This window comes from Balaenoptera ricei, chromosome 6 (genome assembly GCF_028023285.1).
Source record: "Balaenoptera ricei isolate mBalRic1 chromosome 6, mBalRic1.hap2, whole genome shotgun sequence".
In the NCBI taxonomy this organism is placed as follows: domain Eukaryota; kingdom Metazoa; phylum Chordata; class Mammalia; order Artiodactyla; family Balaenopteridae; genus Balaenoptera; species Balaenoptera ricei.
Genome location: NC_082644.1, coordinates 3342574 through 3447749, shown reverse-complemented (window position 1 = coordinate 3447749; position 105176 = coordinate 3342574). Strand labels below are relative to the sequence as shown.

Below are 105176 nucleotides of genomic sequence, written 5' to 3'. Positions count from 1 at the left end.
GCTCAGTGAATGAATCAGCGACTCAGTGTGCAGCCTATGAGATATTTTGGATGGAGCGAGTTAAGAGGACTGGGGGTCCTCAAGGAATGAGACCGTGCAGGACGCTTCTTAGAAAAGAAGAGCAAGAACGTGGGAACCTGGAAAGCAGTGACATGGAGAGAACCGGGGGGTTGAGGCAGGAAGGAGGTTGGAGCAGAGTCACGGGTCAGTGGGAGGCGGGCACAGACATCAGAGAAGAACGTTTCAGTGCAGGGGACAGACTCAGAAGAACCGGACCTCAAGGGCAGGTCGCAGCCCAAAGCAGCCTGGTGAGTCCAGGCTGAAAGCCAGCGTGGGAGAGACGCCTAGTGATGGCACTTTCACCCACACCTCCGTGAGCCGGGGCCAGTTAACCCATCCCTCCACAGCAGCACTGACCAGGGGGCCTGGAGAAGGTGAGACGCCCCCAGGGAAAGCCCTAGTGTGGCAGACCACACACGATGGCGTAGAAAACACAATTACTGGTCACTGAGTCCTTTGTACATGATGCACACTCCACCCGAGACCCTTACAGCAGCCCTGAAATTCAGACGTTGTTATATATGCATAAATTCCGTGTAAGGAAACCTCAGAGCACGTGAGTCATTCACACAGACGCACGGCTAAATGGCAGGTTGGAACCCAGGTCTGTCTCCCCAAAACCCGGGGGCCTCCCGCTGTGCCCTACGGCCTGCCCCTCTGCCTTGTTTCAGCGCAAGGGTGAAACTGGTGTAAAAGAACCATTTCGCTACGAACACTGCATTATCTCTTTATAAGAGAGGCGTGTTTGTCTCTGAGTCACTGCACTTATTTTTTTATTCTCCAAATCGGTATATATCAAACGTCATTTTAACAACTGTTACAATTTTATGAGCATTTATTTTGACACTCACTTTCAAATAAAATACTCACTATTTCTTCTCAATGAAGACTCCCTAATTTTCCAAAGAGGAATTAATTCATTCACATCACCTGAAGTCACAAAGCCTATAAGTGACATGACCAGGCCAAAAACACAATTCACCCTGCACTCTGCTGCCCGCGTCTTTCCACGGACCGTGACTCTTGGGTGACTTTTCTGTCTGAGGCTCTAATTTTCTCTTTGATGGGGTCTGCCCTACCTATGTGACCCAGTTGCTATTTTACAGTGTAAAATAGTTATTCATTCATTCCAGAAGTGGTTATGTATTACTCAGAGGCTCCAGGCACTAAGAAATCAGTCGGTTCTGGAAACAACAGGAAAGGAATAAGAAAAGGGTGGCTACCTTCAAGGAATTTCCCAGCTGCGGGAGCGAGGCAGACCTACGAGTAATGTAACAGACTCTGTGACAAACCTGCAAAGGTTAAGGGTAGGAGGTGGTAACTTCAACCCAGGAAGGACAGGAGGATAAGCTTCAAAGAGGTAGGTGAACTGTGAGATAAATCATTATGCACGTGCCCTTTACTCCAGTAAGCCATCTTTCCGGGTCACCTCCCCACACGGACTTCTCATCCACCTCCTTACACAACTATCCCCCTCCTCTCCGGCTCACTCACATCCTGCCCATCTGTGTGCAATGAACAGCCACCGTCATACTGGATAGTCTAAGACATTCCCCAGCACCTCTGATCTCCATCTTCAACCCCACACTACTGAGGGAGAAGCTGTTCCCATGGATGAACGCCATGCTCCCACCACCAGTTTTAATCTCCACTGTTGCTTACACACAAACTCACTGAGGAGATGCACAAAATACAAACAGGTCATCCTGCCTTTTTTTTAATTTTATGATAATAAAATTCACCATATGCACTTCTGTCCTGCTTCTCACAGATGTTCTTAAAGCATTACCTTTTTAAAATATTTTATTCCAGGTTTTAGCATTTTTTCCCCTACATTAGCTAAGCAAGGTGTTTTTCAGGACCGAACCTGAAAATTCAGCCAAACACTACGAATCCACGTGACCAAGTCTGGTATCTCGTAAAATAACAGAACCTTAAATAGTTAACTCAGATGTTGGCCAACCCTCTCCTAATCAGCACACAGCGTTTTCTTCTGCTAAAAGAAAAGTGGCACGCTTCATAAATATCTTTTGCACACATAATTCTATTTCTTTCCAACTTTATTTCGATAAAATTGGCACATGACATTGTGTAAGTTTAAGGTGTACAGTGTCATTAATTGATATACGTACATATTGCAAAATGATTACCACAGTAAGGTTAGTTATATCCATCACCTCATGTAGTTACCTTTTGGGTTTTTTGTTTTTGTTTTGGTTTTTTTGTTTGTTTGTTTGTTTGTTTTGATGAGAACTTTAAAGATCTATTCTCTCAGCAACTTTTAAGTATACAATACAGTATTGTTAACTGTAGTCACCCTGCTGTCCACTACATCCCCAGATCTTATTCATTTAATAACTAGAAGTTGGTACATTTTAACCACTTTCACCCATTTCCACCAGCTCCACCCCTGGCAACCACCAATCTAATCTGTTTCTAGGAGTTCAGTGTTTCTAGATTCTGCATGTAAATCATACAGTATTTGTCTTTCTCAGTCTGACTTATTTCACTGAGCATAAAACCCACAAGTTTCATCCACGTTGTCATAAACAGCGGATTTTCTTCCTCTTGTGGCTGAATAATATTCCATTGTGTACGTATACCATGTTTTCTTTATCGATTCATCCATCAGTGGATAATTAGGTTGTTTCCGTATCTTGACTATATAAATAATGCTGCAATGAACATGGGGATACAGGTATAATTTTGTGTCCTTCAGATAAATACCAAGAAGTGGGACTGCTGGATCACATGATAGCTCTACTTTTAATTTTTTGAGGAACCTCAATAGTGTTTTCCATAGAGGCTGCACCAACCCACATTCCCACCAACAGTGCACAAGGGTTTCCTTTTCTTCACATCCTTGCCAACACTTTCCTTCTCTTGTTTTTTTGATAATAGCAGGTGTGAGGTGATATCTCATTGTGGTTTTGACTTGCATTTCCCTGATAATTAGTGATATTGAGCATGTTTTCATGTACCTGTTGGCCATCTGAATGTCTTTTTTGGGAAAATGTCTATTCAAGTCCTTGATCTGTTTTTCTTTTTGTTTTTTTTTTTAACATCTTTATTGGAGTATAATTGCTTTACAATGGTGTGTTAGCTTCTGCTGTATAACAAAGTGAATCAGCTATACAAATACATACATCCCCATGTCTCCTCCCTCTTGCGTCTCCCTCCCACCCTCTCTATCCCACCCCTCTAGGTGGACACAAAGCACCAAGCTGATCTCCCTGTGCTATGCGGCTGCTTCCCACCAGCTATCTATTTTACATTTGGTGGTGTATATATGTCCATGCCACTCTCTCACTTCGTCCCAGCTTACCCTTCCCCCTCCCCATGTCCTCAAGACCGTTCTCTACATCTGCATCTTTATTCCTGTCCTGCCCCTAGGTTCTTCAGAACCTTTTTTTTTAGATTCCATATATATGTGTTAGCATACAGTATTTGTTTTTCTCTTTCTGACTTACCTCACTCTGTATGACAGTCTCTAGGTCCATCCACCTCACAACAAATAACTCAATTTTGTTCCTTTTTATGGCTGAGTAATATTCTGTTGTATATATGTGCCACATCTTCTTTATCCATTCATCTGCCTTGACCAGTTTTTTAATTGGCTTGTCCTTTTACTCCTGAGTTGCTTGAGTTCCTTATATATTTTGGATATTAATCCCTTATCAAACATATTGTTTACAAATATTTTCTCCCATTCTGTAGGTCCTCTTTTCATTTTGTTGATTCTTTTTCTGTGCTGAAGCTTTTTTGTCGATGTAGTTCCACTTGCTGGTTTTTGGTTTTGTTGCTTGTGCTTTTGTTGCCATATCTAAAAACTTGCTGCCAAGATCAAGTCAAGGAGCATTTTCACTTGTTTCCTTCTAGGAGTTTTAAAGTTTCAGGCCTTACAATCAGGTCTTTAATCCATTTCAAGTTATTTTTTGTGGGTGATATAAGACAGGGGTCCAGCTTCATTCTTCTGCATGTGATTATCCAGTTTTCCCAACACCATTTATGGAAGAGACTATTCTTTCCCCATTGAGGGCAGTTGCCTCCCTTGTCTAATATTGGTTGACTGTTAATGCAGGGCCTTATTTCTGGGCTCTCTGTTCTGTTCCATTGGTCTATGTGTTTTTAAGCCAGTATACTACTTTGATTACTATAGCTTTGTAATATAGTTTGAAATCAGGACATGTGACGCCTCCAGCTTTGTTCTTCTTTCTCATGATTGCTTTGGCTACTCAGGGTCTTTTGTGGTTCCAGGCAAATTTTAGGATTGTTTTTCTATTTCTGTGAAAAATGCTATTGGAATTTTGAAAGGGATTGCATTGACTCTATTGACAGCTTTGGGAAACTTGGGCATTTAAACAATATTAATTCTTCTGATCTAGGAACACAGGATGTCTTTCCATTTATCTGTGTTTTCTTCAACTTCTTTCATCAGAGGCTTATAGTTTTCAGTGGAGAGATATTTCACTTCCTTGGTTAAATTTATTCTTAAGAATTTCCTTGTTATTGATGCTATTGTGAATGGGATTGTTTTCTTTATTTCTTTGTCAGATGTTTCATTGTTAACATATAGGTAGGCAATTGATTTCTGTATGTTTACTTTGTATCCTGCAGATATACTGAATGCATTTTTAGGTGTAAGAGTTTTTCGTGGAGTCTTTAGGGTTTTCTACAAGTAACACTTTGTCATCTGCAAATAGGGACAATTTATTTCACTTCTTTCATTTTTTTGGATGCCTCCTATTTCTTCTTCTCGCCTTATTGCTCTGGCTTGGAATTCCAGTACTATGTTGTGGTTACCCTCACTTACATAAATTACCTTACAGTTATAACATCCAATTGTAACTTGATAACCACTTAACTTCAATAGCATACAGAAACCTTATACTTTTACTTCTCCCCCTTCCTCACATTTTACGTTATTGATGTTACACTTTATATCTTGTTTACATTGTGTATCCAATAACAAATTATTATTATGTTTTTTTAATAAATTTGTTTTTTAATTTTTAAGCTAGAGTTGTAAGTGAATTATGAACCACCATTACAATATTAAAGAATCTGACTTTGATTATATTTTATCATTACCAATGAGTTTTACACATTCATACATTTTTACAATGTTAATTAAGTTTATTTCCACTTGAAGAACACCCTTGGCATTTCCTGTAAGGTAGGTCTAGTGGTGAGGAGCTTCCTTAGCTTTTGTTTGCACAGGTAAGTATCTCTCACTCATTTCTGAAGGACAGCTTTGCTGGGTATAGTATTCTCCATTGATGATGGTTACTCTATGGCCCTTTCTGTCTTTACCAGAGATCAATGGCTATTTTGTGCCCCCAAGTTAAGTTCTGAGATCTCTAATATATGTGCTTCTTATGGTATATATTGCCCACGGGCAAGGCTGTCCACACTAACTCAAAGAATTTTTCCTGGAACAGATGCCATTTAAAGATAGAAATTTTTCGAATTACTAAGTATGTGATCTCATGATTATTCTCAGGTGAGGTGTGGGCTAGCATTAGAACTCAAATAGTCTGAATAGCAATTGGGATTGACTCTTACTGGTTAGTGGGAAAATGCCTTAATATGTTCCCATCCACCATCCCACCCCAGAAACATAATGATGATGGTAGAGTCTTTGATTGTATCTGGGTTCCTGGCCACACCATCTCTCTCTTTGGTTACTCATCAAAGTTGAAAATTTACCCTGAACAGACGTTTCATCTCTACCCAGCCATCCATCTGCTCGACGCTCATCATGATATCAACATACTGTGCTAGATACAGCGGCAACTCAGATTGATATCTTTGTGCAAGTTTACATACTGGAAAGTTTGCATTTGCCTAGACAAACACAACAAATAATATGAAAAAAGGTATCTGCCGGGGTGGTTAAGCACAGGCTCTGAATCAGACTGTCTGGACTCAAATCTCAGCTCTGTTACATGTGAGCTTCTATGTCCCAATTTCCCAGTTTATGAAATGATACTAATAATTGTACCTACCTCACAGAGTTGAGGCTTCAACCCTGATTTTTAACTGGGTCTAAATATTTCCGTCATCTAAACCATGTTCTTATCTTAGAAATAAAACTCCCAGTTAAAAGGAGATGAAGATTGCATGCACATTGACAGAAACACATTTCACAGTTGCAGACTCCAAGAAACATTACTCCGATTCTCACCTTTGGGTTTTCATCCATGTCTTGCAAAGTTTCTGTGTGAAACTTTACCTTGCTTAAACTGCCTCATCTTGCTTAAACTGCCTCTTCCTTAGATTGGAGAGCAAAAGCCAACTCACTGAGGAATTTGAAGCTTCTATTCATTCCAGTATTCCAGTGAAGTAGATTTATGGTTTTACAATGTTTCTGACCTAACACAGCCATACCATCTGCATTTTACTAAAGATGGTAATCACTAGCCCCCTCGCCCCACACTTTTATTTTTAACTTGTTAACTGGAATAAGCAAATATGACACCATTTTCTTAATGCGTAATTTCTTATGAGGTATTTGAATAATGTATTTTAGAGTCAGTACTAATTCACAGAAAGGCAAGCAAGTGGTAGGGATTTTTCTTTTCAGTAAGGAGCAAAGATTCCTTTCAAATCTTTGATTCAAATATTTAAATGCAAAAGGTGGGTATATTAATATGTTATAAAAATGCTTTTTGAACCACATGCCATAATGACAAAAATAAAGACATTACAATTGTGGCATTGTAAAGATTTAAGAATTCATTGAAGAATGATCAATAAAGAGAGAGGAACCAAGATGGCGGAGTAGAAGGACGTGCTCTCACTGCCTCTTGCGAGAACACCAGAATCACAACTAGCTGCTGGACAATCATCGACAGGAAGACACTGGAACTCGCCAAAAAAGATACCCCACATCCAAAGACAAAGGAGAAGCCACAATGAGACGGGTGGAGGGGCGTAATCACAGTAAAATCAAATCCCATAACTGGTGGGTGGGTAACTCACAGACTGGAGAACACTTATACCACAGAAGTCCACCCACTGGAGTGAAGGTTCTGAGCCCCACGTCAGGCTTCCCAACCTGGCAGTCAGGTAACGGGAGGAGGAATTCCTAGAGAATCAGACTTTGAAGACTAGTGGGAATTGATTGCAGGACTTCGACAGGACTGGGAGAAACAGAGACTCCACTCTTGGAAGGCACACACAAAGTAGTGTGCACATGGGGACCCAGGGGAAGGAGCAGTGACCCCAGGGGAGACTGAACCAGACCTACCTGCTAGTGTGGGAGGGTCTCCTGCAGAGGCGGGGGGGGGGGGGGTGCTGTGGCTCACCCTGGAGGACAAGGACACTGGCAGCAGAAGTTCTGGGAAGTACTCTTTGGCGTGAGCCCTCCCAGAGTCTGTCATTAGCCCCACCAGGTAGGCTCTAATGTTGGGTTGCCTCAGGCCAAACAACCAACAGGGAGGGAACCCATCCCCACCCCTCAACAGTCAAGTGGATTAAAGTTTTACTGAGCTCTGCCCACCAGAGCAACAGTCAGCTCTACCCACCACCAGTCCCTCCCATCAAGCCTCTTAGATAGCCTCATCCACCAGAGGGCAGACAGCAGAAGCAAAAAGAACTACAATCCTGCAGCCTGTGGAACAAAAACCACATTCACAGAAAGATAGACAAGATGAAAAGGCAGAGGGCTATGTACCAGATGAAGGAACAAGGTAAAACCCCAGAAAAACAACTAAATGAAATGGAGATAGGCAACCTTCCAGAAAAAGAATTCAGAATAATGATAGTGAAGATGATCCAGGACCTTGGAAAAAGAATGAGGCAAAGATCGAGAAGATGCAAGAAATGTTAACAAAGACCTAGAAGAATTAAAGAACAAACAAACAGAGATGAACAATACAATAACTGAAATGAAAACTACACTACAAGGAATCAATAGCAGAATAACTGAGGCAGAAGAACGGATAATTGACCTGGAAGACAGAATGGTGGAATTCACTGCTGTGGAACAGAATAAAGAAAAAAGAATGAAAAGAAATGAAGACAGCCTAAGAGACCTCTGGGACAACATTAAACACAACAATATTCGTATTATAGGGGTCCCAGAAGGAGAAGAGAGAGAGAAAGGACCTGAGAAAATATTTGAAGAGATTATAGTTGAAAACTTCCCTAACATGGGAAAGGAAATAGCCACCCAAGTCCAGGAAGCACAGCGAGTCCCATACAGGATAAACCCAAGGGGAAACATGCCGAGACACATAGTAATCAAATTGGCAAAACTTAAAGACAAAGAAAAATTATTGAAAGCAGCAAGGGAAAAACAAAAAATAGCATACAAGGGAACTCCAATAAGGTTAACAGCTGATTTCTCAGCAGAAACTCTGCAAGCCAGAAGGGAGTGGCATGATATACTTAAGGTGATGAAAGGGAAGAACCTACAACCAAGATTACTCTACCCGGCAAGGATCTCATTCAGATATGATGGAGAAATCAAAAGCTTTACAGACAAGCAAAAGCTAAGAGAATTCAGCACCACCAAACCAGCTCTACAACAAATGCTAAAGGAACTTCTCTAAGTGGGAAACACAAGAGAAGAAAAGGACCTACAAAAACAAACCCAAAACAACTAAGAAAATGGTCATAGGAACATACATATCGATAATTACCTTAAATGTGAATGGATTAAATGCTCCAACCAAAAGACACAGGCTTGCTGAATGGATACAAAAACAAGACCCATATATATGCTGTCTACAAGAGACCCACTTCAGACCTAGGGACACATACAGATGGAAAGTGAGGGGATGGAAAAAGATATTCCATGCAAACGGAAATCAAAAGAAAGCTGGAGTAGCTATACTCATATCAGATAAAATAGACTTTAAAATAAAGAATGTTACAAGAGACAAGGAAGGACATTACATAATGATCAAGGGATCAATCCAAGAAGAAGATATAACAATTATAAATATATATGCACCCAACATAAGAGCACCTCAATACATAAGGCAACTGCTAACAGCTATAAAAGAGGAAATTGACAGTAACACAATAATAGTGGGGGACTTTAACACCTCACTTACACCAACGGACAGATCATCCAAAATGAAAATAAATAAGGAAACAGAAGCTTTAAATGACACAACAGACCAGATAGATTTCATTGATATTTATAGGACATTCCATCCAAAAACAGCAGATTACACTTTCTTCTCAAGTGCGCACGGAACATTCTCCAGGATAGATCACATCTTGGGTCACAAATCAAGCCTCAGTAAATTTAAGAAAATTGAAATCATATCAAGCATCTTTTCTGACCACAACGCTATGAGATTAGAAATGAATTACAGGGAAAAAAACGTAAAAAACACAAACACATGGAGGCTAAACAATACGTTACTAAATAACCAAGAGATCACTGAAGAAATCAAAGAGGAAATCAAAAAATCCCTAGAGACAAATGACAATGAAAACACGACAATCCAAAACCTATGGGATGCAACAAAGGCAGTTCTAAGAGGGAAGTTTATAGCTATACAAGCCTACCTCAAGAAACAAGAAAAATCTCAAGTAAACAATCTAACCTTACACCTAAAGGAACTAGAGAAAGAAGAACAAACAAAACCCAAAGTTAGCAGAAGGAAAGAAATCATAAAGATCAGAGCAGAAATAAATGAAAAAGAAATGAAGGAAATGATAGCAAAGATCAATAAAAATTAAAAGCTGGTTCTTTGAGAAGATAAACAAAATTGATAAACCATTAGCCAGACTCATGAAGAAAAAGAGAGAGAGGACTCAAATCAATAAAATTAGAAATGAAAAAGGAGAAGTTACAACAGACACCACAGAAATACAAAGCATCCTAAGAGACTACTAAAAGCAACTCTATACCAATAAAATGGACAACCTGGAAGAAACGGACAAATTCTTAGAAAGGTATAACCTTCCAAGACTGAACCAGGGAGAAACAGAAAATATGAACAGACCAATCACAAGTAATGAAATTGAAACTGTGATTAAAAATCTTCCAACAAACAAAAACCCAGGACCCAATGGCTTCACAGGTGAATTCTATCAAACATTTAGAGAAGAGCTAACACCCATCCTTCTCAAACTCTTCCAAAACATTGCAGAGGAAGGAACACTCCCAAACTCATTCTATGAGGCCGCCATCACCCTGATACCAAAACCGGACAAAGATACTACAAAAAAAGAAAATTACAGGCCAATATCACTGATGAACATAGATGCAAAAATCCTCAACAAAATACTGGCAAACTGAATCCAACAACACATTAAAAGGATCATACACCATGATCAAGTGGGATTTATCCCAGGGATGCAAGGATTCTTCAATATCCACAAATCAATCAGTGTGATACACCACATCAACAAATTAAAGAATAAGAACCATATGATCATTTCAATAGATGCAGAAAAAGCTTTTGACAAGGATGCCACCACCACAGGAGCTGTGGGGAGTAAGGAAGGATTCTCCCTAAGCCTTTGGCGGGAGCGCAGCCCTGCTCACGTCCTGATTTTGACCTCAAGCTTCCAGAACTGTGAGAGAATAAATTTCTGTTGTTTCTGCCCAGTTTGTGCTATTTGTTATAGCAGCAACGGGAAATTAACACACTGACTCACCCACCGTGGCTGCTCCCCTGCATGTCCATCCATCACAAACCCTGACTCTACCCTCTGAGTGACTCTCACACCCTATGTTTCCTCCCTTCCGCTCCCATCTCTCATATCCTTACTATGCAAGCACCTAACTGGCTCCACCTGTTGATTTTTGTTCTTCTCCCCCATCCATTCCTACTCAGTAGCAAGGGTGACCATTAAAGACACATATCTGAAGGGGCCACTCCCTTGAACAAAGCACAGCTACCGCAAAGAGGATAAAGTCCAACAGCTTCAACATGGACGACAATCCCTTCAGGGACCTCCTGCCACCTTCTTCACTGCTCTCTCTGCCCCATCATGGATTCGTCAGGTTCCTCCGCCTCACCATGCTGCCCCCTCTCTCTCCCCTTCTGGTGCCCCACATGCTTAGTCATGTCTCTAACACTTAAATCCCTCCATCACATCCACCAGCACGTGTCCAGCACCAAATGTGTTCCTGGAAGACACCAAATGCTCAGTAAACACTTTTTGAAATAATGACACAATGTAATCAAATTTCCTCAAGTCACATCAGACCAAATCTGATCAGATACATCTTTTCAGGCATCCAAGTTTCAACTCAGAATCCACTTTAAGAGAAATAATGTTTGAAACATCCAGTCACCATTCAGAACATTGTTTCCAGGGTGACAAAATGTTGTTTCGTTCAATCAGCCAAAAGATGAACTCCCGCCCACAGTCTCTTTAAAATTAGGAACTTGCTCACCTCAAAGCTTGTTCATTAATTACCACTTGCCTTTCCTCAAGCCAAATCTTCAAGCAAAACAGGCACACATATGTGCTCTGGGAATGCCAGGGGGAACCACAGGTCCTAACCCTTCCTGAGAGAGGGTGCCACACCCAGAGAGAGTAATGACAGGAAGGACAAGGGAAAGAAAGTCAATATTCTCCGCCTGCCCAGGGACCCCTCTACTCCATCTCCCCTTCCTCCCATTCAGCCAAGAGCTGCACACAAGCCCAATGCCCGCTGGTAGCTTGGAGGACAAGTTCATCTCTGCAATTGAATGTGGCCATGCTCCTCCTCTTCTTTACTACCACCATTCTAGGACTTGCCCAAATTGGCAACAAGAACCAATGGAAATCCACTTCTACATTCTCCCCCAATCCATTCAATACATTTGTTATTGCAGTGTCCACCATCATTCTTTCCTCTGGGACACTGATTTATGTAAAAGTAATAGGAGTCCTGTCATTCCTTCTAGACCCACAGTCGTCCCACCCAAATCTAAGCCTCTTCCCATGATCCCTGCCTCAGTAACTAGCACCACTGTTCACCTAGCTCTGCCAACCAGAAATCTAGGAATCACTTTTGTCACTTCCTTCCCCCTGGAACCCATTTCCAATCCATCAAGTACTGTCAGTTTCACCTCCTAGTCTGTCCATTCCTCTCAATTTCCACCATCATAATTAATTCTCATCTAGATTATTATCGTAATCTCCTAATTGGTCTCCCTTCACTCACTTCTGCTTCTTCTAATCCATCCTGCGTGTCAAAGGCAAAAGGCACTTATCAAGTTGCCCCTCCAGCTCTTCTGCAGCCCCACCCCACCGCCATCCTGACCTGTATCCTTCACCTTGAACCTTTCAATAGCTCCCTTATTCTTGGGATAAGAATGAAGATGTTGCCTGTAGCCAACAAGGACAGTATTATTTGGCCTCTGCTCTTGCCTACTTTCATCTCTTCTCACTCAGCTCTTCAGCCTCCAGCCTCCCTTCCCTTCGGTGAATTCACCGTGTTTCCTTCATCTTGGAAACGTTTGCACATTCTGTTCCTGCTGCTGGGGGTGCTCTCCCCTCATCCACTCTGTCTGCACCGACTTCTACTCAGCCTTTCGACCTCAGTGGAAAGATATCTTCCTCGGAGGACTATACCCCCCAAGACTGCACCCCTGTGTCATCCTATATCCTCATGCACTGAGTGCCTTTCCGCTCAGCCCTCACCACTGCGTCTCAAAGCACCAAACATAGGAAACGTAAAACAAACCTTGTCCAATTCAGTCCTTGCCCTGGGGGCTTCAACTTGCCAAGAAGAAGAATACCTTGCTGCCCATCTTGAATCTTGTTTCCACTGCCACCTGCATACTTCTTTTTGCCCTTTCCACCCCCCACCACCCCAAAAAAGTCAACGGTAGGTGAGATAGTATCACATACCTCCCTTTACTACAGATTTTAAGCCCAGAATGCTCACCAATAAGCTTGGTTGTCTAAAACTTAAATCTCTCTCAGATCATGGATAGATTCTGGGGTAAACATGTTGGTGAGAAACAAGGATCTCTTTTAAAATTAAGCACTTGATCTTTGTGCTTTATATGTGCACTATGCTCAGACAATTTATACATTTCACTTTGTTCTCTCATTATTTTTTGACTTTTGGAAACCACACATATATTTACTCATCAATAATAGGAACTGTGTGTTATTTGTCTCAGTAAAATCAGTCCACAGTTTGCACTTGGTAAACATTTAATAATCATTTTTAATATAATGGATTTAGTCCTCTTAAGCTTGAGGGAAGAATTTGAGATACATCCTTCTCAAGTAGGATTTCTCAGAATATTCTGAGTTTCCCCTTTTAACATTATTAAGATTGCTGATAAGAATGAAAACACCTGACATTTATTAGCACTTATATATCAGATACTGCAAAGCATACTATGCATTTAATATTTATAATAAGCCTATGAAATAGGTAACATTTTTCACCTATTTTACAGCCTAGGTGATATAAAGAGGTTAAGTAATTTGTCCAAGGACACACAGAGTGTAAGTGATAAAGCTAAGATTTGAAACCAGGCAGTATGATTCCAAAGCCGTGATCACTCACCACACCACACTGCCTTCTATCACTTTCAAAAGGCCACCACCATAGTTTTCCACTCTGGATAAAACCAACTATGCTCTTACCTGACCCAAACTTCCTACAAATAACAAATATGAGTACTGTCCAAAGTACAAAAGAGAAGGAAGGAAGGAAAGAAAGAAGGAAGGAAGGAAGGGAGGGAGGGAGGTAAATTCTACCAAACATTTAGAGAAGAGTTAACACCCATCCTTCTGAAATTATTCCAAAAACTGCAGAGGAAGAAGCACTTTCAAACTCATTCTATGAGGCCACCATCACCCTGACACCAAAATCAAACAAAGATATGAAAAAAAGAAGAAAACTACAGGCTAATATCACTGATGAACACAGATGCAAAAATTCTCAACAAAATACTAGCAAATCAACTCCAACAATACATTAAAAAGATTGTACACCATGATCAAGTGGATTTATCCCAGGGATCCTAGGATTTTCAATATCTGGAAATCAATCAATGTGATATATCACATTAACAAATTGAAGAATAAAAGCCAAATGATCATCTTAATTAATGCAGGAAAAGTTTTTGATAAAATTCAATATACATTTATGAGAAACACTCTTCAGAAAATGGACATAGAGTGAACACACCTCAACATAATAAAGGCCATATAGGACAAACCCACAGCTAACATCATACTCGATGCTGAAAAGCTGAAAGCATTTCCTCTAAGATCAGGAACAAGATAAGGATGCCCACTCTTGCCACATTTATTCAACATAGTTTTGCAAGTCCTAGCCACAGCAATCAGAGAAGAAAAAGAAATAAAAGGAATCCAAATTGGAAAAGAAGAAGTAAACCTGTCACTCCTTGCAGCTGACATGTTACTATAAGTAGAAAATCCAAAAGATGCTACCAGAAAACTACTACAGTTCATCAATGAATTCAGCAAAGTTGATGGATACAAAATTAATATACAAAAATCTGTTGAATTTCTATACACTAACAACAAAATATTGGAAAGAGTAATTAAGAAAACAATCCCATTTACCACTCCATCAAAAAGATTAAGATACCTATGAATAAACCTACTAAGGAGGCAAAAACCTCTACTCTGAACACTTTAAGATGCTGATGAAAGAAACTGAAGATGACACAAACGGATGGAAAGATATACCAGATTCTTGATTTGGAAGCATCAATGTTGTTAAAATGATCATACCATCCAAGGCAATCTACAGATTCAATGCAATCTCTATCAAATTACCAATGGCATTTTCACAGAACCAGAACAAAAAATTTTTTAATTTATATGGAAACACAAAAGACCCCAAATAGCCAAAAGAATCTTGAGAAAGAAGAATGAAGCTGAAGGACTCATGCTCCCTGACTTCACACTACATTACAAAGCTACAGTCATCAAAAAAGTATGGTACTGGCAGAAAAACAGACATATAGATCAATGGAACAGAATAGAAAACCAGAAATAAAACCCACTCACTTATGGTCAATTAATCTATGACAAAGGAAGCAAGAATATACAATGGAGAAAAGACAGTCTCTTCAACATGTGGTGCTGGGAAACCTGGACAGCCACATGTAAAAGAATGAAATTACAGCATTCTGTAACACCATATACAGAAATAAACTCAAAGGCACATGAAAAGATGCTCACCATAGCTAATTATTAGAGAAATGCAAACCAAAACTACAATGAGGTATCACCTCACAACAGTCAGACTAGCCACCATAAAAAGTCTACAAATAATAAATGCTGGAGAGGGTGTGGAGAAAAGGAAACCCTCCTACACTGTTGGTGGGAATGTGAATTGGTGCAGCCACTATGGAGAACAGTATGGAGGTTCCTTAAAAACTAAAAGTAGAGCTACCATATGATCCAGCAATCCCACTACTGGACATATATCCAGAGAAAACCTAATTTGGAAAGATATATGCATCCTAATCTTCACAACAGCACAATTTCCAATAGCCAAAACATGGAGGCAACCTAAGTGCCCAGTGATGGATGAATGGATAAAGAAGATATGATATATATATATATAATGGAATATTACTCAGCCATAAAAAAGAATGAAATAATTCCATTTGCAGTAATATGGATGGACCTGGAGATTATCATACTAAGTGAAATAAGTCAGACAGTGGATGACAAATATTATATGATATCAGTTTATGTGGAATCTTAAAAAATTACACAAATGGACTTATTTACAAAACTGAAGTAGACTCAGAGACATGGAAAACAAACTTCTGCTTACCAAAGCAGATAGCAGGGGCATAGATTAGGAGTTTGGGATTAAAATATATACACTACTATATATAAAATAAGTTCCTACTGTATAGCACAAGGGTCTATACTCAACATTTTTTAAAAACCTATAATGGAAAAGAATCTGAAAAGAATATATATGTTTAACTGAATCACTTTGCTGCACACTTGAAACTACCCAAAATTGCAAATTAACTATACTTCAATTTTAAAAAAAGATACTTTGGAGTCTTAACTCCCAGTACCTAGGAATGTGACCTTATTTGAAGATAGAGTCCTTGCAGAGGTAACCAAGATAACATGAGGCAATGAAGGTGAGCCCTATTCTAATGTGACTGGTGTTCTTATAAAAAAAAAAAGAAGTTTGAAAACAGGGACCTGCACACAACAGGGAGATGCCAAGTGAAGATGAAGACACAGATCAGGGTGATGCAACACAAGCCAAGGAACATTAAAAATTACCAACGGGCTTACCTGGTGGCACAGTGGTTAAGAATCCGCCTGCCAGTGCAGGGGACACGGGTTCAAGCCCTGGTCCGGGAGGATCCCACATGCCCCAGAGCAGATGCGCCCGTGTGCCACAGCTACTGAGCCTGCGCTCTAGAGCCCGAGAGCCACAACTGCTGAGCCCGTGTGCCACAACTACGGAGCCCGCACACCTACAGCCCGTGCTCCACAACAGGAGAAGCCACCGCAAAGAGAAGCCTGCACACCGCAGCGAAGAGTGGCCCTCACTTGCCGCAACTAGAGAAAGCCCACGCACAGCAACAAAGACCCAGTGCAGCCAAAAATAAATAAATATAATAAATAAATTTTAAAAAATATTACCAGCAAACCACCAGCATCTAGTCGAGAGGCCTGGAACAGATTCCTGGTCACAGGTCTCAGGGAGAACCACCCCTGCTGACACCTTCATTCTGCACTTCCAGCCTCCAGACCTGTGGCTGGTCTCCACCATCTCTTTAGACGTGTTACAGCTCCCAGCACAGAGGAAGCACTCATTAAATGTTTAGAGGATGACTGGGTCCACAAGCCCTGGCCCTTTCATACATTCTGTCCCCAGGAGTCCTAAGCCAAGTCTTTAAAAGGCAGCCTGAGCTGTGACTTTGCTCACTCACCCCACACCCGGCAAAGAACTCCTTCTGCGGTTGCTCCTGACAATTTCAAAGTCTGGTCTGTTGGATTTCTCTGGCAATCAACTATCTCTTCAGTTTTCAGCTTCTGATTGTCAGGTAAGCTGTTCCCAACTTAGCCCTTGCCTACCCTTTCCCACCACTCTGGCCATTCTCTGCCTGCATTTTCTAAGCACAACCCTCAGGTCCCCTGTGTTCCCGTAGCCGCCCTGATGGGCCACTTCTCTGCCTCCCTACCTGACCTAAATCATCACCACCTCATAACGAATCAGCACCCTCAGCCTCTCACCTGTCCAACTCCAGCAGCCAAGTAGAAAATTCAGCAAACCCATGAAGCTTGAGAGCCTGCAACTTATGACGAGCTGGCCTGAAATCTCTTTAGTTTTGGCTCCTTTAGTTTTGTTACCATTGATTGGAAGTGTGTGTGTGTGTGTGTGTGTGTGTGTGTGTGTGTGTGTGTGTGTGAGGGGGTCAGGGGATGAGTTCCACACTTTAAAAAAATGTCTGTATGTAATAAATAGTATAAGAAGCACAGACCTGTGCATGAATACGGCTACAAAGGCTAAACTTTACTTTTTTTCTTGGCTCAGAACACCAAACACCTTTCACCAAACAGGTTCCTACTGACAAAGAGAAAAAGTTTAAGTTGTATTAAGTATCTAAGGGAACCACACTAATTAAAAGGTGGAGAAAAATCCTGAAGTCTCTAGTAACATCAGTATCTCTAGTTTTATTTCATAATAAACTACGGTCTCTAACTTAGTTAGATGTTAGAGCTTCTTGAGCTAATTTCTAGGAACATTCAGAGGCAACACTTTTTGAAATAGATAACCTCACAAAGATTCTTAATTGTGTACACGAATTAACTAAGGACATAATTTGCCTTAAAAATTTCCATTTGGAGGCTGAGTCCTTAAGTTTTGCTAAGAACATTGTTACTATTTGTAACAACAGCTAATGGTCACTGAATGCTTTTACAATGACCAGGCCACTGTGCTGAGGAGCTTCAGAGATTCTCTGATTTCATCCTGCCCACAGCCCTGTGAGCAAACGGACGCCCAGAAAGATTATGTACCTTGTGCAAAATACCCAGCTGGCAAATCATTAAGTGGGATTTAAAACAGCGGTCCCCATCCTTTTTGGTACCAGAGACCAGTTTCGTGGAAGACGATTTTTCCACAGACCAGGGTCAGGGGGGTGGTTTCGGGACGATTCAAGCTCATTACATTTATTGTGCACTTTATTTCTACGATTATTACATTGTAGTATATAATGAAATAATTATACAACTCATCATAATGCAGAATCAGTGGGAGCCCTGAGCTTGTTTTCCTGCAACTAGATGGTCCCATCTGGGGGTGATGGGAGACAGTGACACCCGAAGTGTGTTGTTTATGTCCACTCTACTCGGTTATCTCGTTTTGGGTGCCATCACTGCAGAAAACCCTGCTTCACAAGGATAGGATGCTGGAAAGGGAAGCAGGCTTTTCAGTGCTTTTGTGGCAATCTCAGGATATTCCACCTTGGCTTTAATCCAGAACATATGGAGATTTGAAATTGTCTCAAACATACTTTTAAGGCCACCGTCACTTGCGATCTCAAGCAGTTGATCCTCTTCTAGCACGGACAAAGTTGATTCACCTGGCTTATTCACAAATGGGTCACGGATCCATTCCTTCCCAGTTCAGGGGTCTTTTGTGGTTGGGAAGTAACGTTCAAACTCTATTGAAAGCTGTGATAGGTGATCATGTACCAGCTGGGAGAAAGAAGGCCCTGGCTCAGTCTCTTTAAAAATCTCTGCTAATGTTTGAAACATGTCAAAAATCCCAATGTTCACTTGTCGCCCCCTGCTAATTCCAGTTTGGCTTTGAATGCAGCCACTTTATCTGCCGACTTGAACACAGTTGCCATTCTCCTCTGAAGTGACAGATTGATGTCGTTGAGCAGGTTGAATATGTCACACAAGGAAGCAAGTTTTGCGACCCATTCTGTGTCACTGAAATGTGCGGTCAGTGGTGACTATTCTTCTAAAAGAAATCTCTGGAGTGGCTCTCGTAACTCAGAAACTCTGGCCAGTGATCTACCTTTAGAAAGCCATCTCACCTCTGTGTAGAAGAGAAGACGTGGGTGCTCTGTGTTCAAATCCTCACAGAGCTGCACGAACAGACGTGAGTTAAGGGCATGTACTTTAACGTGGTTGATAATTTTATTCACATCCTGCAAAACGTTGTTAAATCCAGGTGACATTTTTCAGCTAGCCAGCATTTCTCTTCGATCACACAGTGCGTGGACTCACATTCAGAAGCGACCTCTTTGACCCGAGTAGTGAAACCAGAAAGCTGTCCGGTCATGGCAGCCGTTATGTCTGTGCACATACCGACACAAAACGACCAATTCCGTTTTCCTGATATGTAACCATTCAAAGACTTGACTAGTTCTGCAGCTGTGCTGTGGTGTTGTTTGGCAACAAAAGCGCACATAACATATCCTCATGCACATCCTCCTGAAAAACATATCGCACAAAAACAAGCACTGTTGCCTTGTTGTCAACAGCGGTAGACTCGTCAACCTGGATTGCGTACCACGGTGACTCATTAATCCTAACAATTGTGCCTCAGTATCCTCTGCTATTTCGTCAATTCATCTAGTTATGGTGCTAGCCAGAAGAGGAACACGTGCCACCTTTTGAACTGCAGCCTCTCCTAAAAGTTCACGACAAATGTCCTCAGCAGCAGGCAGGGTCAACTCTTCACCAACAGTGATGGGCTTCTTAGCTTTAGCAATGCGGTTAGCCACTAAGAATGATGCTCTCAGTGCAAACACATGTGATGAAGTGGTGGCCTTCAGTAATTGCTTCTGTTCTTCGTGTTCATGTTTTTTTTCTTTTGAAAAACTCCAAAGCCTTGTCTTTTAATGCAGGGTGCTTGGTCTCCATGTGACGAAGCAGTTTTGAAGGTTTCATAGCTTCATTGGATAGCCGGTAGCCACGTATTATATAAAGCGGGCTTGGAGAATGTGAATCACCTGTTGCGATGCACCCGTAATTTAAGTAGGACTCGGTATTTTCTTTTAAATGCAGCTTTCTTCTTGTTAGCAGTCTTAAGAGTCTTCTGCTGTCTCATCATTGGGTCTTTCCCCCTTTTCAAAGAAGCTCTTCAGCAACGTTTGTTTTTTACTCATTTTGGCTAGGATTAGCTTGTGGGTTTACCAAAACTGTGACTGAGACAAGTGCACAGTGCGGGAAAGAGGCGCAGACAGAAGTGGTAAATAAAATAATGGGCGGGCCACACACGGACTAAAGTAAGTGTCAGATTCTGACTTATAGCCTGCCACCAGCTGCAGCTGTACAATTGAAGTACATCAACTCACGTGCCACTATAAAGCTTGCCACCAGATGCAGCTTGTCACTTACCCTTGATAGGGGTTTTTTTTGTTTGTTTGTTTGTTTTAATTATTAGCACCTTTAATTATTATTTATTTATTTATTTATTTTTTGGCTGTGTTGGGTCTTCGTTTCTGTGCGCGGGCTTTCTCTAGTTGCGGCGAGCAGGGGCCACTCTTCATCGCGGTGCGCGGGCCTCTCACTGTCACGGCCTCTCTTGTGGCGGAGCACAGGCTCCAGACGCGCAGGCTCAGTAGTTGTGGCTCACGGGCCCAGTCGCTCCGCGGCATGTGGGATCTTCAGACCAGACCAGGGCTCGAACCCGTGTCCCCTGCATTAGCAGGCAGACTCTCAACCACTGCGCCACCAGGGAAGCCCACTGATAGGGTTTTGATATGAGTCTGCAAGTAACTGATTTATGATGGTCTCTGTGCAGTCAAACCTCTCTGCTAATGATAACCCGTATTTGCAGCCGCTCCCCAGCGGTAGTGTCACCACCTCAGCTCCACCTCAGATCATCAGGCATTAGATTCCCATAAGGAGCGCACAACCTAGATCCCTCGCATGCACAGTTCACAGTAGGGTCCACAGTCCTATGAGAATCTAATGCCACCGCTGATCTGACAGGAGGCGGAGCTCAGGCGGTAATGTGAGCGATGCAGAGCAGCTGTAAATACAGATGAAGCTTCACTCACTGGCCCGCCACTCACCTCCTGCTGTGCGGCCCGGTTCCTAACAGGCCATGGACCGGTACTGGCCTGTGGCCTGGGAGTTGGGGACCCCCGATTTAAACCACTTGAAGTCTCTGAATCCAGAACTCCATCCCCTCTTGGGTTTCTAGTAGCTTTACTAATGATATTCCCTGTGTTCCTCAGCTGGGGGCATAAAGATTTCCCTGGGTTGTCTTATCCTGTGGTTGCCAGGACCTACTAAGGGCAGAAGTGTCTCCAAGACCAAACTATTTATGTCTAAGAAAGCCCTGGGCCGAGGGTCAATACTCACTCATGCAGGAAGAACGCAATAATACTTACCGAATGAATGAATCCAGGGTGGAATTTGGTGAAAAGAAATGATTCTTTAATACCCATTTAAGAATTAAAAAAGAGAGATTGTCTCCAAATCTTCTCTCATTCAGGGCTCACAGGGAACCCTGTGCCTTCCATTTGGGTGATTCAGGAAGGAGAAATCACGGCTAAAGCTGGTGGGAGTGGGAGGACGGGCTTATTCTGTGAGAAAAGGGGACAAGGTGCTGGCCCCAAAGACGGGCATCTTTTTGCATCGACACTTGCAACCTAAATCTACACTGAGTGGTAAAAAAAAAAAACCCAAGCGGAGGGGAGACACTAAAATTTGAGGAGACTCTCGGAGTGATTCTCCCAAAATTTCTATCAACACTCCACCCTCACTCTAAAACGCTCAGATCTTGGAAACAGAGGCGCTGGACATCACCCGCGTCGCTTTGGTGACTCCCCAGGAGGCTGTCTGCAGTTTCCCTTCCGAGATGAGCGTTCAGCGCCCTGCTGCTCAGGCAGCGAAGCCTGCGGCTGGCCCTCGAGGACCTGGGCACAGAAGACTCAGGCCCCTCCACCAGCCGCTCGGGGACGTCCCCGCCGGCGCCCCGGCCAACCCGGCGCTTTCCTGCGGCGACTCCAGCTGCAGAGTCAGGAGTCAGACTGAGTTTTAAATTGACTCAGGCCCTGGTTCAGGCAGGCGGCCAGCCTCCCCGCGCCTCCTGCGCCGAGACAGGTGGCCAGGTTGGAGGCGCGTGGCCAGGTCTCCAGGCGGAGCCGAGGCCTGGGGCGGAGACCAGTCTGCAGGCGGGGAGGGCGGGACGGGCCGCGAGGCGCTGCCGGGGGCGGGGACGCACTGGACGCCCGGCCTGGGTGGGGATCGGCCGGGAGGGGCGAGGCCAGAGGGCGTGCTGAAGGGCCTGGAGGCGTGCTCACAGGGCTGGAAACCCGCGGGAGGGGCGGCCGCTGGCCATAGGCCGCGTCGCGCAGGGCGGGCGGGGCCCGCATCCTAACCTGCCCGTGGACTTTGCCAGTCCCGCTACGCGCCAGGCCGGACCCTAACCAGGCTCTCGCGCAGCCACCAGCCGGGCCTTCGGCGGCCTCTCCTGGCTCCGCGCGCCGGACCACACGCGGGGGACAGCAGAGGCGGCCTTGCAGGGGTTAGGGGGCAGGACTGACGCGGATCCTTGGTTTTCCCAGTCTTCAGCCACCTGAGGCGGGGCTTGCCGCTTGGAATCCGAGAATGAATTACACACGGTTCATCACGGCTGCGAGCGCGGCCAGGAAGCCTTCTGCCATTCGAGTCATGAGTGAGTCACGGCCCTGCTCGCCCACTGGAGGGGGCGGTCCCCGCAGAGCTGCTCGGGGCGGCCTGAGCCCGGCTCTGCGCAGGCCTGGCACAGAAGCCGCGCTGGAACGGGCACGAGGGCGGGCCATCAGCAGTAGAGAGAGGGCAGGCCGCTGTGGACACGCTGTGGCCGCTTCCGGGCACAGGACTCGGGGTTCGGCTCAGCGTGCGGGCGCGTGCGGAGCGGGGAGGGCGGGTTCGCGGGACAGAGCGGGGTGCGCGCGGAGCCGGGCAGGGACGGGCCGAGTGGAAGACCGTTTTCTGTTACTGCGGCCCTTGGCTTGTCTGCCTGATCACTCTGCCTTCTTAGATGCACGTGTCTCTTCCTTAGTTCCTCCACCGGTGAGGTCGGTCCACAAAAAAAGGCATCTTCTATGTTTCTTTCGGACTAGCATTCTATCACTAGAAATCGTTACACTTTAAAGTCTTACTGACTTTAATGCAACATGCTGAACCATCTCTGTTTAGGAAAGTCTTCACTGAAAGTGTTTCTTCTTCTCCTCCTTATTTGTTGTAGCTGAGATACTGGGCAAGTCATCGAAATCTGTCCTCTCCCTGGCGACTGGAGCACCAAACCCCAACACGTTCCCTTTCAAGACTGCGGTTATCACCACAGACAACAAAGAGACCATCCAATTTGATGAAGAGATGATGAAGAGAGCACTGCAGTATTCTCAGAGTGCTGGGTACTGATCAGTAGATAATGTAACCTTGTTGGTTCATTTTCATGAGCAATATTCTACAGCCGGCTGATAAAGTGACATGTGTGTTTTTTAACTGGGTATTCAGCAGTGAGGAAGGTTTGGGGAAGAGCTTTAGAAGAATAATTAATAGCAGCAATAACACTGAATGCTTAAGACCCCTAGTGACTGCTTCCCAACCTTATACGACTAGGAGAGGGAGAGAAGGCTTTTGAAAGTAGGTACCATTTGAGCTGAGACTGGAATAAGAGAGAGAGAGAGAGAGACGATAGCTAGGTGAAGAAGCAGGGTAGGAGAAAGGAGGAAAAGGATGACCCAGGAAGCAGCCAGTTTAGGTCCTGGGGAAATTTTTTAATGATTATGTTCCCTTTCTAAACAGGCAGCTATGTAAGCGTGTTGCCCTCAGTTCAGATGTGTTTAATCTCATAAAGGCAACTGGAACACATATTCTGAAGCTTTCCTTAGCTGGTCTTCTTCCAGTGATAAAGGGTAACTTAGAGAGTGTCTATGAATTATACTTTATTAAAGCCTGTTTGCTCTGTGATTGAAGAATAATGCATGTTGGGTGCATAAGAATTGTATTGTATATAATGTATACAGAAGCTTTTCTTTCCATGATGCAAAGAACTTACTGAACCTGCACTTCTAGGTATCCTACAGAAATCTCCCTAAGGGAAACAAAAAATTAATTACGCAGTGAGTGCTCTAACGTAAAAGAAAAAGTACAGGCTTTGGAATGAGAAAGATGTAGATTCAAATCTCAGCTCTTTTAATCACCAACTGATGAACTTTATGTGGATTTCTTAATCTCTAAGTCTGTTGCCTTGTCTTTTAAGTAAAGATATTAATGTTGGCAAAAAGCATTTGAGGACCTTTAAAGTGCCTGCTATAAAGCCACCATTTAGCTCCTGTCTACTATTATTATGACTCTCACTACTGTCAATTTTTAAATGCATTTTATGCTTTAGACTCCCAGAGCTGTTATCCTGGCTGAAACAGTTACAAGTAAAATTGCATAATCCTCCCACCATCCATTATCCACCCAGCCAAGGACAAATGGACATGTGTGTCACATGTGGCAGCCAAGAAGGTCTCTGTAAGGTAAGACTGGAGGGAAAGGCACCTGCGGGAAGAATCAAATACTACGTTCACCCAGACGGCCATCTCTCCCTTAGCCACAGAGCATCGTGTTCTGTGGGTTACGAAGGCTTCCTTGTCTTCACCTAGAATCATAAGTGGAACTTAAAGATATTCACCAACCTGATTTCTCTTAAACAGAGATCCCACCATCAATGACCCAGAGCTCTGAGTCATTAGGACAAGATTCCTGTTCAGGAAGAACTCAACCCCTACCTGCAGCTTAGTGAGCACTGCTTACTTTCATCTAGCTCAGAGATTCAGGCTACATTTCAGTTATGTTTGTGGTTATGACATTTCAATGCATGACTTTTAAATTCTTCGAGGGTGTATCCTGATACCCCTGAGATGAAACGTCATTCCTTTGTGTGTCTGCTGGTGTCATCGTCTGTGCCGGCTGCCTCTTGTACCCTGACTCCCTCTTGGCTGTGCTTCTCCAGGTCTACGTATATGTCTGTGTCTGTGGCTGATTTCTCCTCTGGGTTACTTTCTCTCTCTCTTTCCCTCTCTCTCTCTCTCTGTCTCTCTGCCTCTCTCCTGGGTTCCAGGGACTCCACAGAGGTAACCACCACTGGGGGGGGGGGGTCCCCCGACAAAGAGACTGCATATATGGTTCTCTGTTTCATCTATTTTTTTTCTTTTCTTTTTCATGAATAATTAGTCCTGGATAAAGAGGCTCTATATTCAGTCCTCACATCTAGATTAAAGTATGACTCTTGTTTATCTCAAAGCAGAGTAGCTTTCTTGCTCTTCTTTTTTATGTAAATGTGAAAGCTGGTTAGTTTTAATGAATTTCAATTAAATTATTATTACATAATAATGTATTAAAGTAATAAGACTATAATTTTCCTCCCTCTTTTTGGACTTAATTAGGAAAAACAAAAGGATTAGCTGCTGTTTCAGTTTTATCGTTGAAGAGAAATATTTGTGATGCCCCAGACAAGTAGGGAAAAAAAAGGACTTCGGTGAATTTCTTTTCTTAGGAAGAAACACTATGTGCCTTTTCTTTTTCCAGAAAGATGCACAAGAAAGTTTCTTCTTTGCCTGTTGCAGCATCAGTCATATCAAAGAGGAAGATAGCACAGATGGCCAAATGCATCAGTAACTCAGTGGCTTATAGCCATGCTTGTTACAGAGGCCTCCTGGGAATCTGGTTTAATATTTCTCCCACTTTGTTCTCCAGGATGGATATTATTTTAGGTGTCCCTGTCTCAGATAATAAACAGCCCTCCCTCCTCATTTAGGATATTTGACTTTCTCATGTCCCCTAACTGACATGGGAAATGTACGTAATGAGGTTTTCATCTGATCCATGGATGATACACAAGCCACCCAGTGATCTGTTTGGTCCTAGGAGGTCCTGTAAATCCTGAACCAATGAACTTGTCAGAGGAAGATACTGTTTGTCATAAAACGCCAAAAGCTCCGAAGGAAAAGTAAATGGAACATCCTAGTCCAAATTGGAAAAAAATGTCACATCTTCTGTCTCAATGGATAATGGCCGTGCTGTCTGTCAAGAGATCCAGTTTGTTAAAATGATAGGGAGGAGAGGCTTGACCTGGGGATTGTGAAATGTCACAAGTTGAGAAAGGATTATTCTCTGACTCATGTAAGATTTACTCAGAATGGACCCCTCTGATTTAGGCTGGAAAAATCTCTTGTGTGGCTCTACTGATGTCACGAGGCATCATATTGTCCTCAAGATCCCCCGAGATTTGTGGACCTTGTCTTCCCTGACCTCTGAGTCTCCTTTAGCCTTGCTGAGCCCCCCTCCTTTCTGGAATGCTCCCCTTCCTCCTTGCCCTGCCCCCCTTGCCATGTCCATTATGCATGGGAGCCCCGTGAGGCTGGGCGCCCACACCTGCTTCCCCTTCACACACACACCTTCGCTGGGCATCGCACCCAGGCGGTCACGTCCATTGCCATTAACTCCAGGCTCCCTGCACATCCACACAGCCAGCCCCTCACCTGATCCAGCCTGGGATGGACCAAAGCACGCTCACCTGCTCCTCCCTCAGAACAGACAGCGTTGGGGGTATTTTTCAGTCAGTGGCACCCCTCCCACCACCTCCCCACCTGCACAGCCAGAAATCCAGGGGTCCCTCCTGACACCTCTCCTTCCTCGCGCCCCCTCAGTCCACAGTTATGTCTGCTGGTTCTGATTTCCTAAATGCCGCGCAGTTCTCCCCAGCCCCACCATCATCACCCCATCCAGACCACCCTTACCTTTCCCAAGGACTGCAGCAAAAAACCTCCCAAATGAGCCTAAAAACTTCCCAGACTCCACCTGTACTCTCATTCCTTTTTTTTTTTTTTAATTTATTTATTTATGGCTGTGTTGGGTCTTCGTTTCTGTGCGAGGGCTTTCTCTAGTTGCGGCGAGCGGGGGCCACTCACTGTCGCGGCCTCTCTTGTTGCGGAGCACAGGCTCCAGACACTCAGGCTCAGTAGTTGTGGCTCATGGGCCCAGTTGCTCTGCGGCATGTGGGATCTTCCCAGACCAGGGCTTGAACCCGTGTCCCCTGCCTTGGCAGGCAGACTCTCAACCACTGCGCCACCAGGGAAGCCCTCTCATTCCTTTTTGATACCTTGAGTTTGCAGCCAGAATGACTTTCTCAAATGCCTGTCTGGTCACCTGACTCCCTGGTCCCGCCCTCTACTTAAAATTCTCACTGGGCTCACTTGGCCCAAAGGCCTCCCTGGGACGCTCTCTGCCCACTTCCCTCTGACCTCCTTCCACTCTCCTCTTCACACTCCACCTCAAGCCACAGGATTCTTTCAGTTTCTCAAACTGTGTACGTATTGTCACCCCCTCCTCCTACTCATCACTTCCTCAGGGAAGCCTTCCCTGATTGCTCTAAGTTCCCTGAGTGCCCAAGTCCTCCTACAATGAGCACTTAGAGCATTGGCATCTATACGTAATAGCGCCTATCACCGATTTTACATATGCATTTATCTGAGTCGTTATTTGATTAGAATCTAGCTTTCAGTGGGCTAGCACCTCCATGAGGGTAAAAACCATCCCGCTATACTCATCAGTTTACCTCCATAGGTCCTGGCTTAGAGCAAAGATTTTTAAATTATTCAAAGAAGGAATACATGAATTTTAGGAGCCAAACCAGTTATATATATATATATTTTTTAAACCTAGAACGGAGGTTTGCAAACTGTGGCTTGAGAGCCAAGCCAGCCCTTGTCTGATTCTGTAAGTAGAGTTTTATTGGAACTCAGTCACACCATCGGCTGACGTATTGTCTACGGCTGCTTTCTCACCTTGAGGCAGAGATGAGTAGTTGCAATGGAGACACCGGGGCTCACAAAATACGTCCCATCTGGCATTTACAGAAAACTTGCCAACTCCTTCTCTAGAATCCTAGTGAGCCCAAACCAAAAAAAAAGAGGGGGGGTGGTGGCTTCTAAGACTGGAAACCAAACTAACCAAGCTAACCTATGCTTCTTTTGTTAGGTATTTGAAATGATCGTTAATCCTGGAGATAATATCCTCGTAAATGAACCTATTTACTCAGGAACAATTCATGCTGTGAGTACACATTTCTACAAAAGGCCACTCTCTTTCTTATAACAAATAAGAAGAAACCACTGCACCTTGAGAATTATCTGCCCACTGAAACATAAAATAGCATCTTTCTTCTTAAACAGGAGAATCATTAATATATGCAAAATATGTGAAATGTACCCTCTGCTTTATACATTTCTTCTTACAAAGTCTAAATGTAGGGGTGCTAAAATTGGGTTGTGCAAAATCATGTCCAGATTTCTTAATATTTCACCTGAAATGTGACTTAATTTACAAAGACCTTTTTTCACTACCATCTATATTACCACACGCCTAAGGATGATCATATGTCAATGGAGAATAACCGTACAGTAACATGGTATGATTAGGACTTTCCTCTCCAGTCTTAATTAATGGGACTCTGATATCCAGAACGAGGAGTCGGATCACCTGCTCTGCTGTGCCCTGGTCAGAACACACCACTGTCGGGGGCACAATACTTTTGGGTCGATGTGAATACAGACTGGAGCACAGTCAGAGAAAAGCGACCAGAGTGAACAAACAAATGGAAATAATACCATAGGTTGAATTGTTTTAGGAACTATGCTCTTTTCTGCAGAAAGAGAAGAGTCCACGGGGGCATGAGAATTGTCCTCAAGTACATTAAAGCTAGCCACGTGACAGAGGAGTTAGATTTGTCTGTGCATGTCCTCAGGTTCATACAACTGGAATCAAAGGATGGAAACTACAGGAAAACAGTTTCAACTCAATGTAACAACTGTCTAACCATCAGCCTTACCAGCTCTCTGAGGAGTAAAGCACTGCCCATCACTGCAGGGGCTCAAAGAAAGAAGCCAGACACAAAAGGACAAATATTGTATGATTCCACTTGTACTAAATATCAAAAATAGGCAAATTCATAGAGACAGAAAGTTGATGAGAGGTTACCAGGGCCTGGGGGAGGGGGAAATGGGGAGTTGTTGCTTAATGACTACAGGGTTTCTGTTTGGAGTGATGAAAAGATTTTGGAAATTGATAGTGAGAGATGCACACATTATGAACGTAATTAATGCCACTAAATCCCACACGTTAAAATGGCAGAGTTTTTGTTATATATATTTTACCACAATTTTAAAAACTAAAGTAAAATAATGGCCTTAATCACTGGATACTAATTATTCATTATTTTCCGAAACTCCAAAGATGTAAGATTACACAATGCCTGTAAATGTAAAACTTGTGTCTATGTAAATAGCACGATGCACACACGTTTTCACACGCCCAAACAGAAACCAATGCCACACTGTGAGGGAATATAATGACGGTCCATGTGTGTTTATCTCATGGCCCAATATCAACTTGTTTTATTCATGTTGATGTGTTTTTAAAGTCTAAGACCTTTTAAATTTGCCATAAGTAGGGTCTGGATTATTCTCAGTGCATAAGTCTACATTTGACTACTAATATATGTGTTTGCATTTTTTTTCTGAGAACTTCACTCAATTATTGGGGTTTTTTTCTTAATTTTTACTGAAATATAGTTTATTTACAATGTCATGTTAGTTTCAGGTATACAGCAATGTGATTCAGATATATATATATCTGTTCTTTTTCACATTCTTTTGCATGATAGGTTATTACAAGATATTGAGTATATACTTCCCTGTGCTATACAGTAGGAACTTGCTGTTTATTTATTTTATATATTGTAGTATGTATATGTTAATCCCAAACTCCTAATTTATCCCTCCCCACCTTTCCCCTTTAGTAACCATGAGTTTGTTTTCTATGTCTGTGAGTCTGTTTGTTTTGTAAATAAGTTCATTTGTATCCTTGTCTTAGACTCCACATATAAGTGCTATCATATGATGTTTGTCTTTCTCTGACTTACTTCACTTAGTATGATAATCTCTAGGTCCATCCATATTGCTGCAAATGGCATTATTTCATTCTTTTTTATGTCTGAGTAATATTCCATTGTATATATGTACCATATTTTCTTTATCCATTCATCTGTTGATGGACATTTTAAGTTGCTTCCATGTCTTGACTATTGTCAATAGTGCTGCTATGAACATTAGGATGCATGTATCTTTTTGAATTATACTTTTCTCCATATATATGCCCAGGAGTGGGATCACTGGATCATATGGTAGCTCTACTTTTAGTCTTTTAAGGAACCTCCATACTGTTCTCCATAGTGGCTGCACCAATTTACATTCCCACGAACAATGTCAGAGGCCCATTTCTCCACACCCTCTCCAGCATTTATTATTTGTAGACTTTCTGATGATGGGCATTCTGACTCATTTGAGGTGGTACCTCATTGCAGTTTTCATTTGCATTTCTCTAATAATTATGGATGTTGAACATCTTGTCATGTGCCTGTTGGCCATCTGTATGTCTTCTCTGGAGAAATGTCTACTTCAGTCTTCTGTCCATTTTTTGATTGGGTTGTTTATTTTTTGCTTTTTTGTTTTTTGATATTGAGCTGTATGAGCTGTTTGTATACTTTGGAAATTAATCCCTCATCGGTTGCATTGTTTGCAAATATTTTCTCCCAGTCTGTAGGTTGTCTTTTCATTTTGTTGATGGTTTCCTTTGCTTGTTATTAATAAGTCCCAATTTTTTCTTTATGAACATACAACACAAAAATACAAGACTTTTATAAAACTGTGTCTATAAGCAAGGCCACTACTTTCAACTTCAGCCTCTGCAACTGGTACAGTATTGAAATACTTCCACATGCCTTGATGAGCCACTGCCATTATGCTCCGTGGCTCCCCTGGCCGTCTCCTAAGACCACCCTGAACCCCCCGTGGTACAGAGCCAATGCTGGCCTGGCACGGGGCCTACAGGATGTATCTGCAGTGCCCACGCTACACCACTTGTCCAGTATGTGGAATATCACCTCTGCTTATAACTATTTTACGTATTAGCATCACAGATGCTTTATATGATTAATTTACTTTGTAAAAAAATTCCTTAATAAACTCCCACTTTATGAAGCAGCTCTAACCATAATTATAAAGATGATACAGTCAGAAGAGGCTGGGTTATGCTGTGGAATAGCTGACTCCTTATCTCACTGGCCTATGGCTGCAAAGTCCTGTCTTTCTCTCACACGCTGTGTCCACGGTCAGGCCCCCGAGCTCTGTGCCAGGCCATCTTCATCCCAGGCCCCAGAGTGACAGAAGCAGCGTCATCTGGACCGCTGCCAGTCTTAGAGCAGAGGGGACAGGGAACGAGAGACACAAGCTGGGCTTTAAAGCTTCTGCTTGGAAGGAACACCCATCACTTCTGCACGCAATTTATTGACCAAAGCCAAGACCCCTGGCCAAGCCTGACATATATGAGCAGGGAAGTCTACCCTTCCTCTAGGAATTGACAGGGGATATTTTTGAACCATAATGGAAGCTTAACTGGGGCAACAATGGAATCAGAAAATACAACCTCAGCCCTTGGGTGTAGCGCTGAGTGCAGGTTTGTGTTTAAGGGTATAAACGGTAACATTTTCGTTACTGTAAGAACCAGTGACTAGGATATTTTGTACCATGTCTGAGTCTTGGCTTTTCTTTCCTCCTGTCCTCCACAGGTGCAGCCTCTGGGCTGCAACATGATTAACATTTCCAGTGATGAACACGGGATTATTCCAGACTCCCTCAGAGAAATACTTTCCAGATGGAAACCAGAAGATTCAAAGAACCCCGAGAAAAACACCCCCAAATTTCTTTATACTGTCCCAAATGGCAACAACCCTGCCGGGAACTCATTAACAACTAACCGCAAAAAGGAAATCTATGAGGTATTTTCAAAGAATGTGCTATGTGGCTGTGCTCTTGTTTTGTTCTGACTCTTTAGAAGAGTGCTCTGCAAGTTCCTTCTCTGATTAGCCTCTCGCTCTCAAGGAAGCTGATTTTTAATAAAAGGGTCCCCATGAATTTAAAGAAACTATTGTGCTCTTGCTGACTATGAGGTTTTCCTTTCCCTTTAATTGATATTTTGGTTGAAAGAGATGTTACGGTTGGTGTAGTGTTAAACTCACCTCTTCCTCCCCTCTCTTCCTTCTGTCTTCCCCTCATCCCCACCTCCAATCCATCCCGTGGCTCCCACCACCAACGTTATCCAAACCCACCGTCCCCTCGGCCGCCCGCCCTCCCGGACCCTGTGACTGCCCCCCTCCTCACAGCTCCTCCCCCGGCTCGTGGCGTCCTTCCTGTTCCAGTGTAGATCTACAAGCCCTTCTCCAGCTGCTTCCCCGCACTTGAAAGAAGATGAGAGTCCTTCACCTGCCACGCACGGTGATGCGACCTGGGCCTTGGTTCTCAGGCTAGGGTCTCCCACATCCTTCTTGTTGCAGCTACACAGCCTTCCTTCCGTCCCTTACACACCTATGCCTTCTACAAACGTCTATCCCTTAAACATGCCAAGTATTTTCTCACCCCCAGGGCCTTCGCCCCTGGTCCCTCAGTGTAAAATCTTCTCCCCCGTCATCTGCACACCTGAGCCTTCCTGCCAGCCTGAGCTCTCCTGGAGCTTCCGTGTCACTCTCTCTCTCTCAAACATGACCCTCTTTAACCTTCCGCCCAGCCCTCAAAGCCTCCCTCCTAATCGTCCTCTGTTCACTATCCACTGGCGCATGTTCGTTCTGTCTTTCCCACCAGAATGTAAGTTCCCTGAGGACAGAGCTTTCAGGGCTGGTTCCTGTCTTCATCCTGCTCCTAGGACAGGGAGCCCTCAGTAGCTTCTTGGGTGAATGAATGAATGAGTACAAAGAACTATGATTCCAAGTGATTTTCATCTTCGAGCGATCTGAAGCGATAAATATGCTCCTTTAACTTTTTTAGCTCGCAAGAAAATATGACTTCCTCATCATAGAAGACGATCCTTACTATTTTATGCAGTTCAACAAGGTAAGTGCCGTGTCAACTCAGCCCACAATCAGTAGATAAGTGGCTGTAGGTTACTGCGCTGATTTGAGTTTAGCCGGGCTGCTGAGTATTTTCATCTCTGGTATTACTGCTCTTTCCAGAAATCCCTTACCTTTAGAACGGTGGCTGGTTCTCTGTGCCAGGCACGTGGAGGGTCGAGTGAGTCAAGGGTGAGGGTCGTCTGGACTCCAAATCCAGACCGTGGTTCCCTAGACATCGGACCAGGGTTATGCAGTGGGCGTCTCCTTGGGTGTCAACCTCGGTCTCTCGGGGGTGGCTGATGGGCCGAGGACTTGGGAGCTGTGCCCAGGCTGAAGGAGAAGGAGGGCCGCGCTCAGTCAGTGAGGTGGCGGTGGGCAGAGGAGGGGCGTTCCTAGCATCATGCTGCCCACTTGCCATCCCTGTCACTTAGGGCCGGGGACTTACCTGCAGAATGATGGACTTTTACATCCCTTCCCACTATATACGTACACCACTGTGGACAAGCATGGTTTCCTAGGAGACAACGGTAGTGGTACACACTCCCAATGCCCAATTCCTCAAAATCCAACACTGTATTTGCTCTCAGGGCTGCACTGAGCAAACACAGGGACTCAGTCCCCACTTGATATCTACGGAGAAGAAACAGAACTCTTGGCTTTTTATCTAGTTGGCCTGAATACCATGTCTGCCTGCCACCCACCTTCAACACGACCATGGCCCCCTTTCTCGTTGGCATTTACCTGTGAAGTAAATATGGAAGTTTCAGCATTGCACACCGACTACACTGCTCGTCTTCATTTGCACCTTTTTTGTGTTTCTAGTTGGTCTAAGAGTCAGCATTCTCTTAACAGCCCTCAGCATCAGAATGCTGATGGCCCTCTTCGTTTTGGTCTTTTCCAAACTAGTTTTTCTTGAATCCTTCCTCGAAATCTGTTCATCCTGGATCTCAAGCCTTGGGACAAGGAGGTCTGGTGTGAGGTTTCCCTAAACTCACGGAAGTGGCATCGTGAGCAAGTGAGAGGACGTGTGTGTGTGTGTTTGACAGAAAAGCCGTGAAGATCGGCAGATACGAATAGAAGAACATGCATCTCTGGTTCTTACGCCATTTTAAAGGGCTGAGATGAAGACAAGAAAAAGGATGTTTTTCCTACTGTTCTCCAAATCCATTCCTCCCCACTCTCTGCACAAAGTAGGGATACGGTCTCTAACAGACTTCCCAAACCAACAGTATTTTTCTTCCATTTCCAGCCCTGGGCACCGACTTTTCTCTCCATGGACATTGATGGGCGTGTCATCCGAGCTGACTCCTTTTCCAAAGTCCTGTCCTCTGGGTAAGGCCCTGGCTGTGCCTTCAGGCTGCATCTACAGGCGACAGAGGCTGCACCTCAGCATCTTTTAGTGCAAACACTTCTTCTCATTTAAGATGCTTGTATTCCCCATTTGACTGACTATTAATACCAGGCTTTTCTCCCAATCTGTCCCCTGTGGTCAAAGATACTTGGCCATTAAATTATAGCTGTAGGGGGACTGGTCAGGTTTTTGGTTACATCTACGAAAGAGCACATTTAGAAATACATAGTCTATTTTAAGTGTACAATTAAGTTTAAATGTGTATTTTAAATAAGTAGTTTTATTAGAATGTGTTAACTGTCTGTGTTTGTCCCCAGGTCACAAAATTCTCCCCCATGAAATCACTAACATGGTATTAATTGTTAATGCAGGGTTGGTATTGTGCCTTTTCTCTCTTTGTGCAGGTTGCGAATAGGGTTTATAACTGGTCCAAAGCCCCTGATCGAGAGAATTGTTTTACACATACAAGTTTCAACAATGCATCCCAGCACTTTTGCCCAGGTACGGACAACTTAGGAAATAGGAATTTTTTTGAATCAGATCATAAAACAAAAGAGATGTTGGCAAATAAGACTGAGTGAACATGGCAGGGAGAGAAATCACTGATTGCATCTCTAGTTCCAGTTAGGAGACCACACACAGCAGATGTTTGCTCTAAAAGGCAAAAGAGATTTGAATGGACCTGGTGCTGTTTCACAGTGTAGACCAAGCTCCTTGAAGGTCAGAGATCTTATTCATCTGTGTCCTGGCATCTAGCTCAGGAATCCCATAAAAACTGTGTTGGACTCGACAGGACGGAAGAGGTTTGGTGAAGTAACACACCGTTAGCTTCGTTGTCCTGGAATCTGAGAGCAAGGGTTCCAGTCCCGCGTGGTGGCCCGACGTCTGCCTTCACTGCCCATGTGCTAAGCTCCCTACAAACAGCGGCTGGAATGTATTTTAATTAAATACAGTAAAATTATTTGTGGCGAATGTATAAATTTCTTCACAAGCTTTGAGAAATGATTGGACCCATCCCTAAGGCAATCTTGAGAACCAACGATAAGGACAGGACTGCTACCTAAGAACTCAAAAGGTGTAGTTTATGTAGAATGGACATTTCTTTGACATTATACACTCCACAAAGTGCACGTGTCCCCGCGTTTTATCAAGTTGGGGACTTTTTCCATATTTTCTGTATCTGTTATCAATCAAATTTCACTATCCATTTACAACATTTAGAACTTCCATTTTGGATAGAAAATCTCTGAATATATTGTATAACTTCATGTATCGACTGTATGTGTTTTGGGGGAGGTTTATTGGTTTGTTTTTTTGTCAATTTATCTCTTTATTTTTATCATAACATTTGTTCAATTTCTGGAACTAATTTTTTTTTTAAACATCTTATTGGAGTATACTTGCTTTACAATGTTGTGTTACTTTCTGCTGTACAGCAGAGTGAATCGGCTATATGCATACGTATATCCCCATACCCCCTTCCTCTTGCATCTCCCTCCCACCCTCCCTATCCCACCCCTCTAGGTGGACACAAAGCACCGAGCTGATCTCCCTGGCCTATGCGGCTGCTTCCCACTAGCTATCTGTTTTACATTTGGTAGTGTATATATGTCCATGCCACTCTCTCACTTCGTCCCAGCTTACCGTTCCCCCTCCCTGTGTCCTCATGTCCATTCTCTACGTCTGCATCTTTACTCCTGTCCTGCCCCTAGGTTTTTCAGAACTTTTTTTTTTTTTTTAGATTCCATATGTATGCGTTAGCATACAGTATTTGTTTTTCTCTTTCTGACTTACTTCACTCTATATGACAGACTCTAGGTCCACCCACCTCACTACAAATAACTCAATTTCATTTCTTTTCATGGCAAAGTAATATTCCATTGTATATATGTGCCACATCTTCTTTATCCATTCATCTGTCGATGGACACTTAGGTTGCTTCCATGTCCTGGCTATTGTAAATAGACCTGCAATGAACATTGTGGTACATGTCTTTTTGAATTATGGTTTTCTCAGGGTATATGCCCAGTAGTGGGATTGCTGGGTCATATGGTAGTTCTATTTTTAGTTTTTTAAGGAAACTCCATACTGTTCTCCATAGTGGCTGTATCAATTTACATCCCCACCAACAGCGCAAGAGGGTTCCCTTTTCTCCACACCCTCTCCAGCAGTTATTGTTTGTAGATTTTTTGATGATGGCCATTCTGACCGGTGTGAGGTGATACCTCATTATAGTTTTGATTTGCATTTCTCTAATGGTTAGTGATGCTGAGCATCCTTTCATGTATTTGTTGGCAATCTGTATATCTTATTTGGAGAACTGTGTATTTAGATCTTCTGCCCATTTTTGGATTGGGTTGTTTGTTTTTTATTTTGATATTGAGCTGCATTAGCTGCTTGTAAATTTTGGAGATTAATCCTTTCTCAGTTTCTTCGTTTGCAAATATTTTCTCCCATTCTGAGGGTTGTCTTTTTGTCTTGTTTATGGTTTCCTTTGCTGTGCAAAATCTTTAAGTTTCATTAGGTCCTATTTGTTTATTTTTGTTTTTATTTCCATTTCTCTAGGAGGTGGGTCAAAAAGGATCTTGCTGTGATTTATGTCAAACAGTGTTCTTCCTATGTTTTCCTCTAAGAGTTTTATAGTGTCTGGCCTTACATTTAGGTCTTTAATCCATTTTGAGTTTATTTTTGTATATGGTGTTAGGAAGTGTTCTAATTTCATTCTTTTACATGTAGCTGTCCAGTTTTCCCAGCACCACTTATTGAAGAGGCTGTCTTTTCTCCACTGTATATGCTTGCCTCCTTTGTCAAAGATAAGGTGACCATATGTGCATGGGTTTATCTCTGGGCTTTCTATCCTGTTCCATTGATCTATATTTCTGTTTTTGTGCCAGTACCATACTGTATTGATTACTGTAGCTTTGTAGTATAGTCTGAAGTCAGGGAGCCTGGTTCCTCCAGCTCTGTTTTTCTTTCTCAAATTGCTTTGGCTATTCGGGGTCTTTTGTGTTTCCATACACATTATGAAATTTTTTGTTCTAGTTCTGTGAAAAATGCCATTGGTAGTTTGATAGGGATTGCATTGAATCTGTAGATTGCTTTAGGTAGTATAGTCATTTTCACAATGTTGGTTCTTCCAATCCAAGAACATGGTATATCTCTCCATCTGTTTGTATCATCTTTAATTTCTTTCATCAGTGTCTTATAGCTTTCTGCATACAGGTCTTTTGTCTCCTTAGGTAGGTTTATTCCTAACAGTGTAAATTGGAGTGTTTCTTTAATTTCTCTTTGATTTTTCATCATCAGTGCATAGGAATGCAAGAAATTTCTGTGCATTAATTTTGTATCCTGCTACTTTACCAAATTCATTGATTAGCTCTAGGAGTTTTCTGGTAGCATCTTTAGGATTCTCTGTGTATAGTATCATGTCATCTGCAAACAGTCACAGCTTTACTTCTTCTTTTCCAATTTGGATTCTTTTTATTTCTTTTTCTTCTCTGCTTGCTGTGGCTAAAACTTCCAAAACTATGCTGAATAACAGTGGTGAGAGTGGGTATCCTTGTATTGTTCCTGATTTTAGAGGAAATGGTTTCAGTTTTTCACCATTGAGAATGATGTTGGCTGTGGGTTTGTCATACATGGCCTTTATTATGTTGAGGTAAGTTCCCTCTATGCCTACTTTCTGGAGAGTTTTTATCATAAATTGGTGTTGAATTTTGTCAAAAGCTTTTTCTGCACCTATTGAGATGATCATATGGTTTTTATCCTTCAGTTTGTTAATATGGTGTATCACGTTGATTGATTTGCGTGTATTGAAGAATCCTTGCATTCCTGGGATAAACCCCACTTGATCATGGTGTATGATCCTTTTAATGTGCTGTTGCGTTCTATTTGCTAGTATTTTGTTGAGGATTTTTACATCTATGTTCATCAGTGATATTGGTCTGTAGTTTTCTTTTTTTGTGACATCTTTGTCTGGTTTTGGTATCAGGGTGATGGTGGCCTCGTAGAATGAGTTTGGGAGCGTTCTTCCCTCTGCTGTATTTTGGAAGAGTTTGAGAAGGATAGGTGTTAGCTCCTCTCTAAATGTTTGAAAGAATTCGCCTGTGAAGCCATATGGTCCTGGTCTTTTGTTTGTTGGAAAATTTTTAATCACAGTTTCAATTTCAGTGCTTGTGATTGGTCTGTTTATATTTTCTATTTCTTCCTGGTTCAGTCTTGGAAGGTGGTGCTTTTCTAAGAATTTGTCCATTTCTTCCAGGTTGTCCATTTTATTGGCATATAGTTGCTTGTAGTAATCTCTCATGATCCTTTGTATTTCTGCAGTGTCAGTTGTTACTTCTCCTTTTTCATTTCTAATTCTGTTGATTTGAGTCTTCTCCCTTTTTTTCTTGATGAGTGTGTCTAGTGGTTTATCAATTTTTTTTATCTTCTCAAAGAACAAGCTTTTAGTTTTATTGATCTTTGCTATTGTTTTCTTCTTGTTTATTTGAGATTTTTCTTGTTTCTTGAGGTGTGATTGAACTTAGTATGATTTTAGGCAGCCTCTCTGCTAATGGGAGGGGTTGTGCTCCTGTCTTACTAGTTGTTTGGCATGGGGCGTCCAGCACTAGAGCTTGCTGGCCATTGGGTAGAGGTGGGTCTTAGCATTGAGACAGAGATCTCTGGGAGAGGTCTTGCCGATTGATATTATGTGCAGCCTGGAGGTCTCTGGTGGTCCAATGACCTGAACTTGGCTCTCCCACCTCAGAGGCTCAGGCCTGACACCAGGCCGGAGCACCAAGACCCTGTCAGCCGCACAGCTTAGGGAAGCCTTCAGCCAAACAGAAACATGGCGAATGGAGCACACGCCTGTAGAAACCCTCTACGACTGTATGTGTTTTATATTTAGAGACCATCCAGGGCGGCAGTTGTTGGGTGGATCTCAGGCTGCACAGTCTGATTTAAGTCCAGGCTCTTTGAGGAGCAGTGACCTCAGGAAATTTAACTTCACCTCGTGCCTCAGTCTCTTCCTCAGTAGATTAGAAATGACCTGCCTAATAAGGGTATTACGAAGATCAACTTAGCTGAAATACGTTCATATGGTACAGCAGTTTCCGGCACATAGGAAGGACCATATAAATATTTGTTATTTTTACTATTATTCTTGTCATTGTTAATAATCAACCTTATTATAAATCGCTAGCTCTACAAAGCTTGGTGCAGCTTGTAGCATCCTCTGAGGGTGGCTTGCACATGATCAAGAGTGGTTTGCTTTTATGTTTGGGCAAAAAGCACATTTTAGAGGATGAATGATGACCTTATTACTGTCTCATCCCTTTTAGCTCCTGGTATCACAGCTTCTGTACCAATGGGGAGAAGAGGGCTTCCTGGCTCATGTAGACAGGTATTGTATTTTAGGTTCCATACTTTATATAGAAATGGACTTCAGTCTATTAATTTTCATTTTTGAATTATTCCAAAATAATGGAAAAACCACAATGGTAAAAAGTTTACCACCCAACAGGTCAAATAAATATGCTTCTATTCCCTCATCAAGAATTCAACATTTTCATCAAGATAGAAAACAGATTCTTACAGACTGGACTTCAGAGCCTTTTAATTTCTGCAATCAATGTACTAAACACACCTTTTTGTTTTATTGTTCTTTTAGGGTTATTGATTTCTATAGAAAGCAAAGGGATGCATTATTGGCAGCTGCAGACAAGTGGTTAAGTGGTGAGTGGAACTTATATCCTGTCCTGGGATGAACCGTAGCCCTTATATGAGTGAGTGATACACACCACAGAGTATTGTTAATAACCCTGGGGAAGGAAACAGGGCCCAGGAGTATTCTTGTCAAGAAAATGTTACCTTATAAATAATCTCAGAAGTAACAGCACAAACCCTGGCACAATTCTACGCATTTCTACTATACTTGACTGCTGCAAAGAATCTGTGGTTTAAAGAAAAATGGCTAATTAGTCTAATACCAGCAATAATCTACTTAAAGCTAAATAATATCTGTACTCAAAAGGTTTTCAAAATTTTGCTCCAAATAGAAAAGGAATTATGACATAACATATTCCTTTTCTAACTAGACTCTATAAAGACAAAATAGTACAATAGTACAAACTAAGTACACTCTAAGGTGGATTTCTCATTACAGATGATTTGTCTTTTAATCATTAACCTCATTAATCATTAGTATTTCTATTGCTAATTTGATTTCAGAATGCTTTAGATTTTATTTTCTATTAAGGAAGAAAGTAAAGTGAATTACCTGGCTTTAATTACACCACTGAAAATGCCTTTTGTAGGAATAATAGTAAATACAAAGTATTCACTTCTTATTTCCCTCATATCTTGTTCCCTATGTAGTCCTGGTAAAAACACAATCACTATCTTTTTGATAAGAGTACTATTCTACCACTTCCTATAGTGAAGTTGAAAAAAAGGTTTTAATCAACATCAAGGTTTTTTTTTTTAAAGGTAATAATCAAAATCAAAATAACTCTTTTTCCTTCTTGGTTTCTCTATCCTTATATTCAATGAAATATAAAGCCTACAAATACACCAGGAATTCCTGAATTTTAAGTACTTCTTAATTACATTGCGATAAAAACTTCAATTCATTGGAGTTCTGAACGATTATGTAAATGATAGGATTTATTGAAACACTAGAAGGCTCTAGAAAGAGTTGAGGAATCCTCTTCTAAAATTGAAAGAGCCACGTTTGGCTTAGGGACAGTTCTAAGAAAGGGAGGTGGGCATGGCACTGGATTTCCTGCACTGCCCTGAGACCCACTAAAATCAGAAATATACACGAGTCCCCTCTCTCCCTTTCAAACCCTCCCCTCACTTTTAAAAATAAAACTCAGAACACCAATTTTCAGGACTCCTAAAACTGTATTTTTTAAAAATGCTATCACCAAAGGAACTTTTTTGGAAATACTAGTTTACAGTTACTGCAATTTGTCATTTCAGCGATATAGTTGACATCATCAAAAATGGTCTCGGGAAATATTTCTTCTCTTCTTTTGTTTGTAGGTTTGGCAGAATGGCATGTTCCTACTGCTGGAATGTTTTTATGGGTTAAAATTAAGGGCCTTCATGATGTAAGAAAACTGATCGAAGAGAAAGCCTTTAAGAAAGAGGTAAAACAGGAAGAAAATCTATATTTTTTCTTTAAAGTAATATCTTAATAAAAATGGTGAGAGATGTTTATCACTGCCCGCCAACCCAAGGCATAATGTTTGCCTACCAGATATATTATCTCCTTACTAAGATCATAATAGATTTTGGGTTACAGAATTAGTCTCCTGGTCTAAACTAGGGGAAATACAGTCATTCAGCTCAGCTACTGATTAGCTTAGTGGCTAAGAGCATACTCTCTGGAGTCACGTCCTTGGGTGTGAATCCTAGCTCCAGCCCTGCCCTGATATGTGGCACTGGATGAGTTGCCCTTCCTGAGTTTCATCTGGAAAATGCAGATAATAAGAATCCCTCCCTCTTAGGGTTGCTATGATGAAAGCAGTCAATATGGATAAAGCACTTAGACTAATACCTGGCATATAGTAAATGCTTGATAAATATAAGCCATTAGTATTTACAATAGAAGGATTTTTTTTTCCTGATTATGAAAGTAAAGCATACTCATGATAGCATTATACTTCATTAAAGCAGAATGAAAAATTTTTAAATAGCCCATAATTTTACCACCCAGATTTTATGACCACTTGCGATACATTTTCTTGAAGAGGTTGTATCCATCTAGTATTTTGGCTATGAAATTATTTTTTTATTAAAGTATAGTTGATTTACAATATTACATTAGTTTCAGGTATATACCATAGTGAGTCAGTATTTTTAAAGATTAGACTCCATTTAAAGTTATTATAAAATATTGGCTGTATTCCCTGTGCTGTATAATAAATCCTGTATCTTCTTTATTTTATACATAATAGTTTGTACCTCTTAATCCTCTACCCCTATCTTGTCCTTCCTCCCTTCCCTCTTCCCACTGATAACAACTAGCTTGTTCTGTATTATATGTGAGCCTGTTTCTTTTTGTTGTATTTATTCATTTTATTTTTTTAGATTTTGCATATAAGTGATAACATGTTATTTCTCTTTTTCTGACTTGTTTCACGAGGCATAATACCCCTCAAGTCCATTCATGTCACAAATGGCAGGACTTCTTTCTTTTTTATGGCTGAGTAGTATTCCATTGAGTGTGTGTGTGTGTGTGTGTGTGTGTGTGTGTGTGTGTGTGCGTATACACACATACCACATCTTCTTTATCCATTCATCTGTTGATGGACACTTAGGTTGTTTCTATATCTTGGCTATTATAAATAATGCTGAAATGCATATTGGGGTGCATGTATCTGTTCAAATTAGTGTTTTCTTTTTTCCAGATATACACCCAGGAGTGGATTGCTGGATCATATGGTAGCTCTATTTTTAGATTTTTAGGAACCTCAATATTGTTTTCAAAAATGGCTGCACCAATTTGCACTCCCACCAACAGTGGAGGAGGGTTCCCTATTCTCCACATCCTCGCCAACACTTGTTATTTGTGTTCTTTTTGTTAATAGCTATATTTACAGGTGTGAGGTGATATCTCATTGTGGTTTTGATTTGCATTTCCCTGTTGATTAGTGATGTTTAGCATCTTTTCATGTACCTGTTGTTCATCTGCATTTCTTCTCTGGAAAAACATCTATTCAGGTCTTCTGCCCATTTTTTAGTCTGGGGTTTTTTTTTTTAATAATGCTCTGCAATTATGTTACATGATTAAAATTACACAGAAAAGTTTATATACTGTTTTTTTCACTTAAAATTAGCCCGCAAGGATTTCTTCTAGGTTTTTTTTCCTCCTTTTGTACTTAAATCATAAGTCTACTTAGATTTCATTCAGAGGCACTAATTAAGCTGAGACATCTAAATATGCTTCTGTGTAGCTTTCCAATTTACAAAATCAATCAACCGTTCTCCATTAATTAATTCCTTTATCATGTTCGTCACTCTTTTGTAAACACCAAGTTCTGTTTCTAATATCACTTTTGTCTTGAGGCAGTGAGTACAAAGAACAGATCGTGTTGTTGTTGGCAAACTCCTGTGCTAGAGCATAAGAGACAGTCTAGAGGTCAGAGCTGGGAACTGGCTGCCTGGACCCGAGAGCCAATCCACTCCCCTGGGAAAGTCACTCATTCCCTGTAATCATCGTACTTGACCGCAGGACTCATGCTTTATGAATTGTTTTAATGCTAATAACAGCACATAGAAAGTGCTTAATAAATACTTAAATGACTTAACTCATCTAAGTGCATTTTAGTACAATAAATCAGTTTTATTACTTTTTTTTTTTGCTTTCTTATCAATGCCATTATTCTCCAGCACATTTGATGAGTGGCTGTTTGTGTGTATCCCTGAACTAGGAGCTAAGGATACAGACTTCATATTTATTGTCATTTTTTTTTCAGTCCCTTTCTTTTATTCCATATACCCTGTTGCACGTACCTTTACCTTTTCTAAGTAATCTCTATCACTGCTGCCTTAGCCCAAATTTTGGTTATCTTGCAAGGAGATTACTACCATCCCCTCCTTCTCTACAGAAACTTGCTTCTGGCACATCCCTAAACTGTTCCACAATATTGGCAGAAATGATGGTTTTCATTTCATTGTTAATCAGGACAAAAAAAAAAAACAAACAAATTCATCTTCTGCCTTGAAATTTTCTCCCCAGAATGCCCCCAAATCATTTCATTCCCAGCTCATCTAACTTCAACAACCAGGGGCCAGATTTACACCATGAAAAAACAAGCAGTTTCTTAAAGTTCTGAATGTCATGATTTTACTAGACAACAATCTCAAAGACTTAACACAACCCAGCTTAGTTCTGACTCACTCACAGTTTTCAAAAAAGGGGTCTATAACCTCCTCTCCTCCTGCCGTGAGTCAGAGACCCGGGTTCCATTTTACTTTCATTGATCTTTTCTATTGTCTTCTTAGTCTCTATTTATTTCTGCTCTGATCTTTATGATTTCTTTCCTTCTACTAACTATGGGTTTGGTTTGTTCTTCTTTCTCTAGTTGCTTTAGGTGTAAGGTTAGGTTGTTTATTTGAGATTTTTTATTTCCCGAGGTACGACTGTATTACTATAAACTTCCCTCTTAGAACTAATTTTGCTGCATCCCATAGGTTTTGGATCATCATGTTTTCATTTTCATTTATCTCTAGGTATTTTTTTATTTTCTCTTTAATTTCTTCCGTGATTCATTGGTTGTTTAGTAGCATATTGTTTAGCCTCCACATGTTTGTATTTTTTGCAGTTTTTTTCAATATCCACAAATCAATCTGTGTGACACACCACGTTAACAAATTGAAGAATAAAAACCATATGATCATCTCAATAGAGACAAAAAAGCTTTTGATAAAATTCAACATCCATTTATGATAAAAACTCTCCAGAAAGTGGGTATAGAGGGAACACGCCTTAACATAATAATGGCTATATATGAAAAACCCACAGCTAACATCATACTCAACAGTGAAAATCTGAAAGTATTTCCTCTAAGATCAGGAGCAAGACAAGGATGCCCACACTCACCACTTTTATTCAACAAAGTTTTGGAAGACCTAGACACAGCAATCAGAGAAGAAAAAGAAATAAAAGGAATCCAAATTGAAAAAGAAGAAGTAAAACTGTCACTGTTTGCAGATGAGATGATGCTATACATAGAAAATCCTAAAGATACTACCAGAAAACTACTAGAGCTCATCAATGAATTCAGTAAAGTTGAATGATACAAAATAAATACAAAGAAATGTGTTGCATTTCTATACACTAACAACAAAAGATCAGAAAGAGAAATTAAGGGGAAAATCCCATTTACCATCACATCTAAAAGAATAAAATACCTAGGAATAAACCTACCTAAAAAGGCAAAAGACCTGTAATTGGAAACCTATAAAATGCTGATGAAAGAAATTGAAGACAACACAAACAGATGGAAAGATACACCATGTTCTTGGATTGGAAGAATCAATATTGTCAAAATGACTTTACTATCCAAGGCCAATTACAAGTTCAGTGAAATCCCTATCAAATTACCAAGGTCATTTTTCACAGAACTAGAACAAATAATTTTAAAATTTGTATGGAAACACAGAAGTCCCCTAACAGCCAAAGCAGTCTTGAGAAAGAAGAATGGAGCTGGAGGAGTCACATTCCCTGACTTCAGACTACACTACAAAGCTGCAGTAATCCAAACAGTATTGTAGTGGCACAAAAACAGAAATATATATCAATGGAACAGTATAGAGAGCCCAGAAATAAACCCACGCACCTATGGTCAATTAATCTATGACAAAGGAGCAAGAATATACCATGGAGAAAAGACAGTCTCTACAATAAATGATGCTAGGAAAACAGTACAGCTACATGCCAAAGAATTAAATTAGAACATTCTCGAAGATCATATACAACAATAAACTCAAAATGGTTTACAGACCTAAATGTAAGACTGGATATTATAAAACTCCTAGAGTAAAACAGGCAGAACACTCTTTGACATAAATCACAGCAATGTCATTTTTGCTCTGTCTCCTAGAGTAATGGAAATAAAAACAAAAATAAATAAATGGGACCTAATTAAACTTAAAAGCTTTTGCACAGCAAATGAAACCATAAAGAAAACAAAAAGGCAACCTACGGAATAGGAACAAATATTTGCAAGTGATGTGACAGACAAAGGATTAATTTCCAAAGTATAGAAACAGCTCATACAGTTCAATATAAAACACACACACACACACACACACAAATAACCCAATCCAAAATTGGGCAGAAGACCTAAAAAGACATTTCTCCAAAGAAGATATATAGATGGTCAACAGGCACATGAAAGGATGCTCAATATCGCTAATTATTAGAGCAAAGCAAATCAAAACTACAATGAGATATCACCTCATACCAGACAGAATGCCCATCATCAAAAAGTCTACAAATAATAAATGCTGGAGAGGGTGTGGAGAAAAGGGAACCCTCGTACACTGTTGGTGGGAATTTAAATTGGTGCAACCAGTATGGAGGTTCATTAAGAAACTAAAAATAGAGTTACCATATGATCCAGGGATCCCACTCCTGGGAATATATATATGGAGAAAGGTATAATTCAAAAAGATAAATGCACCCCAATGTTCCATTGCAGCACTATTTATAATAGCCAAGACATGGAAGCAACCTAAATGTTCATTGAAAAATGAATAAATAAAGAAGATGCGGTACATATACCCAATGGAATATTATTCAGCCATAGACAAAGAATGAAATAATACCATTTGCAGCAACATGGATAGACCTAAAGATTATCACACAAAGTGAAGTCAGACAGAAAAAAAAAAACAAACATCATATGATATCACTATATGTGGAATCTAAAAAAATTATACAAGTGAACTTATTGATAAAATGGAAATAAACCCATAGACATAGAAAACAAACTTATGGTTACCAAAGGGGAAAGGGGGGAAGGGATATATTAGGAGCTTGGGATTAACATATATACACTACTATGTATAACATAGGTAACCAACAAGATCCTACTGTATAGCACAGGGAACTATACTCAATATTTTATAATAACCTATAAGGGAAAAGAATATGAAAAAGAAAAGATAGAGAGATAGATATACATATACATATACTCATATGTATAACTGAATCACTATTCTGTATACCCAAAACTAATACAACATTGTAAATCAGCTACAGTTTAACTTAAAAAATGAAATAAAATAAAATATTTTTTAAAATGATATTTCATTGTTTGGATTTATTTTACTTTTCTAGTTATGTTAAACATTTATTCATGTTTATTACCATTTCTATTTCTTGAATAAGCTGTCCTTGTCCATTGTAAAGTTTTTCCTCTGTTTCTGTGCATTCTTTATAATATATGGAGAAGAGGTAGAATTGCTGTATTTATTGTAAACACTGATTTCTATGCTTTTAGTTTTATTGTACGACATGCAGTAATTTTACATAAATTGATTTTTCTCTTGTGATTTCTTTCATTGCTTTTTAAGTTTAAAAGTCATCCTCCACTCTGAGCTTAGATTCACCTATATTTCCTTTTAGTTTTCTTTAATGGTACATCACGTGTTTTCCATAAACTCTCTTAGATATTCATGCTTCCTGGATACAACTTCTACCTTGATAGTTCGGCTCCTTGCCCCTACTTCAGAGCATCCTTCTCTTTAGCTTCTCCAGAGCAGATGGACATGGTGAGTACAATATTCTCTTTAGAGTAAAACTAGATATCCATTTATTTTTTGTGTTCATTTTGGGAGTTACAACATTATTTGATATCTTCTTGGGTTTCTGCAAAATGGGTATTAGTTGGAAAGTCACAAACTACCATTCAAAGAAGTTGCCAGACTTCTATAGACAAATGATGTGACCAAATTGGAGTTGAATTTTATTGCTTTCATGAATACATGTCAGACCTGCTCAACAGTGTTGGCAAATTATCAACACGTTAAAAAGAGAACCTCTTTCACTCCCTCATGGAATTAACATGAGCCATAGTACAAATTCATGAAGCCATCCATCTCTATCTCTTGAGGAAGGGTCAAATAGAATAATATTAATGATTAGAGTTAAGTAATTGCTTAATCACAAAGTCCAGCTTTAACCAGGATTACAGGAAACCAAGAAGCAAGTTCCTAAGAACTGTGTGTCAGGAACCCACAGAAGAGCCATAAACTGAAGAGTCCAGTAAGTGTAAGAAGAATGTATACTTATCCTTGGAGATGGGTTGTCTCCGGGTGTGTTCTTGATTGACTTGCTTTCTCATGTCATTAAATATGCTTTTCATAAGTTATATATGCGTAGAGATGGACAACTGAAACTATACAGAAGGCATGTGCAGGTGAGAGAGTATATGAAAAAAATAATTCGTGTTCTGGGAGAAAATGATGATCTTGAGGAAATAAGGATTTGAAAATTTTCCTGGGACTCTGATATGCTTCCGTCTACATATATTAGTGGACATGACGGCCTCTGACCCAGATAAAACTGAGGTTAATCCTGACCTTTCACTGTCTGATCTCAACCTAAGATGGATACTCTTTGTTTGAATTTCTAAAGTTATGACAGACTTTTCCTAAACAGCATCCTAATTTTATTAATTCTTCTCTCTGTTCGCTTTTAGGCCTTCCAGGGATTAGCCCAACTTATAAAGGAATCTTTATGAAGAAATCGAACTCTTCATAGCACTCACGGTTTTCAGATAAATTATTTCTATGTTTTACCAGGAAGAAATGATTGTTGGTGTCAGACTTACAGATTGGGTTTCACCAAACACGTCATATCTGTAGTAATTTAACTAGACAACTTTTAAAGTGACCTTGAACGCATCAGATTGCCAAAATATATTTATAATCCACCTATACATGTTGATAAATTTTCAACCCACAAAAAAATATTTTTATCCTGGATTTTATTGTAAAGATTTTTGTAGTTGCTTTATCATTTCCCATAAATTTTCTTTGAAAATAACATTTTTAGAGTAAATTATTTGTAAGCAAACAATCATGTTCAAAATGGTATGTAATGTGAACTTTTCCTATTTTGAAGAAAATGTAATGAGAGCTTGTTGCAAAAATTGTTAGAATTTGACTGTTACACATAATTTTTAGTAACAGTATCACAGACATTATGTTATGGCACAGAAATCCATTTAAAATAAAATTCTGAATCTAAACATACCTAAACGTCTTCCTATTAATTCTAAGTAAGGAGGAGAGATTAAGGACTGAGAAAAATGTACTACATTGTATTTTTATGAAACTACACAACTTTCAAAAGCACATTCTTATCAGTTATGTAATTTCAATCTACTAGACTCCTTTGAGGTACTTGGGATATACTTTTAATGATTTTCTTTCTCACCTTTAAGATCTTTATTTTCCCCATCTGATTATTAAATATATGCTCACTTAATTTTTTTCAAACAACCCAGTAAGTATAAGGAATAAAGTAAAAGCCACTGGTGTCTCACCCCCTGCATTTATATCTATCCTTTTAGATGTTTTCTATGCATATATATGTAATATGTACAAGAATGGGATCTCATTAGGACAGTATCATAAATACCCTGTATCCGTTTTCTATTGCTGTAGAACAATTTACCAGCATTCCAAGCCCCGTCCTTGTAAGGTCATCAGGTCCTTTAAGGAATTAGGAAGTTTATGTCACTGTCATTCCCGTCATCCTTGTGTATGTAAACATTTCCATCACAGTTAGTATTTTCCCAGCATATGAATGAGCTACAGCGTTTGGTCCTGGTGGGAATCAATATGGCTCTTTCAAGTTGTCCTAAAATGAACAGTTGTCAGGAAGCACAGAGAGTCCCAGGCAGGATAAACCCAGGGAGGAACACGCCAAGACACATAGTAATCAAATTGACAAAAATTAAGGACAAAGAAAAAATGTTAAAAGCAACAAGGGAAAAGCAACAAATAACATGCAAGGGAATTCCCATAAGGTTACCAGCTGATTTCTCAACAGAAACTTTGCAGGCCAGAAAAGAGTGGCATGATATCTTTAACGTGATGAAAGGTAAGAACCTACAACCAAGAATACTCTAGCCAGCAGAGGCTCTTATGCAGATTCAATGGAGAAATCAAAAGTTTACAGACAAGCAAAAGCTAAGAGAATTCAGTACCACCAGACCAGCTTTGCCACACATTCTAAAGGAACTTCTCTAGGCAGAAACGGAAAGGCCACAACTAGAAACAAGAAAATGATGAATGGAAAAGCTCACTGGTAAAGGCAAACATACAGTAAACATAGGAAATCATCCACACACAAGTATGATATCAAAACTAGCGATCATGAGAAGAAAAGTGCACAAATGCAGGATATTGGAATGCATTTGAAATTAAAAGACCAGCAACTTAAAACAATCTTGTTTATATACAGACTGCTATATCAAAACCTATGGTAACCTCAAACCAAAAATCTACAATAGATACAAACACAAAAACGAAAAAGGAATCCAACCACAACATTAAAATTAGTCATCGAATCAGAAGAGAAGAGAAAAAGAGGAAGGGAAGAAAAACGACCTACAAAAACAAACCCCAAACAATTAATAAAATGGCAATAAGAACATACATATCCATAATTACCTTAAGCGTAAACAGAATAAATGCTCCAACCAAAAGACACTGACTGGCTGAATGGAAACAAAAACAAGACCCTTATATACACTGTCTACAAGAGACCCACTTCAGATATAGGGACACACACAGACTGAAAGTGAGAAGTTGAAAAAAGGTATTTCATGCAAATGGAAATCAAAAGAAAGCTGGAGTAGCAATATTCATATCAGACAAATAGACTTTAAAATAAAGACTGTTACAAAAGACAAAGAAGACACTACATAACAATCAAGGGATAAATTCAAGAAGAAGATATCACAATTGTAAATATATATGCACCCAACATAGGTGCACCTCAATATATAAGGCAAATAGGAACAGCCATAAATAGAAAACAGTTGTCATTTAGCATGGTTTCCTTCTGAATTAAATTTAAATATTGACTTGTCCACTTTAGGAAACCACCACCCCCATGTAAAAAAGTCTTTAATGCTTCCCTATCGATCAATGAAACTAAAAGCTGGTTATTTGAAAAGATAAACAAAATTGACAAACTTTTAGCCAGCCTCATCAAGAAAAAAAAAGGGAGAGGACTCAAATCAATAAAATTAGAAATGAAAAAGGAGAAGTTACAACTGACACCAGAGAAATACAAAGGACCATAAGAGACTACTACAAGCAACTATACACCAATAAAATGGACAACCTAGAAGAAATGGACAAATTCTTAGGAAGGTACCAAGACTGTACCAGGAGGAAATAGAAAATATGAACAGACCCATTACCAGTACTGAAACTGAATCAGAAACTTTAAAACTTTAAAGTCCGGGACCTGACGGCCTCACAGGTGAATTCTACCAAACATTTAGAGGAGAGTTAACACCCATTCTCTGAAACTATTCCAGAAAAAATTGCAGGGGAAGGAACACTTCCAAACTCATTCTATGGGGCCACCATCACCCTGACACCAAAACCAGACAAAGATATCATTAAAAAAAAAAAGAAAGAAATTTACATGCCAATATCACTGATGAACACAGATGCAAAATTCCTCAACAAAATACTAGCAAATCAACTCCAACAATACATTAAAATGATCATACACCATGATCAAGGGGATTTATCCCAGGGATGCTAGGATTTTTCAATATTCGGAAATCAGTCAATGTGATATGTCACATTAACAAACTGAAGAATAAAAACCATATGATCAGCTCAATAGATGCAGAAAAAGCTTTTGATAAAATTCAACATCGATTTATGATAAAAAGTCTTCAGAAAGTGGGCATAGAGGGACCATATCTCAACATAATAAGGCCATATATGACAAACTCACAGCTAACATCATTCTCAACAGTGAAAAGCTGAAAGCATTTCCACTAAGTTCAGAAACAAGACAAGAATGCCCACTCTCACCACTTTTATTCAACATAGTTTTGGAAGTCCTAGCCACACCAACCAGATAGGAAAAAGAAACTAAAGGAATCCAAATTGGAAAAGAAGATGTAAAACTCTCACTGTTTGCAGATGACATGAAGTATACATAGAAAATCCTAAAGACACCACCAGAAAACTACTAGAGTTCATTAATGAATTCCATAAATTTGCAGGGTACAAAATTACTTTACAGAAATCTGTTGCATTTCTATACATGAACAAGGAAATATCGGAAGAGAAATTAAAGAAACAATCCCATTAACTACAGCACTAAAAAGAATAAACTACCTAAGAATAAACCTACCTAAGGAGGCAAAGACCTGTACTCTGAAAACTATAAGATGCTGATAAAAGATATAGAAGACAACACAAACAGATGGAAAGATATACTGTGTTTTGGACTGGAAGAATCTATATTGTTAAGATGACCATACTATGCAAGACAATCTACAGATTCAACACAATACCTATCAAATTACCAATGGCATTTTTCACAGAACTAGAACACATAATTTTAAAATTTGTATGGAAACACAAAAGACGCCTAAGAGCCAAAGCAATCTTGAGAAATAAGAACAGAGGCAGAGGAATCACGCTATCTGACTTCAGGTTTTACTACAAAGCTACAGTCATCAAAACAGTATGGTATTGGCACAAAAACAGAAATATAGATCAATGGAACAGGACAGAAAGTCCAGAAATAAACACACAAACTTACGGTCAATTAATCTATGACAAACAAGGCAAGAATATATAATGGAGAAAAGACAGTCTCTTCGGTAAGTGGTGCTTGGAAAACTGGACAGCTACATGTAAAAGAATGAAATCAGAACACTCTCTAACACCATAAACAAAAATAAATTGAAAATGGCATACAGACCTAAATGTAATACTGGATACTATTAAACACCTAGAGTAAAACATAGGCAGAACATTCTTTGACATAAATGGCAGCAATATCTTTTTGGATCGTCTCCTAGAGTAATGGAAATAAAAATAAAAATAAACAGGTGGGCCCTAATTAAACTTAAAAGCTTTTGCAGAGCAAAGGAAACCATGAACAAAACGAAAAGACAACCTACAGAATGGGAGAAAATATTTGCAGAAGATGCTACTGACAAGGGATTAATTTCCAAAATATACAAAGAGCTCATACAGCTTAATATCAACAAAACAAACAACTCAATCAAAAAATGGACAGAAGACCTAAATAGATACTGCTCCAAAGAAGACCTACAGATGGCCAACAGGCACATGAAAAGATGCTCGACATCGCTAATGATTACAGAGGTGCAAATCAAAACTATAATGAGGTACGATGTCACACCAATAAGAAGGGCCATCATTAAAAAGTCTACAAATAATAAATTTTGGAGAGGGTGTGGAGAAAAATCAACCCTCTTACACTTTGGTGGGAATGTAAACTGGTGCAGCCACTAAGGAGAGCAGTATGGAGGTTACTTTAAACACTAAAATGGAGTTAACATATGGTCATGCAATCCCACTCCTGGGTATATATCTGGAGAAAACTCTAATTCAAATAGATACATGAACCCCAATGTTCATACCAACACTATTTACAATAGTCAAGACATGGAAGCAACCTAGCTATCCCATGACAGATGACTGGATAAAGAAGATGTGGTACATATTACTCAGTCATAAAAAAAAGAATGAAATAACACCATTTGCAGCAACATGGGGAGACCTAGAGATTATCATATTAAGTGAAGTAAGTCAGACAAAGACAAATATCATATGATATCACTTATATGCGGTATCTTAAAAAAAAAAAAGATACAAATGAACTTATTTACAAAACAGAAACAGACTCACAGACATAGAACACAAACTTGTGGTTACCAAAGGGGATCCCGAGGGGTGGGGGCAGAGGGAGGGGGAGGTTACATTAGGAGTATGGGATTAAAATGTACACACTACTATATCTAAAATAGATAAACAACAAGGTCCTACTGTATAGCACAGGAAACTATATTTGAAATCTTGTAATAACCTATAATGGAAAAGAATCTGAAAAAGAATAGATACATATGTATAACTGAATCACTTTGTTGTACACTTGAAACTAACAGAACATTGCAAATTAACTCTACTGCAATTAAAAAAAAAAAAAAAGGTACTTTGGAGTCTTAACCCCTAGTACCTAGAAATGTGACCTTCTTTGAAGATACAGTCCTTACAGAGGTAACCAAGTTAACATGAGGTGATGAAGGTGAGCCCTAGTCTAATGTGACTGGTGTCCATATAAAACAGGGAAGTTTGAACACAGAGACATGCACACAACAGGGAGACACCATGTGAAGATGAAGATGCAACCACAAGCCAAGGAACATTAAAAATTACCAGCAAACCACTAGTATCTAGCCGAGAGGCCTGGAACAGATTCCTGGTCACAGGTCTCGGGGAGAACCACCCCTGCTGACACCTTCATCCGGCACTTCCAGCCTCCAGACCTGTGGCTGGTCTCCACCATCTCTTTAGACGTGTTACAGCTCCCAGCACAGAGGAAGCACTCGATAAATGTTTAGAGGATGACTGGGTCCACAAGCCCTGGCCCTTTCATACATTCTGTCCCCAGGAGTCCTAAGCCAAGCGTTTAAAAGGCAGCCTGAGCTGTGACTTTGCTCACTCACCCCACACCTGGCAAAGAACTCCTTCTGCGGTTGCTCCTGACAATTTCAAAGTCTGGTCTGTTGGATTTCTCTGGCAATCAACTGTCTCTTCAGTTTTCAGCTTCTGATTGTCAGGTAAGCTGTCCCCAACTTAGCCCTTGCCTACCCTTTCCCACCACTCTGGCCATTCTCTGCCTGCATTTTCTAAGCACAACCCTCAGGTCCCCTGTGTTCCAGTAGCCGCCCTGATGGGCCACTTCTCTGCCTCCCTACCTGACCTAAATCATCACCACCTCATAACGAATCAGCACCCTCAGCCTCTCACCTGTCTAACTCCAGCAGCCAAGTAGAAAATTCAGCAAACCCATGAAGCTTGAGAGCCTGCAACTTATAACGAGCTGGCCTGAAATCTCTTTAGTTTTGGCTCCTTTAGTTTTATTGCCATTGATTGGAAATATGGGCGGGCATTAGTTCCGTACTTAAAAAAAAAGTCTCTATGTAATAAATATTATAAGCAGCATAGACCTGAGAACACCAAAGACCTTTCACAAACAGGTTCCTACAACCAAAGGGAAGAAGTTTAAGTTTGTGTATCTAAGGTATCTAAGTATCCAAGGGAACCACACTAATGGGGTGGGGGGGAATCCTGAATCTCTAGTAACATCAAAATCTCCACTTTTATTTCATAATTAACTATGGTTTATAATTTAGAGGTTAGTTAGAGCTTCTTGAGCTAACTTCTAGAAAAATGCAGAGGCAACACTTTAAATAGGTAACCTCACAAAGACCCTTAATTGGGTACATGAGTGAACTAAGGACATAATCTGCCTTAAAAGTTGCCAGTTTCTCTAGCAAAAACCATTAGGAAACTGAGTCCTTAGTTTTGCTGAGAACGTTGTTACTAGTCAAAATAATAGCTAACAGTTACTAAAGGCTTTTGTAAGATCAGGTCACTGTGCCGAGGAGTGTCTGAGATTCCCTGATTTCATCCTGCCCACAGCCCTGTGAGCAAACTAATGCCCAGAAAGATTAAGTACCTTGTGCAAAACACCCAATGGTAAATCATTAAATGCGGCCTCCCGCACTGCCTGCGCCAACAAAGAGAGCACGCTGCAGGCGCGTGGTCAGGTCCCCAGCAGGACAGGCGGTCACGGGCGGGACAGGGTAGACGCATACGAGGGCGGGGGCGGGTCTGGAGTCGCGGCCCGGGGCGGGGGAGGGATGGAGGGGCGTGGCAGGGGGCGGGGCCGGCGGAGGGCGTGGCAGGGGCGGGGCCGGGATGGAAGGGCGGGGCCGGGATGGAGGGGCGCGCGGCAGGGGGAGGTACCAAAGGGAGTGAGGCCGGAGGGGCCCGCATCCTAACCTGCCCGTGGACTTTGCCAGTCCCGCTACGCGCCAGGCCGGACCCTAACCAGGCTCTCGCGCAGCCACCAGCCGGGCCTTCGGCGGCCTCTCCTGGCTCCGCGCGCCGGACCACACGCGGGGGACAGCAGAGGCGGCCTTGCAGGGGTTAGGGGGCAGGACTGACGCGGATCCTTGGTTTTCCCAGTCTTCAGCCACCTGAGGCGGGGCTTGCCGCTTGGAATCCGAGAATGAATTACACACGGTTCATCACGGCTGCGAGCGCGGCCAGGAAGCCTTCTGCCATTCGAGTCATGAGTGAGTCACGGCCCTGCTCGCCCACTGGAGGGGGCGGTCCCCGCAGAGCTGCTCGGGGCGGCCTGAGCCCGGCTCTGCGCAGGCCTGGCACAGAAGCCGCGCTGGAACGGGCACGAGGGCGGGCCATCAGCAGTAGAGAGAGGGCAGGCCGCTGTGGACACGCTGTGGCCGCTTCCGGGCACAGGACTCGGGGTTCGGCTCAGCGTGCGGGCGCGTGCGGAGCGGGGAGGGCGGGTTCGCGGGACAGAGCGGGGTGCGCGCGGAGCCGGGCAGGGACGGGCCGAGTGGAAGACCGTTTTCTGTTACTGCGGCCCTTGGCTTGTCTGCCTGATCACTCTGCCTTCTTAGATGCACGTGTCTCTTCCTTAGTTCCTCCACCGGTGAGGTCGGTCCACAAAAAAAGGCATCTTCTATGTTTCTTTCGGACTAGCATTCTATCACTAGAAATCGTTACACTTTAAAGTCTTACTGACTTTAATGCAACATGCTGAACCATCTCTGTTTAGGAAAGTCTTCACTGAAAGTGTTTCTTCTTCTCCTCCTTATTTGTTGTAGCTGAGATACTGGGCAAGTCATCGAAATCTGTCCTCTCCCTGGCGACTGGAGCACCAAACCCCAACACGTTCCCTTTCAAGACTGCGGTTATCACCATAGACAACGGAGAGACCATCCAATTTGATGAAGAGATGATGAAGAGAGCACTGCAGTATTCTCAGAGTGCTGGGTACTGATCAGTAGATAATGTAACCTTGGTTCATTTTCATGAGCAATATTCTACAGCTCGCTGATAAAGTGACCTGTGTGTTTTTTAACTGGGTATTCAGCAGTGAGGAAGGTTTGGGGAAGAGCTTTAGAAGAATAATTAATAGCAGCAATAACACTGAATGCCTAAGACGCCAGGGACTGCTTCTCAACCTTATATGACTAGGAGAGGGAGAAATTTTTGGAAGGTGGTTCCATTTGAGCTGAGACTGGGAAAAGAAAAAGAGAGAATATAGCTAGGTAAAGAAGAAGGGTAGGAGAAAGGAGGAAAAGGATGACCCAGGAAGCAGCCAGTTTAGGTCCTGGGGAAATTTTTTAATGATTATGTTCCCTTTCTAAACAGGCAGCTATGTAAGCGTGTTGCCCTCAGTTCAGATGTGTTTAATCTCATAAAGGCAACTGGAACACATATTCTAAAGCTTTCCTCAGCTGGTCTTCTTCCAGTGATAAAGGGTAACTTAGAGAGTGTCTATGAATTATACTTTATTAAAGCCTGTTTGTTCTGTGATTGAAGAATAATGCATGTTGGGTGCATAAGAATTGTATACAATGTATACCTAGGCTTTTCTTTCCGTGATGGAAAGAACTTACTGAACCTGCACTTTAGGTATCCTACAGAAATCTCCCTAAGGGAAACAAAAAATTAATTACGCAGTGAGTGCTCTAATGTAAAAGAAAAAGTACAGGCTTTGGAATGAGAAAGCTGTAGATTCAAATCTCAGCTCTTTTAATCACCAGCTGATTAACTTTATGTGGATTTCTTAATCTCTAAGTCTGTTGCCTTGTGTTTTAAGTAAAGATATTAATATTGGCAAAAAGCATTTGAGGACCTTTAAAGTGCCTGCTATAAAGCCACCATTTAGCTCCTGTCTACTATTATTATGACTTTCACTACTGTCAATTTTTAAATGCATTTTATGCTTTAGACTCCCAGAGCTGTTATCCTGGCTGAAACAGTTACAAGTAAAATTGCATAATCCTCCCACCATCCATTATCCACCCAGCCAAGGACAAATGGACATGTGTGTCACATGTGGCAGCCAAGAAGGTCTCTGTAAGGTAAGGCTGGAAGGAAGGGCGCCCGCGGGAAGAATCAAATACTACGTTCACCCAGATGGCCATCTCTCCCTTAGCCACAGAGCATCGTGTTCTGTGGGTTACGAAGGCTTCCTTGTCTTCACCTAGAATCATAAACGGAACTTAAAGACATTCACCAACCTGACTTCTCCTTCTTTTTGTCACATCTTTATTGGAGTATAATTGCTTTACAATGTTGTGTTAGTTTCTGCTGTACAACAGTCAGTCAGCTATATGCATACATACATCTCCATATCCCCTCCCTCTTGAGCCTCCCTCCCACCCTCCCTATCCCACCCCTCTAAGTGGTCACAAAACACCCAGCTGCTCTCCCTGTGCTATGCAGCAGCTTCCTACTAGCTATTTATTTCACATTTGGTAGTGTGTATATGTCCATGCCACTCTCTCACTTCGTCCCAGCTTACCCTTCCCCCTCCCTGTGTCCTCAAGTCCATTCTCCACGTCTGCATCTTTATTCCTGCCCTGCCACTAGGTTCATCAGTACCAGTATTTTTAGATTCCATATATATGCATTAGCATACAGTATTTATTTTTCTCTTTCTGACTTACTTCACTCTGTATGACAGACAGTAGGTCCACCCACCTCACTACAAATAACTCAATTTTGTTCCTCTTTATGGCTGAGTAATATTCCATTGTATATATGTGCCACATCTTTATCCATTCATCTGTCGATGGACATTTAGGTTGCTTCCATATCCTGGCTATTGTAAACAGTGCTGCAATGAATATTGTGGTACATGTTCCTTTTTGAATTATGGTTTTCTCAGGATATATGCCCAGTAGTGGGATTGCTGGGTCATATGCTAGTTCTATTTTTAGTTTTTTAAGGAACCTCCATACTGTTCTCCATAGTGACTGTATCAATTTACATTCCCACCAACAGTGCAAGAGGGTTCCCTTTTCTCCACACCCTCACCAGCAGTTATTGTTTGGAGATCTTTTGATGATGGCCATTCTGAATGGTGTGAGGTGATACCTCACTGTGGTTTTGATTTGCTTTCTCTAATGATTAGTGATGTTGAGCATCTCTTCATGTGTTTGTTGGCAATCTGTATGTGTTCTTTGGAGAAATGTCTATTTAGGTCTTCTGCCCATTTTTGGATTGTTTGTTTTTTTGATATTGAGCTGCATGAGCTGCTTGTATATTTTGGAGATTAATCCTTTGTCAGTTGCTTCATTTGCAACCTGATTTCTCTTAAACAGAGATCCCATCATCATTGACCCAGAGCTCTGGGTCCTTAGGACAAGATTCCCATTCAGGGAGAACTCAACCCCTACCTGCAGCTTAGTGAGCACTGCTTACTTTCATCTGACTCAGAGATTCAGGCTAAATTTCAGTTTTGCTTGTGGCTATAACATTTCAGTGTATGACTTTTAAATTCTTTGAGGGTGTATCCTGATACTCCTGAGATGAAACGTCATTCCTTTGTGTGTCTGCTGGTGTTATCGTCTGTGCCGGCTGCCTCTTGTACCCTGACTCCCTCTTGGATGTGCTTCTCCACGTCTACATATATGTCTGTGCTGTGGCTGACTTCTCCTCTGGGTTACTTTCTCTCTCTCTTTCTCTCTCTCTCTCTCTCTCTGTCTGCCTCTCTCCTGGGTTCCAGGAACTCCACAGAGGTAACCACCACTGGGGGGGGGGGGGTCCCCAGATAAAGAGACTGCATATATGGTTAAAGTTTCATCTATGTTTTTCTTTTCTTTTTCATGAATAATTAGTCCTGGATAAGGAGGCTCTACATTCAGTCCTCACATCTAGATGAAAGTATGACTCTTGTTTATCTCAAAGCAGAGTAGCTTTCTTGCTCTTCTTTCTTATGTAAATGTGAAAGTTATAATCTGGTTAGTTTTAATGAATTTCAATTAAATTATTTTTACAGAATAAGGTATTAAAGTAATAAGACTTCATAATTTTCCTCCCCCTTTTTGTCCTGAATTAGGAAAAATAAAAGGATTAGCTGCTGTTTGATTTTTTTTTCTTTTTTTTTTTTTTTTAATTTATTTATTTATTTTTATTTATGGCTGCGTTGGGTCTTCGTTTCTGTGCGAGGGCTTTCTCTCTAGTTGCGGCAAGCGGGGGCCACTCTTCATCGCGGTGCGCGGGCCTCTCACTATTGCGACCTCTTGTTGCGGAGCACAGGCTCCAGACGCGCAGGCTCAGTAATTGTGGCTCACGGGCCCAGTTGCTCCGCGGCATGTGGGATCTTCCCAGACCAGGGCTCGAACCTGTGTCTCCTGCATTGGCAGGCAGATTCTCAACCACTGCGCCACCAGGGAAGCCCTGATTTTTTTTCTTGAAGAGAAACATTTGTGATGCTCCAGACTAGTAGGAAAAAAAAAGTTCTTTTCAGTGAAATTCTTTTCTTAGGAAGGGACATTATGTGCCTTTTTTTTTTCCAGAAAGATGCACAAGAAAGTTTCTTCTTTGCCTGTTGCAGCATCAGTCATATCAAAGAGGAAGATAGCATAGATGGCCAAATGCATCAGTAACTCAGTGGCTTATAGCCATGCTTGTTACAGAGGGCTCCTGGGAATATGGTTTAATATTTCTCCCACTTTGTTCTCCAGGATGGATATTATTTTAGGTGTCCGTGTCTCAGATAATAAACAGCCCTCCCTCCTCATTTAGGGTATTTGACTATCTCATCTCCCCTAACTGACATGGGAAATGTATGTAATGAGGTTTTCATCTGATCCATGGATGATACACAAGCCACCCAGTGATCTGTTTGGTCCTAGGAGGTCTTGTAAATCCTGAATCAATTAGAAACATGTCAGAGGATGACACTGTCATAAAATGCCAAAAGCTCCTAAGGAAAAGTAAATGGAACATCCTAGACCAAATCAGGAAACAAAAGTCAAATCTTCTGTCCCAATGTATAATGGCCGTGCTGTTTATCAAGAGCTCTAGGTTGTTAAAATAATAGGGAGGAGAGGCTTGACCTGGGGATTGTGAAACATCACAGGGCAGGAAAGAATGATTCTGTGACTCGTATAAGATTTAGTCAGAATGGTGGACCAGTATCTCCATGAGGGTAAAAACCATGCCTTTATGCTCGTCCCTTTATCTCCATCCTTTACACAGGCCTGGCTTATAGCAAATATTTTTAAATTTTTCAGAAAAGGAATAAAAGGAATAAATAAATTTTAGGAGCCAAAGCAGTTATGTTTTTTTTTTTTCAACCTAGAACGGAGGTTTGCAAACTGTGGCTTGAGAGCCAAGCCAGCCATTGTCTGATTCTGTAAGTAGAGCTTTACTGGAACTCAGCCACACCATCGGCTGACGTACTATCTACGGCTGCTTTCTCACCTTGAGGCAGAGATGACTAGTTGCAATGGAGACACCAGGGCTCACAAAATACATCCCATCTGGCATTTACAGAAAACTTGCCAACTCCTTCTCTAGAATCCTAGTGAGCCCAAACTAAAAAAAAAAAATGGGGGGGGGGGTGGTTTCTAAGATTGGAAACCAAACTAACCAAGCTAACCTATGCTTCTTTTGTTAGGTATTTGAAATGATCGTTAATCCTGGAGATAATATCCTCGTAAATGAACCTATTTATTCAGGAACAATTCATGCTGTGAGTACACACTTCTACAAAAGGCCACTCTCTTTCTTATAACAAATAAGAAGAAACCACTGCACCTTGAGAATTATCTGTCCACTGAAACATAAAATAGCATCTTTATTCTTAAACAGAAGAATCATTAATATATATAAAATATGTGAAATGTACCCTCTGCTTTATACATTTCTCCTTACAAAGTCTAAATGTAGAGGTGCTAAAATTGGGTTGTGCAAAATCATGTCCAGATTTCTTAATATTTCACCTGAAATGTGACTTAATTTACAAAGACGTTTTTTCACTACCATCTATATTACCACATGCCTAAGGATGATCATATGTCAATGGAGAATAACTGTACAGTAACATGGTATGATTAGGACTTTCCTCTCCAGTCTTAATTAATGGGACTCTGATATCCAGAACGAGGAATCAGATCACCTGCTCTGCTGTGCCCTGGTCAGAACACACCACTGTCGGGGGCACAATACTTTTGGGTCGATGTGAATACAGACTGGAGCACAGTCGGAGAAGAGCGACCAGAGTGAACAAACAAATGGAAATAATACCATAGGTTGAATTGTTTTAGGAACTATGCTCTTTTCTGCAGAAAGAGAAGACTCCACGGGGCCATGAGAATTGTCCTCAAGTACATTAAAGCTAGCCACGTGACAGAGGAGTTAGATTTGTCTGTGCATGTCCTCAGGTTCACACAACTGGAATCAAAGGATGGAAACTACAGGAAAACAGTTTCAACTCAATGTAACAACTGTCTAACCATCAGCCTTACCAGCTCTCTGAGGAGTAAAGCACTGCCCATCACTGCAGGGGCTCAGAGTAACTCTCAATGGCCACCTGACATGAATGCTAGCAAAGTAATTCTAGCTTAGAGTAGGGGATTTAATGAGATGGCCCTTATGCTCTACTGAATCTAACTTCATGGATTATCTTTTTTTTTTTGAATTTAATATTATCTTTGTGAAAAATGAATATATATAGAAAGCAATTAGCTAGTCTTGATGAAAGGCATATTTCCTCAACACTCCCAAGTAGGGGTAAAAATATATTATAAACATTGCTTTTCTAATGAACAATCTGAAAAGGAAATTAAGAAAATTCCATTTGTAATAGCATCCAAAAGAATAAAATATCTGGGAATAAATCTAACAAAATGGGTGAAAGACTTCCACATTAAAAACTAAAAAACATTGCTGAAAGAAATTAAAGAAGATGCCAATAAACCGAAAGGCATCACCTTCTCCTGGGTTGGAAGACTTAATACTGTTCAGGTGTCAATACTACCACAGCAATTTACAGATTCCATGCAATCCCTATCAAAATTCCAATAGCCTTTTTTGCAGAAATAGAAAAGCCAATCCTCAAATTCATTTGGGATTGGAAAGGGTCCAAATAGGCAAACCAATCTTGAAAAAGTGCAAAGTTAGAAGATTTTCAGTTCCCAATTTCAAAACCAACTGCCTTAATCTGTAGTAATCAAAACCGGCTGGTACTGGCATTAAGGATAGATACATACCCCAATGGAATAGAATTGAGAGTTCAGAAATAAACCATACAGCTGTGACCAACTGATTTTGACAAGGGTACCAAAACCATTCAACAGGAAAAAAAAAGTCTCTTCAACAAATTGTGGTGGGATAACTGTATTTCCACGTGCAAAAGAAAGAAATTGGACCCTCACCTCATGCCATATAAAAAGTTAGCTCAAAATGGATCAAACATTTAAATATAAGAGCTAAAACTATAAACTCTTAGAAGAAAACATAAGGGCAAATCTTCTTGACCTTGGATTTGGCACTATTCTTAGATATAAACAACAAAAATACAAGCAACAACAAAAATATAGATAAATTGGACTTCATCAAAAATTAAAATCTTTTGAGCATCAAAGGACATTATGAAGAAAGTGAATAATCAGCCTACAGAGTGGGAGAAAATACATGCAAATCATATATATGGTAAGAGTTCAATATCCAGAGTATATCAAGACCTCCTACAACTAAAAAACAAAAGACAAAGAAATTAATTTAAAAATAGACAAAGGACTTGAATAGACATTTCTCCAAAGAAGATATATAAATGGCCAATAAGTACATGAAAAGATGCTCAACATCATTAGTCATTAGAGAGACGAAAGTCAAAACCATAGTGAGATACTACTTCACACCTACTAGGATGGCTATTATTTTTTTAATGGAATATAGCAAGTAATGGTGAATATGTAGAGAAATTGGAACCACAGTACATTGCTGGTGGAAATGTAAAATGGTGCAGCCCCTGTGGAAAACGGTTTATCAGTGCCTCAAAAAATTAAACATAGAATTACCATGGACACACAAATTCCACTCCTAGTATGTACCCAAAAAGATTTGAAAACTGGGGCTCAAACAGAAACATAAACGTTCATAGCAGCATTATTCACAACAGCCAAAACATGGAGCAGCCCAAGTTTACATCAGTGCATGAATAAAATGTGGTCCATCCACACAATGGAATATTATTCAGCCAGAAAAAGGAAGGAAGTTCTGACACCTGCTACAACATGGATAAACCTTGAAAGCACTATGCCAAGTGAAAGAAGCCAGACACAAAAGGACACATATTGTATGATTCCACTTGTACAAAATATCTGAAATAGGCAAACTCATAGAGACAGAAAGTTGCTTAGTGATTACCAGGGGCTGAGGGAGGGGGAAGTGGGGAGTTATTGCTTAATGATACAGGGGGTCTGTTTGGAGTGATGAAAAGATTTTGGAAATTAATAGTGACGATGGATGCACACACTGTGAATGTAATTAATGCCACTGAGTCGCACACTTTAAAATGGCAAATTTTTGTTATTTACATATTTTGCCCTAATTTAAAAAACTAAAATAAAATAATTACCTTTTCTTAGTGACTGGATACTAATTGTTAATTATTTTCCTAAACTCCTAAGTCATAAGATTACACAATGCCTATAAATATAAAATTTTTGTCTATGTAAACAGCACACACGCACACACGTTTTCACACACCCAAACAGAGACCAATGCCAGGCTGTGAGGGAATATGCTTATGGTCCATGTGTGTTTATCTCACGGTCCAATATTGACTTCTTTTATTCATGTTTATGTGATTTCTAAGTCTAAGACCTTTTAAATTTACCATAAGTGGGGTCTGGATTATTCTCAGTGCATAATTCTACATTTGACTGCTAAGAAAAGTGTTTGCTTATCCTTTGAAAATATTTTTTCTGAGAACCTCGCTCAGTTATTGCTATTTTTTAAAATTTTTATTGAAATATATTGTACTTGATTTACAATGTTGTGTTCATTTCAGATGTACACCAAAGTGATTCAGTTATACATATATATGTATAACTTACAGATCCTTTTCCATTATAGGTTATTACAAGATATTGAGTATAGTTCCCTGTGCTATACAATAGGTTCTTGTTGGTTATCTATTTTATATATAGTAGTGTGTATATGTTAATTCCTAACTCCTAATTCATCCCTCCTCTCCTCTTTCCCTTTTGTAGCCAGAAGTTTGTTTTCTATGTCTGTGTGTGTCTATTTGTTTTATAAATAGGTTCATTTGTATCATTTTATTAGATTCCATATATAGGCAATATTATATGATATTTGTATTTCGCCATCTGACTTACTTCACTTACTATGATAATCTCTAGATCCATCCATGTTGCAGAAAATGGCATTATTTCCATCTTTTTATGGCTGAGTAATATTCCATTGTGTATATATGTGTGTGTGTGTGTGTGTGTGTGTGTATATATATGTGTATACATACATACATACACATACCACATCTTTATCCATTCATCTGTCAATGAACACTTAGGTTGCTTCCATGTCTTGGCTATTGTAAATAATGCTGCAATGAACATTGGGGTGCATGTGTCTTTTAGAAGTATGGTTTTCTCCAGATATATGACGAGGAAGGGGATTGCTGGATCATAAGGTAATTCTGTTTTTAGTTTTTTAAGGAACCTCCATACTGTTCTCCATAGTGGCTGCACCAATTTACATTCCCACCAACAGTGTAGGAGAGTTCCCTTTTCTCCACACCCTCTCCAGCATTTATTATTTGTAGACTTTTTAATGATGGCCATTCTGACCGGTGTGAGGTGGCACATCATTGCAGTTTTCATTTACATTTCTCTAATGATTAGTAACATTGAGCATCTTTTCATGTGCCTGTTGGCCATCTGCATGTCTTCTTTGGAGAAATGTCTATTTAGATCTTCTGCCCAATTTTGGACTGGGTTGTTTGTTTTTTTTGATATTGAGCTGTATGAGCTGTCTGTATATTTTGGAAATTAATCCCTTGTCAGTTCCATTGTTTGCAAATAGCTTCTCCCATTCTGTAGGTTGTCTTTCCATTCGTTGATGATTTCCTTTGCTTGTTACTTATTAAGTTCCGATTTTTTTCTTTATGTTCGTCCACAAACATAAAACATAAAAACACAAAACTTTCATAGAACAATGTCTATAAACAAGGCCACTACTTGTGACTTCAGCCTTTGCAATCGGTACAGTATAGTATCCACATGCCTTGGTGAGCCACTGCCCTGATGCTCCTTGGTGCCCCAGCACCACTCTGGCTCTCCTGTCCCTCTCCTAAGACCAACCTGAACACCCCATAGTACAGAGCCAATGCTGGCATGGTAGGGGGCCTCCAGGACCCCATTCCAGCCTGCTCTGTATCTGATGTGCCCATGTTACACCACTTGTCCGATATTTTGAATATCACCTCTGCTTATAACTATTTTATGTATTAGCATCTTAGATGCTTTATAAGATTGATTTACTTTGTCAAAAAACATGCCTTAATAAACACCTATTTTATGAACCAGTTCTAAGCATGATTATGAAGATAATGCACTGTGGGCGAAGAGCTGAGTGCAGGTTTATGTTTCAGGGTATAAATGGTAACATTCTCCTTAGTGTAAGAACCAGTGACACTGATATTTTGTGTCAAGTCTGAGTCTTGGGCTTTCTTTTCTCTTTGTACTGGACAGCTGCAACCTCTGGGCTGCAACATGATTAATGTTTCCAGTGATGAGCACGGGATTATTCCAGACTCCCTCAGAGAAATACTTTCCAGATGGAAACCAGAAGATTCAAAGAACCCCGAGAAAAACACCCCCAAATTTCTTTATACTGTCCCAAATGGCAACAACCCTGCCGGGAACTCATTAACAACTAACCGCAAAAAGGAAATCTATGAGGTATTTTCAAAGAATGTGCTATGTGGCTGTGCTCTTGTTTTGTTCTGACTCTTTCGAAGAGTGCTCTGCAAGTTCCTTCTCATGACCCCTTGCTCTCAAGGAAGATGATTTTTAATAAAAGGAAGTCATCTATGCCAGGGTCGCCATGAATTTAAATTCAAGAAACTATTACACTCTTGTTGACTATGAGATTTTTCTTTCCCTTTAACTGATATTTTCATTGAAAGAAATGTTATTCTTGGTGTGATGTTAAACTCTGTGAGGTTATTTAATAACTGGCCCCAAGTTTGATTTTCATTATTTTATGTTTGTATTTTCAACCTGTCCCTTCCCTTTCCTACTTCTTGTCATTTCAGGTTACAAAGAAATTCCTTTAAAATAGGAGGCAGGCTCCTTTTGTAAAGTCTCCTCTAGGTAGCTGAACATGATGTCTAAGATTTTCACTATAAACACTGTTCTAAAATCATATGTTAAGCTACACAGAAATGAGTACAAAGAACTATGATTCCAAGTGATTTTCATCTTCGAGCGATCTGAAGCAATAAATATGCTACTTTAACTTTTTTAGCTCGCAAGAAAATATGACTTCCTCATCATAGAAGACGATCCTTACTATTTTATGCAGTTCAACAAGGTAAGTGCCGTGTCAACTCAGCCCACAATCAGTAGATAAGTGGCTGTAGGTTACTGCGCTGATTTGAGTTTAGCCGGGCTGCTGAGTATTTTCATCTCTGGTATTACTGCTCTTTCCAGAAATCCCTTACCTTTAGAACAGTGGCTGGCTCTCTGTGCCAGGCACGTGGAGGGTCGAGTGAGTCAAGGGTGAGGGTCGTCTGGACTCCAAATCCAGATCGTGGCTCCTTCGACATCGGACCAGGGTTATGCAGTGGGCGTCTCCTTGGGTGTCAACCTCGGTCTCTCGGGGGTGGCTGATGGGCCGAGGACTTGGGAGCTGTGCCCAGGCTGAAGGAGAAGGAGGGCCGCGCTCAGTCAGTGAGGTGGCGGTGGGCAGAGGAGGGGCGTTCCTAGCATCATGCTGCCCACTTGCCATCCCTGTCACTTAGGGCCGGGGACCTACCTGCAGAATGATGGACTTTTACATCCCTTCCCACTACATACGTACACCACTGTGGACAAGCATGGTTTCCTAGGAGACAACAGTAGTGGTACACACTCCCAATGCCCAATTCCTCAAAATCCAACACTGTATTTGCTCTCAGGGCTGCACTGAGCAAACACAGGGACTCAGTCCCCACTTGATATCTACGGAGAAGAAACAGAACTCTTGGCTTTTTATCTAGTTGGCCTGAATACCATGTCTGCCTGCCGCCCACCTTCAACACGACCATGGCCCCCTTTCTCGTTGGCATTTACTTGTGAAGTAAATATGGAAGTTTCAGCATTGCACACTGACTACACTGCTCGTCTTCATTTGCACCTTTTTTGTGTTTCTAGTTGGTCTAAGGGTCAGCGTTCTCTTCCTAAACAGCCCTCAATGCTGATGGCCCTCTTCGTTTTGGTCTTTTCCAAACTACTTTTTCTTGAATCCTTCCTCGAAATCTGTTCATCCTGGATCTCAAGCCTTGGGACAAGGAGGTCCTGTGTGAGGTTTCCCTAAACTCACGGGAGTGGCATCGTGAGCAAGTGAGAGGACGTGTGTGTGTGTGTTTGGCAGAAAAGCCGTGAAGATCGGCAGATACGAATAGAAGAACATGCATCTCTGGTTCTTACTCCATCTCAAAGGGCTGAGATGAAGACAAGAAAAAGGATGTTTGTCCTACTGTTCTCCAAATCCATTCCTCCCCACTCTCTGCACAAAGTAGGGATACGGTCTCTAACAGACTTCCCAAACCAACAGTATTTTTCTTCCATTTCCAGCCCTGGGCACCGACTTTTCTCTCCATGGACGTTGATGGGCGTGTCATCCGAGCTGACTCCTTTTCCAAAGTCCTGTCCTCTGGGTAAGGCCCTGGCTGTGCCTTCAGGCTGCATCTACAGGTGACAGAGGCTGCACCTCAGCATCTCTTAGTGCAAACAGTTCTTCTCATTTAAGATACTTGTATTCCTGTTTGATTTTATCTATTAATAACAGGCTTTTCTACCAATCCTTCCGAGTGGTCAAAGATACTTGGCCATTAATGTATAGCTTAATGGGGACTGGTCAGGTTTTTGCTTGCATATATGATAGAGCACATTTAGAAATACCTGGTCAGATATGCATTCTATTTTAACTGTACAATTTAATTTAAATGTGTATTTTAAATAAGAAGTTGTTTTATTAGAATGTGTTAACTGTCTAGGTCCATTTGTCCCCAGGTCACAACTTTCTTCCCCGTGAAATCAGTAACAAGGTATTAATTGTTAATGCAGGGTTGGTATTGTGCCTTTTCTCTCTTTGTGCAGGTTGCGAATAGGGTTTATAACTGGTCCAAAGCCCTTGATCGAGAGAATTGTTTTACACACAGAAGTTTCAACAGTGCACACCAGCACTTTCACCCAGGTAGGAATTTTTTGAATCAGATCATAAAATAAAATAGATGTTGGCAAATATGACTGCGTGTAGGTGGCAGAGAGAGAAATCACTGATTGCAACTCTAGTTCCGCATGGACTGAATTAGGAGACCACGCACAGCAGATGTTTGCTCTAAAAGGCAAAAGAGATTTGAATGGACCTGGTGCTGTTACACAGTGTAGATCAAGCTTCTTGAGGGTCAGAGATCTTATTCATCTGTGTCCTGGCATCTAGCCTAGGAATCCCATAAAAACTGTGTTGGACTCGACAGGGCGGAAGAGGTTTGGTGAAGTAACACACCGTTAGCTTCGTTGTCCTGGAATCTGAGAGCACGGGTTCAAACCCGTGTGGTGGCCCGACGTCTGCCTTCACTGCCCATGTGCTAACCTCCCTACAGACACCAGCTGGAATGTATTTTAACTAAAATACAGTAAAATTATTTTTGGAGAATGTATAAATTTCTTTACAAGCTTTGAGAAATTATTGGACCCATCCCTAAGGCAACCTTGAGAATCAGACCTTAAGGACAGAACGGCTACCTAAGAACGCAAAAGGGGTAGTTCACGTAGAATGGACATTTCTTTGACATTATACATTCCACAAAGTGCAGATATCCCATGTTTTATCAAGTTGGGGGCTTTTTCTATATTTTCTGTATCTGTTATCAACTAAATTTCACTATCCATTTAGAACATTTAGAACTTTCATTTTGGATACAAAAATCTCTAAATATATTGTATAACTTCTTATATAGACTGTATGTGTTTTATATTTAGAGAGGCCATCTAGGGCGGCAGTTATTGGGTGGATCTGGGGCTGGACAGTCTGCCCTAAGTCCAGGCTCTGTGATGCGCAGTGACTGCAGCAAAGTTAATTTCACCTTGTGCCTCATTCTCTTTATCAGTAGAGTGGAAATAATGACCTGCCCAATAAGGGTATTACAAAGATCAACTTAGCTGAACTATATTCATATGGTACAGCAGTTTCCAGCACATAGCAAGGACCATATCAATATTTGTTATTTTTACTATTATTGTTGTCATTGTTATTAATCAACGTTGTTATAAGTCGCTGAGCCTATAAGGCTGCGTGCAGGTTGTTGCATCTTCTTAGGGTCGTTTGCACATAATCAAGAGTGATTTGCTGTGATCTTTGGCAAAAAAAACATTTTAGAGGATGAACCTTATAACTCTCTCATCCCTTTTAGCTCCTGGTATCGCAGCTTCTCCACCAATGGGGAGAAGAGGGCTTCCTGGCTCATGTAGAGAGGTACTGTATTTTAGGTTCTATACTTTATATAGAAATGGACTTCACTCTATTAATTTTCATTTTTGAATTATTCCAAAATAATGGAAAGACCACAATGGTAAAAAAGTTTACCATCAGACAGGTCAAATAAATATGCTCTATTCCCTCATCAAGAATTCGACGTTTTCATCAAGATAGAAAATAGATTCTTATAGACTGGACTCCAGAGCCTTTTAGTGTCTGCAATCAATGTAGCAAACACATCCTTTTCATTGTTTTCTTCTTCTAGGATTATTGATTTCTATAGAAAGCAAAGGGATGCATTATTGGCAGCCGCAGACAAGTGGTTAAGTGGTGAGTGGAACTTACATCCTGTCCTGGGATGAACAGTAGCCCTTATATGAGTGAGTGATACACACCACAGAGTATTGTTAATAACCCTGGGGAAGGAAACAGGGCCCAGGAGTATTCTTGTCAAGAAAATGTTACCCTATGAATGATCTCAGAAGTAACAGCACAAACCCTGGCACAATTCTACGCATTTCTACTATACCTGACTGCTGCAAAGTATCTGTGGTTTGAAGAAAAAAGACCAATTAGTCTAACAATCAACCAGCAATAACCTACTTAAAGTTAAATAACATCTGTACTCAAAAGGTTTTCAAAATTTTGCTCCAAATAGAAGAGGAATTGTGAAATCAACAACATACTCCTTTTCTGACTCTATAAAGACAAAATAGGACAATCTAAGGCAGGTTTCTCATTACAGACAATTTGCCTTTTAATAATTAACCTCATTTATCTAATATTTTCTATTGCTAATTTGATTTCAGAATGGTTTAGATTTAATTTTCTATTAAGGAAGAAAGTAAAATGAATTGCATGGCTTTAATTACACCACTAAAAATGCCTTTGGAAAGAATAATAGTAAATACAAAGTATTCACTTCTTATTTCCCTCATATCTTGTTCCCTATGTAGTCCTGGTAAAAACACAATTACTATCTTTTTGAAAAGAGTACTATTCTACCACTTCCTATAGTGAAGCTGAAAAAAAGGCTTTAGTCAACATCAAGGTTTTTTTTTTTAAAGGGTAATAATCAAAATCAAAATAATTATTCTTCCTTCTTGGTTTCTGTACCCTTATATTCAATGAAGCATAAAGTCTGCAAATGACCAGAATTTCTTAATTTTATGTACTCCTTTCATAATTAATTACATTCTGATAAAAACTTCAATTCATTAGACTTATGAACAATTACATAAATGATAGGATTTGTTGAAACACTAGAAGGCTCTAGAAAGAGTTGAGGAATCCGCTCCTAAAACTGAAAGAGTCGTGTTTGGCTTAGGGACAGTTCTAAGGGAGGGAGGTGGGCATGGCACTGGATTTCCCGCACTGCCCTGAGACCCACTAAAATCGTAAATAAACATGAGTCTCCTCTCTCCCTTTCAAACCCTCCCCTTACTTTTTAAAATAAAACTCAGAGCATCAATTTTCAGGACTCATAAAACTATATTTTTAAAAATGCTATCCCTGAAGGAACTTTTTTGGAAATACTAGTTTACAGTTACTGCAATTTGTCATTTCAGCCGTATAGCTGACATCATCAAAAATGGTCTCGGGAAATATTTCTTCTCTTCTTTTGTTTGTAGGTTTGGCAGAATGGCATGTTCCTACTGCTGGAATGTTTTTATGGGTTAAAATTAAGGGCCTTCATGATGTAAGAAAACTGATCGAAGAGAAAGCCTTTAAGAAAGAGGTAAAACAGGAAGAAAAGCTATATTTTTTCTTTAAAGTAATATCTTAATAAAATGGCGAGAGATATCTATCGTTGCCCACCAACCCAAGGCATAATGTTTGCCTATCAGATACATTATCTCCTTACTAAGAACATAATAGATTTTGGGTTACAGAACTAGTCTCCTGGTCTAAACTAGGGGAAATAGTCATTCAGCTCAGCTACTGATTAGCTTAGTGGCTAAGAGAATACTCTCTGGAGTCACGTCCTTGGGTGTGAATCCCAGCTCCAGCCCTGCCCTGATATGTGGCATTGGGTAAAATGCAGATAATAAGAACCTCTCCCTCTTAGGGTTGCTATGATGATGAAAGCAATAAATATGGATAAAGTACTTAGACTAATACCTGGCACATAGTAAATGCTTGATAAGTATTAGCCAGTAATATTTTTTATTATTTTTTAAAAATTTTTATTGGAGTATAGTTGATTTACAATGTTGTGTTAGTTTCAGGTGTACAGCAAAGTGAATCAGTTATACATATACATGTATCCACTCTTTTTTAGATTCTTTTCCCATATAGGCCATTACAGAGTATTGAGTAGAGTTCCCTGTGCTATACAGTAGGGCCTTATTAGTTATCTGCTTTATATATAGTAGTTGTATATGTCAATCCCAAACTCCCAATTTAACCCTCCTCCCCTTACCCACTGGTAACCATAAGCCATTAGTATTAAAATAAAAGGATTTTTTTCCTGATTATGAAAGTAAAGCATACTCATGGTAACATTATTCTTCGTTAAAGCATAATGAAAAATTTTTAAATAGCCCATAATTTTACCACCCAGATTTTATGACCATTTGTGAAATATTTTCTTGAACATCTTATATATATCTAGTAGATGGCCTATGAAATTATTTTTTTATTAAAGTATAATGCTTTACAATATTACATTCGTTTCAGGTGTACAACATAGTGATTCAATATTTTTAACAATTAGACTCCACTTAAAGTTATTATAAAAAATTGGTTATATTCCCTGTGCTGTACAATATGTCACTGTATCTTCTTTATTTTATACATAATAGTTTGTACCTCTTACTCCTCTACACCTATCGTGCCCTTCCCCCTTCCCTCTTCCCACTGGTAAGTACCAGTTTGTCTCTATTACGTGTGAGTCTCTTTCTTTTTGTTGTATTTATTCATTTTTTTTTTTAGATTCTGCGTAGAAGTGCATATTTGTCTTTCTCTGACTTATTTCACTAAGCATAATACCCTCCAAGTCCATCCATGTTGTCACAAATGGCATTATTTCATTCATTTTATGACTTTGTGTATCACATCACTACATATATATATATCTCACATATTCTTTATCCATTCATCTGTTGATGGGCACTTAGGTTGTTTCCATATCTTGGCAATTATACATAATGCTGAAATGAACACTGGGGTGCATGTATCTTTTTTAAGTGGTGTTTTCATTTTCTTTGGACATATACCCACAAGTGGAATTGCTGGGTCACATGGTAGTTCTATTTTTCGTTTTTTGAGGAACCTCCATACTATTTTCCATAATGCTTCACCAATTTACATTCCCACCGACAGTTTACAAGGGCTCCCTTTTCTCTACATCCTCACCAGCATTTGTTATTTGTCGTCCATTTGATGATTGCCATTTTGATAAGTGTGACGTGATATCTCATTGTGGTTTTGATTTGCATTGATGATGAATGGTTAATGATTGGCATTAACCTGATGATTAATGATGTTGAGCATCTTTTCATGTGCCTTTTAGCCATCTGTATGTCTTCTCTGGAAAAATGTACATTCAGGTCTTGTGCCCATTTTTTAATCGGGTGGTTTGTTTGTTTGATATGGCTGTGCAATTATTTTACATGATTAAAATTACACAGAAAAGTTTATATCCTGCTTTTTTCACTTAAAATTAGCCCACAAGGATTTCTAGGTTTTTTTCTCCTTTTGTACTTAAATCAGGTCTACTTAGATTTCATTCAGAGGCACTAATTAAGCTGAGACATCTAAATATGCTTCTGTGTAGCTTTCCAATTTACCAAGTCAATCAACCATTCTCCATTAATTAATTCCTTTATCATGTTCGTCACTCTTTTGTAAACACCAAGATCTGTTTCTAGTATCACTTTTGTCTTGAGGCAGTGAGTACAAAGAACAGATCATGTTGTTGTTGGCAAACTCCTGTGCTAGAGCATAAGAGACAGTCTAGAGGTCAGAGCTGGGAACTGGCTGCCTGGACCCGAGAGCCAATCCACTGCCCTGGGAAAGTCACTCATTCCCTGTAATCGTCGTACTTGACCGCAGGACTCATGCTTTATGAATTGTTTTAATGCTAATAACAGCACATAGAAAGTGCTTAATAAATACTTAAATGACTTAACTCGTATGAGTGCATTTTAGTACAATAAATCAATTTTATTACATTTTCTTTGCTTTGTTATCAATGCCATTATTATTCACAATATTTGATAAGTGGCTATTTGTTTGTATCCCTGAGCTAGGAGATAAGGACACAGGCTTCATATTTTATTATAGTTTTTTCAGTCCCTTTTATTTATTCCATACACCCTGTTGCATGGACCTTCAACTTTTCTAAATCTCTAACTTTAACACCACTCTCTTAACCCAGATTTTGGTCACCTTGCAAGATTATTACCACTCCCTCCTTCTCTACAGAAACTTGTTTCTGGCACATCCCTAAACTGGTCCCCAATATTGGTAGAAATGACAGTTTTCATTTCATTGTTAATCAGGGAAAAAAAAAAACAACTCATCTTCAGCCTTGAAATTTTCTCCCCAGAATACCCCCAAATCATTTCATTCCCAGCTCACCTAACTTCAACATCCAGGGGCCAGATTTACACCATGAAAATACAAGCAGTTTCTTAAAGTTCTGAATGTCATGATTTTACTAGACAACAATCTCAAAGACTTAACACAACCCAGCTTAGTTCTGACTCACGCACAATTTTCAAAGACGTGGTCTACAGGCTCCTCTGCTCCTGCCGTGAGTCAGAGACCCAGGTTCCTGCCACCTTCTTGCTCTGAGTTTTTCAACACATGGATCCATGATGACCGCAGCATTGAGAGGGCATGGTGGGTCACACAGGGAGACGTTCGGGGCCAGGCCGAGAAGTAGCACCAAAACTTCCCCTCTCCTGGCTGGGATTCACTCACGCAGCCACAGGCATCTAGAAAGAGGCTGGGAACAGTGTGTTTTCATGCACAGGAAGCAGAGGACACATGCTTTGGGGCAGCGAGCTGTTGGCCACAGAAGTCACCAAGAAGAGCAGGTGTCCCACCGTTTTGACACTATTACCTATCATTTTTATTCCTTCACTCTATGTATTAAGTGTTTCCACCTCTTTGAGTGACCAATTTTCTTTGCACCTCGGGGACACTACACTTTGTATCTTCTCCCTGACAGACTCTTCCCCTACTTTTTGCTTGGCCTATGCCTACTTACCTTTCAACTCCCAGCTGAAAGATCACCCCCAAATTTGATAACTCAAAAAGGGTATTTTACACTGATTGATTTGCAGATGTTGAAAAATCCTTGCATCCCTGGGATAAATCCCACTTGATCATGGTGTATGATCCTTCTGATGTGTTATTGGATTTGGTTTGCTACTATTTTGTTGAGGATTTTTGCATCTATGTTCATTAGTGATATTGGCCTGTAATTTTCTTTTTTTGTGGTGTCTTTGTCTGATTTTGGTAGTAGGGTGATAGTGGCCTCACAGAATGAGTTTGGAAGTGTTCCTTTCTCTGCAATTTTTTGGAATAGTTTCAGAAGGATAGGTGTTAACTCTTCTCTAAATGTTTGATAGAATTTACCTGTGAAGCCATCTGGTCCTGGACTTTTGCTTGTTGGGAGTTTTTAACTTACTGGTTCAATTTCAGTACTGGTAACTGCTCTGTTCATATTTTCTATTTCTTCCTGCTTCAGGTTTGGGAGGTTGTACCTTTCTCAGAATTTGGCCATTTCTTCTAGGTTGTCCATTTTATTAGTATATACTTGCTTGTAGTAGTCCCTTATGGTCCTTTATATTTCTGTGGTGTTGGTTGTAACTTCTCCTTTTCATTTCTGATTTTATTGAGTTGGGCCCTCTCCCTTTTTTTCTTGATGAGTCTGCCTCAAGGTTTATCAATTTTGTTTATCTTTCCAAAGAACCAGCTTTTAGTTTCATTGATCTTTTCTACTGTCTTCTTAGTCTCTAATTTATTTCTGCTCTGATCTTTATGATTTCTTTCCTTCTACTAACTATGGGTTTGGTTTGTTCTTCTTTCTCTAGTTGCTTTAGGTGTAAGGTTAGGTTGTTCATTTGGGATTTTTGTTGTTTCCTGAGGTATGATTGTATTGATATAAACTTCCCTCTTAGAACTGCTTTTGCTGCATCCCATAGGTTTTAGATACTTGTGTTTTCATTTTCATTTATCTCTAGGTATTTTTGATTTTCTCTTTAATTTCTTCAATGATCCATTGGTTGTTTAGTAGCATATTGTTTAGCCTCCACGTTTGTGTTTTTTGAGTTTTTTTCAATAGCCACAAATCAATCCATATGATATACCACATTAACAAATTGAAGAATAAAAACCATACAATCATTTCAATAGAGGCAAGAAAAGCTTCTGATAAAATGCAACATCCATTTATGATAAAAACTCTCCAGAAAGTGGGTATAGAGGGAACACACGTTAACATAATAAAGGCTGTATATGAAAAACCCACAGCTAACATCATACTCAACGGTGAAAATCTGAAAGCATTTCTTCTAAGGTGAGGAACAAGACAAGGATGCCCCACTCGCCACTTTTATTCAACAAAGTTTTGGAAGACCTAGACACAGCAATCAGAGAAGAAAAAGAAATAGAAGGAATCCAAAGTGGAAAAGAAGAAGTAAAACTGTCACTGTTTGCAGATGAGATGATGCTATACATAGAAAATCCTAAAGACACTACCAGAAAACTACTAGAGCTCATCAATGAATTTGGTAAAGTTGCATGATACAAAATAAATACACAGAAATTTGTTGCATTTCTATACACTAACAACAAAAGAGCAGAAAGAGAAATTAAGGAAAAAATCCCATTTGCCATCGTATCAAAAAGAATAAAATACCTAGGAATAAACCTACCTAAAAAGGCAGAAGACCTGTACTTGGAAAACTGTAAGATGCTGATGAAAGAAATTGAAGACAACACAAACAGATGGAAAGATATAGCGCGTTCTTGGATTGGAAGAATCAATATTGTCAAAATGACTTTACTATCCAAGGCCAACTACAGGTTCAATGCAATCCCTGTATCAAATTACCAACGGCATTTTTCACAGAACTAAAATAATTTTAACATTTGTATGGAAACACAAAAGACCCCTAACAGCCAAAGCAGTCTTGAGAAAGAAGAATGGAGCTGGAGGAGTCACGTTCCCTGACTTCAGACTATACTACAAAGCTGCAGTAATCAAAGCAGTATGGTACTGGAACAAAAACAGAAATATAGACCACTGGAACAGGAGAGAAAGCCCAGAAATAAACCCACGCACCTATGGCCAATTAATCTACAGCAAAGGAAGCAAGAAAATACAGTGGAGAAAAGACAGTCTCTTCAGTAAGTGTTGCTGGGAGAACTGGACAGCTACATGTAAAAGAATGAAATTAGAACATTCTCTAACACGATAAACAAAAATAAATTGAAAATGGCTTACAGACCTAAATGTAAGACTGGATAATACAAAACTCCTACAGCAAAACAGGAAGAACACTCTTTGACATAAATCACAGCTATATCTTTTTCGTTCTGTCTCCTAGATTAATGGAAATAAAAACAAAAATAAATACATGGGACCTACTTAAAAGCTTTTGCACAGCAAAGGAAAGCATAAAAAAACAAAAAGGCAACCTATAGAATGGGAACAAATATTTGCAAATGTTGCGACCAACAAGGGATTAATTTCCAAAGTATACAAACAGCTCATACAGCTCAATATCAAAAAAACAAACAACCCAATCCAAAATTGGGCAGAAGACCTAAAAAGACATTTCTCCAAAGAATACATACAGATGGCCAACAGGCACATGAAAAGATGCTCAATATCACTAATTATTAGAGAAATGCAAATCTAAACTACAATGAAGTATCACTTCACACCGGTCAGAAAGCCCATCATCAAAATGTCTACAAATAATAAAGGCTGGAGAGGGTGTGGAGAAAACAGGACCCTCCTACACTGTTGGTGGGAATGTACAATGGTGCCGCCACTATGGAGAATAGTATGGAGGTTCATAAGGAAACTAAAAGTATAGTTACCATATGATCCAGTTATCCCACTCCTGGGAATATATACGGAGAAAAGTATAATTCAAAAAGATACATGCACCCCAATGTTCATTGCAGCACTATTTACAATAGCCAGTACATGGAAGCAACTTAAATGTCCATCAACAGAGGAACAGATAGAGAAGATGTGGTACATATATACAGTGGAATATTACTCAGCCAGAATTACTCAGAATGAAATAATGCCATTTGCAGCAACATGGATCAACCTAGAGATGATCATACTAAGTAAGTCAGACAGAGAAAGACAAATATCATATGATATCACTTATGTGGAATCTAAAAAAATGATACAAATGAATTTATTTACAAAATGGAAATAGACCCACAAACATAGAAAACAAACTTATGGTTACCAAAGGGGAAAGGGGGGAAGGGATAAATTAGGAGTTTGGGATTAACATACATACACTATTATGTATAAAATAGATAATCAACAAGGACCTACTATATAGCACAGGAAACTATACTCAATATTTTATAATAACCTATAAGGGAAAAGAATATGAAAAAGAAAAGGTAGATCGATCGATAGATATACATATACATATACACATATGTATAACTGAATCACTATGCTGTATACCCAAAACTAACACAACATTGTAAATCAGCTATAGTTTAACTTAAAAAAATGAAATAAAATATTTTTTAAAATGATATTTCATTGGATTTATTTTACTGTTCTAGTTATGTTAAACATTTATTCGTGTTTATTACCATTGCTATTTCTTGAATAAGCTGTCCTTGTCCATTATAAAGTTTTTCCTCTGTTTCTGTGCATTCTTTATAATATATGGAGAAGAGGTAGAATTGCTGTATTTATTGTAAACACTGGTTTCTATGCTTTTAGTTTTATTGTACGACATGCAGTAATTTTATATAAATTGATTTTTCTCTTGTGATTTCTTTCATTGCTTTCTAAGTTTAAAAGTCATCCTCCACTCCGAGCTTAGGTTCACCTATATTTCCTTTTAGTTTTCTTTAATGGTACATCACGTGTTTTCCATTAACTCTCTTAGATATTCATGCTTCCTGGATATAACTTCTACCTTGATAGTTCAGCTCCTTGCCCCTACTTCAGAGCATCTTTCTCTTTAGCTTCTCCAGAGCAGATGGACATGGTGAGTACAATATTCTCTTTAGAGTAAAACTAGATATCCATTTATTTTTTGTGTTCATTTTGGGAGTTACAACATTATTTGATATCTTCTTGGGTTTCTGCAAAATGGGTATTAGTTGGAAAGTCACAAACCACCATTCAAAGAAGTTGCCAGGCTTCTATAGACAAATGATGCGACCAAATTGGAGTTGAATAGATTTCAGACCTGCTCAACAGTGTTGGCAGATTATCAACACGTTACAGAGAGAACCTCTTTCACTCCTTCATGGAATTAACATGAGCCATAGTCCAAATTCATGAAGCCATCCATCTCTATCTCTGGGGGAAGGGTCAAATAGAATAATATTAATGATTGGAGTTAAGTAATTGCTTAATCACAAAGTCCAGCTTTAACCAGGATTACAGGAAACCATGAAGCAAGTTCCTAAGAACTGTGTGTCGGGAACCCACAGAAGAGCCATAAACTGAAGAGTCCAGTAAGTGTAAGAAGAGTGTATACTTATCCTTGGAGATGGGTTGTCTCCGGGCGTGTTCTTGATTGACTTGCTTTCTCATGTCACTAAATATGCTTTTCATAAGTTATATATGCGTAGAGCTGGACAACTGAAACTATACAGAAGGCACGTGCAGGTGAGAGAGTATATGAAAAAAATAATTCAAGTTCTAGGAGAATATGATGATCTTGAGGGAATAAGGACTTGAAAATTTTCCTGGGGCTCTGATATGCTTCCGTCTACTTATATTAGTGGACATGATGGCCTCTGACCCAGATAAAACTGAGGTTAATCCTGACCTTTCATTGTCTGATCTCAACCTAAGATGGATACTCTTTGTTTGAATTTCTAAAGTTATGACAGACTTTTCCTAAACAGCATCCTAATTTTATTAATTCTTCTCTCTGTTCGCTTTTAGGCCTTCCAGGGATTAGCCCAATTTATAAAGGAATCTTTATGAAGAAATCGAGCTCTTCATAGCACTCACGGTTTTCAGATAAATTATTTCTATGTTTTAGCAGGAAGAAATGATTGTTGGTGTTAGACTTACAGATTGGGTTTCACCAAACACGTCATATCTGTAGTAATTTAACTAGACAACTTTTAAAGTGCCCTTGAACCCATCAGATTGCCAAAATATATTTATAATCCACCTGTACATGTTGATAAATTTTCAACCCCCGAAAAGTATTTTTATCCTGGATTTTCTTGTAAAGATTTTTGTAGTTGCTTTTTCATTTCCCATAAATTTTCTTTGAAAATAACATTTTTACAGTAAATTATGTGTAAGCAAACAATCATGTTCAAAATGGTATGTAATGTGAACTTTTCCTATTTTGAAGAAAATGTAATGAGAGCTTGTTGCAAAAATTGTTAGAATTTGACTGTTATACATAATTTTTAGTAAGAGTATCACAGACATTATGTTATGGCATAGAAATCCATTTAAAATAAAATTCTGAATCTAAACATACATAAAGGTCTCCCTATTAATTCTAAGTAAGGAGGAGAGATTAAGGACTGAGAAAAATGTACTACATTGTATTTTTATGAAACTACACAACTTTCAAAATGCATTCTTATCAGTTTTGTAATTTCAATCTACTAGACTCCTTTGAGGTACTTATGATATACTTTTTAATGGTTTTCTTTCTCACCTTTAAGGTCTTTATTTTTCCCATCTGATTATTAAATATATGCTCACTTAATTTTTTTTTCAAACAACCCAGTAAGTATAAGGAATAAAGTAAAAGCCACCAGGTATCTCACCCCCAGCATTTATATCTATCCTTTTAGATGTTTTCTATGCATGTACATGTAATATGTGCAAGAATGTGATCTCATTAGGACAGTATCATAAATACCCTGTATCCGTTTTCTATTGCTGTAGAACAGTTTACCAGCATTCCAAGACCCAGTCCTTGTAAAGTTATCTGGTCCTTTGAGGAATTAGGAAGTTTACCTCTTTATCATTCCCACCATCCTTGTGTATATAAACATCTCCATCACGGTTATTATTTTCCCAGCATCTGAATGACATGTTATACCACTGGCAGCTAAAGTTCTTGAACGAAAATCTTACCTTAAAGCTCAAATCCAATCAGCTGGCTCCAAGCCTGGGTCCCCTTTCTAGGACAAGCGGTGGTGGTTCTTTGGGAGACTGGAGACACGCAGGCAGCAGAGGACAGCTGAGATGGGGGAGCTGACAAGCCTGTGAAGTGGGACAAGAGAGAGGAAAGTGTAAATTAATTCGTAAAAGTAAAACCGGGCTTCCATGTATTTTATTCAGCAGTTTCCAACAAGAGCCAAACTGCTCAGCCTGGGCTATATACAGGAGGGCCTAGTTTTTCTTGTTAAGTCCCCGACATAGGGGAGTTGATGTACAGCCCCCTTTCAAGCCGGGAAACGTGCAATCTAACGACAGTCTATGGGAATCTGCTTCTTCATAGGAAAATAGAAAGGCGGAGACAGGATGCACAGGAGATGGGGAGGCGGCCCCTTATCACTCAGGGTTCACTTTCATTTCCAGAGATTTCCTGCCTCTCAAACGTTAAAGCACCACAAACAGGAGCCTCGCCTGATGCCTTTGCCCTTGTGCGTCTTTCCAAGCTGGGAAAGCTGTCTGGCAGGATCCAGAGACACTAGCAGGTTTGTAGTCTTTGACACAGCATATCAGATGCTGTGGTTTGGCTCCCTTGGCTCAGAGTCCGAGCTCCTTCCTGTGTCTTTGAGCTCTGGGAGGTGAAATGCCACATTTCCAGATGGCCTTGCAGACACAGCCCAGGTGTGAGCTCTGTCCCCCAGACGCCTGGCTTCAGAACTGAGTCAGGAGGCGAGCGGGCAGGATATGGGGCTCCCGTCTCCTGGCACAGCTAAGGCAGCAGGACCTCACAGCAGGCCGCTGCCCGGCTGGGTGGGTCTGCTTCTTCTGGCAGAAACAGGGAAACGCGGGGCTAGAAATTGTCCCCAGCCCTGTGGAAAATGCTCCATCCACATTTTCAGTCATGCCAACCATTTGGAAACCACGGAATACGTGATAGAAATGTTTTTTGCTTAAGCCAGCCAGAGTAGTTTCCATTATCTGCAACTGAATGCCCACCAGGCCCGGTGTGTCGGGGTCTCTAAGACCATCCTTGGGCTTCATGGGTCACTGGAAGGACTCAGAGGACCAAAAGTTGTTCCATTCACAGTTACAGGTTATTATAGCAGAAGGATAGAGCAACATCTCAAAGGGAAAGTCACGTGGGCAAAGTCTGGGGGAAACCAGACACAAGCTTCCGAGAGTCCCCTCCCAGCAGCGCCACGGGACTCACTTAATTCCTTCAGCAGTGATGGGTGACACCATGGCTGCAAGACTGCCCCACCTGCCGCAGAGGGAGAGCAGGTGTTCAGCATAAACCACCTGGAGAAACCATGACAGCAGGCATCAGCCCCTGGGCATGCAGAACACTCCTCCAGTACGTGTACCCCGAGAGCTCGGTCCCCAGGAGCCAGCCAAGGGCAGACATGGAAGCAGCCCATTCCTGGGAATGTGCACGGTCCCAGGGACCCGGAGCTGCTGCCTTAACCCTCTCCTGCCCACCAGGAATCCCACTTCTGGACAGGTAAAGAGTTACCCAAAATATGCAAGACACTAAAAACTACAAAGATGGTAACTGTAATTTAAAACAGCCAAAAGCTGGGGGTGGGAGTAGAGGTTTGGTGACTAGAGGTCTCACGATAGGAAGATGTTACGTCAATTATGTTTCATCCACTTAACTAAGTTTTAGGCCACCACTAAACACCAGTATGGTAAAATGATTATATGGGATGAAAAGTCAGGGTATAAAAGTGTACACAACCTCACTGCCCGATGTACAGTGAGGCCAAACAATACCAAAACGTTGGACTTCGGAGCAGACAAAGGTTTACTGCAGGGCACCGCAAGGAGATGGATGGCTCAAGCCTTAAAAACCCTTATGTCCCTGAAAGCTTTCAGCAAAGCCCCCTTACAGGAAAGGTGAGGGAGGGGCGTGGTTAGTTGCTGCAGACTTCTTGGTGTCAGATCTGTTGTTGTTGAGGTCGGGTCATGGTCAAGTCACAATGTTCCTGTAAAACTCCCCCTAAACAAATGTGATCTCTGTTCTGATAAGAAAGGGCAAGGTCCCAAGGCTCAACTTTCGCCCTCCGAGGTCCAGGCCCTGGCTAAGAGGAAGGGGTCCCTGCGGGGGGCTAGGGGGTGGGTGTGTGTACCCTGCCCCGGAGCCTTCGTCCAGCAACAGGTCTGGGCCCTCCCTCCAGTGCCCAGGCTCTGCTGAAAAGGCAGATCTCGGTTGGCGGCGCCCTCAAGGCCGGGTCCCCAGATCCTGCCCAGCCGTCATCACTGAGGGAGCCAGGCGCCCAGGACCCAACTGGCCCTCAGGCTCCTCAGGCCACCCAGATGGCAGGGTCAGGTCCTCCAGACTGTGTCCCATCCAAACTGCCGCTGCCATTAGGTCACAGTGGCGGGGATGGGGAAGAGGGTCACTGCCGCCTCAGGGCCTGGGCCCAGCCAGTGGGTGGCCTTGGTGAGGGCTCTGGAACCCTGCAGGACACACCCCCAGTCTGTTCCCTGGGCCCCCCAGCTCACCTGCCAGGCCCGAGGCCGGATAGCTCGAAGGCCCCGGGGAGAAGGCCAGGATCCGCCTCTTACCTCACTCTCGCCTGAGGACCACCATTCCATGGACCACTGGCTGAATGAGCCCACTAACAGTGGCTCATTGACAGTTGGTCACTTGGGGGAGGTGCCCACTGCGGTGCCGAGCAATGGTTGAGTGGGACCTCTGACACAGCTCTAGCCATGGTGTTTGTGGTCTCCCGGTAACCACTGCCTGGTGACAGCGTGGGGGCGTGGGTGATAACAGCATGCAGCAATGGCTGTGCTAAGGGCTGCATGCTGCTGTGCTCTATTACAATTCCCCCGTTTTCTTTGATACTCCTCAGTCTTGAGGAGAACACGTGGGTATGTTTTGGACAGAGTGGCTAATCATAAACTCGGCAGAGGAACTCGGTTTCTGGGGGACTTGGTCTCCACTTCCAATCCTGTTTCATCCTTCCCCAAGTCTTTCAGGGAATCGGACGATGACTGCTCTAGCTAATTCCTGCTGAAATGGGGTGTAGTCCTACCTTGATGTGGGGAATGGATACCAAATTGGAAATATTCCCAAGTTACAAGTCCTGGATCCAAGTCTTGTATAAGAAAGATCTTATATAAGGGATTCAGGAAAATAAGACTGAAAACCAGTCTGGATCTTGCACTCTGGGAGAGACTTGTTGCCAGATAGCCAGATTCACAGAAGTATAATTTACCAAATTGCTGTAAGTCATGAGTAACTTGAGGGGAAGGGCTTCCCTATATCTGGAGAACACAGATCAAAATCAGTAATATTCCAGACAAAACCCATAAACATAACCATATACACCAGTTTATTCAGTAACCAATCCTTTTACTTTTTATGAAGCCATCAGGTCTTCCATTAGGATTTTAAATTTCTTACCCAGTTCAGTGGTATAACTTGAAATTTACTCGAGATCTGTGTTTGTCAAAAAGTCCTTCCTATGAATCTTCTTGAAGATGAAGCACTTTTTGTTTTTTAACATCTTTATTAGAGTATAATTGCTTTACAATGGTGTGTTAGTTTCTGCTTTATAACAAAGTGAATCAGTTATACATATACATATGTCCCCGTATCTCTTCCCTCTTGCATCTCCCTCCCTCCCACCCTCCGTATCCCACCCCTCTAGGTGGTCACAAAGCACCGAGATGATCTCCCTGTGCTATACAGCTGCTTCCCACTAGCTATCTATTTTACATTTGGTAGGGTATATATGTCCATGCAACTCTCTCACGTTGTCCCAGCTTACCCCTGCCCCTCCCCGTATCCTCAATTCCATTCTCTAGTAGGTCTGCATCTTTATTCCCTTCTTGCCCCTAAGTTCTTCTGACCATTTTTTTTCTTTTTTTAGATTCCATATATATGTGTTACCATATAGTATTTGTTTTTCTTTTTCTGACTTACTTCACTCTATATGGCAGTCTCTAGGTCCATCCACCTCACTACAAATAACTCAGTTTCGTTCCTTTTTATGGCTAAGTAATATTCCATTGTATATATGTGCCACATCTTCTTTATCCATTCATCTGTCGATGGACACTTAGGTTGCTTCCATGTCCTGGCTATTGTAAATAGACCTGCAATGAACATTTTGGTACATGACTCTTTTTGAATTATAGTTTTCTCAGGGTATATGCCCAGTAGTGGGATTGCTGGGTCGTATGGTAGTTCTATTTTTAGTTTTTTAAGGAACCTCCATACTGTTCTCCATAGTGGCTGTATCAATTTACATTCCCACCAACAGTGCAAGAGAGTTCCCTTTTCTCCACACCCTCTCCAGCATTTATTGTTTGTAGATTTTTTGATGATGGCCATTCTGACCGGTGTGAGATGATATCTCATTGTAGTTTTGATTTGCATTTCTCTAATGATTAATGATGTTGAGCATTCTTTCATGTGTTTGTTGGCAATCTGTATATCTTCTTTAGAGAAATGTCTATTTAGGACCTCTGCCCATTTTTGGATTGGGTTGTTTGTTTTTTTGATATTAAGCTACATGAGTTGCTTGTATGTTTTGGAGATTAATCCTTTGTCAGTTGCTTCATTTGCAAATATTTCTCCCATTCTGAGGGTTGTCTTTTCGTCTTGTCTATGGTTTCCTTTGCTGTGCAAAAGCTTTTAAGTTTCATTAGTTCCCATTTGTTTATTTTTCTTTTTATTTCCATTTCTCTAGGAGGTGGGTCAAAAAGGATCTCACTGTGATTTATGTCATAGAGTGTTCTGCCTATGTTTTCCTCTAAGAGTTTGATGGTGTCTGGCCTTACATTTAGGTCTTTAATCCATTTTGAATTTATTTTTGTGTATGGTGTTAGGGAGTGTTCTAATTTCATTCTTTTACATGTAGCTGTCCAGTTTTCCCATCACCACTTATTGAAGAGGCTGGCTTTTCTCCACTGTATAAGTTTGCCTCCTTTATCAAAGATAAGGTGACCATATGTGCGTGGGTTTATCTCTGGGCTTTTATCCTGTTCCATTGATCTATATTTCTGTTTTTGTGCCAGTACCATACTGTATTGATTACTATGGCTTTGTAGTATAGTCTGAAGTCAGGAAGCCTGATTCCTCCAGCTCCGTTTTTCTTTCTCAAGATTGCTTTGGATATTCGGGGTCTTTTGTGTTTCCATACAAATTGTGAAATTTTTTGTTCTAGTTCTGTGAACAATGCCAGTGGTAGTTTCATAGGGATTGAACTGAATCTGTAGATTACTTCGGGTAGTAGAGTCATTTTCACAATGTTGATTCTTCCAATCCAAGAACATGGTATATCTCTCCATCTACTTGTATCATCTTTAATTTCTTTCATCAGTGTCTTATAATTTTCTGCATACAGGTCTTTTGTCTCCTTAGGTAGGTTTATTCCTAGGTATTTTATTCTTTTTGTTGTAATAGTAAATGGGAGTGTTTCCTTAATTTCTCTTTCAGATTTTTCATCATTAGTGTATAGGAATGCAAGAGATTTCTGTGGATTAATTTTGTATCCTGCTACTCTACCAAATTCATTGATTAGCTCTAGTAGTTTTCTGGTAGCATCTTTAGGATTCTCTATGTATAGTATATCATGTCATCTGCAAACAGTGACAGCTTTACTTCTTCTTTTCCGATTGGGATTCCTTTTATTTTTTTCTTCTCTGATTGCTGTGCCTAAAACTTCCAAAACTATGTTGAATAATAGTGGTGAGAGTGGGCAACCTTGCCTTGTTCCTGATCTTAGTGGAAATGGTTTCAGTTTTTCACCATTGAGGACGATGTTGGCTGTGGGTTTGTCATATATGGCCTTTATTATGTTGAGGAAAGTTCCCTCTATGCCTACTTTCTGCAGGGTTTTTATCATAAATGGGTGTTGAATTTTGTCGAAAGCTTTCTCTGCATCTATTGAGATGATCATATTGTTTTTCTCCTTCAATTTGTTAATATGGTGTATCACATTGATTGATTTGCGTATATTGAAGAATCCTTGCATTCCTGGGATAAACCCCACTTGATCATAGTGTATGATTCTTTTAATGTGCTGTTGGATTCTGTTTGCTAGTATTTTTTTTTTTTATAAAGTAAGCCCCCAGAAGAGAGTACAGAATCTTGTTCACTCAGTTTAAATTTTTTTATTTATTTATTTATTTATTTATTTATTTATTTATGGCTGTGTTGGGTCTTCGTTTCTGTGCTAGGGCTTTCCCCAGTTGCGGCAAGCAAGGGCCACTCTTCGTTGCGGTGCGCGGGCCTCTCACCATCGCGGCCTCTCCCACTGTGGAGCACAGGCTCCAGACGCGCAGGCTCAGTAACTGTGGCTCACGGGCCAAGTTGCTCCGCGGCATGTGGGATCTTCCCAGACCAGGGCTCGAACCCGTGTCCCCTGCATTGGCAGGCAGATTCTCAACCACTGCGCCACCAGGGAAGCCCTGTTTGCTAGTATTTTGTTGAGGATTTTTGCATCTATGTTCATCAGTGATATTGGTCTGTAGTTTTCTTTCTTTGTGACATATTTGTCTGGTTTTGGTATCAGGGTGATGGTGGCCTTGTAGAATGAGTTTGGGAGTGTTCCTCCCTCTGCTATATTTTGGAAGAGTTTGAGAAGGATAGGTGTTAGCTCTTCTCTAAATGTTTGATAGAATTCGCCTGTGAAGCCATCTGGTCCTGGGCTTTTGTTTGTTGGAAGATTTTTCATCACAGTTTCAATTTCAGTGCTTGTGATTGGTCTGTTCATATTTTCTATTTTTTCCTGGTTCAGTCTCGGAAGGTTGTGCATTTCTAAGAATTTGTGCATTTCTTCCAGGTTGTCCATTTTATTGGCATAGAGTTGCTTGTAGTAATCTCTCATGATCCTTTGTATTTCTGCAGTGTCAGTTGTTACTTCTCCTTTTTCATTTCTAATTCTATTGATTTGAGTCTTCTCCCTTTTTTTCTTCATGAGTCTGGCTAATGGTTTATCAATTTTGTTTATCTTCTCAAAGAACCAGCTTTTAGTTTTACTGATCTTTGCTATTGTTTCCTTCATTTCTTTTTCATTTATTTCTGATCTGATCTTTATGATTTCTTTCTTTTTGCTAACTTTGGGGGTTTTTTGTTCTGCTTTCTCTAATTGCTTTAGGTGTAAGGTTAGATTGTTCATTTGAGATGTTTCTTGTTTCTTAAGGTAGGCTTGTGTAGCTTTAAACTTCCCTCTTAGAATGGCTTTTGCTGCATGCCGTAGGTTTAGGGTCGTTATGTTTTCATTCTCATTTGTTTCTAGGTATTTTTTGATTTCCTCTTTGATTTCTTCAGTGATATCTTGGTTATTAGTGTGTTGTTTAGCCTCCATGTGTTTGTATTTCTTACAGATTTTTTCCTGTAATTGATATCTACTCCCATAGCGTTGTGGTGGGATAAGATACTTGGTATGATTTCAATTTTCTTAAATTTACCAAGGCTTGATTTTTGACCCAAGATATGATCTATCCTGGAGAATGTTCCATGAGCACTTGAGAAGAATGTGTATTCTGTTGTTTTTGGGTGGAATGTCCTATAAATATCAATTAAGTCCATCTTGTTTAATGTATCATTTAAAGCTTGTGTTTCCTTATTTTCATTTTGGATGATCTGTCCATTGGTGAAAGAGGGGTGCTAAAGTCCCCTACTATGATTGTGTTACTGTCGATTTCCCCTTTTATGGCTGTTAGCATTTGCCTTATATATTGAGGTGCTCCTATGTTGGGTGCATAAATATTTACAATTGTTATATCTTCTGAAGATGAAGCACTTTTGCAAAGCATCAGCTTAACTGTCTATTAAAGACTTAAAAAGGCAAAGTTAAAGATCTGATTACAATGGATTGACAAAGAAGCTTAATCAAGTTGCAGTGATATAACCAGACTTATGGCTGATAGATTATACCAGGGCATATCTACATTTCTGACACTTTATATAATTTCTAGAATATCTACAGTAGTAACGTTTATCCATACTGGATAATCTTAGAAGGCTTATCACTCCTTTGACAATGCTTCCCATGTAATTCAATACACCAAATAATACTTATTAAATATTCCCCCTTGACATGACTTAAGGCCCCCCTAAAGAATGCCAAAGTTAGCTGGAGGTCAAAAACCTTAATTAAAATTTGATATTTGGGAAGTTTGTCAAAAAGTTTCAAAATACTTAGTCAAATAAGATCATCGGTCACTGTAAGACAATACTTGTTTCTTATCCAAAGTGAGAAGAGATCTTAAAAGCAAATACAGATCACTTAAAGGCAAGGAAGTTCATATAACCTCTTATCAAAAGCAGCATTCTAAGCAAACTTGTTCTCTTAGCAGAGAGGAACCAAATCCAGTCTTGCACCAGCTTACTTTTAATAACAAAATCCAGTTACCTAAATTTAATCTAATCTCAGCCCAACCATGCATAAAACTCCGTTTTTACTCAAAACATAGATCCTACTTTCTCACTTTATACTGAAAATTTTTTTCATTCGATTATTTTTAGTAGCTTTAAGTACATATTTAGATTAGAATCCTCAACTCTTAAACACCTTAATTTTTAGTGAAAACCAAGAGGCAAGTAATTGTGAACTGCTTGTCATTCCAGCATTTTCTGATTGGAAATTTATGCTTTAGTTTTCCTCTCCTAAGAAGGCAAAGGTAGATAAAGTTAGATTTACCCAGCGACCAGCGTTCAAATATTTTATCCTGCTTGAAATGACCCAGAGAGTCAATGGATTCTTGTCATTTAACTTAGTTCAGTTTCAAGTTACCAAAATCTAGAGAGGCTATTCTAGATAGACTTAAAGTTTCATCATATCAAGTTATTTTCCTTGCTGACAAATTTGCAACAGATATAAGGTCTTATTTGATTTCTAATAAACCTAGGTACAACAGAAGTGTTAACAACTTAACAAACCAACAAGCTTAAGCTAGCTTCAATACCAGATATCAACCCAGATCATGAGGACCTGAAATTCATTTTGGCCAATTTTCTAAGTATTAGGAAGTATTTAATTTGTAAGCACTTACTTTAGAGTCAGTTAAATAGAGCTCATTCACAAGTTAATTCAGCAGTATTATAACTGAAAATGGTCCAAATCTGGAGAATGCCCCTCAAGGGGCTGCATTTGGGAAACAAATCTGAGTTTCCCATAGCCAGCACACTTAAACACAAGACCAAATCAAACGTACACACAAAGAACAAAGTCTACTTCCTGCAGGACAGAAACAAAAGGGTGAAGTTCAACAATTTCCTCAACTTTTTCAAACACAGATCCCTCTTTTTAACAACAAACAACATGCAAATGAAAAGATAGGGAATCGTGACTACAAGTGTCATGGCAATTCACCTGGCAAATGCAAAACCAAAAATAACAGTTGGAATAAGTTAAGTTTACTTAGTTAACTTCAAGCTTTTTCCTGGAAATATTTTTATTTTCTCAGGGTCAGAATTCTGAAAAAATGTATTTCATCAAGCCAGCTTTCTCTAACTGCATATGCAAAAAAAACAGTTTTGGAATTCCAAAAGAGTTTCACCTTAACCAATTTTTCTTTAGAGTCTAAAGAATATAGTGGCCATGCAGTGTTTAAAAAATCTTCTTTCTTTTACCCTAGGGGGACTATAAGATGGAATAGAGCTCTGATTATCACGGCAGATGTTATCAAATACCAAACAAACAAATGCAGTGCAAAACGGTCTCTCAGGATCACAGTTCTCTAGCACCAAAAAGGAGATTCCCACCCACTGCAAAGGGAAAATCCCAACCAAAGCTCCACCACAGGCAAAACCCAACACAATGGGGAAGGATACCCGGTGTCATCACAGTTGAGCTCCGTTTTTCACCAAAGACATCTCAACTAGCCAATGCAAGTACTGATTCACACACATACAATATACAAACATGGTCCCACAAACAAAAGCACAAGCCAGAGTGGCTCACCCCAAAATGACATATACAAAAACACAAACAACAAATAAGCTACAGTCGCATAGACAGAAAATCAGAGGAAGTGTAGTCTAAAATTTCACTTCCACTCCCAGACGAAGGCCTCCAAATAGAGTGGGCCAGCTCTCAAGAGAACGGACCCAAAGTGGCTCATTTGCTCCAACAGAAGCAGCCCAAACGGAGTGGAGAGAATTCCCAGTCTGCGCAAGCTGGAGTAACTTACCCCCAAGCGACATCAAATGTGGACCACAGCTCCGGACGTTCCTCTGCTCCCAACAGCCTCGTGCACTGGGGCAGCCGACCTCTATCAGAAAGAGTCCCTCCCAGTTCCCTGGAGCAAAATGAGCTCCAGCAGCTGCTGGGAACTCAGGAAAGTGGCTGCCCCTGGCTGGGGTCCACCTGCCACTGGCACAGACCTCCTGGGTGGCTCGCCATAATTGTTACCGAAACGCAAGTCCATGTGCCTGATACACAAGACAGGCCAAACAATACTGAAACGTCAGAGTCTGGAACAGAGAAAGGTTTATTGCAGGGTCATGCAAGGAGATGGGTGGCTCATGCCTTAAAAACCCCAAACTCGAGCTCGAGGAGAAGACGGTGGAAGAGTAAGACATGGAGATCACCTTCCTCCCCACAGATACATCAGAAATACATCTACACGTGGAACTGCTCATATAGAACACCTACTGAACGCTGGCAGAAGACCTCAGACCTCCCAAAAGGCAAGAAACTCCCCATGTACCTGGGTAGGGCAAAAGAAAAAAGAAAAAACAGAGACAAAAGAATAGGGATGGGACCTGCACCAGTGGGAGGGAGCCGTGAAGGAGGAAAGGTATCCACACACTAGGAAGCCCCTTCACGGGCGGAGACTGCGGTGGCAAAGGGGGGAAGCTTCAGAGCCACGGAGGAGAGCGCAGCCACAGGGGTGCGGACGAAAAGCGGAGAGATTCCTGCACGGAGGATTGGTGCTAATCAGCACTCATCAGCCCGAGAGGCTTGTCTGCTCCCCCGCCGGGGCGGGCGGGAGCTGGGAGCTGAGGCTCAGGCTTCGGTTGGATCGCAGGCAGAGGACTGGGGTTGGTGTCATGAACACAGCCTGAAGGGGCTAGTGCACCACAGCTAGCCGGGAGGGAGTCCGGGAAAAAGTCTGGACCTGCCGAAGAGGCAAGAGACTTTTTCTTCCCTCTTTGTTTCCTGGTGCGTGAGGAAAGGGGATTAAGAGCGCTGCTTAAAGGCGCTCCAGAGATGGGTGCGAGCCGCAGCTATCAGTGTGGACCCCAGAGACGGGCATGAGATGCTAAGGCTGCTGCTGCCGCCACCAAGAAGCCTGTGTGCGAGCACAGGTCACTCTCCACACCTCCCCTCCCAGAGCCTGTGCAGCCCGCCACGGCCAGGGTCCCGTGATCCAGGGACAACTTCCCCGGGAGAACGCACGGCACGCATCAGGCTGGTGCAACATTACGCCGGCCTCTGACGCCGCAGGCTCGCCCCGCACTCTGTAACCTTCCCTCCCCCCGACCTGAGTGAGCCAGAGCCCCCGAATCAGCTGCTCCTTTAACCCCGTCCTGAGTGAAGAACAGACGTCCTCAGACGACCTACACGCAGAGGCGGGGCCAAATCCAAAGCTGAACCCCGGGAGCTGTGTGAACAAAGAAGAGAAAGGGAAATCTCTCCCAGCAGCCTCAGGAGCAGTGGATTAAAGCTCCACAATCACCTTGATGTACCCTGCATCTGTGGAATACCTGAACAGACAACGAATCATCCCAAATTGAGGAGGTGGACTTTGGGAGCAAGATATATTATTTTTTCCCCTTTTCCTCTTTTTGTGAGTGTGTATGTGTATGCTTCTGTGTGAGATTTTTGTCTGTATAGCTTTGCTTTCACCATTTGTCCTAGGATTCTGTCCATCCGTTCTTTTTTTCTTTTTTTTTTTTTTTACTTTTTAAAATTTTTTTCATAATAATTATTTTTTATTTTAATAACTTTATTTTATCTTACTTTATTTTATTTTATTTTATCCTCTTTCTTTCTTTCTTTCTTTCTATTTTTTCTTCCTTTTATTCTGAGCTGTGTGGATGAAAGGCTCTTGGTGCCCTAGCCAGGAGTCAGTGCTGTGCCTCTGAGGTGGGAGAGCCAACTTCAGGACACTGGTCCACAAGACACCTCCCAGCTCCACATAATATCAAATGGCGAAAATCTCCCAGAGATCTCCATCTCAACACCAAGACCCAGCTTCACTCAACGACCAGCAAGCTACAGTGCTGGACACCCTATGCCAAACAACTAGCAAGACAGGAACACAGCCCCATCCATTAGCAGAGAGGCTGCCTGAAATCATAATAAGGCCACAGACACCCCAAAACACACCACCAGACATGGACCTGCCCACCAGAAAGACAAGATCCAGCCTCATCTACCAGAACACAGGCACTAGTCCCCTCCACCTGGAAGCCTACACAACCCACTGAACCAACCTTAGCCACTGCGGACAGACACCAAAAACAACGGGAACTATGAACCTGCAGCCTGCGAAAAGGAGACCCCAAACACAGTAAGATAAGCAAAATGAGAAGACAGAAAAACACACAGCAGATGAAGGAGCAACGCAAAAACCCACCAGACCTAACAAATGAAGAGGAAATAGGCAGTCTACCTGAAAGAGAATTCAGAATACTGATAGTAAAGATGATCCAAAATCTTGGAAATAGAATAGAGAAAAAGTAAGAAGCATTTAACAAGGACCTAGAAGAACTAAAGAGGAAACAAGCAATGATGAACAACACAATAAATGAAATTTAAAATACTCTAGAAGGCATCAATAGCAGAATAACTGAAGCAGAAGAACGGATACGTGACCTGGAAGATAAAATAGTGGAAATAACTACTGCAGAGCAGAATAAAGAAAAAAGAATGAAAAGAACTGAGGACAGTCTCAGAGACCTATGGGACAACATTAAACGCACCAACATTCAAATTATAGGGGTCCCAGAAGAAGAGAAAAAGAAAGGGACTGAGAAAATATTTGAAAAGATTATAGTTGAAAAGTTCCCTAATACGGGAAAAGAAATAGTTAATCAAGTCCAGGAAGAACAGAGAGTCCCATACAGGATAAATCCAAGGAGAAACACTCCAAGACACATATTAATCAAACTATCCAAAATTAAATACAAAAAAAAAACATATTAAAAGCAGCAAGGGAAAAACAACAAATAACACACAAGGGAATCCCCATAATGTTACCAGCTGATTTTTCAGCAGAAATTCTGCAAACCAGAAGGGAGTGGCAGGACATATTTAAAGTGATGAAGGAGAAAAACCTACAACCAAGATTACTCTACCCAGCAAGGATCTCATTCAGATTTGATGAAGAAATTAAAACCTTTACAGACAAGCAAAAGCTGAGAGAGTTCAGCACCACCAAACCAGCTTTACAACAAATGCTAAAGGAACTTCTCTAGGCAAGAAACACAAGAAAAGGAAAACACCTACAATAACAAACCCAAAACATTTAAGAAAATGGGAATAGGAACATACATATCAATAATTACCTTAAATGTAAGTGGATTAAATGCTCCCACCAAAAGACACAGACTGGCTGAATGGATACAAAAACAAGACCTGTATATATGCTGTCTACAAGAGACCCACTTAGACCTAGGGACACATACAGACTGAAAGTGAGGGGATGGAAAAAGATATTCCATGCAAGTGGAAATCAAAAGAAAGCTGGAGTAGCAATTCTCATATCAGACAAAATTGACTTTAAAATAAAGACTATTACAAGAGACAAAGAAGGACACTACATAATGATCAAGGGATCGATCCAAGACGAAGATATAATAATTGTAAATATTTATGCACCCAACACAGGAGCACCTCAATACATAAGGCAAATACTAATAGCCATAAAAGGGGAAATCAACAGTAACACAATCATAGTAGGGGACTTTAACACCCCACTTTCACCAATGGACAGATCATCCAAAATGGAAATAAATAAGGAAACACAATCTTTAAATGATACATTAAACAAGATGGACTTAATTGATATTTATAGGACATTCCATCCCAAAACAACTGAATACACATTTTTCTCAAGTGCTCATGGAACATTCTCCAGGATACATCATATCTTGGGTCACAAATCAAGCTTTGGTAAATTTAAGAAAATTGAAATCGTATCAAGTATCTTTTCCAACCACAATGCTATGAGACTAGATATCAATTACAGGAAAAGATCTGTAAAAAATACAAACACATGGAGGCTACACAATACACTACTTAATAACCAAGAGATCACTGAAGAAATCAAAGAGGAAATCAAAAAATACCTAGAAACAAATGACAATGAAAACACAACGACCCTAAACCTATGGGATGCAGCAAAAGCAGTTCTAAGAGGGAAGTTTATAACTATACAAGCCTACCTTAAGAAACAAGAAACATCTCAAATAAACAACCTAACCTTACACCTAAAGCAATTAGAGAAAGAAGAACAAAAAAACCCCAAAGTTAGCAGAAGGAGAGAAATCAGAAAGATCAGATCAGAAATAAATGAAAAAGAAATGAAGGAAACAATAGCAAAGATCAGTAAAACTAAAAGCTGGTTCTTTGAGAAGATAAACAAAATTGATAAACCATTAGCCAGACTCATCAAGAAAAGAAGGGAGAAGACTCAAATCAATAGAATTAGAAATGAAAAAGGAGAAGTAACAACTGACACTGCAGAAATACAAAGGATCATGAGAGATTACTACAAGCAACTATATGCCAATAAAATGGACAACCTGGAAGAAATGGACAAATTCGTAGAAATGCACAACCTTCCGAGACTGAACCAGGAAAAAATAGAAAATATGAACAGACCAATCACAAGCACTGAAATTGAAACTGTGATGAAAAATCTTCCAACAAACAAAAGCCCAGGACCAGATGGCTTCACAGGCGAATTCTATCAAACATTTAGAGAAGAGCTAACACCTATCCTTCTCAAACTCTTCCAAAATATAGCAGAGGGAAGAACACTTCCAAACTCATTCTACAAGGCCACAATCACCCTGATACCAAAACCAGACAAAGATGTCACAAAGAAAGAAAACTACAGGCCATTATCACTGATGAACAGAGATGTAAAAATCCTCAATGAAATACTAGCACACAGAATCCAACAGCACATTAAAAGGATCATACACCATGATCAAGTGGGGTTTATCCCAGGAATGCAAGGATTCTTCAATATACGCAAATCAATCAATGTGACACACCATATTAACAAATTGAAGGAGAAAAACGATATGATCATCTCAATAGATGCAGAGAAAGCTTTCGACAAAATTCAACACCCATTTATGATAAAAACCCTGCAGAAGGTAGGCATAGAGGGAACTTTCCTCAACATAATAAAGGCCATATATGACAAACCCACAGCCAACATTGTCCTCAATGGTGAAAAACTGAAACCATTTCCACAAAGATCAGGAACAAGACAAGGTTGCCCACTCTCACCACTATTATTCAACATAGTTTTGGAAGTTTTAGCCACAGCAATCAGAGAAGAAAAAGAAATAAAAGGAATCCCAATCAGAAAAGAAGAAGTAAAGCTGTCACTGTTTGCAGATGACATGATACTATACATAGAGAATCCTAAAGATGCTACCAGAAAACTACTAGAGCTAATCAATGAATTTGGTAAAGTAGCAGGATACAAAATTAATGCACAGAAATCTCTGGCATTCCTATAAACTAATGATGAAAAATCTGAAAGTGAAATTAAGAAAACACTCCCGTTTACCACTGCAACAAAAAGAATAAAATATCTAGGAATAAACCTACCTAAGGAAACAAAAAAAAAGACCTGTATGCAGAAAATTATAAGACACTGATGAAAGAAATTAAAGATGATACAAATAGATGGAGAGATATACCATGTTCTTGGATTGGAAGAATCAACGTTGTGAAAATGACTCTACTACCCAAAGCAATCTACAGATTCAATGCAATCCCTATCAAACTACCAATGGCATTTTTCACAGAACTAGAAGAAAAAATTTCACAATTTGTATGGAAACACAAAACACCCCGAATAGCCAAAGCAATCTTGAGAACGAAAAATGGAGCTGGAGGAATCAGGCTCCCTGACTTCAGACTATACTACAAAGCTACAGTAATCAATACAGTATGGTACTGACACAAAAACAGAAATATAGATCAATGGAACAGGATAAAAGCCCAGAGATAAACCCACGCACATATGGTCACCTTATCTTTGATAAAGGAGGCAAGAATATACAATGGAGAAAAGGTAGCCTCTTCAATAAGTGGTGCCAGGAAAACTGGACAGGTACCTGTAAAAGTATGAAATTAGAGCACTCTCTAACACCATACACAAAAATAAACTCAAAATGGATTAAAGACCTAAATGTAAGGCCAGACACTATCAAACTCTTAGAGGAAAACATAGGCAGAACACTCTATGACATAAATCACAGCAAGATCCTTTTTCACCCACCTCCTAGAGAAATGGAAATAAAAACACAAATAAACAAATGGGACCTAATGAAAGTTAAAAGCTTTTGCACAGCAAAGGAAACCATAAACAAGACCAAAAGACAACCCTCAGAATGGGAGAAAATATTTGCAAATGAAGCAACTGACAAAGGATTAATCTCCAAAATTTACAAGCAGCTCATGCAGCTCAATATCAAAAAAACAAACAACCCTATCCAAAAATGGGCAGAAGACCTAAATAGACATTTCTCTAAAGAAGATATACAGATTGCCAACAAACACATGAAAGAATGCTCAACATCATTAATCATTAGAGAAATGCAAATCAAAACTACAATGAGATATCATCTCACACCAGTCAGAATAGCCATCATCAAAAAATCTCCAAACAATAACTGCTGGAGAGGGTGTGGAGAAAAGGGAACCCTCTTGCACTGTTGGTGGGAATGTAAACTGATACAGCCACTATGGAGAACAGTATGGAGGTTCCTTAAAAAACTAAAAATAGAATTACCGTACTACCCAGCAATCCCACTACTGGGCATATACCCTGAGAAAACCATAATTCAAAAAGAGTCATGTACCAAAATGTTCATTGCAGGTCTATTTACAATAGCCAGGACATGGAAGCAACCTAAGTGTCCATCAACAGATGAATGGATAAAGAAGATGTGGCACATATATACAATGGAATATTACTCAGCCATACAAAGGAACGGAATTGAGTTATTTGTAGTGAGGTGGATGGACCTAGAGTCTGTCATACAGAGTGAAGTAAGTCAGAAAGAGAAAAACAAATACCATTTGCTAACACATATATATGGAATGTAAGAAAAAAAATAAAAGGTCATGAAGAACCTAGGTGTAAGACGGAAATAAAGACACAGACCTACTAGAGAATGGACTTAAGGATATGGGGAGGGGAAGGGTAAGCTGTGACAAAGTGAGAGAGTGGCATGGACATATATACACTACCAAACGTAAAATAGATAGCTCGTGGGAAGCAGCCTTATAGCACAGGGAGATCAGCTCGGTGCTTTGTGACCACCTAGAGGGGTGGGATAGGGAGGGTGGCAGGGAGGGAGACGCAAGAGGGAAGAGATATGGGAACATATGTATAACTGATTCACTTTGTTATAAAGCAGAAGCTAACACACCATTGTAAAGCAATTATACTCCAATAAAGATGTTTAAAAAAAAAAAAAAAAGAAAAACCCAAACTCGAGGCGTTCGAGTTCCTTCTAGTGCCCCCCTGCCCTGCCCCGCCCCCCCATCCCCACTCACCCTGAGGACTTGGGTCCCACACACTTGGAGAGGAGGCCCGGACCCCCCCAGCCAGGCCAGGGCCTCTGTCAGGCACCATACAGCCTGATCTCTTTTCCTTTGTAGCTCCTCCCACAGTAAGAAGTAATTCTCTGTGCACTTGTTAATTGATGTTCTCCTCCCAAGCCCTCATCTCTGAGGAAGGAGCTATGCCATGCTCCTCATGGCTGCGTCCTCGGGGCCCGCAACAGAGCCTGGCTGAGGGCAGGCCTCCAGTAAATATGCGTTGCCGCTGGACTGTGTACTTTTAATGGGGAAGTTTGTGGTGTGTGAATTACGTCTCAACAAAGCTATTAAAAAAAGACATTACCATTAAAACAAGTAAACTCATTAAACACTAAAGAGAATTACCATACGCTGGCATTTAATGTAGTTAGAAAAAAAGTTTGAGTTGCATGTCTATTGACATGGGAAAATATTCAAGAAACACCATGCAAAAGAGTTTTGTTAAAGCAGTTTATTTATACAATATGACCCCTGTGTTTTTTGTTTGTTTGCTTTTGGGGGTTTTTTTTGCTTAACAAAAGGATATATCCACATATTTAACCAGTATTTTTGAATGCCCATATTTGTGGGCAGAGTTATAAGTGTTTGTGACCCATCAGTGAATAAAGACACTTGTTGTCATGGGGCTTACATTCTAGCACGGGAGGTTTACCACAAATAATAAGCACAATACACAAGTACATCATACAGCCTATTAGATGGGACAACGGGCCACGGGGGGTCACCTGGCAGAGAGGTTTGGGGTGCTGGCGAGGTGCAGCCTGAAATTAAGATGCTAGCCTGGTCCTTGAGAAGGTGAGCAAAGACTCAAGTGGGCATTAGCCAAGCGGGGGTCTGAGGGAGCAGCAAGACCCCAGGTTTGAGCCTCTTCGGTTCAGGGGACAGCCAGGGGACCAGTGTGGCGGCAGCAGAGCAAACAAGAGGGACCCACTGGGAGAGGAGGGTGGGGTGGCCGGAGCATCTTGTTGCCGAGCTGAAGACGGTGGCTTTCACTCTCCGAGGGGGAGAACCATGGTGGGATTTCGACCACAAGACAGAGGGGACCTCCAGTCTGAGTGGGTGGCTCTGGCTGCGGAATTGAGGGGAACAGGCAGGGAGGCCTGTCCAAAGGCTACTACAGTAACCCAGGCCCGGGAGGACGGCGGCTCGGACCCAGCAGAGGTGAGACGTGGGGTTACCCAATCAGGTCTGGCTGCTTACCACTCAAACATCAACACTCGAGAGAGAGAAATGTTGCTAGAAAAAAGAGTTCCTTTAATCAGGATGCTGGCAACGTGGGGAGATGGTGGACTCCATGTCCCCTCAAAACCACCTCTGAGATTCTGCTCGGCCATGGAAGTTGTAAAGGGAAGGAGGGGAGTAATCTCAATTAATCACTGAGATGGGGGGTCAGGGTCACCGCCGTCCCCCACTGTGTGCAGGCTCGTGGACTCCTCGTGATCTTCCTCTAGATGTTCTCTTGTTCACAAGTTTGGTCACACAGTTCATTCAGGAGATTACTGGAGGGGATGCTAGGCAAGAGATCTGGCCACCTATTAATTACTGATTCTTCATTTCTACATCTTTGATCTACAGAAAGAACAGACAACTTCAGGCAAAGTATTGTGTGATGAGAAGACCTGAAAGGTGTGCTTGGGCCGGAGATGAGTAGAGCATGGGGTGCCTGGTGAAAAGTCACAGTACAGCTCTGCTAAAGTGACAAGGAAAGGGGCTTCCTGCTGAGGGCGGTTTCCTACAAAGAGCTGCTTACAGTGGGAGCCGTCAGCAAATGGCAGCATGTAAACAGCCTTGAACTTGAATGACTACCAGATAGAGAGAGAGGAAAGTTAGGAACTGAGCCTGGGGAAGACAACACAGACAGCTGCAGTGAGGGGGCGACCAAGTCAGATCAGGAGGAGTAATGAGGCAAAGAGCCAGGCCAGTGTGCGCTCTGGAAGCCAGAGGACAAAGGGCAGAGGTCAGGAGAGAACACCCGCTGTGCCCAGCGCTGCTGAGGTCAGGTGGCGCCGCGGCCGAGGACCGACCCATGGATCATGCAGGGCAGGGTCCCTGGTGACCTGGACAAAAGCAGCTCCATGGCGTAGAGGTGGCGTGAACAGCTGATTGGAGGGGGCTTGGGACAGAGTGGGAGGGAAAGACTCCACACAGCTGTGTTCACTGTAAACACCTGGCGACGTGCAGGAAAACGTGCGCAGGCAGTGTGCCCTTGTCAGGAGGTTCCAGGTGAGGTCCCGTCCCCTGCATCTCTTTACTGGGGAGCTAAAATGATCATGCAAATCCGTCTATAATAAGTGAAAATATAATGATCAACATCCCCCTCTACATGCTTCAACCACAAGCAGCCCGCGCTGGCCTGAGTCCCGGGGGCTCAGGTCTGAGCCGTGGAAAGTGTAGGTCAAATTCAACGGTACATAAGACAGTCCAGTACATAACAGTTCAACTGTTGCAAAGTAACAGTCCCCAGGCGGTGCCCACCTTCTCCTGATTCCCAAGACGACCAGACGACGCACACCCGGTCTACTGTTCCCTAACGCCAGTGATGGAGCACTGTGAAATTAATGAGGCCCCTGACAACTTGAAGATCCTTTTCATTAATTCAAACAGACGTTTACAGAACCCTTTCCACGCAGCAAGAACGCGCTCAACGCCACATTTAAGGAGATGAACGGGGTCGCCGAACGCTTACTCTGCACCGTGGCCACGTCTACCCAGGACGAGCACGGCGCCAGCCACACCCACGCCCGTCAGCGCCACTGAGAAGCAGGCGAAGCAGGGACTGCAGGCACCTGAAGCTCGGAAGACCTAAAAAGGTAGAAAACCTGGGGAAATCCAGCTGTAACACAACACATAAAACAGCCGCGGAAGGGACCTTATTACTGGGGTTGACACCGTCAGGGGACTTTCTCGCAGGGCTCTGGACAGGGTCCTGTCCTGACCTCGTGCTCCCAGCACCTCCCCCGGTCACTGTGTATGGCTATCACTTAATTAACACTTATTACACTAATTATCTCCCTTGCTCTCTTTCCTGAGTCATAACCATTACCCCTCTTTCTAGCAAATACAAAGTCAGGTTTAATGAGTGCAGACGAATCAACAGCCGAATCAACATGGAGAAGCTCGCAGGACCCACCGACGTTTCTCTCCAGCCTCAAGGCGGTTTCTGTGCTGCTCATGGTGATGCCCTAAACATCCAGTCCCTGGGATTGCAGTCTGCCTGCCCACGAAGCGGGTCTTCAAAGTACAACAGGGAAGAAAAAGAGGACTAAAAGCCGGGTTGGGTGACACAGATGAGGTGAAAAGTCACAGGGCTGTATCTTGGCGAGTCTTTGAACCTGCTGATGATGGACACGCACAGGAGAGTCTTACAGTCAGGAGGCTAAGTGCGTTCCCACATTACCTGACTTAATGCTCAAGGCAACCCGGAGGAGTCATCAGCCCTACTTCACAGATGAAGAAGCTGAGGTTCTGGGACACCTGGGGGATGGACAACCCTGGGCTGGGCTCAGGGCCAGACAGAGGAGTGGGGGAAGTCCAGCTGGGGTCCTCCACGGGGACACGGCGGCTGCACCAGTGTGTGTGTGCAATGTGGTCAGGAAAGAAGAGGCAGAGGAGTGAGACTCTGCCGGAGGGTTGGCCACATTTACGGGCCGACTTGGCACACAACTGCTCAAGAGAAAGAAGCCTGATTGGAACGTGGACTGTGTCAAAGGCCCAGAAACATACAGACCTAGATTTATCATCAATGGTCATCAGAAGGGAAGAATAAACATGAAAGGCTTGTGGGAATGACAATGGTTAGGATGTTCAAGCTTCAATAATTCACGACAGCCTGGGAAATCTCAGAAGTCCATATGTAGGATCGCTTCAAATTGTATCACATTCTTTTTTTTCTTAAAATATATTTATTTATTTATTTTTGGCTGCATTGGGTCTTCGTTGAGCTGTGCGGGCTTCTCATTGCCGTGGCTTCTCTTGTTGCGGAGCACAGGCTCTAGGTGCGTGGGCTTCAGTAGTTGTGGCTCACAGGCTCTAGAGCGCAGGCTCAGTAGTTGTGGCGCACGGGCTTAGTTGCTCCGTGGCATGTGGGATCTTCCTGGACCAGGGCTCGAACCCATGTCTCCTGCATTGGCAGGCAGATTCTTAACCACTGCGCCACCAGGTAAGTCCCACATTACATTCTTTGGCTGTAGTGAAAAATGCCCAGGTTATTTGAAACGTAGATTGAAGTAACAAGCCTTGACCAGCAGGTGGCAGGTTTGTCTCATGATGACTTCAAAAGCTCACAGAAAGGATGACAGTAAATTTTTGATTCTGAGTGATACCATCACAAAAATCCAAATGTATCTCATATTTAGCAGGAATTATGAACGCAGCATTGTTTAATCATACTATGGCCTTGAGTTTCATGAATAATGTTGTCTGAATCTGTTCATTCAATTAACTGTAAGAATACAAGATAATACATGTAGGTATTAAGTGAATTAATTGTCAAGACATTTCTGCATACTCCATGTAATGCATAATGTCTAGGCCATTCTAAGTCATAGCGGGGGGAAGTAATATATTTAAACATTGATTTTCCCATTAAGATATTTAACATATTTTGTCTTCCTATGTGAGGCCTGTCACTAATTGTATATTGCATACTCCTGGGTCTCATTTAATTAAAAAAAAGTTCAAGTTTTCATCAAAAAGTTCAAGTTTTCATTCATTGTAGAGAAATAACAAAATTTACTTTTAACTTTTCAGAAAGATTAATATGTGGCTGTGATTTTTATAATATTTAAAAGTATATTTCATATAGTACTCAAAATTAAAATGGTAAACCTTGTAGGATAATCATGGTAAGTATATGTTTACTCTCAAAATATTTGCCGAGTCTAGTCCAGTAAGAGAACACATTTTCCTCTGTTGACCTATTTACATTAAGTCAACCTCTGGCTTCCCTAGCTGGTATGACAGGTCAACAAGCATGGCCCTGCCCCAGCAGGAAGCTGGCATGAAGCAGGAAAGAGAAGGTTCCCGCCTTCAAGGAGCCCATAGCTTTGTTATAGAGATGAGACCATCAGAGTCTTATGTCCCTGGGAGCTTTCTAAAGCTCTCAAAGATATGATTGCACCTACAGTCCCAACAAAAGACTTAACATCACCAAGGTGCAGAATGTCAGCGAGTTTCACATTTAGGTAAAGAAAGGCCAGCCAGGCACTCATTACCTGGGTCGCCCATTACCACCCACTCCACAGCCCAGCCCCACACGTCCACTCTTCAAAATCCAGGTGATTAAAACCTGTATTTCAGGGCCTCCCTGGTGGCGCAGTGGTTAAGAATCTGCCTGCCAGTGCAGGGGACACGGGTTCGAGCCCTGGTCTGGGAGGATCCCACATGCCGCAGAGCAACTAAGCCCATGAGCCACAACTACTGAGCCTGCGCGTCTGGAGC

General features: G+C 40.9%; 2 protein-coding genes across 3 annotated transcripts; both read left to right on the top strand.

Moving 5' to 3' along the window:
- The first annotated feature begins 22261 nt into the window (after positions 1 to 22261).
- Positions 22262 to 49064, top strand: LOC132368152 (kynurenine/alpha-aminoadipate aminotransferase, mitochondrial). 2 transcript variants are annotated; one of them, XM_059926752.1, is made up of 13 exons: positions 22264 to 22651; positions 23207 to 23375; positions 24359 to 24491; positions 27994 to 28068; positions 31640 to 31849; positions 32892 to 32957; positions 34206 to 34288; positions 34712 to 34808; positions 39632 to 39693; positions 39961 to 40025; positions 41337 to 41443; positions 47478 to 47579; positions 48509 to 49064. In XM_059926752.1, the coding sequence occupies exons 1-13, from the start codon at positions 22585 to 22587 to the stop codon at positions 48548 to 48550; spliced, it is 1278 nt and encodes a 425-aa protein (XP_059782735.1). In that variant the 5' UTR covers positions 22264 to 22584; the 3' UTR covers positions 48551 to 49064. The 2 variants fall into 2 exon arrangements, with proteins under 2 accessions (XP_059782734.1, XP_059782735.1); XM_059926751.1 differs by lacking the exons at positions 47478 to 47579; positions 48509 to 49064 and adding an exon at positions 42707 to 43606 and having other exon boundaries at positions 22262 to 22651.
- Positions 49065 to 55850: 6786 nt separating this feature from the next.
- Positions 55851 to 81294, top strand: LOC132368150 (kynurenine/alpha-aminoadipate aminotransferase, mitochondrial-like). Its single transcript, XM_059926750.1, has 13 exons — positions 55851 to 56191; positions 56747 to 56915; positions 57880 to 58012; positions 61561 to 61635; positions 66662 to 66871; positions 67440 to 67505; positions 68750 to 68832; positions 69275 to 69371; positions 70591 to 70652; positions 70921 to 70985; positions 72287 to 72393; positions 79772 to 79873; positions 80785 to 81294. Exons 1-13 carry the CDS (start codon positions 56125 to 56127, stop codon positions 80824 to 80826), a joined length of 1278 nt encoding a protein of 425 aa, XP_059782733.1. The 5' UTR covers positions 55851 to 56124; the 3' UTR covers positions 80827 to 81294.
- The last annotated feature ends 23882 nt before the right edge of the window (positions 81295 to 105176 follow it).

Excerpts from the sequence above, each read along its gene's own strand:
- LOC132368152 (XM_059926751.1), top strand. The coding sequence starts at position 22,585 with ATGAATTACACACGGTTCATCACGGCTGCGAGCGCGGCCAGGAAGCCT. Across the intron at positions 22,652-23,206 it reads TTCTGCCATTCGAGTCATGA|CTGAGATACTGGGCAAGTCA; the intron begins GTGAGTCACGGC and ends TATTTGTTGTAG. Across the intron at positions 41,444-42,706 it reads AGAAAGCCTTTAAGAAAGAG|ATATACACCCAGGAGTGGAT; the intron begins GTAAAACAGGAA and ends TCTTTTTTCCAG.
- LOC132368150 (XM_059926750.1), top strand. The coding sequence starts at position 56,125 with ATGAATTACACACGGTTCATCACGGCTGCGAGCGCGGCCAGGAAGCCT. Across the intron at positions 61,636-66,661 it reads ATTCAGGAACAATTCATGCT|CTGCAACCTCTGGGCTGCAA; the intron begins GTGAGTACACAC and ends TGTACTGGACAG. Across the intron at positions 70,653-70,920 it reads TTCCTGGCTCATGTAGAGAG|GATTATTGATTTCTATAGAA; the intron begins GTACTGTATTTT and ends TTCTTCTTCTAG.